At 42.7% G+C, this 144,179-nt stretch overlaps 3 long non-coding RNA genes across 4 annotated transcripts; 1 reads left to right on the top strand and 2 right to left on the bottom strand.

Annotated features, from left to right (window-relative positions):
- Positions 1-72,361: 72,361 nt before the first annotated feature.
- Positions 72,362-130,057, bottom strand: LOC113947913. 2 transcript variants are annotated; one of them, XR_003527919.1, is made up of 3 exons: positions 129,703-130,057; positions 126,203-126,321; positions 72,362-72,479 (listed from the first exon to the last, which is right to left on the bottom strand). It is a non-coding gene; the product is annotated as an uncharacterized LOC113947913 (long non-coding RNA). The 2 variants fall into 2 exon arrangements; XR_003527920.1 differs by lacking the exon at positions 72,362-72,479 and adding an exon at positions 126,055-126,089.
- Positions 108,838-111,449, bottom strand: LOC113947912. Its single transcript, XR_003527918.1, has 3 exons — positions 111,337-111,449; positions 110,312-110,417; positions 108,838-109,001 (listed from the first exon to the last, which is right to left on the bottom strand). It is a non-coding gene; the product is annotated as an uncharacterized LOC113947912 (long non-coding RNA).
- LOC113947914 lies at positions 115,379-135,925 on the top strand. The gene is made up of 3 exons (XR_003527921.1): positions 115,379-115,553; positions 124,521-124,580; positions 135,722-135,925. It is a non-coding gene; the product is annotated as an uncharacterized LOC113947914 (long non-coding RNA).
- Positions 135,926-144,179: the final 8,254 nt, after the last annotated feature.

The raw sequence follows: 144,179 nt of genomic DNA, 5'->3' as shown, positions 1-144,179 counted from the left end.
TTGTTCACAGTTAATCTACTCAAGTTTTCTTCCTAGGCAAGAAATTCTTCCAATAATCAAGAACCAGAAGTGCCCAAGAAACAATCTGACAGAAGCAGAGAGAAAAGCAGCTTCCCAGTAAGCTGGTTCTCAATAAGCAAAGACTGATTCACATCAGGTGCACTTTTAAGCCCCTGACTGCACTCCTAAAGTCCAGCAACACTCCCATTTGCCAGTGAGAATTTTGCCACAGCCAGAATATGCCTTTAAAACACCTTCAGCTTACAGTTACGTGTTACAAACATGTACTTACATCAACTTCAAAAAAGTCTACTTAGCTTAGTAAAATAGAAAGAAAATTCTTCTTCTGAAATATGCAAAGTCTAGTTCAATGACTTTCAACTTGAAGTCTATAGCCCACTAGAGATCTGTGGACTACTTTACTATAAAGAAAGATGAAAAAAAAGCATTCTTCTATACATTACACAATTACATTGCACCCACCCACCCCCCCCCCCCCCAGACTAAAAATTTATGCACTCCACTGGAAAATTTCTACAGTTTTACAAACAAAAAATAAATTGACAGTATATCTGACAGTTGCAAGCAGATTGCCTTCAACTCTACCCAAAACTTTGCATATCCACTTTACCTGTTCATTATTTTTGTTCATGTTTGCTAAAAAAAGAACGCTGTTAAATGAAATGCAATTTCCCTTTATCATCCTCTTCCCCAAGTTTTTCATTAAGCTGGAATTCCTCCTAGATCATGATGTGGACTGTACAGTAGTGCTCCATCTGCAAGTAGATGTTCGATCAATTGTTTATACAGTCCAGCAGCCAACAAGAGTTCTTTCCACCAGTTTTCAGATCCAGAAAGTAGGTATCAGTTTGGCAGAGAGGAATAAGATTGGTGTTTTTTTCCTCTTGATATAATGGTGATGCATAGATTTTTTTGTTTCCCTTATAGATTATCTATAAGCCTTTTTCTATGGCTCTATATATATTTAAAAATGGATGGATATATGCTAATTGGAGAGCAGGATTACATATACATAGAGATGATCCAAGTTGTTAACCCTGGGCACTGGGATTCCCTATTTCATTTCTGTGCAAATGAAAGGACAATATGGCTATGCTGATTACATGTTGGTACAGTAGCCAATTACAGAGATGTGCCTTTTCTGTCTCAAGGAAGCTTTGGCACTGAAGGCATCAGCAGAAAATTAACTTAAATGAGATGTGGGCTACAATGGCCTCTGAGAGGGAGAAATGCTATTGCCTCCATCTTCTCTATAGAAGTGCCACTGGATGCACAGCCCAGTTTGCGCTCTCACTCAACGAAGATGGTGAAAGGCCTTGAGGGGAAGCCGTGAGGAGTGGCTGAGGTCACTTAGTCTGTTCAGACTAGAGAAGAGGAGACTGAGGGGAGACCTCATTGCAGTTTGTGGTGGGTTGACCTTGGCTGGATGCCAGGTACCCACCCAGTCGCTCTATCACTCTGCTTCCTAGTGGGACAGGGGAGAGAGTAAGGTGGAAAAAACAACTTGTGTTGGGATAAGGCGGTTTATTTAAAGCAAAAAACAAAGCGAAGCTTGCGCGCGCAGAAGCGAAGCGAAAGATAGCAGGGTTTATTCTCTACTTCCCATTAGCAGTGATGGTCAGCCACTCCCGAGAAGCAGGGCTTCGATATGCGTGACGGTTTCTCAGCAGGCAGCCACCGGAGACAATGAATGTCCCCCTTCCTGCTCCTTGCCTTAGCTATTATGTCTGAGTTGGCGTGATATGGTATGGAATATCCCTTTGGTCGGTTTGGGTCAGCTGGGCTACTTGGGTCCCCTCCCAGAATCTTGCCCTCAACTAAGGAAGGAATGTTGCAGTTGTTGGTGCTGTGCTCAGCAGTAGCCAAAACACTGGTGTGTTATCAACACCTTTCTAGCTACCAATGCAAAACACAGCACTGTGAGGGCTACTATGAGAAATGAACTCCAGCTCAGCCAGATCCAATACACAGTCAGAGTTTCCTTATGAGGGGAAGAGGAGGGGCAGGCACTGATCTCTTCTCTGTGATGACCAGTGACAGGACCCAAGGGAATGGTCTGAAGTTGTGTCAGCGGAGGTTTAGGTGGGGTATTAGGAAAAGGTTCTTCACCCAGAGGGTGTTTGTGTGCTAGAACAGGCTCCCCAGGGAAGTGGTCACAGCACCAAGACTGACAGAGTTCAAGAAGCATTTGGATGATACTCTCAGGCACATGGTGTGACTCTTGTGAATGGTCCTGTGCAGGGCCAGGAGCTGGACTTGATGATGCTTGTGGGTCCCTTTCAACTCAGCATATTCAGTGATTCGTGAGAAGTGTGGAGCTTGGAGCACAGCTGGCATCTCAGTAGGCTGACACCCTTCACATAGCATCCTAATGAGGGTTGTTCTCTGCTTTTGCATTCCTCTCTTGCAGAGTCCTCCCTCCTGATAGGACTATTATTAGTAAATATGAACAAACCCTCTTCCAGCTCCAAAGTCTTCACAAAACACCAAACAACACAAAAGATGGGAGTGTAAAACACCCTTCAGTATTTCAGGGTAGTGGTTTAGTAAGAAAGACACACAGAAATGTCAGTCATTAAAAAATGGGATTTTCTTCACAGGAATTCCAATAATTTCTGATGAAGATAATTTTTCTTTTTCCATTACATTTTTTCTTGCTAGAAAAGACAAGGAGAAATTTTAGGTCTGAACAGCTCTGAAAACAAAAGAAGAGACAAATTTCTAAAGAGCACTCGCTTATGCAAAAAGATCATTATGCCTGTTCATCCAAAGGTCACTGAGGAGCACAGTGATCACAGCTAAAGGACATGTGAAAATTCTCCATGCATAGATTTAAAAATTACTCATACAAAGTTTTGACACATGGAAAATCCACACGAATTCCTGTGAGGTTTTACCTGACCTTTTGCAATATCTTTTCTCTACCTCCCTCCCACCTCCAGCACCTCAAAACCTGAAGCACAAAGTGTCACACTGTGTATTTTCAAGTGGTGATTTTGGGGGTGATTTTGCAGATTGTGTTGATGATGCTTGTGGGTCCCTTCCAACTCAGCATATTCAGTGATTCTGTGATTCTGTGAATCCATTCCTTTTAAGCTACTTAATAGACCTTAGGGGCTCGTGTTCCTCAGATTTCTGTATAGTCATAAATATTTTCTGAGTCAATAAGTCTCAGTCCTTGTAAGAACTTCTCAAGGGGTCTGTGGGGTCATTTCATCTGATCGCTTTTCACCAAGACTACCCAGTCACAGCTTAAACACAAGCAACTGAGTCGATGTATTGATGACTCAAAAACTCAAGTCAAAGGGACCATTTTCATGCTTAAACCTAAAAAAGATTATGTGCTTTGCTAATTCAGTTCTCAAGAAAGGAACCTGCCACTGTACAATGAGGCATATAGAGACTGAATAATGGGACAGGGGGAGGAGAAAGCTCTGGGTGGTTTGTGACTGCCAGATAGGTTAAGAACATGAATGAACAAATTTCACATTACTGTATAATGGCAGAAAGGACCTCCACAGAGATACAAGAAATCTTACTGAAGAGAGAGGAAATAAAGCAGGATTCCCAGGCCAGTTTTATTTAGGTAAACAATATATAGGGGAGAAACATTGGGAGGGGTATCTCAAAGGATTTATTTCTTTCTAGTCTACCATAATTTTGCATAAGACCTAAATCTACATTATTTCAGGAAAAAAATGAATTTTGATGAGCATGGTATTTTCATGCTTTCTCTGATTAGGAAAGATGGAGTTTCTGTGCAGCTGTTCTGGTTTGAGAAAATCAGCACACTGCTACCTTCCTCCTAAAGTCAGCAAAAATCCCATTAGCATATGAGCTGAGAAAGGTAGTACCGGAAAACTGTTCTACAATGTATTCTTTTTGATGTTAAACTTCGCTAAATCCATTGTGCATAAGCAAATTCCAGATGGTGACTAAGAGAAAAACTCAAAACGTTTGTTTTCCTGCTTCAGTATTGAAGTGGAAAGGAGGCAAGTGCAGAATCTGTGCTGCTGGTGCTATCAGAGGTAGTGAGATAAAAGAAAATCTGTTAACCAACCTTGGGGCAGTAAAACATAAGCAGGTAATAGAAACAACTCCTTATTTTAGCTTGAATTTTTACAAGGAATAAAGAAAATACTCGTTCCTACCACAAGGAACCTCTTCATTTCTATTCTGTCATTTTCTTTTATATGTCTCTTTTACTGGCCTGCATTTCATGACTGTCATTACCACATCACACAAGCTCCTGCCTATATACTCCCCGTGACATGCAGTCTCATGAAGATTGAGTACTACATAAAAAACACATGGTCATATCACTAGAAGACTGTCAGTGTCTCTATGAGCTTATTAGTTGTTGTGTAGACTGTGTATTCTACAGAGGCAACTATATTTCCACTTTCTTGAGTTTCACACTGGAAAGTAACTGAATGGGTACCTCTGCAAAATTCTGTAATAGCTGAACCATTGGGAAGAATGTGTTCTGTCTAGCCACATAAAAAAGAAAAGGAAAAAAAAAAGAAGGGGAGGAGTATTTTTTTAAATAGATCTGCAAAGACAAGTTGTATTGTATCAGAGACACTTATTCTACTCCAACAGCTTCCAATCTGTCACGACCTTTTGGTCCCTGGGAAAATTTCTCCCATCTCTTCACCTCCTACTTGAACAATTACGAAGGGCAACATGCTTGTGACTTGCTGATGTATATGCACTCATCAGGCACTATGCCCCATTTTTCTAAAATAGCAGTAAACATTACTCTCTAAAATTATTGTTTCCATCAAATAAGCAGGAAATTGAAGCCGCACAGTGGAGCAAAATCATACGAGTCCATGTGTTACCAAGTCACCAGTGAGAAATCAGGGCTTAATTGCATTATGACAGCAAAGGACATAATCTGTACAATTCATATGGAGAATGTGGTAAATACATGCAGTATCAAGTTCTTCTGCACAAAGTGTTGTTCAATTACTGACCTTGTTTGGAATTACATCTTCCAAACATATATCTATTTTAAGTATATCTTCGAGACATCTTCACCCAGGCAAGGCCCTCAGAAAATGGTATTTCCCCTATATGAGAAACTTTAATAATTATGTTATCAACTAAATGAAACATGTCTGTATAGATCATAAAGTTTATAATTCTTTAAACCACAGAATGGTACTTGGAAATTATCCTTTTTCTTAAAATTACTTAAAATCCACTTTTCTTGGTCTAATGCCTAGAATGAAGAACATAACAAATAACCAGTATTTTACAGGGATTTGAAATCAAGTGTACATCAGTACAGAAAGGACATATGAAATGTTACTGGATTGCTTAACAGGGTGATTGGAGGGTGGAATGCAATCACTTCATTATACCTCCATCACACCACACTAAGAAGGAATGTTTCCTTTAAATCAACTTATATGCTCTAGATTACTGTATCAGTGTTCCACTAACACCCACAGCTTACTGGCCCCCAGTATTCCTCCACAAGGACTGTACATTTTGTTTCAGTTCCATCCATTCACTAGTTAACAGAACTTCTGAAAGGCCAATCCCTTTCAAAGGAAAAAAATCTTTTGCTCTGCATTTCTTCCTACTCTGTTTTTGCTTTTTCTTTCTTTATCCTGAATGTTAATATGATGTACTTACCAAATACCAGGCAAAACAGATCTTCTCAGAGTGCCTGCTAAAGCTATCCTATGCTGGTATCTAAGATTTCAATACAACATCTACTTCTGTCAGATCCCCACCCTACAGGGACAGATTCTTAGAATCATCATGTGTCAGGAAAAGAACTGAAAATTAATTAAAAACTTTTCTTACAGAACAAAAAAATAAAAGAAACTAATATATGTTCTGCAAAACAGTTCATCGACTTTAAATATCAGAGCATTCAGGATCCTGGACTTTAAATGCTCAAATTATATGGCAGAGAGAATACTGTACAGACTGCCAACTCAGTCTGCCTCCAGTCTTATGACTGAGTGTCTTCAACTCCCACCAAGGTCAACAGAAACTGAACACACTAAAATCCTGAAGGCACTGAGACTGGGGAGCCTGAAGTTACCTAACAGTGACCAACAGTGAGTGAAATAGGAATACCAACAGCCTCCAAAATGAAGTCTCACAGAACAGAGAGGCTTGTGGTTAGTAGCATAAGTCTTCTCATGAGAAACAGGTGAAATCTGGTGTTGACCAGTAGCACTACACGGAGGGTCTTGCTGAAGACAAGAGGAGATAACCCATCACATATGTGTGAAGTTAAGGAGACTTCCTTAAAAACCTTGAAGGGAGCAAAACAATGTTCAGTGGCACTATCAAGGTTTCAGTGGGAATGTCTTCATTTTAACAATTACAAAAATATTCAAAACAAGTACTATAGTTGTTTTTGACAAACAGTATGTACACAGTTCATTGGAATGACATAGCTTGTGGGGGAGGTAGGAATAATATTCTTAGGCCCAGTAAACACTGAAGGTTTTGCCATTTTTCCAGAAGCATTTTGTTTACTAATAGACATGGAAAGAGGAGAGTTAAACCCCCTTTGCAGTGGAATAATAAATAGGAAATTTGTTTGCATATTGCATCTGTGATGCATCTGTCTTCCTTAAGTGTGTATTATATAAACCAATGAATTTCAGAATGTTTCAGAGATGCCATGTAGATCATGAAACAGAACTTCAAGTGACAGAGAGAGAGATCACCACTTACTGAAAATGACAAAAAATGAGGATCATTCTCTGTTTCAGAGAATGTCTCATGGATGCAGTGTATGAGGTGTAAATGGCAGTGAAGTGACATTTTTATTAAAGGCATTCTTCTTTCTTTAGTGCCATGTAGGTTTTTTAGCTAACAAAAAGGCAGCAAATCTATGAAAAACCAAAAGGCTAGTTTAATAAAATCTGGGTACTGGGCTAACTCTAGTCACATTCACCAGAAAAACAATCTCACCACGCCTTATGCATGGGAATACTAAAATTTGAAAAGTATATCATACTCAAAGTATCTATGAAAAAAACTCTTTTAATTGGATCTGCAAATTCTTTTGGTGCTCCTCTGTCTTCTCCTATTAGACCACTTTCTCTCTCATTCCTGTGTTTCCTTCCCGCTCCTCTTCTTAGTAGCTGTCAGTGCTGATGAAATTAATCTACTGAGATGCTCTAACAAATGAAGTCTTAGCTTCAACAAGTCACACAAGTTAACAGAAAACTAGCCACACTGCAGTAAAATAAATTACCTAAATGAAATTTACCCTAGAGAAATGTAAATTAATAGACTGCAGGAGGGGTGATGAAGAGGCATGACCCACAAAGAACTGAATATTTAGCAATACAAAAACAGCAGTTCTGAGAGAAATCTAGAGGTAAAGGGAGACAAAACAATTAGCTCACAAAGACACTAAGACAAAATTGAGGCAAGTATAATGAGACACTATTAACATATGGTTTAATTATGCTTTAATGTCTCTGTAAACCTGTATATGACTAGAGGAGCAATGAATCCGAGCCTCAGAACTATTGGGAAAAAATTAAGAAAATTGAGTCAGTTCAGACATCAAGAAATACAAAGGGCAAGATAAATTAATCTAGTGAATAAGAAAGACTACGAAGGAGACAAAGAGCTTACAACATTACTGGAAGAACCAAGAAGCTACCTTTCAGGCTTTCAACAGACAAACAGAATCACAGAATGATTTGAAGGGACCTTAAAGATCACCTAGTTCCGATGCCCCTGCCATAGGCAGGGACACTTTCCACTAGACCAGGTTGCTCAAAGCCCCATCCAACCTGGCCTTAAACACTTCCAGGAATGGGGCATCCACTTCTCTGGGCAACCTGTTCCAGTGCCTCACCACTCTCATAGTCAAGAATTACTTCCTAATAACTAATCTAAATCTGCCTTCTTTCAGTTTGAAACCATTCCCCCTAGTCTTATCACTATATGCTCTTGTAAAAAGTCCCTCTCCAGCTTTCTTGTAGGCCTCCTTTAGGGCCCCCTTTACTGGAAGGCTGCTATAGGGTTTCCCTGAAGCCTTCTCTTTTCCAGGCTGAACAACCACAACTCTCTCAGTCTGTCCTTCTTAGGAGAGGTGCTCCAGCCCTCTGATCATCTTCATGGCCCTCCTCTGCACTTGCCCCAGTAGGTCCACATCTGTCTTAGGCTGGTGTCCCAGAACTGGATGCAGTACTCTGAGTGGGGTCTCACAAGAGCAGAGTAAAGGAGCAGAATCACTTCCCTGGAGCTGCTCTTCACACTTCCTTTGATGCAGCCCAGGATGTGGTTGGCTGTCCGAGCTGCAAGTGCACATCACTGGCTCAGATTGAGCTTCTCATCCACTAACACCCCCAGGTCCCTCTCCTCAGGGCTGCTCTCGATATGTTCTCCACCCAGCCTGTATCACCCAGCCCAAATGCTTGGGATTGCCCCAGGTGCAGGACCTTGCAACTTGGCCTTGTTGAACTTCATGTTGTTTGCACAGACCCACTTCTCAGGCCTGTCCAGGGCCCTTTGGATGGCATCCCTTTCCTCCAGTGTGTTGACTGCACTTGGTGTCATCAGCAAACTTGCTGAGGGTGCACTCAATCCCACTGTCCACATTGCTGACAAAGATATTAAACAGCACGTGTCCCAACACCAACCCCTAACAAATGCTACTCATCACTGATGTCCACTTGGACATTGAGCTGTTGACTGCAACTCTTTGAGTGTGACCATCCAGTGAATTCCTTATCTACTGAGTGGTGTATCTATCAAATCCAATTTAGAGTCAAGGATGTCATGCTGGAGCAGGTCCAGAGGAGGGCAACTAGGCTGGTGAAGGGACTCAAGCACAAGTCCTATGAGGAGAGGCTGAGAGAGCTGGGTCTGTCCAGCCTGGAGAAGAGGAGGCTCAGGGGAGACCTCATCACTCTCTACAACTCCCTGAAAGGAGGTTGTAACCAGGTGGGGGTTGGTCTCTTTTCCCAGGCAACTATCAACAAGACAAGAGGGCATGGTCTCAAATTGTGCCAGGGGAGATTTAGGTTAGATATTAGAAAGAATTTCTTTACAGAGAGAATGATCAGACATTGGAATGGGCTGCCCAGGGAAGTAGTGGATTCTCCGTCCCTGGAGATTTTTAAAAAGAGACTGGATGTGGCATTTAGTGCCATGGTCTAGTAACTGTGGTGGTAGTGGATCAAGGGTTGGACTTGATGATCTCGGAGGTCCCTTCCAACTCAGCTGATTCTGTGATTCTATGTGGGACAGTATCACAAGTCCAAGTAGATGACATCAGTTGCTCTTTCCTTATCTACCACCATTATAACCCTGTCTTATAAGGCCACCAAATTTGTCAGGTGCACTTTGCCTTTAGTGAAGCCATGTTTGCTGTCACTAATCATCTCCTTATTTTCCACATGCCTTAGCATAGTTTCCACAAGGATCTGCTCCATGATCTCGCTGTGCACTGAAGTGAGACTAACTGGTCTGTAATTCCCTTGGTCTCCCTTTTCTTCTGTTTTTAAAAATGGGGGTTATGTTTCCCCTTTTCCAGATAGTGGGAACTTCGCTGGACTCATAACTTCTCAAATATGATAGACAATGGCTTAGCCTGTTCTTCTGCCCTCAGGACATGCAGATGCATCTCATCAGGTCCCATGGACTTGTGCACCTTCAGATGCCTTAGATGGTCTCAAACTTGATCTTCTCCTACGTTGTGGGGTTCTTCAGTCTCCCAGTCCCTACCTTGTCTTCTGTAATGTGTGGTGTGGCTGGAGATCTTGCTGGTGAAGACCAAGGCAAAAGAGCCTTCCCCATGTCCTGGGTAATCAGGCCTCCTGTTTCTTTCCAGAGAGGATCTCCATTTTTTCTAGTCTTCCTTTTATCACCAAAGTACCTATAAAAGCTTTTCTAGTTGTCCTTGATGTCTCTGGCCAGGTTTAATTCTATCAGGGTTTTAGTTTTCCTAACCTGATCCCTGGCTGCTCGGACAATTTCTCTGTATTCCTCCCAGGATACCTGTCCTGGCTTCTACCCTCTGTAGGCTTTCTGTTTTGTGTTTGAGTTTGTCCAGGAGATCCTTGTTCGTCCAAGCAGGCCTCCTGGCCTTTTTTGACTGACTTTCTCTTTGATGGGATGCCTCTCTCCTGAGCTTGGAGGAGGTGATGCTTGAAAATCAACCAACTTTCTTGGGCCTTTCTTCCCTTCAGGGCTTTATCCCATGGTACTCTATCAAGCAGATCCCTGAAGAGGCTAAGTCTGCTCTCTGAAAATCCAAAGTAAACATGCCATGCATTGAACAGCCCAGACTAGAACAAGGGCTACAAATGTGATCTGAAGTCCAGATATGGGATGATGCCTTTTTCTTTTTTTTTTTTTTTTGTTAGAGTTTCCCTTTTTAATTCTTCGGTGCGATTACATAATTTTAAGAATTAAAGTAGTTAAACATTTTTTATTGGGCCTGGCTAAGGTGGAATTTACTTTTCCCATAGCAGCTCTCATAGTGCTGTGGTTTGTATTTGTAGCTGGAATGGTGTTGATAACACACTGTTGTTTTGGCTACTGCTGAGCAGTGATCACACAGCATCAGGGCTGTCTCTTCACCACCCCCTCCCCACAAGCTTCACATAAAGACCAGTAAGCTGGGCGTGAGCAAGAGGCTAGAGGGGGACACAGCCAAGACAGCTCACTCAACCTGACAGAAGGGATATTCCATATACAATATGGCATCTTGCTAGCAATAAAACCTAAGAGAAAGCCTGTGAGGGGTGGGGGTGGTGTGGGGTGTGCATTTTCATGAATGTGTTCCTCTTCCAAGGTAACTGCTTACTGAGGCTGTTTCCTGGGAAGTGGTTGGACGTCACCTACTGATGGGAAGTAGAGAATAGTTCTCTTTCTTTGTTTGTTTCCTTTGCTTCTGTGCACAGCCTTTACTTTTATTTATTAAACTGCCTTTATCTCAACCCATAACTTTTTCTTCTTGTTTTCTTCCCCTTTGTCCTGCTAAGGAAGGGAGTGATAGAGCAGCTTGATGGCCACCTGACATCCAGCCCAGGTCAACCCACCACAACATTAACTCTGAGGGATCAAAGATGAAACTGAGAAAAAATTTAGGGAAACTCCCTGAAAACGCAGAACATTTGAGTCATGTGCAAGAGGGATGGGATATAAGGAGTAGATTCTTATTATCCAAAAGATGTGTGCATTAGAGCAAGTGAGGTTACTCAAAGTATGGGGATACATATTCCAGTAGTAGGTATAGGCATCAGTATATGGAACATATAAGCAACATAATTCATGAAATTATGAAGTGAAGAATGAGAAATATTAAAGTATGTACAAGTCAAATAAATCTCTCAAACCCATCATATCCTAAGATGTGAAATAGGATGGAATCAAGGAAGTTCTATCAATGGAAATATGAAAAAGTGACTGAAAAAAATAAAAAGGACATACTCTAGAAAACATCAGATGGATGGGGGAAAAACTTTCCTCCCTTTCTTTTTTCCATGGTCTTATGAGAAGTTGCATTTTTTCAGAAAAAAAATAATAGCATTTCTGATTCAAGACTGCTTCCTAAGAGATATAATTACCACCTCAAAGCAGTTTCTCTCATCATGCCAAATGCAGAAATATCATCTAAGGCTCATCTCATTTCTCCTCTCTCCCTTTCTACTGCAGAATGATACCTCTTCTCTCCATTACACAATTTATAAATCGTGTAAATGTGGAATACAGAACAGGCTATTGCAGGAAAGCAATTTTTTGGCAATATTGTATGTGGGAAGACATCTGTGAGAAGCATCAGAAGATCTTTCATCTTCTGAACATCTCACAGATGTTCACAAATAGCGAAAATTGTTACTTTGGGGAAGGCAGCTCATGCCAATAAATGTAGGGAACTTGTTTAAAATAGGAGCTTGCAGGCTGTGAAATTAATAAAACAACAGATCTGACCTAAACTCCTAATGACAATCAGCCTGATTGTTTTTGTTAATTATAGTTATTGGCAACTGAAATCAATGAGAGGTGAATGAGGGCAACCAAATTACTACTGCTAAATTGCTACAGTTAGCACTTTTTTTTCTTTTTTTCCAAAATCAAATGACAATATGTTTTATTCATCTGCTTTGTTACTTACCGCATGTAACTGTGCATTCTCCAAATGTTACTTCTGTGGACATAGTGGCATTCAAACCTGAACACAAAGTCTAAAGTTACGTCACCAATACAATGACAGGGGTTGAAATGCCCAATTAACAGTAAATTCACTCTTTGAAATCTTTACTACTTTTAGTTGAAATGTGAAATTTGCCGACATTTTTTTTCAATAACTAAACTAGAAAAACAGGACATTTGTAAAATTTATAGTGAAATCCAGTGTGAAGAGCACTCATGTTTAAACAAGCCTCAAGATGATTTTTTAAAAGAAAAAATGCATTTTTCTTATAAAGGAGTCTATGATGTTAAATTAGCCTACTGAATGCTTTGGGAGGTGCAATGTCTAGGTTCTGTGCAAATTATAGGCCTTCTGTGAAAAGAGTTAAGAAAAATTTTCGTTAAACAGTATTCAGTTAAGTAATTTCCTTGTTCTTTTGTGGATAACGTACGCCTTCCCACTTCATTTTTCCCCATCACACTTCAAGGTCATGTTTACACAGCCATCACAAAGATGAGTCAACCAGGTACAGTATTTTAATCAGGTGCTGCGGTTTTAATCAGTGTGATTGGGTTCCTTCCATATATTAATGGTACTTTGAGGTTTCAAAATGTACAAAACCAAAAGGTTCTCATCCCCATATGGGATTCAAATCTGGATAATGTATTTTATTCCTAATAGCATGCAATTTGAATGTTTGCTTATAAGGATACTGAGATACAGTAATTGTTACATAGAGAAACTGTTTTAGCAAAGTTCTTTGGAAATTATTAATTAAATAAGCAGTAGGTCTTTTCAATAGTTCCAAATGCAAAGAGAGTCACTAAGACTGTTTTTACAAGTCTACACTGCCAGTCTCATCTACTCAGATTATTTTTTCTGACAAAAAATAGTTACTACTGTAAAGTTTGCTTTCACCATCTCTCAGTTTTTTATATTCAAGATTTATGTTTACAAAACGTTATTTCTGTGCAGCCATGCAAGTTTATATATCACTTCTTGCTACTAAATCTCTGAGTAACATTTACATTTTTCACATGCTATCCAAAACTTTAAATTTCTCAGGTTGAAAGGAACGGATCCATTTTTCTTTCAGTCGGTGATATACGAATATAAAACCTTTATTTATTCTATCCGTTGTAAAGGATTTACACTACAGAAGCACAGTGCATTCTCCACAATGATACACTGATACTCTTTTTCTCAATGTTATAAATGAGCCATCAAATTCTTACTCTTCTGTTATCTCTGTCTCTATGATTTTGACATTTACTTCAGCATATAAGCTGTGCTCATCAGAACAGTCTTCTAGCGTAGATACAACAATCCTTAAACAATAACTATCCAGCTAAATGATAAAATATCCAACCTTAGTCAAAACATAAGGAAAAAATAGTAAGATTAAAATCCTATGAAAACAGAGACAACCTTTGAAACAGATAGTGTATCCTCAAACTCTAATGAAACTCAAAAAATAACAACTTCTTTAGAAAATGGTCCCCACCATGGGCATCCTATCACTTTTCCCTTAGCTTCTTTTAAATTGATGGGGCAGTCTCTCAACGTCTTGTCTAATGACAAGCACCGCAGCACAGCAGAGAGTTGGAGAAGAACTTAAGGATCCTGTCTACAGTCTACAGTCCTGTTTTCAAATATTTGTTTTGAACTTGGTACAATGGAGGTTGCTCTTATTTCATTGTGCAGAATAAACATAAACATGCAAAAATGAATGGGAACAAGGGCTAGGACAGCTTCAGGTGACATAAGTTCTCAATGGAATAGATTTCTGAGAATTCATATCAGCTTATGGTATGCCCAAACCTCTACCCTGGAAGTAGGCGTTATGATAATTTCGGTTTTGAGGTGACAAACTGAGTGTAGCCACAGTAGGGTGTCATCATACCTGAAAGGAAAAGATACCATTTCCCATTCAGACAAAAATTTTTAAAAAGAAAGGAAGAAGAAAGAAAGAAAGAAAGAAAGAAAAGAAAGAAAGAAAAGAAAGAAAGAAAGAAAGAGAGAGAGAAAGAAAGAAAGAAAGAAAGAAAAAGAAAGAAAGAGAAAGGAAGAAAGAAAGAGAAAGGAAGAAAGAAAGAAAGGAAGGAAGAAAGAAAGAAGAAAGAAAGGAAGGAAGGAAGAAAGAAAGAAAGAAAGAAAAAAGAGAGAAAGAAAGAAAATGGCTCTTTTGTCAGATATTCATTACGATGAACTGACTGTAGCTCTAAGTAAAAAAGATACTGTATTTTCTAAGTAGTGTTACTCCAAATAAACCTTTAAACACATCTGAACATTGAAAGCCATTTGATTCTAAATTAACAAGTTAATCAGGAATCCCCAATCTTGATTTCTGACGTAATGAAATTTATTTAAAAAGCCACTGAAAGAAACTTTGAGAGAAACAGGATCATTGAGGATAACAGTTTTTATAAGAATCTTATGAATCTTCAATGCCAATATCACAATACAAAATCTTGTATTGCTTTCTTTACTTGCATTTTTTCCATCCATTTTAATCGAAGAAAAATGTTAAAGCTTCTGATAAGAAACTACAGATCTTTCTACTTATATAAGATGTCTGGTTCCAGTTGCATCAGGTTCAGATAAAAATATAGTGTCAGCCCTATGCAAAAAGAATTATGCATATAAGCTTCCATTAGCATTAATAGGAGTTATATATGTAAATCCCACACATGCTGTGATAAGAATGTGCTAAGAAACTGCATTTACATTCCTGTCAGGGGGCCGCAATTAGTACCAGCACAGCAAAGGCAGCCTGTACTCCTCTCAACATTTGGAAGCCTTGTAAAACCTATGTAGAACAGAAATCTTTGCCATTATACTCCATTTTAATTACAAGCCACATCACAGCATATGTGTGAAATATTTTGATAAACACTTAAAAAGCCCACAGAAGTCCTACTAAAAATGACAACTGAGAGCACTCAAAGTCATGATTGTGAACCTGAGAGGAACTCGCTCGTGCCTGAGCTGGGCATCTCTTTTTTTGGCAAATACTGTGGCTTTAGGATTTATGGGGTCCTGAAGATCAAAGTGCAGAGGAGACTGGGAACAACATGGCTCCATCCCCAAGGTGGTAAGACGAGCAACAACAAAGGGGATGTGGGTTTGCCAGGACAGAAATCATTCCATGAGAAATTGGCTTTGCACTTGAGAACACATCATGTGCAAACCTGTGCTATTCGTCACTTGATGGCAGACAGAGGGTGTTTGCAGGGATCATCACTCTCAGTAGCCCACTCTTTTGGCTATGAGAGTGATGATCAGATCAGGAGCTTTTCCTATCTCCCCAGCCTCTCCCTTCAGGACTGCCCTGTGATGGCTTAATAATACACTCCAACACCTTCCCACTGCCTGCAGATGACACCAGGGAGAGATTGCTGCATCCTAGCAGTGATTCAGCCTGGCTCAGGAAGCACAACTCCAGTCAGCCCAAAAAACTGCTGCTTGACATGACATGACACTCACTTTCCCTGCAGCCTGGCCACACCCCCCCTGATTCCAGAGAGGGAAATTTCCCTTAGCAGGAGTGGCGATCACCAGATCTGCAGGAATATCCATGAGGGTAGATGTGCAGGCACATCCATGCCACTGCACCCACACAGGTTGACAGGTCAAGGGGTCCTTAGGTCAAAGGTTGATTCTGGCAACTGGAGTGAGACCTGTTTGCAGGCCCTTCATCTGCTGTCCCTCATGCCGGAGCACAAGCTCCATCAATAAAATGGGTGCCAAACTGTGTGACACCCAAAGAGATCTACAAAGGATCTAACTGCCTACTATAGATGGTCCAGGGTAATAATATTTTTGTTACAGGTGAGGAACATCTGTTCTTCTCCAAAGTCCAGAAAAGGCAGATTTAGATCCAAGTATTTGTGACTCCAGTTTCTTAAAATACTATCCTAGGATTTTAACAGTACCTTTCAATCCCCCAAATACGAGAGCCCTATGCAGACTGAAGAAGTGCACCTGCGCTCAGGAAATTGTCACTCACACTTAGGATGGGCATAGTGAACATCAGGTCTGATTGCCAATGCAACACTATGTGAGCAGGTAGACAATATAAGAGCCTGCTTGCAATAAACATCCCTGCTACCCAAAACAGTGTTTGTAAGTGATGCTCCCACTTTTTACACAGAATCCATGTTGATAGTCTCTGCTTTGGTGTTCAGAAAGCCTCTGTAGATGTCTCAGGCTATCTGGGCTTGAACTTCATCCTCAGTGAGCATGTCTTTCGTCAGCGATTGCATCTCCCCAGAGTACAGAAATGCAGCCAACACAGGATTTCTTGTGAGTGCAGAGATGGGCCTGGGCTCTGTGAAATTTTCTTTCATGGGAGTTGAAAACGAACAGAGCTTTCCTTGCCTTTGAATCTACTCATATATCTTATCTATTTGACCTAGACTTTCCTTAATAATTTCTTGCCAGGACACCTACTCTCACATGTGCAACAGAAAACCTAGAGGAAAATTCCTGGTCTGATCAAGCTACTTCCCTAAGAGTTAGAAGAGAGATTATTACCTTTATAAAATGTTTGGGAGGGTCTCTGATATTGGAGGCAGAGAAAGCTGGAGAAGTGGGAAAATACTATATGACGGGTAATGAGCCATTCAATAAAATTTGTTCATGAAGTTGTCAAAGTTGATGCTGTCAAAAAATTAATTATATCCCTAATAATAGCTTCTATTTCTGTATCTTCAGGACCCAAAATCACCTAGAACTAGGAAAAAAAGTTAATATTGAATAAAACCAACTGTGTCTAGAGAATGGAAAAAGATTGATCAATAGATTAAATCCAAGTGTGTGTTCTAGTTTTTCTTTCATTGAGACATTTTCAACATGTTTACATATCTATGTGTATGCTATGTGTTAACTATATGTACACACAGAAACACATATATTATGTGCCATTGTTGATGCTTGTGATGGGATGCAGGAGACAGTTACTGTGAAGGAAAGATCAATCATTTCCAGGAACAGCAGCGTTTAATACTTCTCTGGAAGAAATACATCTTTACAATTTCTACAGAACAGGTAGGAAACTCAGCTTTTGTGATGGGACCTAATAAACGGCTGGATGGCTTTTTGTGCATTTTTTTGTCAATAGTTAGCAGCAATGTCTTTTCCATTATTTTCTTATACTTCACATACTTGGTGTTAGTCTCTTTCTACAGTCTACAGAAGTTCTCTCTCATTTTTATGACTCTTCTTGCTTGTCTGGTTTTATAAATAAGGGGATAAAAATCCTAATGGCAATGGATAACATTCACTTGGCTGATGCTGTTAAGTGGCCCTGTGGAGGAGTGGTGAGCTCCCAAGCGGGAGAACTGTTCTACCTACTTGTGTTACTCTCACAGCTGGCTGTTCCACTTGCTGCCCAGAGAGAAGACTGGCAAACAAACAGCTTGGAAAGAGCTTGCAGCTGCTTTTTCTTCTCCTCAGCCTCAGGACAGCCATAAAGTGGGGTTTTTTTGCAGTGGGTGTGCATATTCGGAAGCTTTCTTCCAGGCTGCTCCTTTTCTCTCCTTGCTTGGCACCATCTCCCACACAACTGTTTTTCTCAGCCATTTACAGGAAGAACAGTCTGCCTGGACTTGTAGCCAGTATTATTCTGCTCCCCAGACTTAGGAATGGTGGGCAAAGTCCCAATACTCCTTAAAATTACTGATTTGTGAAGCCAGGGATGAGAGATGCAACTAGGAGTGGCAGAGTTTCTTCAGTGTTACAAATATCTGAAATATGATTAAGTCTCATGTCTACCTTCAGGCCATATGGAATGTGGACTTTCAATTTAGCTATATAATGCAAAATGGTTTCTTGCTGACTTTATTAGTCTAGATGCTAATTAATAGATGCAAATAACATCATTACTACAATGCCAACAGATTTGTACTTTATCCTGAACTCACTGTCAGTAAGAACATGAGCATATTAGATAGTCAACAGCTTTCTGAGTTAATAACTCTACTTGTGAAAGTCACCATCATCATCATGGCTAGGCTTCAGTAGTGTGCAGCCAAATGACATAGACAATACTTAGAGTGAACTAGAGCAGCCTTGTCTCTTTTATTCACAACAGTAACCCAGGTTGTAAAAGAGGTAAAAGAGGTGTTTGATACTCTTAGAAAACAGTAATTCCATGCAATGCTGTTTTCTGCAACAGGACTCTGTTGGTCAATAGAATTGCTTTATTCTCTGTGCATGGACCAATAAATAATTCTGTAAGTCATATCTCATTGAAAAATCGTGCAGCAGGAGCTCATGCCAGAAGGTCAACACATCTGTAGTGGTCAATGGGACATGAGCAATAGTTCTGAAAAATGTCTCCTCTTGTTTTGTCCCTAGGCACAGATAATGGCATGCTCCTTCCACTGGACAAGAATTGTTGCCATAGTAATGTTTCAAGCACTCCTTTGGATCAATAAGGGAACAGAGGGTTTTTCGGGTATTTCTGTTGCTTGTAAGCCTGCAGTCATACCTATCCCCTTCTATGAAACAAGTTTCTTCAGAGGTCTTTCAGCACTCTACAAGTAGGCAAAGAACGCAACATAAACACGGTATTCAAAGATCTTGGGTCAGAATCAGACCTCTGATGGGCAAGTGCAATTCTGTCAAGAGAGCAGGGTTGCATTTGCATAATCAATGTTCTGAATCTGGCCCTTGTAGCCCTATCAACACCTCACCAAATTCAGGAACAAACTGAAGCTACAGAATTCGTTGCATTTTTTGCTGAGGATCCAGGTGTAGTTCCATTCACAAATCAACAGTTGGTTGATTTAAAGTTCATTTGCTGGTTCATGGACACTGTAGGTACCTGACATATTGCCACAGTACAGGTTCAAGCTGATTAAATGCTATTACTTCTATGATGGAAGTGAAGTGTGAACTTAACATAAATTCTTAGGGGCTGAATCTACAAAAGCGTGGATTTAGTCACTGTATCGCCACTTTCAGCAATCACTTTTCAACATATACATATCAGAATCTGTCCATCTGCTCTACACATCAAAAGATTGTGTATGTGTTGAATAGAGACCCCCACACTCCCCCTCCCTACATAACCTAACAGTTAGGACACACCTCAGCATTTGCAATGAGGCAATTTAGATATTTACTGGAAACGGTCTTATTTGCAGTATACAATTTGCACCAGCCGTGCTGTATAGGAGTTTTAAGTCAATATGAGCCATTCATGCTGCTTACCTCAGTGTTGGAGAATGGCTGCAAGCACAGTTAATGTATGAAGACAGGCTTTGGTTGAAGATGAAGCACTGACACATGTAAGTGTTCTTGTGAATTTAATATGAAAAGCTAAGGACAAACTTTTCTGAGATAGAAAGTGTTCTGCTTGCCATATTGATTTACAAGCAATAAAGGAGTATGAGATTTGACAGCAGTGTATTTTGCATCCTTTTAGGAAAGATATCTCAAACTCAGATTTCTCCATGGGTTAGTCATTTTTTACTTCAGTATTTTACACCTAAACCTCACTATTCACAAGCATATTATGCATTTTTTATGCATAGATTCCTTTACAAAGAGCTGTATTTACCTTCAAATGCAGCACAAGGCTCCTTCAGGTATTACAGTTATCCACTTCAGTATTGGAACAGGAGCATACCATCTTCTGATATTATGTGGTACACTTTTTAAATAGCAGCTAATATTTCATCGCCTGCTGAAAACATCTCCAAATCATAAATACAAGAGACTTCTGTGGTAATCAGCACCATAGACACGACTCAGAGAGATTCATTAGTGTTCCCCTGCAATTCCTAGGCTGGTGTCTGCATGCATATATCACCCCTGAGTGGGAAAAAAATGGGCACTACTTCTTCTTTTCCTGTTATCTGACATTCCTCATTTCATATCTATTTATTCTCCCTGTTCCTTGCTTCCACGAAAACTGAAGAAGTTTTCCTTTATCTTCTACAACTCCTTCCTTGTCGACAGTGAGGATGCCTTTCCTACAGCTATGCATCTGGCCTTCCAGAAGACAAGGGGATAAAGGAGTAGGAAAGGAGGACAAGATACATGCCTGGGCTTTTATTGTGAGATGGAGTGAGGATGCATCTAGGCTGTTGGATACTGGGAAACACTCTCCTGTGGCTTGTAAGCAATTCTTTATCTTTGTGGCCTTGTGAAGAGAAAGACCAGAGAAATTCAACTGAGATTTCTGTCCATGGAAAACAGGATGTGATCATATGATTTTGCCCATGTTATTTAGGAGGTACATAACTTCCTGACAACCAACCTTTCCAACAAGAGTACTTGTTAAATATTTTATCACAGAAATATCAGGACTCTCTGATATAGTCCCATCCATTTTTTGTTACTCTGAACAGACTTTAGTGAGGAAGGTTAGAAGTACACTAACTCTGTGTGAGGAGAGAGGGGCTGAGAACTGCGAGAATCACTGCTGAAACAGTACAAACCAGAGGCCACAGTTTGCTCCCACTGGTACAGTCCTTTTTTGGTCAGAGTAGTTGCTTAGATGTTAACAGGGACTGAAGGACTGTAGAAGTTCTCTTAATAATATCATGGGACCAATACCCAAGCCCTGAGCATCAACAGTGATGAGAATGTGTGGTTTTATCTGTTTCTGGCTTGCACTCGGTACCAGCAAAACTAAAATCTGCACCATAAAAGTGATTTCAGTAAAGTAAATGGGTGAATTCATGGGCCAAAAATGTAGATGTAAAATACAGCAACTGCAGGCATGCACATCAGCCGGTCAACCAGGCCTTTCTGTTAAAAGTCTAGCTGATACCTTAGATCAGCTCAAGAAGCTAATTGCTGTAGTGAGGCCTTACTTTCTAGCTCAGTTGCTGGTTGTTCCCTAAGGGAGTGCCCCGAGGCTACCCCTGGCACTTCAGCCTTTCTGTTTACCCACTCTCTCATCCAGAATTCACCCGCCTCCACATGGTGTTCCTTGGCACCCTCGCTAGCACAGAGCTTGCAGTAACTCTAGCTTTGCTTGTCTCTGCACACAAGCGAGAAAAACGCCTGCATATAAGCCAACACACAAATGCCCTGCCACCTAGCCAGGGACAGGCTACAAGGCCCTGCTAAATAGATGCCAGAGCTTCCACACTGTCCTACTAACTTTCCTTATCAGGCAGCTCATCACATTCAGGAATCATGCTGGCTTCGTCTGCTGTCCCCTGCAGTTTAACAGAAGCACCCTCTAAAGGGACCTAGTAAGAGATAATGCCTATTAACTCCCCCTCAGATATCCAGGATCTGGAAGCACTGAGATGCCACAGTAATGAGCAGTAAGAGTGTCTAGACAGACAGACAGACAGTAGTCCCACAGCTATGGGAGAAATTTTACCAGCCGATATTTCATCAAATTAACTGTTATGTGTTTGGAATAAAGGAACATGGGAATATACAACTCATGTTTATGGTGAACCTAATGAATGCCTGCTATGACAGTTTTTATAAAATATCACAGAGCCTTTGGCAAATACACAATTAATAAAATAGCTAAAAAGTAAAATTAAATCTAACATTTGACAAGCCGTGTTATTAAAAGGGCTTCTTCAATAGTATAGGGTTTTCTGAGTAGTGGTGGGGAGCCAAACCAATATTCCAGATTACAGTTCTTAAAAGGATGGAATTAAATCACCTTAAAAGACTGTCTCTTACATAGCCTGCACTTAAAAGTCATCACAACCATTTCTGATAAGAATTTCAAAGTACAAGATCCCTTTTTGTTATAGATGTTGATCAGCTGTGCACCGTTACCTTATGTGCATTTGCCTTGATAAAAATAAATCTTGAATTGACTCAGGTGCAGAAATTAGGATTTGCCTTGAATATGTTTGTTTGTTCTCAAGAATAAATTATGTTTGAACAATAAGGGGATGGCTCTCCAAAGGGCTGAGCACCTGCAGCTCACATTCCACTCAGCTGGAGCTGTAAATGCCAAGCAGCTCTGAAAAGCCAAGGCTGTAACTGTTCCATTGGGTGAAATTTATCCAAACAGTATTGATTGACAACTAAATCTCAGTATAGGGCTGGCTTTCCCTTTCCAACTTAACATGTTTACTTAGAGGCCTAGATGCTGTATGACATTCAGAATAATTTAGTTTAATTAAGACGGCAGTGAAAGGAAAGAAAGGCAAAGATATGTCTTGTTCTGCAGTACAATAAAAAATACGTAAATACAATTCCAGTTAATTATCCATCACTCAATGCAGAGGCTTCTACTTAATCTAATCACTGGTTAATTAGATTGTCTGTTTTGTTTGATCAAATCTACTGTAACCAAATCATCAGTATTTACATTGTCCTTTATTTTGATGATCTTCTATTATTAAAAAGGTCACTGTCAGGTCAAGTCAGGCATGTATTTGTTGTTTAATGCAACAGAATTTCATGTTACATAAATATCTTTCTGCAGAATGCAATTTGAGGCCCAGACTTTTAGAAGTATGGAAGAATTGAAGGATCTAAAATCTAAGATTTTCCAATTAATTATATGACCCTCTGATCAAAAAGCAACAGTGCTGACAACCTGGGCTACATTCAATGAGGTATTTCCCAGAATCAACAAGGTATTTCAATAAGGAGTGGGGCACCTAAATTAAAAATATATGGAAGAATGGGTTTAGGTTCACTATGTCTAATTTACAATGAGTTCCACTTCCCCATGGTGATTCTAAGCCAGGGCAGGGTAGTGCAATGCAGCTGTGCCTGCAGTTGAGCTGCTCAGCTGATGGATGGTAATATGTCGAGCAGTGGTGATTTGGTTGCATGTCTGACTCTCTAGAGAGTAAGTCCTATTTTGGCTTTCAATGAGATTTAGAGCATTTTTAGAGAGGTTTTCCTTCCTGTAAGCTAACAGGTATGCTTACCTGATGTAGCTCTCTATCCTAGATGCCAAAAGTGAAGCAGCACACAGGTTAAAGCTTGCCTAAGAAGAAGGCTGTTCCTGGATGGTTTAGAATGTAAAATATTATGGGCTACCGTTGAGGGGATTATGATGCCTAGGTCCCATATTGACATTATCAGAGGACACCCTCAAGCTACTCAAGCTGGGATAACTGATAAACAACCAGACCAGAGCTGAGAGATTGAAGGGTTCAGAGGACCTGAAGACAAGAATAGCAACAACTTCCTAAATTTTCCCATGTAAATGTGAATATAATGGCATTCACCGCTTCTCTCTAAAGTCCTGTTCAAGACCATGGTAAGTACATGAGGGAAATTTCCTTATCTTGAATTCGTGAGAACTGGGGTTGATGATAAGAGCAGGGATAGTATAATAAAGTGTGCTAATCTCATCATAGCAATCCTGCTGTGTATATTGCTCACGGCCAGCTCTAGGTATAGGCAAAATAGGCAGTTGCCTATGGCAACAGACTGCTGGTGAAACCAGAGTGAGTTCAGGCTCCTGCAGTGCCTTTGTCACTTTGTCAGCATGAGTGCCCTGGAGAGCCAACCAGGCAGCTGTTGCTGGAGGAGTGAGGACATGTGGGGCCATGGCTTTTGATAGCAGTAGTGAGGACCTAAGGACTTCCCTGCAACTATTGTCATCCACCCTTTGCTCCCCTGATACTCCTGACACAGCAGAGTGGAAAGTGAAACTCTCCAGGACTCTTCCATGGCTCTGTTGATGCCCTTTTGCGGCAAAATTCAGCCTTGCCAGCACTTCTGAAATGACTGGAGCTGCTCTGGTTCTTTCTGGGAAAAAGTTAATTTTCTTCCTAGGAGCTGGTACATTGCTGTGTTTTGGATTTAGTAGGAGAATCATGTTGACAACACATTGATGTTTTTGCTCAATATTGTTTACCCTAAGTAGAAGTCTATTAATTTTCCCACTGTCTGGGAGGGAGGAGCAAAAGAAGCTGGAAGGGAGCATGGCCAGCACAGCCAACCCAAACTGACCAAAAGAATATTCCATATCATAGAGCACCATGTTCAATATAGAAACTGGGGGGAAGTTTACTGGGGTCTGCTAATTGCTGCTGAGGGATGTGCTGGGCATCGGTGAGCAGGTGGCTAGCAATTATATTGTGCACCACTTTGTTTTTGTGGAGTTTATTCCTCTATTTTTATTATTTTGTTATTATTATTATTATTATTATTATTGTTGTTGTTGTTGTTGTTGTCACAGTTATAATATTTCAATTATTAAACTGTTCTTGCCCCAACCCACAAGTTTTACCTTTTTTTCTCTGACTCTCCTCCCCATCCCATCAGAGGCGTGGGGAATGAGCGAGCAGCTGCATGGTACTTAGTTGTTGGCTGTGGTTAAACCACAACAGGAGCTGACTTGCATTATGGGAGTCCTGCAGTTTACAATTGCTCAGGACAGCTTGAGGTTACCCAGACTTATGTCTTTATTGGCTCCCCAGAGCAAAGGCAACAACAGCACTGACAGAAAGAAGTCAGGAAGGTATCATGCTGCAGTAGGAGAAACAAGCCAGACCCTGCAGAAATGTGCAGGCGAAGATCAAACAATTTTTCATGAAATCATGCCAGAGAAGTAGGGATATTTCTGTGCCAAAATAATGCAAACATGGTAAATGTTTGAGGAAGAATTGTTGCTGGGTCCTTCTGGGAGCTGGGTCAAAGCCAAAACCCACCTGTCTCGCATTTCTAGTCTTCCCTGTTGCATCTTTGACCTAAGCAGAGCCTGAACTTAATTTGTGCTGGAAAGTCATAACTATGACTTCTAGTGCTTTTGCATTATAAAGTAATTTCTCATTCCACCACTGGGAAGCATTTGAAGAAGTACTTTTTGAAGAATTTTTTTCCAAGGTTCATGTATTGGTCTACATATATTTGTGTTTACAGAGCACTGAACTGTATTTGCTTTGTTGCTGCATTACCAGAAATATTACCTTCTTGCAAAACAATACATGTTTGGGAAGGGATTTGGTGGGAGGGTGAGGTTGCTTAAAGATCATTTTTTGCTCTTTTTACCAATTACTGCTGATGCCTGCTGTTTAAGCAGGTAGGCTGATTGAAAAAGGCAGCTCCTTTTTTCCATGTCCATAAGTGATCAAATGTCTTTTGGCAGTGGACTGCAAAGAGACAGCAAGGGCATAAAGTTAACAGCCAGGCACATACTGACTCACACCTCTTCTCCAGAGGGAATCTCCTTCTGAGCTCAAACAAGGTGAGGTTCAGCTCTGACTCAAAAAATCTCTTGGTGGGTGTCTGGGGATATTGCATATTCCCTGCCTTGCTTAGTATGTTTTCCATAGCTGTGCAGTCTAGGATTCATAGTCCTTGTCTTGCCTGGACCATACCTGCAAAAACTGTCCTGACAGTATTTTTTTTCTTTTAGATGCAGATTATTTTAAGTTATAACATGAACCTAGAACCAGCAGAAATAAACAACTCCAATATTGGTGGGAATGTAAAGGAGGGTCAACAGCCAGTCAGCGAACGATTCAGAATTCATCCATGCTGTTCACTGTTCCTGGTTGTTCTCTCCTAAAAATTGTGCGCAGAGAATTTGATTCATTTATTTGTGTCACCACCTTGGAATCAGAAATAGAGTCGTCATACCTCAAGCTTAATTAAGGTGACATTATTCTAGAGACATCTTTTTCCACCACCCCAGGCAGATGTATTCTTCCCCTGAGATGGTGCCTGTTCATTGAAAGCAGAGTTGCTCCATGGCCTCAGTCCTGAAGAAGTCTTCCAGCAAAACTCTCAGAGCATTCCTAAAGCAGTGGCTGTGGAGACCTTCTCACAGAAGTGCTTTTTAATTGCTCATATCTATATTCATAGATTCAGGGATCAAAGGGTGGGAGGAGCCATTGGAACATCTCTTTTGACCTCCTTGAGCTCTTAAATGCCATCACTTACCCTTGCATTGAACTCGTGTTTGGCTGTAGCATGTGTTTCAGTGGGAAAGTGAAGTTACCAAGGGACAGATAATTCAGCATTTCTTCTGGTGGTTCCTCTCCTCTGCTGCTAGAAATATATGCTGCATTGTGGCAGTGCCCAAGGGGGCCATCTCAAGGCATGAGACCCCATTATGTTGGCCCCATTACACATAATTTCAAAAGACAGATGTTGCTCCAGAGAACTTGGAGACTGTAAAGTATACGTGAGGCTTAATGTCATATAGAATATTGTGCAGTTGGTTTCAGGATGCTTGGCCAAGTGAGGAAAAAATTAAATGATATGGTGGCCCAAAGTACTTTAGATTCGAGAGCTGAAACGCATCGGGCAGGCATGAGGTTTGCACAGAGAGGACAGTTGCACTTAACATGGTGGTATAAATCTAAATAAATAAATAGAGCATGAAGAGGAAATATAAAATAATAATAGACAGCAGAAAACTCAATCAAGTCCCTGAGAATTAAGGAGAAAAAGTAGCCTTGAGGAAAGCTGAACTCTCTGATCTTTTTCTGAGCTCCATGTGCTTGCATTGTCTTTGTAATGTGATAAATAATCAAAATAAACAACAGACTTCAGTATTTTCAAAATGCTGAATAAAATCAGCTCCAACATACACAAAATATTAGTATTTCCTAGTATATACATTTATTAATCTAAATAGAAAGAGTGGATTAAGCCAAATAACATAAATATGTCCTTGAATGCATACTTGAGGGTAATTTAAGGTTTTATTTCATTCGTTTGTCCTCTGGGATATCACCTCATTTTTCTGAGCAATACTTCTCCCTTTTGGAGGGCCTTCAATACTGGTTGGGATGTTTACATATTTTTCTCTTCTCTAGCATATCAATTGGATTTTCAAGGCAGTCTTTTTCCTTCAAACTCAGAGAAGAGTTAAATCGTTAAAATTGCATGGGTCTCATACTTCATTTGCATTACATTTTTACCTCTTAGGTGAAGGAAGTTTAGTGGACTACCTCCTGTATTATTCCAGCCTGAGAAGAATGAGGCCTCTTGTTTTCTGGACTAACTCACCCATATAGGCTGATAATCGCTGGCTCTTGGGAAGAGCCAAACGTTACTGCTTAGAGCGAAAAGCTTTCAGCCTCCTGTGTTTTCCCCATGAAGCAGCACATTTTGCTGAATTTTGAGTTGATGCTGGCCTAGCTAATCAAGGTGCTAGGGCTACTGCAGCCAGTTATAATACACTCAGATCTCCCCAGGGGCTGGGTTGATGTAATGTGGTAAAGACATTGGGTATCTACCTCCACCCACTTTCATCCTTTACCACTGTAAGTCACAACGCAAAGATCCAAACTGAATTAATGCTGAATTAGTTTCTGAAAAGCATCAGTAGAAAGCTAAATTTGGTGAAAGTAGCTGTAAATTAGTTCACATGGTGTTGACGTGGGCATATACAAAGGATTCCAGTTCTAGGGCTGTTTCTGCTTGGATTCAGCCTTCCAGACTGAGATGTGCATTTCTTGATCTATCGCTGCTTGCTCAGATTGCTTCCTCTAAGTTTCCAATAGTTTGACAAAGGGTCTACATGGCCTGGTAGCAACCTCAGTCAGGCAGACACATATTCCGTTTGAGGCAGGCAACAGCAGTACTATTGAAAAAGGATTATGCCATGAGACCAAGCAGATGCCAGGAAGTGGGGAATATCAATGCTAAGGGTAGTGTAGGCTGAGGCAGGAGCTTCAGCAGAAAATCTCTGGCCAGCTGCTATGCAGGAGGAGAAGCTCTTTGGTAATATTTCTTGATCAAATGTGATGGATGTTCAAATGCTTTTACATAGATCCACTTACCTTTGAAGTCAGAAACAATATTGAAGATAATCTGTAAACTGGCAGATACAAAAGGTTTGGGGAGTAACTGCCTTAAGGAAGCAACTGATAGACCTGCATTATCCAGCACAACACAGTTCAGGAGATTCATTAGTGTGGAGGGTGCACATGAATGGTGCCTCTGATTAAATGCCCCCAGCTTTCTGTTAACCTAAGATGAAGATTAGCAGGTTGGCAGAGACATGCCAGATAGGCCTGGAAGAAGTCCATCTGGGCCTGTGAGTCCAGGCTCAGCTCTGCCCGACATTATGCACTCTCCCCAACCATATGCACCCTACTCAGCCTTATGCACACTACTCAACCCTAAACATTCTTTCCAAGGCTGTCAGTGTGGCAGAGCACGATAGACTGGCTTTGTAGAAAAGCAGCTTGGCTCTCGAAGTAAACAGCTGTTTGCAGTGATCTCTTCATTTCTACATGCTTTTTCTCAGCATTTCTCAGGCTCATTGCCCTCTGCAGTGGATGGGTGGAAGGTCTACACTGAGACATCTCTTTTTGTATGTGGGGCAGAGGATCTGGAGCAAGGGGCTGAGGGACAAGAATGTGACCTCTGGAGGGATGTCCTGTCAGACGGCCTGTGTGTACATGGTGTACAAGTGACCAGAATAAGACATTCAGAGCCACCCCTTCTCCTTCCAGGTGTCTTTACCTCAGTGGAACTCTAAAGAATTTGGTGGAGCTACACCTTTAACAACAAGAAGAGGCAGTCTGGACCCCTTGAGCAACATAATGTAGGAGCATTAAAGAGGCAGAATTATTGGTGTCAGAGAGGAAGACAGGTCAGTGGTGGCCTCTCACAGTAATGAGAGAGTAAGAGGCTCTGATGAGAGTTCCTCTCAGCCCTTCCTCATCAGAATATACAGAGGAATTAGAGTGAAATTACAGGCTTTAGGCAGCCTGCCACATTTTAAGAGTAACTCTTGGGAAAAAAAATGTAGGGAAAAAATCCTTTTCCTTATAAGATTGAAATAAGTCTTCATATTTCCCTTCACTCTCAGAATTCAGCTTAATAGGCTCCAAACATAGACTGCTTTAACAGCCAGTATTCTGACATCTCTTGGTGTTATCTAGAAAATGTCAGCAGCTCAAATGCAGAATAGAAATGTGGCTTCAGTTTTCTTTCAAGCAATTTTTTTTGTCCTTTAACATCCAGTAGCTGCAGGGTTGATGCCTCATTTTGAGAAGTAGCTGCATTAAATGAAATGTGATAAAAGGAGATATCCAAATTCCTAACAGGTTTCAGAATAAGTTTTCGAATATGTAAATTTAGAAACATAAATTTAAATTCAAATTACAGGGCAAAAAAAGAAAGAAAGAAAGAAAGAAAATGAAAGAAAGAAAAAGAAGAAAGAAAGAAGAACATTTTGGCTGCTTAGAAAACTTAATACAAGATGTTTTCTCCTTTTTAAGGGGACACAGGTCTAAAGTTCCAGGCAAATGAAAACATTATGAATATTATATAGGCAAATCTTGGTCAAATTTAATTTAAAATAAAGTAAAACTTTTTGTATAGATGATGCAAGAACAAGCTTTGTGACTAGCTAGATGTAGACTAATACACCACCTTAGGATGTCACTACATTTTCTGCCCCTTCTGCTTTTCAAACTTCACTGCCATTTTATTCTTGAAACCCCCTTCACTTTGAGTTTTTTGTGACATAGTTTTTCAGCTTTACTTCACTATGGTGTGGTTCCCTTGTACTTCTGGTGGTTTACAAGAGTCCAACAAGTACCTAACCATCTGACCTATCTCCAGTCTTGCACTTCTTAAGCTACTTTGTACTGAGAAATTTCAGGAGTGCTTTCCAAATCCAGACCTCTGATGAAAACCACACCTTTCATTTTCTTTCTGACTTGTTTATTGCATAGCTCAGGATGATTAAACTGATGCTTTTTTTCCCTCTACATGAATGTCTGCCCTTCTTCCCGTATTTTTGCAGCATCACAAATCATAGCATCATAGAATCATTTAGGTTGGAAAACACCTTTAGGGATATCGAGTCCAACCATTAACCCAGCACTGCCATCTGCTTGACAACCCTTTCTGTGAAGAAATTTCCTAATATCCACTCTAAACCTCCCATGGGCAACTTGAGGCCATTTCTTCTTGTTCTGTTTGTTACCTTTGATTCAGTCCTCCCATATCACCCGTAGATTTTGGCCTTTCATCATTATAACACTTTTCCGGAAGCTTGATTTCTTTTGCCATCAAGACTTCCTTTCTTGTTGCCTTTCATTTCAGCAACTTTTCAGCAGTTCATTTCAGCACCCTGAACTTAATTTAAAAGATTATCTGTTCTGGTCATCTTTCAGATTTATCTCTGACCACAACCCACTGCTTTTCAAATGCATTTCATGATTTGGTCAAAATTTCTCGCTTCTGTATTTAGGCCTTTTATTTCTTAACTTCACCGTTTCTATTTAGATGAATAAATTATGACACTGATTATGCCATGTCTTGCAGAATGGTTCCAGCCTATTCTGACCATCAATCTACTATTCTATCTAAAAGATCCATCTTTTTCCCATTAATGCATTCTGGATTTTGGGAAAAGCTCCATGTTCACAAAAGTACTAGTATTCACCTCTGCATGATACCTTTAAAAAAACTAAAACAGTGCTGTTCCTTGTTGGCTCAGTGACAGTTTTTCTTTCCTATGCTTTCAATTCCAGCTTACTTTTTCATTCATGCCATTTCTCTTCATTAACTGTTTGCCACAAGCCATTAACAGTAAGATCAGTAACAAAACCTGCCACCAAATAAACCTCCAAATCCTGCACCCCATACAGCATAATCAAGAGTAGGTTATCCTCTAAATCCTATCACAGATGCTTCTGCATCTGTGTTTCTACCATACAGCCCCAAATCTGAAAGAAACTGCTATCACTGAGTTGTATCACCGGCTGCTACCATAATACAGATTCTTTGGTGACAAATATCAGCATTCTGCTTAAACCTGACTTTAAAGAAAGAAAGAACATGTTTGAATTTTTTATTTCACTTAGACTCATTAGAGAAAAAGAAAATCTACTTCTGCTTTTGTACATCCACAAAATCTGAGTGTTAGTCATAATGTTAAAAAGCCTCACTACCAAGAGATGTGCAAGACTTCCTTAAAAATCCTTCCAGTGAATGCTCAAGTCTGTTTTTCTTTTTTATTCTAACAAGGTTTAAGGTCATTCAGTTTCCTTCCCCCTGCTGAAATGCTGTGTGTATTACCAAAATGCTTAAATACCAAGCTGCTATTGTCTTGAGTCAAACAGATATGAAAAAGGGGCAGGAGAAATGTGTGATAAAGCCCATTCTGGAATGGAAACTAATGCTTTCTTTAGCACTAAGCTAATGCAGAGGGCATCTTGGATTCAAATTAAAGGACTGTTGGCAGCTGCTTATAAAATTAGGTACCAAAAGGATAGTGCAAATCTAAAACTTTAATTCCTGGCAAACAGCTGCAAGGAATCTCTTACAGCTCCAGTGCTGCATGGAAGTGGAAGATCATCTGATTTTTGCTCTGTAAATGTTTACTTTTTCTACCAGTTTTGTCAGTATATTGTATTTCAGACTGAAAGATTTTGATAGCAAAAAGTAACTGCTGAAGAATAATAACCTGGCATTCTTATATATCTATCAGAAGCATGGATTGGCTCAGTAGTATAGAAAATTGGCTGGAGGACAGACACTTAGCTACTAGCACCCTAATTGGAGAACTCCGGAATAGGTTTTATTATTTATGATTGTCTTTGTGCACGTGTGCATGCGTATAGGAGGCTTGGCAATGATATAATCTTGGAAGGCTTTTAATCAGCTCAAGGAACTTAACTTAATACCAGAAAATGTATCAAGGCAAATGTTAAAGAAGTTGGCTTGTCAGTCAGCAAGCAGCTGAAGATCTGAAGGACAACATGTGACACTCATTAGGCAGTGAATACCAGGACTAACAAATGCCAAGGTAAGGGCTGTAAAAAGCCCACAGGCCAATAACTTGCCAAAGGTAGCAAACAGCTGAGGATCTCTCTACACCATGTGTCCTGCCCACCACCGTTATTGTGCTCAGCGAGCGACTAAGTTAGTTCACAAGCCAGGATCCAATAACTAAGCTGCATTCACACATGACTAAACGGAACCTTAGTGGTAAGGATATGACATGTGTAGCTTAAATTTATGATGGTTCATCTGCTATGTGAGTGGTATCTTGAACAGAGTCCAACAGCTCTTCCATCAGCTGCATCCATATGCTATGCATGTGTTCCCTTCTAAGCACATCTTTTAAATTTAGTCTTTGTGGGTGCATGTTCTGCCCTTTCTCCATGTTTGTGGCTCTTCTGTGTGCATGCTTTAGAAAAATACTCCTGGTTCATTCAAAGGCTGTCTTAAGCTCTTCAGTTGCTCTATAGCTGCTCAGCTGTGACCTTGGTAAGATCCCACAGTGCCCTCCCTCCACATTCCATCCCAGCTGTGTGACAGCTCCATGGGCTGCACTGCAAGTTGTGAGCTTCTCGGGGAACCATAAGTGCTTCCCCACTCCTTTTTTTGGAAGTGGTGGACATCCTGCTGCTGCTTGCAATGATGTTTGCCTCCATTTAAAATTTGTAGATTCTTAGGCCAAATTATCTGAATATGGTGACAAGCATCTTTTCTGGTGGATTTTAAGCCTCATTTGTCAATTTCTTAGTCAGTGCTTAGCATTAACAAGAAATTCCTTGTCATATTTTTGCTATACAGTGTAAGGAGTGAGTGTTTTTCTCTCTGAAAGAAGTACTTGCCCTTCATGGTTCCCTCCCAAGTTTCCAAAGTGAACAACTTTTTCCAGATGAAACCGTGAGCCAAGCAGAAATAGGTATCAAGCTACTCAGTAGCACAATGGCCTCCACACAATAGATTATAAAAGTCTTTTCTCTGGCAGGCATTTATTCCCAAGTCTTCTTCTGGAACAGAACATGCTGCCCTATACATCAGCAAAGAATTGAAGACTCAAGAAAAATAAGAAAATTAGAAGGGAGAGAAAATATGAAATACTTCTCTCAGAACTAGCAAATGTGAAGGAGTGCTGCTCTAATATTAAAGACTAGTGCTGTTCTTCCAGCTTGAGAGTTCAGATTTATGAAAAAAATGCATAGCAGTTCCCAGAGGAGGGTAGGAAAGGCAAAACACTCAAAATGTAATGAATCTGGACACAAAATTATATGTTCACATAAAAATGTTATAAAGAAAAACACTGTTCTTGAACAGTGAAGTGCTAAAATGTATTCTCTGTACATTCAGGAATTAAATTGTAATCTAACATTTGAAAATTGAATAGTGATAAAGCTTAAAAAGCAGAGGGATTAAGGAATCTACTGCAGCTCACATGGTAATCTATGCCAAAAAAAAAGGACAGAATTTGGATGTCTTCTAGTTTTAATGACACACACTGCTTCCTCTTCCCACAGATAACCCTATTGATGTGGTCGTCTTGCAAGAAGAGGGTGAATTAAAAAATAGCATCTATTCAAATATTTAGCACTTGCCCACAGTAGAATTCATATTACCTAACTTCGGCAGACTGAAAGTTGGAAATGGGATTCATCTTCCCAAATTTAGATTCCTACAGTTCACACGTCAACAGCTGAGCTAGTCATACTGAGTCCTTTATAGGCAATGAAGAGAAACAGGCACTTCTGATGCGTAAGCACATCTTATCCTAAAAAATATGTCTAAAAGAGATCCAGCGAATCACAGGCAGAAGTGGCTTTTTCTCTGTCAACTATAAAGAGAATCCAGACTGTTATCATTATGATATAGGCTTTTAAAGGTCAGTGACATGAATCTCTCTTTTGGTGTCTAATCTAATCTGGTCACTCTTGTTCCCTTGTCATGTTGGCAGAGAAACAGTCATTTCCAGAGGTCTTGGTCATCTTGGCCATCTCCCTGAGCTACAAACGCCTAAAGGTAGCTGGTATGAACTGCCTTCCAGAGGTATTTGCTGCTGGAGGATGGAAGACTTTGGGATTGCTGAGGAGTGTGAGCTGAGAGGAATTGAAATTATTTCAGCTATTCCTCAACCTCATGTCTATTTTCGTGGGTTTAAAATTTTGTCTCTAGAAATATGGAAGGCTTATAACCACAGTAGCAGAGAGCAGGAAAGGTCTTTGAAGACAAGTAAAATCTGAATGCTCCATTTTTATTTATGTATCGTTTAAGCTGCTGCCTTCCCTGAAGTTTTCACCCTCCTCTGTCAGTAGCTACCACTGTTAGCATTGGCAAGGAAGGGCACTTTTTTCTTCAGAGATGCTGTGCTGAGCACACAAGGCTTGGAGACCTGTCCCAAAGCCAATTTGCTTTCCTCCCCAAAAATCAGGACATTTCTTGCCCACTTCCCCACTACACTGGTGAAAAAATGCAAAAAGAAAAAAAAAGGCCAGGAGGCATAGAATGGAACAGTGAGTGGGATATTAAGGATAATGAAACTGGAAATGGCTTCTCTTTTTTCCTCCATTTTGTCCTGTATAGTAAGAAGATGCTGTTCAGAGCATTCACAGTTATTTGATCCCTCTTGGAGTCATGCAGGGATCCCTGGAGTATGCAAATGGTGGGCGGCAGGTTTTTCTGGTCACTACACTGTCTTTTGCCGAGTGAGACATGAGGTCTCCTGCTGATCTCTGCTGTTGCTCTCTGATGTGGCTGCACAAACATATGTGAGCACATACACACACAGATCACCAAGGTGCAGTGGCATGGGTTGTGAAGGGGCTTATTTTTCGTTTTTCCAAGTACCGACAGAAACACTTGGCACAATATATACCTTGGCCTTTGTTTTGCACTGTCTCTCCAGAAAGCTGTGTTCAGAGGCTCACACCTCTTTTTCCTGTTCAAGTATCCTTTAATTACCTGCTACATGCAAAATGGATTCTCATTAGGTAGAATTTATCCTAAAACAGTCCTGATTAAGCAGTAGCAATTATTGCTCCTGCCATTAGGCTTAGTCAGTCACCAGGGAAGCTTCCTGAGGGCAGGAAGAAGATGGGAATCTCCGCTCTCTGATGCAGGGACTCTGGTTTGGCCCTGTGTGTGTACAGCCCCCAAATTGGGGACCAGCGAGCATTACCCTTTGAGATTACAGACGGAGTGGTTTTATTTTTGCTTTGCTCTGTGCTCCTACAGCAGCTCTTTGGGGTACCCCCTGACTCCAGCCTGGAGAAGCAGCAAGGCCAGGCTCCCTGCTGTCTGCACTGGCCAGGCAGTCAGCAGCACTTTCAGGACAGCAGGTGCGCTCATAAGCCAAAGGGCAGCCTCGCGCCTCTGATCATCAGTCCTGTTTTCACATGCAAACCATGGCAGCACTGCATGCTGGACCCCATGCATCTGGGCCATGCGAGTCCTCCTCAGAGCTCCCCTTCCTATCCCCAGTTCTTGCAGGCTTGCTGCCTGCTGCCTGGGCAGCAGCTGAGCAGCCAGCATGAGCTGTAAGGCTTGCTGGGGGAAGGAATCCTTCCTTTAATTTCCCCAGGTCCTTTTGGGCTATCCGTGTTGGCAAGACACCTGCTAGATTCCTCCCCTCCAAGGCCAAATTGTACTTTCAGATTAACCAGCAGCTTACTTGAGAGCTGTATTCTCTGCCAGTCAGCTCAGGATCTAGGGGATATCTAGGGAACACTCAGAACCAAACTTAAGTCCAAAGTCAGGACTAAACTTAGCATGGAGCTTGCTACTGCACAAGAGCAGAGGCACTAGGCAGAGGATGTATGGAACCTTCCCTTGGTCTGATTTTTCCCAGGCAACTTTGCTCACCGTAAATCGTCCTGCCAGAGGCTAATTTCTCAGCAGTGACACATGCAGGTTGAGGATGGACAGGCTGTGTGGGAGGATCTTGACTCTGGGTTAGGTCCAGCTCTGCCAGCCTCTGAACTGAGTGTAGGGCATCAGAGGAATCAGCTTCAAAGCACCACCAGAGCAGCAGCAGTCCCCAAAGGCCCAGCAGAATGGCTCGCTCTGCCTCACCATGCTCACCCATTCTCATGTTGACACATTTGGGATGAACACAAATACAAAACAGAGCACACACGCAGAGAACAAATCATCCACTTCCACAACATATTTTACCTGGATGATCATATATTAAATATGAAGGGCATTAAATATTGTTCAGTAAGTTAGCAACGCATGGAGTGAAAAACACACATGCACAGCGAGCATTAGATCACTGCCTTCTTGTTTCAGGGGAAACAGCAGCCCTGCGTTACAAGAAAAAGCAAAGAAATGCTCCCTGTTCACTGCTGCCCATGCTTCTTTTCTGAATTCCTAGGTGTGACTCTCTTCACAAGTATAACAGAGACAGTTCTGTGGCATCCCAAGGCATTTCTCTTTCTACAGAGCTGCTCTACAGATCCAGAAGTCAGACCACTTAAGCTGAAGCACAAACCTTGCTGTTACTCTGAGTCTCTGCCAACTTTATATGCACATCCTTGTCGGGGTAGCTTCTGTATTTGCAGAAAGAGCATCTTCTTTTCCCAGTCTCTCTCATTTCTGCCCTTCCTGACTTTTTAAATTCAGTATCCGTAGGTTACAAAACTGGCTGCTTGCTTGTTCTGCTCCTGTGCTCACAGGACACCTAATAATAGCACTTACCTGGAACATTTAGTTCTCCAGGAACGGCACAAACTCTGATCACCACAGTGGATTTGCAAAGGAGCTGAATAATATGATTTATCATAAGGACTGGGAAGGATGACAGCTCCCCCTTCTGCTCTGTCCCCCAGTTCCTGTCTTACATTCACACATGGGAGTTCTACGTGTTCACAGTTCCTTCACATCATGCTCTTGGGACTGTAGGTGTCAGGAGCAGGGACGTTTCTGCTGAAAATCTGATGCTGTGGCCCTGTGTCCTAACCCTAACTAGACCCATGGCACACCCTGGAGTTGTTTATGTCATTAGATTACAGCATATATTTCCAGTATCATCGACCTTAGCCCCACAGCACATGCTCAAAATGTTATTAAGAGTAGTTTTATGGAAAAGCAAAAGGAAAACTAGTGACTAGTAATTAGGTAATGGCCATGCAGAGACAGAAGCAGAGGTAAAGCTGTCCTCAGGACCATCGGGGGATTTCCAAATGATGCATATCCTGGGACATGATGCATATCCTTCTGAGACATGATGCATATATATCAAACGAAGCTAGTCCCACCTGGGTTGAGGACTCACACAGGACATCACAGTGAGGCATATTTTACACAGAATATCTGCACGAAGATTCCTCCCCCTTCACTCCCTAGATCATCCTGCCTCACATCTCAGACTTAGCAAGTGGGATTCATACAATTTGGAAACAGATTGAGTAGTGAAAAATAAATAAAACTGTACTGTGTGTCAGCAATGTTATTCCCTGAAGGTAGGTACGAAGTACTACATAATACTGCTGACATTAATAATTCCTGTATTCTCCTCTATTCCATCAGTGCCATGAATCTTGCAAAATCTAACAAGAAATGATCTGAAGGTGATGGACTGTGCTGAGTTTGCCCAGAATTCTCAATATTCATCTGAAAATAAACTACAGCCCTGATGCCAGATCTTCAGTGCTGATGACTTTACTTCTATCTCAAGCAGAAAAAAATACAGATTTTTCTTTTTCTGATGAAAGTTGGTCATATAGTCCTCTAACCAGTAGAGTGTTGGTCTATCATTTACAATTCAGAATAGATGTCAAGAGAGAAAATATAAAACCCGAACATTCATTGCTCATCCACTGTAATCACCATAAATATATCATTGTATCTGAGAGCAGAAGTGCCAGGTTAGTTTTATTTGCAGGTCTCTTCACACAATTTCTTTTAAACCTGGCTAATGTCTCCCAGCCATTTCATCTGCTACCAGACTGATAGGCTCTGGGTAGGTCTGACTCTTCCCTCCCCCATCACACATCCAGTACATTTATTTTTCTGCAATTGCTCACATTTTGAATCTTCCTGCCCAAAGTCTGTTGAGAAACCCCTCCAGCCACCTCTGATTTGAGAGTATCTCAGAGTAGCCATCCCAGGCTCCATATCATTGCTATTTTATATACTCCAGACTCTCTGCCATATGACCTGCTATCAAAAATTCTTCTGAACAAAATACATTTCTTAGACTGTCACCTGTCATCTTCTTTTATCCTCTGTTTAAAAATCTTACTGATATTGTCCAAGCATAAAATCTTTATAAACATAAAAGTAATCACATCCTTTTTCCCAACTTTTCTCCAATTCCTATAGATCAAAGTACCTCTTGCCTCTTTCATTTCTTTCCTTGTACCTCTCTTGGGACAGCATTGTGGTGCAAGGAAGGACTTACACACATTTCAACTGTCACCAATGAGATCTTCCCCCAAATTTCATCTCCTTCCTTTCTACTTGCCACAGATGAAAGGTGAATAAGTGAAAGAAATGGCAATGTAGAATGCTTCTCTGGGTCTCCCTGTTTGCTCTGTCTTTACCTCTTCCTAGAGTATCTAGAAAGGACCATGACTATTCTAGATCTTAGTCTGCATCCAGCATATTGGTTCATAGTAACAAAGAATGGGGAAGACCTTGAGTCAGAGCCACCAGGTGCTTTCGGATGGTTCTTGGGTCCGTGTCTGCAGAATATTCCATAAGTATCAGTCTTTGTCCTAATCTTGGAGGTGCAATCATGTCCTGCTGGTGCCAGAGAAATGGGGAAGCAGGGACAGGCAGAGTAACAGGGCAACCACACAGTAACTGATTGTTAGCACTAGGTCTGCTCCAGTGACCAAGTGTAACCGCACAGGACATACCCTCCAGACAGAGAGCCCCAAGGGACTCGGGCAGGAGAGGAAGTAGCAGTGCCAATCCTTCAGAAACCTACCCCCACTCTCCTTCTTCCCTCTGCCATTCCTTCCCTGCAAGGACTCCCTCTCCTCCATAGGACTCTAGCTCCACTTCCATTCACACCCCTCCTGATAATGTGAAACTATGATTTTGGCAGGCTCGGGGGTATTGCTGAGCATTCCTGCTAGTGCTGCCAGTGCATTAGCAAGGTCAGCAAATTTCATAGATCTCCAAGCCATTGTTCCAGGTTCCCAGGAGTGGCAGGAAGCCTGCACAGCATAAGTTATGCTCTGCTTATATTTGTGTGTTAATTTGTAATCAAAAAGGCTGTAAATTCTTTTTTATTTTTCATCTTTTCTTTTATTGGCAGTTCAGACTCTGCAGAAGCAGAGGATTTGCAAAGGAGAGAAAGGTATGCCATTCACTTACATCAGCCATGATGCCCAGTGCTGCTGAGGGCTTCACCTGAGTGAAGCCAAGACAATCTGTAGCCTTCGTGTCTGTTTACATCTCAAAACCAACAGAATGGGGAAGAAGAAAATTGTATCTTGCTCTGGTGACTTGTTGAAATTCTACAAGCTGTCTTGATAACCTCATCCACAGCTGATACATAGCAGGAAGACAACCTTTTTGCTTGATGAAGGTGAATTTATGAAGCAAATAAACCATCTTACAAAGTGAACCAACAGGGCAGGTGTTTGGTACCCCTGTCCTGGAGAGATGGAGATCATAGGGAACAAGCCTCCCTCGGCTTCATTTACTCAGGGGCCCTTTGTCTGTCCCAGCTCCTGGCACATTGGGCAGAGTTTCTCAGAAGCCCTACCCAGGGTCCTCCAGCAGAAACAGCTGCTGAGCTTCCTCTATTCCCACAGCCAACTCAGGAGTGGGAGCAGGAAAAAATGAGATATATCTGTCCCGTGCAGAAAAGTCTGTTCTCCACAGAGATAGAAGCAGGAGCAGGGATGAGTCAAGCCTATGGGAGTAGAACATGGATGAAGATTGGCTTTGGTTTAAGACACTAGGAGCAAAAGACAATGTCAGTTGGAGAACTGGATTCCCACCTCTGTGGGGCAGCCATGGCTCCTTCCAGGGTGGCTGAAGTGTTGCAGCATTACATTCACTGGCACTAGGCAGCAACAACTGAGACCAGCAAATGATATCCACTTCCATGTCAGAGATCCCAAATAGATTTAAAACAGGCTTTGCCTAAGGGTGAAGAAAGAAACAAGGTGACATTTTTAATCTGGAGATTAACTCATCCTTGCAAGACTAAATCTCAGGCAAACAGCTTCTGGAATGACCTAAGCAGGGATTGGGATGGAAAGTGTCTGGAGACATGGTATGGGCTGATTTCTGTCAAAGTGGGCTTAACAGTGATTGTAACCACCTAGTTCTGTAGCAAAAAACCAAAGTCAAAGCATTTCAGACACCAGATAATTTGCACAAGAGAAAGAGGAAGATCCATGCTGGTGTAGAAGGCACCAGGAAGACCTCAATCCGTCCATGCCAACCTGGTATCCCACATCCACAAAAGACAAAATCAACTGAAACAGATCCAGGAATGTGCTACAGGAAACAGACAGCCTCACTTAGAAGAAGGAGGAGGATCTTGCCTTGTTAAAGCTGGCAAAACAAAGGATCTGGTTGCTGCCTATAAATATATTGGGTGTAGACATCAGGGAAGGAAAACAGCTGTTATGTCGAAGGACAGCACTTGCACAAGAACAAAAGGGTATGAACAGGCCATGAATACATTTGTGAATATGATTATGGGACACGATACCTGCAATACTTAAGAATTTGCCTTGGTGGCCAGGACACACCATTGGTTTTAAGTTGTGCAGCAAATCCCCTGGCTGTTGGTCCTGATTAATTTTTCTGATATTAGCTTTATGCTTCTTGCCAGCTAGTCATTTTTAACTCCTCAGGGTGTAACATCCCGGTGTATTTGTTATAGGAAAGACATATTTGGAGCAAGAGTGCGTAACCCGCACTCCTGTTCACATTCCGAGTCATAAGGGAGATGACAAAAGCTGCTCCCGATGTTGGGGAGAGAAAGATAAGGAGAAAAAAATGAAGGGTCTAAATTACACCTCACAGTAAATGCTACATGAACATTAAAAACTGAGACAGTTGTTGAAACTCGCTTACCTTCAGGGGCAGATGTACAGATTAATATGATCCCTAAATATGAAACCCAGAATCTCCCAGGTGAGAACAAATGTGGAAAGTTTTTGCACTTGGTATAGCTGTGACCAGGGCTTCTTGGTTTTAATATTGTGCTAGGACAGCTGGGGACTGTTTCTGGCCCCACTGGGTTAGAAGGCACCTTCCTATTTGCTGCATCCTGGACACCAGGGCAGTGGAGGCAGAGAGGACTCCGTTGGCTGCTTCATTGGAGATGTGATTCCTCCCCTCACTGATTTGTATGCTCAGGTCTCTGGGGAGGCAATGTGCTGCTTACTGTGGTTTTGGACTCATTTTCTGGGCAGAGAATTCTCCACTGGTGACACATCATTTTTAGTTATTTTGAGAAGAAAAGAATGTGCCTTTTTATTTGGGTTTCTTTGGGCTCCAGAAACTATAAATGTCTTCATTTTTAAGTGTCAGCCTTGACATGCACAGCTGATTTAGACCTCAATGATAAATATATCTGCCCTGCTATGTATCATTTTTTGGTAGTTATAATTGAATTAAAATTGTATACTCCGTGGGCAGGCTGTGATAGGTAATTAAGTTTATTGATTATGCCACAGCTCATTTTGTCAGATGTACGGTGCACTCAGCACTATAATTGCTATTATATATACTGGACAGAGCTCATCTCAGATGGTACAAACTGGCGTAAGGCCATTCCTTCAGCAACAGTTTTCATTAGTTCAGGACTTTGTGTTACTGCTGAAGCTGTGTAAGGGGTTTGTAGGCAAAACAGACAAACCCCATCTTGCTTGAAAGTGCTGTAAAATTATACATTTTTCTAGCTCAGCAGCCCAGTGGATTGAATGGTCCATAAAGCTTCTCTCTAAACCTGGGATAATTTATAGGTTCACATGAAGGCTGTCCTGAATTTTCACTTTCCAGTCTGAAGCAGAAATTGCCTTTGACTGAGGACCACATTCAGCACTGAGCCCTAAACTCAGTGCAGAATTATCTGGGTTGAAAATAAGGAAGAACTAATTATTTTCAGAGTATTTCTTCTCAGGCAGTGCAAATAACTGATTTTATCTGAACCAGACACAACTCCTGACAGAGTAAGAAAAATGCAGTTTGATGCCAGTGCTAAAATGAAACAGGGAAGGCTGGGAATAGTGGGAAGGGGATTAGGAGACCTGGGAGCGAGTCAGTGGACTCTGAGTCATGATGCCTGGGGCAAAAGAAGGACAGAACGATTGTGGGAAAGGGTAAGGTGCATGTGTGCAAGGTGTTTCAGGGGGATCATTGTAGTGAAGAGGTGCTGAAAGAAATGTGAGGTGCTCAGGGAGCTGAGTATGCACATTCTGTCTCACACATCTTTGATGACATCAACACCTTATCCTCCTATGGACTAACAGGCCAGACCTCCTAGGAGAGGAAGGAGAGAGGGCCGGTCTGGGCCGGGGGCTGCAGGAAAATCAGTATGCAGGGCTCTCTGCTCATGCTTCAAGAGATATGGGCTGGCAATGGGTATTGCTGCATGGGCTGCTGCCTCCTCTACTTTACCTGCCCAGCTCTGCCTGTAGTAGCAGGAGAAGCCTGTGGGACAGGCAGCAACTCAGGCACTCAGCTCAGGGCAACCCCTTCACCTATTTGCAAGCAATACAGATTAGGTTGCTGTGATTTCCATGCTACCCTCTCCCCTTGGCACCAAGTCAGCTCTGGTCATAGCACTCATGGAACATGCAGCAAAGCCGCAGGGCATGACCACCCAGGTCTTGTACCCCAACAGCCCTAGACAAACTTTCCAAAATCCTGAGACCTCTTTCTTTTTCATAAGAACACTGCATTTTTAGAGCTAGGAGTTAATTCATTTTTGTGCATGAGCAGAACAACCCGCAGCTGGAAAAGTCAGATGAGTCTGGGTAGCCCCACTGACTTTGAAAACACTGTGTTCCTCCATAATAGATCTGGTCAGATACTTATTTGCCACATCTCTGCTTGAAAACAGTGCAATTCATATATTTCAGGACCATATAGTGGTATTGAAGTATGTAAGACAGTAAGCACACGAAGGCCTTAATCCCATAAATCCCAGAAATCACAGATTAATCTTGTGGAACTTTTGCTAAAGTCACTGTGATTACTCACATTTTTAAGCCATGCTTTGCTGGAGGAGATCTTTTGAGCTGTGCCTTTGAGAGACTGACAAGTTTAAGAAAATCAGATACTGGGCATCTGGATTTAGTTGGGAATACTGCATTAAACACACTTGAGGAACCAGAGAACAAGAAAAATTAACTTTTATCGCATGAGATATATATTGCCTCCAAGACTTTACCTTGAAGTTGAGTCCCAGCCTAGCAAGAAGACTGAAAAATGCCATGAGAAATAGGTCTGAAAATGCTGTTTCTGAAATGTGATAATCCAGTTTCAAGGAGAGGAATGCAGTAAACCTATTTCCAATTATACTAAAAGATTTTTTTTCCCCTTTTGATCCCTTACTTTCTATCCAAATCCTTGAGCCTGTTTATTGCTTTCTCCTTGTGGTTGAGGCTGCTCCTGCTGGTCTCTAACTACTGCTAAGCACTTCAGTTTTAAAATGTGAACAAAGAGAATATGCCATTAGGGAATGAGGTGCTGCTGAAAGAAAAGTCAAGGTTGAGGCTATCTCCTCTGAATATGTGACAAGATGCTAAAGATGTGTCTTTATTATGACATATAATAAAATGCTTTTAAACCTCTGCTAAACTGCAAAGCTGTTTTGATGGACAATGTTCAAAATACTTTGGAAAAATAAATGACAAGTCACAATTTTATGCTACCCCACATTTTCTGGATGGAGTTGTTAAGTATATCACTTTTTTAAAACAGAAACTTCATCCCTAACCTCTTGCCTCCTTCCATGCAACTGCTGCTACTATGCAATAAACTGAGTCAGTCAGTGTTTTACATGCTCCAAAGGCCTGAAGTGTCCCAAGCTGATCCATTGCACTTTCAGATTATCAGAGCTGACACGATATTTCCTGCCAGCTGTGTCCTTAATAGGACCTAAGTGATGCTCTTTGTAGTCCTCTATTCCTGAGCAGCTGAGACAAGAAGAGTGGGATATTTGATTGCACATTTTTGGCTGCTTTCCCCCTATAGCAAGCTCTTGATGATTTACAGATCTCAGAGGTAGGAATGACAAATCCTTCCCCAGTCTCTAGAGGAAAGTCCATTGGTAGTGACGGTGGAGGCAGCATCTTCTTGCCATGGTCCCACTGGGTTGCTTCTCCCATTCTTTTTCCTCCAGAGGTGGAACTTGCTTCTCACCTCCCACGTAGAGCAGCAATGACCGGCCATCTTGTCCCTGGTAGCAATTTTCACAAGCATGTCCAGGAGCCACAACCAGAAAGCTGAGGAGGGGCAAGTCTTCATGGAAGACCACTGCCAAGGGACAAAAATGGAATCCCTGGTGTCTTGCTTACCTCTAGGACCTCATCACTCTCTACAACTCCCTGAAAGGAGGTTGTAACCAGGTGGGGGTTGGTCTCTTTTCCCAGGCAACTATCAGCAAGACAAGAGGGCATGGTCTCAAGTTGTGCCAGAGGAGGTTTAGGTTAGATATTAGAAAGAATTTCTTTACAGAGAGGATGATCAGACATTGGAATGGGCTGCCCAGGGAAGTAGTGGATTCTCCGTCCCTGGAGATTTTTAAAAAGAGACTGGATGTGGCACTTAGTGCCATGGTCTAGTAATCGCGGTGGTAGTGGATCAAGGGTTGGACTTGGTGATCTCGGAGGTCCCTTCCAATCCAGCTGATTCTATGATTCTATGATTCTATGTTCTCTGCATATAGGGAGGGCAGTTGTTGTGGGCTAGTGGAGACTCCTCTGAGAGGCCTTGATGGGCTACCAGAGGATTCTCTCCCGTAACAAGCACCAGGAAATCTGCACTTTCTATTTCCTTGACAAGTGCTGATGTTAAGAAGGAACTGTGAAGCTGACACAGCTGAGCTTACTTTCTGGATCTGCCTGTAATGACAAAAGGATGGGAAAGCGATCTTAGGCAAGAAGGGCTGAATTTCTCATCAGTCTTGTGAAGCAGTGACAGAGAGGATATTTCTGGAGTGTACTCTGCTTCTGCTTAGGGTGATGAGACCTTTAAATTGAATAAACAGAGATGTGTCAGTCAGTGAGAGCTGAGGCCCAGATCAGAAACACTAGCAGGGAGCAGGATGATGGGATCTTTTCCCTTGTGGTGTATAGATGGGCTGTTAGATCTCTTGGGAACAGAGAGAACTGCTTCTCTATCTGCTTTTTCTTAACAACACAACTCTACTGCCTTTTTCCTTCCTGTCCAATTGGATGTCAGGTTATATTATTGTGGAAAGGAAAAAAAAATCAACTTATATCTGCATTCTTTTCACTCACTCTCCTATTATATGACCTGCAGACCATATCTTTCTTTTCTCTATTTCTTGTTGCACTAATTGGTCTTCAAGGTGCAGTCATATTTGAGATTCCTGGCAGCCATGGGATGGGAGAGAAAAGAGCTGACTGCACAAAGAGACACCTCTCTTCCAGGTTGCACGCAACATTGTGAAAACACATTTCAGGCATAAAAAAAAAAAAAGCAATCATTGCAGTTTGAGACCAGACAGGCATAGGAAAATTGGAACCTGATGAATATTCACCTGAGCAGAGGTGATATTTCAGTGAAGCCATCACAGGATGTATGTGTGCAGATGTCATTGAAAGATATATTAGTTGTTCAGTGAGAGAAGTTCTGCTATGGAAATGCAGTCTTCAACCTGCTGATAAAGCTATGGCTGAGTGCTTGGGGCAGTCATATTTTTCCCCTGCAATGCCAAAGATAGATTTAAAAATTCTTGAAAGTCATCTGACAGCAAATGGCCTCTGAGATCCAGGCAGGACTCTCTGCAGGTTGGGAAAATGACTTTGCTTTCAACTGTTCTTCAGTCTGTTGGGTACATCACCATCAAATAATTGTATTTTAAAATGGGCCTCTCAGAACAGAAACTGGAGTTTTCAATTATTTTATAATAGGCCATGTTTCCAGAACACATCTGCCAGAATATTTTTGTAAAAGAGGCATAGGCTCAGTTCCCCAATTCTTTCTGCAGGTTTCTATGCAACTTATTTAAATTAATTTCTTTGAGAAAAATAACATCTGCTACCATTTCGTGCAATTTCATTTACTACTTTCTCTCTTAAAGGGAGACTTTGTGCCCTTTGTATTTACAGATAACAGCGTTAATATGGAAATTAAATTAAGCATGCATATAAAGCATACATACATTTCAGAAAGATAAACAGGTCAGAAAATGTATTTTAAAGGTTCATTGAGTTGGTAATCCCATTCAGCACATTTACAATAAGGAGATCCAAGTTCTTTTATGCAACTTCCTATTTTTTAATAGGACTTTAATACAGGATTGAAAGAACAATACATAAACAGAGCACTGAGAGCTGATGGCTTTTTTTAAATTTTTCATAAAGTATAGTGAGCTTCATGCTGAACTATAGAAAATGTAAGCTTTAAACTAAAACAAACACCACAGCTTTTTAACATAACAAACATAACAGTTTTAATATCTTGTTATTGGACTGCCAAAGCAAGCTGGAGTCAAACCTCCAGGTATACTAGCTCCTGCAAATAAAACAAAAATATTCTTCCCACACATTGACTAGCTGGCTCTGCAGAAAATGCAAATAAAGGCATCCATCGGAGGTAAATAATAACTCCCAGGGCAAAGTGCTTTGCAACACAATGGAAACAGCCAGTGCCCATGTAGCCTTACTCCTGGCAAGGAGCAGTGATGCTCCTTTCCCTCAACCTGCCACTTGAAAGAGGGGGTATGCCCCCATTGTTGTGCCCCTGTGAGCCAGAAAGTGTGACACGGGGCCCCCATGCAGTCCCCAGGATCTGGCCATTACCCCCCATTAACAATTACCCCATACCCTCTCACTCTATTGACTGACCAGTCTTTTGATGCCGATGTTGTGGGCTACCCTTCAAAGCATCTTCATCACCTGTTGATTCTCCATCCCACTCTTCTAGTAAGCCATGGCTGGTCTCTCTCAGTGTACTGCCAGGGATGTTCTCCAGATCTGATGGTCTTCTCCTGAAAACTGATGAATTCCTGACTGCTGTAAAAACCCTTGCATCAACCTATACATGTCTCACTCCTAACTTCTGCAGGCAAGCCTGTACTAGGTTGCTTTTAAAGTATTTTCTACCCAGAGTCTCCTGAAAGATAAAAACAAACAAAAAAAAAATCATCGTTTGCATTTGCAAGCTACCATATTCCAGAAGTGAAAAGGCATACTTGGGGCATCTTCCTCCTTTCCCTCCTTTAGGCAGGAGGAAAACAAGGAGGAAACAAGTAATTGTGTATTCATGAGCCAGCATCAGTTTTCAAGGGAATGCAACGCTCTGAAGGAGAGTACACAAAGAATAGTGGTGATTAGGAAAATATTAGCTCCAATAATCCAGCTCCTAGAATGAACACTTGCATAGAAACTAAGTCTTCATTTTTACGATCTACTGGTGAATTACATCTCATTCTCTCACGAATTGTCTCTCATCACGCTTGTATCTGGCTTACAGAAAAATCCAATCAGCTAAAATATATCTTGAAAATAAGACCCTCCCAGCCTTCATTTACTGATGAAGGCATGTTTTCCTCATGCAGTAGTGACTCTGAGACCCTAAAACAGAGCAGGACTAAAAGTGCTCTCTGCAGTATGGCTGTTAAAGAGTTCCATGACTGAATCTAACTGTGGTGTCTCATTAAAATTGACACAGTTTTCCCTGACTACTCCAGGACTGCATTTGGCCCTCTGTTTGCAGGGCAGTCACAGCTCTGTGTTCTAAATGCTACAGCCGTGCTGCTTGCCCTCATAGGACAGAGGGTATGGAAAGTAATTGCGCTTTGCAGAAAAGGCTGTTGAACATCGGGGCAAGTTTGAGCTGCTATGAAGCAACGTACTGTGCACAGCGCCTGGGGAGGCAGCACTGCTGGAAGGCTTTGGGAAATGTAGGATTTTGATTTCACTTGAGCATCTGAGTTGCAGGTACACAGTCCTCCTGCTGCTGTTGTGTTGAATATATCATGGCATGCTTTGTGCAAACCTTGCATGCAGTGTTGCTGCTGCTGCTGTGGCTGCCCAGAGGGAGATGGAGCTGATCCTGCTTCCAGCCCCACTCTCTGCCCCACAGAATTCCCCCCATGCATACTGGAGCCACAAGCTTGCACCTATCTCAGAGGGATAAACGCAGGAGCTAGCAGGGCTTGTTGATAGAGCTTTAAACTAGCTTGGATGAGGGAAAGGGACAAAACTAGGCTTGCCAGTGATGTGCAATGAGATGGTGTGCCAAAACTTGAAGAAAGGAGTACTAATGGTTCCCTCAATCTGCTTCAAAAAGTGTTGGCTACAATATACCACATCTGAAATGTTTCTATACCGATGCACGCATGAGGAACAAATAACATGAGCTGGAAGCTTTGGCCCAGTCCAAGAGTTTTGACATCATTGACATAAGTGAAACCTGGTAGGATGAGTCCCGTGGCTGAAGTGCCCTGTTGGATGGTTACAGGCTCTTCAGAAGGGATAGGCAGATCAGAAGAGGTGGAGGAATGGCACTGTTTGTAATAGAGGGGTTAGAATGTATGGAGCTCACAGTTGGCAATGGCACAGTTGAGAGCCTCTGGGTAAGAATCAAGGGGCAAACAAGACAGGACAATGACACCCACAAATTATTCTTTGAGGAACTAAGGGGCACTTCCATGTCAACTGCCCCTGTCCTTATGGGGGACTTCAGCTTGCCAGAAATTGATAGAGAGTATCATACAGCTGGTATAACCTGGGCCAGAAGACTCCTAAAAATCCTAGATGACAATTTTATGCAACAGGTCCTAAAGGAGCTGACTCGGAAAGATGCCCTTCTTGTTTTGCTGCTTGTCAACAGAGCAGATCTCATGAAAGAGGTGGAGATTGGCGGCTCTCTTGGCCACAGTGACCATGAAGCAATCAAGTTTAAAATCTCTGCCGACAGGAGGAAAAGTGCCAGCAAAACCTCAACTTCAGACATAAGGAGAGCAGAATTCAGGCTGCTCAGGGAACCAGGGAGCAAAGTCCCCTGGGAAAATGTTTTTGCAGGTGCTGGAGTCCATCAGTGCTGGTCACATTTTAGACATCATCTCCTCAGGGCACAGGAGCAGGCAATTCCCAAATGTCGGAAATCAAGCAGGTGAGGCAGAAGGCCAGCTTGGCTGAACAGGGATCTTCCCTTGGAAATAAGGAAAAAAAGGAAAGTGGAAGCAAGGTCAGGTGACATGGGAAGAATACAGAGATTCTGCTTGCAACTTTAGGAAGAAAATTTTGTGGCCAAAGCTCAGTTGGAGTTGAAGCTGGCCAGAAGTGTGGGGGACCATAAGAAGAGTTTTTTCAAATATATTAATGGCAATAAGCAGTATAGAAACTTCACTGGCCCGTTACAGGGTGAGAGGATGGTCACCTCACAAACAGAGGCAAGGCAGAAGTGTTTGACACTTTCTTTGCCCCTGCCTTCAACATGGATGATGGACCAAGGGGGTCTCAGTGCCCTGACCTGGAGGACCATGACTGCGAGAGTGATCAAGTCTCAGCTGACCATGAACTTGTGCGGGATCTGCTGCTTCAGCTGGATCCCTCCAAATCTATGGGCCCTGATGGGATTCATCTCAGAATCCTCAAAGACCTAGCTGATGTCGTAACAAAGCCTCTCTCTATGACTTTTGATCAGTCTCGGGAATGCAGAGAGGTCCCAGTTGACTAGAAGCCAACTGGTCACTAATGGGGTTCCACAGGGCTCCATCCTCAGCCCAGTTCTCTTCAACATCTTCATTAACGACCCGGATGCAGGACTCGAAGGAATACTAAGTAAGTTTGCCAGTGACACTAAATTGGGAGGAGCTGTCGACTCCCTTGAGGGCAGAGACCTCAACAAATTAGAGGACTGGACAATCACCAACCATGTGAAGTTTAACAAGGGCAAATGTCGGATTCTGCACCTGGGATGGGACAACCCTGGATGTTTGTACAGGCTGGGGAATGAGATGCTGGAAAGCAGTGTCGCAGAAAGGGAGCTGGGGATCCTGGTGGATGGCAGGATTATGAGTTGATTATGAGTCAGCAGTGCCCTGGCAGCCAAGAGAGCCCACCGTGTCCTGGGGAGCATCAAGCAAAGCATCTCTAGCTGGTTGAGGGAGGTGATTGTCCCACTCTGCTCTGCACTGGGGTGGCCTCACCTTGAATATTGTGTGCAGTTTTGGGCACCACAATATGAAAAAGCCATTAAGCTCTTAGGGTAGGTCTAAAGAAGGGCCACAAGGGTGGTGAACAGTCTGGAGGGGAAGCCATATGAGGAGCAGCTGAGATCACTTGGTTTGTTTAACCTGGAGACTGAGGGGAGATGTCACTGCAGTCTACAACTTCCTCTTAAGGGAAGCAGAGGGGCAGATATGAATCTCTTCACCCTCTTGACCAGCAATAGGACTCAAGGCAATGGCATGAAGCTGAGTCAGGGGAGGTTTAGGTTAGATATTAGGAAAAGGTTTTTCACCCAGAAGGTAGTTGAGCACTGGAACAGGCTCCCCAGGGAAGTGGTCACAGCGCCAAGCCTGAGAGAGTTCATGAAGTATTTATACAACGTTCTCAGGCACATATGATTCTTGGGGTGCCCTGCACAGGGCCAGGAGTTGAACTCAATAATTCTGATTGGTCCCTTCCAACTCAGCATATTCTGTGATTCAATGATTCTATGATTCTGTGCTTGGAGGATTTTCTGCTCCTCTTATCTCTCCTGCAGTACTTTTGGAGCAGAAAACGTCAGAGCACCCCTTTCTCTGTTCACAGAGATTTCCTGTCTCTTTTGCCACACTGGAGGATAGGTAGCAGTTCTTCAAAGCATGGATGTAATCCTTAGTCATTACTTTGGTAATCTTTGCCCAGAACACATTTGTCTTGGGGCAGAAACGTGTGAGATGTTCTAGGCACCCTTCCCAGTTATACTTACTCCAGCAATATGCATAGATTTTAATGTGTTCCTGCCAGTTGACAATGCCTGCAAATGAACTATTTGTGGATGGTCTAAATCCTGCCTGTGCATTGCTGTTTATGTTTGTTTGTACATTAAGAACTTAAACTAATTTTATGGCATACATTAGGCCATGGGGATATTTTAAGAACCAGATAATAAAGGCTATGGCACAGGTAATAAAGTGGTTTATTTCTTTCTCATTCCATCTCCAGTCAGCATCAGCTCTGGTGTGTCCACCAAATGGAAGGGGGAGAGTGGCACTTGGAGACTGTGCTTTGCCATAGCACTGCTGGCAGCTGGCTTTTAGAAGGAACTGGAAGAGGCTGCAAAAGGCAGGAATTGTGCCTTCTGGCCCTCTTATTTATGTATCTTGAAGATCTAAAATCTTTGGTCTCTTTTATTAGTTACTGTTCATTTTTAATATAGAAATATCAGGAAATATCACTTTCTTTGTTGTGTTGGAGGCTTTTCTTCCACAGGGCAAGACTCATACCAGGGGCAAGAGCCTTTTTAACAGCAGAGGCTGCCTGTCAGCTGCATCTTCAGGCATTAATAAAACCACAAAGTACTCTTACACAAACACATGCTTCAACCCCAAAAATTTGGTCAAAATTACTTCCCACTGAATTTAGCACCTCCTGTTGTGGCATGTGTAATACCAGAAGCCTTGCAGGTCTTCACATGGCTGGGAATCAGGGGGCTGAAGGTAGTACCCTCAGGTATGGGGATGTTGCACCAATTTTTTTCTGGAGCGGCACTTCATATGTGTGGTCCTCATCTCACCTGATGGAAGTCCGAGCATGAGAAATCTGGTGCCCATGAAGATCAGTATCATGTAGCACAGGGTGCAGCTGGGCAGCAGTCCTCTTGATGATTCAGATTAGCACAAGTGGACCTTACACCTGCAGGGAAGACAACTCCCTCTGGGTTTGGACTCAGTCCCTCAGTAACACTGTGGAAAAATAAAGCATCCAAGGAACTTGCCAGATTTCATGTTCCCAGGGAAGCAGCACGTTGGCCTGTTGGTACTCTGACCCTTCACTGCACCAGTTTGGCTGGGCAAGTGGTGAAATGAGGGTGTTAAGAAGTAGCAAGGGCCAAAAAGAAAACTCTCTCTTTGCTAGCAACCATTATATGAAACTAGGAAGAAGTATTACTAAAATATGGTAATGTGTCCTTATGTCCCAGTCAATTTCTGATGAAAAATTTAAACTAGAAATTATGTCATAAGTTCTACTGCACTGCTACGCCTCCAGTTTGGTGGAGAACATTGGTGCTAGTAATCTGCTATGTTGTTTCCACCCATTTGGTTTTATGGGTCTCTGAAAAACACTGGCGGATCGGATCTACTGTTATACTCAGACACCAAAACAAACCCTTTCTTACCTCCTCATTTTAAATCCCACAGCAAGGATAACCTGCTTGGCAGCCTCTGACACAAAGTCAACACTTGCAAATGTAGCAGAACAGCTCTTTCAGAATAACAACAGCGTTATCAAACACTGTGTGGGCATTTTAATTCCAGAAGAAGAGCCGCTACCCCAAGACTTCTTCCAGAATAACTATTTTGGTAAATTTCCAACTGTAGGCAAGCCCTAAGCTTTTCAGTCACGACTGGAATGAATCACTCATTGCTTTAGGAGAATGCAACAGTCTTGCATATAAAGCATCTAAATCTTTTTGGCTCAAAAGATTTCAGAGTCCAGAGTTGAAATGCAACCAATTCCTGCAAATTATAGGCTAACTCTTCTTCACTTGATTAGTTCTCACTTCTGCAAATGTTTTCACTGATTTTAAGGCAACTACTCTAAGGCTTAAGTGCATCTGAAGCCTTTGAAATGGAGACTAGCAAATTAATTGCATCAGGGAGCGGAATATCTGTGATGGAGGAGGCAGGCAGGGAGGTGAGTTATCAAGAAAGAGGCAAAAAACAAAACTGCAGTTAGAAAACTGCATGGTGGCCGATCTCCTAAGAAGTGGGTGGCATAGATTTTGTCATCTGCCTTCCTCCCACAGCACCACCTTGCCCCAGTATGGTGCATACTTGTGTCTGGGACGACACCTGGCCTTTGCATGTGTGGGGCCTCTCTCTGGCCTCTATCTACAGACAGGAGCTGGGTTTCAGTATCTGACATCTCACTGTGTTTCTCTCCAGAGCACTCTGTGTAGTGATACAGCTCTATCAGCTTCAGCAGCACCAGTTGCAGGTGAGTGCCCAGGAGCGGTGCCCTCAGTGCCTGTGGATGCTGTGGCTTAGCACACACTGCATTGCCCAGAGAGTACAGTGCAGCACATGCTGGTTGGGTCACACTGTTGAGGTTTCAGGTGAATTGAGTAAGAATTTAACAAAATTTGCAGAGCTAGAACTCAAAATAGATAATCCTATCTCCTTTGCCAGAGTTTTTCTCACCATGACCACTACTTTGTATGCTTCAGTGCAAAGCTTCTGTGAAAAATTGTGGTGACTGGGAGACTAGGATTCCAGTGCAAAGCAGGATTCCCAGCTTGGGCACAACCAAAGAGACTCTGGGTCACACCTTAAAATGCAGTTTGTGGTCTACAAGCAATTCCTAGTAGGAACTAGCATTTGCCTCAGATATTACTGGAAATTTAGGAAAACAACCTCCTTCTCCTAAGCCCTGCGCTGACACTGAAGCATCCCCTTGCTCCATTTTTTTTTTTTATGGTGGAGTCCAGGATGTAAGCTTTCTCCCCTCCCCCTCCACCTCTCCCTCCACCTCTTCCTCCCCTCTCCCTCCCCCTCCCCCTCTCCCTTCCCCTCCCCTCCCCTCCACCTCTCCCTCCCCTCCCCCTTCCCTCCCCTCCCCTCCTCTTCTCTCCCCTCCCCCTCCCCTCCTCTTCCCTTCCTCTTCCTCTTCCTCTTCCTCTTCCTCTTCCTCTTCCTATCTATTCTGAAGTAAAAATGCTTTTGCTAATGTGGTCGCACCTCTTGAAATGTAATCTGAGAAAAAGAGGCACCCAAGAGGCACTCATTCAGGTTCTAAGAAGAAACAACCAGTGCTGGACCTCCAGCAAATACCAAAGAATTGTGTGTCTCCACCTTACTGCCTCCTGCAACCACTGATCTCAGGAGATCAGGGGCTGTGCCCCAAAACACCCCCACTGAAAAAGAACTCAGAGCACTCATAGTCTGGCTTTCCTTCAGGCTCCAACAGCTTTGCCATGCCTCCTCACTCAAAGTGTTTGTGACACAGTGTGCTTGTACCTCTAGGTTCAGACTGGCAGGGGGCTGAATTCTTGCAGACAAAGGCTGCCCTGGGCACAGGTTCTCCAGGAGAGGTCCAGTGCTGCACCCCAAATTGCAATAGGACGAATGCTGTGCCCTGGCCTGCAGTGATGCAGAATTGGGATGGTTGTTGTCACATAGGTGAGGTGGTAACTTAAAATCCCTGCACAAGCAACTTCCTTACTGAGATTAGCACATGGACCACATGGCTCTCAGCAAGTAAACTCTGGGATATCCACAAGGCAAATAGATTCTCAAGATGAGCTGTGTGATGGGCTAGGGGTGTTTGTCAACTTGGTTTTAACTTCTCCAAGTGCTTCCTCTTAGTGTATATAGTCTTGAGAACAAATAAGTAAGAGTTCTCCTATGTCTCTTCTCTCTTTTGTTGTCACCTTCACTCTGCAAACAGTGGTTTTAATGTTTTCAGTCTCTTTGGAAATCTGCCCCTTCCTTTCCTCCAGTGTTCTTGAACTCTCTTTTGTTTGCTATATTAATTGGAAAGACCACATATATGTGCAGCACCTAAGGCTCAGTCACATGATTTATTTACACCATTGTGTCAGCATTATCCAATAACACTTTCATCTACCGTTTAGCAACTCTCCAACTACTTTTTGGACCACCACTCACCAGCCACTTTCATTTCCCTTCCATTAATGATTCCGATATATTCTTTTGCCAGAGTGACTACAGTCAATTATTTCTTCCATTCTGCATTGCCTCCTGGAGCTTTTACACTCTATAATGTTTGCCATAATGTTGCCCGGTTATCTTGCTGTGTCAAGCCCCTTCTGATGTTCCTTGCAATTCTCTCTAGTTTTGACATGCTGTGGTAATTGTATTTTAAAATATGCCATTTTCCACTATTCTCTTACACTTCATCTACATGATATCAGAACATGATCAGGCCTGGAAGCAAGGAGGACCTAAAAAGAGGAAGAAACACCTGCCACACAGAACCATAAGCCCTTTTGATATGAGCTTCTGGGCTTTTTATTTTGGAAAAAAATATAAGAAATCATATTCCAAGTTCTGTGTGGTAGTGCCTCACATTATCAGTGCCGACTTCCTTTTTCCTCAGTGGGTGTCCTTTCACATCACTTCTGATCTAATCGTCAGGGGTTTTGTCTGAGAGCCATTTCTGCTTTTATCTTGTTGCTATAATTACATTGCTTATCTTTTACCAGGGCTGCTGGTTTAGAGCATCCTGTTTTAGGAAAAAAACATGTACTGCACTAAAGTATCCAAAACAGGAGCTTACTCAGAGTAGCTTGTGGGCTCCTTTTCATCTGTACAGCTTTGGTCTGTCCCAGTAATGCAGGGCAAACACAGAGGAAACTGTGAATAAGACTTATGCTATTCATTTTCACACTCCTCTCAGTCATCCTGCAGAAAGAAGCAGCCTGGCCTTGTAGAATGAAAAAAAAAAAAAAAGGAAAGGAATTTGGAGGAGAGACTGCGTAAAGGCAAAAGCAAAATTACAGGCATTACAGCAGAGAGGATAGGGAAATGGTATTCAGAAATAAATTGCTGAAAAACATTACAATCCTAACTTAATGTTATTAGAATGTGGGATATCTTTTGACACATCTTTCAGTGAAAACCATACACACAATTTTAGGTGTGTACCTAAGTAAATCAAATATTCCCTTTCTTCCTTAATCTCAGATTGTCTTATTAAGAAATCAGATTCACAGAAGATTCTTATTAAGAGCTCAGATTCTCTTAAACAAAGAAAATCCTATTAAGCTACATGTACACCCTAGCAGTAATGTTTGCTTTTAAAGATTTCTCTTTCTCCTATACAATCCCAAATCACTTAAGAGGCTTTTATTAAATTCCAGAGTTAGATAGCTTTCCTTCATAGACAGCCCAGGAGTAGGAAATGCTGTCTAGATAGAGCAAGGAAAGGCAGGCAGTATTGAATCAGGAAACAAAATGAAAAAAAAATACATAAAGAAAAAAAAAGTAGAGTTTTCCCTCCTGAACCAGCTGACAATGTGTTTTGAAAAGATACAAGGTCCCTGTTTCACATGACCTTGTTACAAGACAGCAGCACGTGAGAGAGCAGAAGACAACACCTCAAAGCCAAACAGCACTGTACAAAACGAGCAGGCTACAAGAGCATATGGCAACATATGGATTTCTCACAGGCAGGCAGTGAGGTTAAAGCAGCAGCCACCATGCTGCCCAAGCTGTGCTCCAGCCACACCTAGGGGCTTTGCATAGCATCCTCCTTTCCTTACTAATTCAGATGGAGTGGGGCTGGAAAACAAGTCCCAGAGGAACCTGCTTCAATGTATCTTGTGGCGTATGAGGCATTGCGGTGAGGCAGATGATGTAATATCGATTGTTTCTTAGTGAGAAAGGAGGGGAATGTCAGCCAAAGAAATTATGCCTGTGAATAGCAGATGAGGAGAAAATAATGAGAGAATTGGTGGAGTAAATGAAGACATAAAAGCATGTAGTACAAAGAAAGAAGCATTTGCTCTGACCCCTATGACCTGCTGTGGTATTAGTGTACAGTTTTAGTAGTGTAATGATCATTAAGGCTTTGATCCCCATTACTAGGAGTATGGAGATTTCTCTTCCCTGTACAAGACTGTGTGTTTCAGTCTGGTATTAATAAAAATTGGTTTCACATATCATTACACTTCCTCAGCTTAATCATCTTTGAGCGTATTGTGTGTTCAAATGTTGCCATTTCAGGCAGAGCAGTGAGCCAATCATCTTAACAGGTTGTTTTTTCCAGCATCTCAGTACAATCCCTTTCAGCATACAGAAGTGCCATCACCACAGCCCTTTTCAACAGATGAGGACTGAGGTTCAGGACTCCGACACAACAATGTGATGGTTTGCATTGATGGGGTTTATTTCCTCCCTGCAGATAAATAATACTATTTTTTTACAGTAGCAGCCATGGGTGCGACTGTGTAACATGTAACATGTCAAGAAAGGCTAGTGAGGAATTTTTCAGCAAAACAAACTTTTGCCTAAAAGCTGAGAGGGAGATAGATAAAACTGAAATTGGCCAGCAGAAGCAGGTTGGCTGCAGCAGGATTGGTTCTCCATCAGCTCAAGGTGATGCTGCTGTGAGGACAGTCTCCCTCAGCCCCAGCTGGCTGAGATCTGCCAAGGGAAGCACAAAGCCACAGGAGCTCTGGTACAGGCAGAAGCTCACTGGGATTTGAATCTACTCAGCTCATGGCTGGGGGGGATCCTCAGGAGACAGACAGTTGTTCCTCTGTTCTTCATTGAGGGAAAAATAAAAAGAATAGGAATGGTTTGATTTTTCCAAGCAATTTTTTTCCCTTTTCTTCCCTCCCCACAGATTTTCCTTTTCAGGGGGAAAATGACTCATTTTTTCTGTTTAACCAAACTTTTGCAAATGTCAGTATTTCTTGCGGAATAGAAGTCCTGCATTTCAACCAGCTCTCAGCAAAGACATTTCAAACCAAAGCATTTGCAGTGTGTTTAGTTTCCTTAGTTACATGCCACATGTATCCAGGTAGAAAGGACGAGGATCTGACATATCTAGTACAGCTCTTTAAAGTATCTAAGTACCTCTTTGGCTTTTAGAGATGTGAGGAGTGTATGTCTACAGGAAGACAGCAATAAGAGTACATCTGACCTTGCCTTTCCTCCACCCTCCTACTTATCATATCAGCATGTTTACAGTTTTTCCTTTCCATTGTTTGGAGGAAAACAGAGCTGCAAGGAAGGGAATGATTTAAAGAATACTTATTTCACTAATTCAGGCTGAGAGCACATATCCTTTTGCCCAAATATGAATAGGGGCTGGCTTACTTTGGTTTTCTCTCTCTGAGTAGTCAGTCTGACCTTCTGCTTAAGCTAGAAAGTCTTTACACCACCTTCCAGGTCAGCAAAGCCCTGGGAAATAGTCCAAACGGAATGAGGAGTCTCCTTCCTGGATATTGCCTTTTCTTGGGGTGGTTCTTCTCTGCCTTGCAACATTTGGGACTAGGTCACTGAAGACCGAGTTGTCTTCTCAGGACAGTGGCTCTCCATTCCCTTAAAAACTAGTGGTAGCAGTAATTTATAAACACATGGGACAAAAACACAACAGTTCTAGCTGGGCTTGGAGCAAGCCAGTGATGCTCAACATCTCCTTTGAAGATGGTACTTCGCTCCTAGAGGCTAATTTTCTACATGACTCCCATCTGTATGAGAGCACGTAAAGCTGTGAAGCATGGAGCAGATGACACAAGGATGCTTGCCTGGATCTGCAGAGTCTGAAGCTTTTCAGCAACCTCCTGTTTTTCTGTGGCACGTGGGCAAAATTTCAGTTTGGTGCTGTCAGCGGATTGACACTGTCTGCTGTGGGTGGGTATCTTTTGCAATGCATTTGTCTGCACTTGATTGTGCATATGTTATGCTCTTATACTGAAAGGGGCAGCTGGGTGGCAGAGCAGAAGGCTGCTCAGTTTGTTCTTCTGCTGATTGTAGTTGAAGAGAGAGGTGAGACTAGGCACATGGCAGAGAATTGGCCATAGGGGCTAGCAGTGACACTAGGGACTGAGTCCTGTGGAGGGTGCAGAGCATGGATGGGCCTCTAAGAAAGTGGAGGTAGACAGAAGCTTCACCTGTAGAGGAGAGACCCATGAGTCTCCTGAAAATTGCTGGCCTCACAGCAGGCATGAAGGGAAGAATTGATTGGCCAGGAAGGGTTGGGGCGGGGGGTGATTTCTACCACATTTGTTTTTATTTTGCCCTCCCCAGGACTATGGGCTTCCCTAGTTTGGGTATTGCCATATTCTCATTTGGATTACCACAAAACACCACTTTGGAAATCCAGCCTCCACTGATAGGGTGCTTGGTGATCCCTTCAGGGAAAAGGGAAGATGACCCCAAATCTCATGTCTGTCACCCTAGTGAGATTTCTCTCCCTGCTGCCAAGCAGGATGCCAGGTGTCAGTGGGAAGGATGAGGCTGGCTGCCCAGCATCATGTCACAGCTCAGACCAGCAAGCCATCCTTTCTCAAGACCTCAGGAAAAAGGTATCCTCTGTCTGAGGAGAAAGCAGCCCCTCTCCCTGAAGTGGAGATTTGTGCACAAACTCTTGGGATCCTGGCCCTTCCTTACCCACCCCAGTGTGGGGCCCCTCATCTGCCTCTCTCCTGCACAAACAAGGGAGGCAGAGGATCCACAGATCCCCCCTCTTGTATACCAAACCCTCAAAAGACATCCACTGATTTGTACTTTATTTAGGAAAGAGAAACAGCAACAGAAGTGCTGAAGCTGGGACATGGAGGGTATCTTTAAAGGACTAATCAGTTTTATTTATGTCTGCAAGTACAGACAATTCGTCACTGGAAAGAGGGAGACACTGGATGAAACAAATAGTGGAGAAAAACAAAGAGAAATAATTAGGTACACAGTATGCCTGTGGAGTGCATCTTAAAAAGAGTTATTTGGGACAAGCTGTACTGATGCTGGATTATAAAAAGGACTGGATAATTTTATAAGTAATATAATGCCTCTGTAGTGTGTGAATGTATCTCAGGCTTCAGGAAATAAGGTACTGGGCTTACAAAAATAAAATCTCCCACTTGTATCATATGATTATATAAGTTGCTGGATCAATTACTCCCTATTTTTTTTTAATTTTGCATTTCCTCAGGCCTTGGGTATCACCCAGCACTGGCAGTTGAACAAGCTATTAATGGAGCACTGGTGAGCATCCTAATGGAAAAGATCAAATTACCAAAAAAAACCACCACCCAACAGCATTGATTTGTTGTGTGTTCATTGATTTAGCCCCTTCCCTGACAGAAGAGAAGCATGCTGTGATCCCACTGCTTGTCCTTCACTTGTCCATCAGTCCTTCCCCCAGCCTCCTGGCTGCTGCACATACCTCAGACCACAGCAGCCATGAAAGCATCAAGAGTTGTTGCTGTCTGGGCTGAGGGGAAAGGCCATTAGCTGGCCACACCACCCTCTGCTTCTCTCCTGCTGTCAGCCAAGGGCCTCGGGTTTGATGGTGACATTTGGGGGGGCCACAAAGGAGTGAGGGGTCCTGTAGCAGAGACAAAGGAAAGACGGAGTATGTACTGCGATAGGTTTAGGAGACATGATCAGAAAGTGGCATGTGGTTGAGGGAAGCTTGGAGTAAGCTAAAATTGAGGTATAAAAGCACAAAGGATAAACTGTAAGAAAGAAAGGAAAGATGAACCTCTCAGGTATCCAATCTTCCAAAACCCAAATGTATTCTTACATGATTCTGCCTATTTTTGCTTGGCTGCAGTGATTTCTGAGGTGTCCAGACAACCACATCCCCTTTCTTCCCATAATCCTGTGGAAGAAACACATTGCTGCTGCCCTGCTGAGGTTGACAGCCCCTCTTTTAAGGGACAGAACTGCAACTTCCTTCATTTCAAACCCTAAAAAAGGGAAAGATGGGGGGAAATCCTTAGCAAGGAAGAGAAACTTGGGGAGGACACGACAAACAGCACATAGTGGGCATGACAGCTTCAAGCCCTCCACAAATGGGACTGTGTTGGTGGCATGGCCAAAGAGAAACAAATGGGGCCAAGGAGAAGTAAATGGGGCCAAAAACATTGCTCCTCCTGAGCACTGCTGCCCTCCCAGATCTCTCTCCAAATCCTTCGATTGTGTTGAGGAGCTGCAAAGACGCACAGTCTTCTTCATCTGCTCAGCCTAAGCCACAGTGGAGTGTCATGAGCATGCCCGCAGAGCGAAAGCTGTCTTCTGGGTCTTTGGGACTAGTCTGATGCTCATTTTGATGTTTCATGTGGAGCTGTTATTGACTGAAGCTGGCAGCACCTCTGGACCACTGGCAGCTGGGCACCATTGTTAGCAGTCACAGTCACTGCATGAGTGTTGTCGCTTGGGTGACTGCAAAGGGCTTTGGCATGAGCAGCACAGTTGGGGTATTTCTGCAAATAAAACAGAGAGGACACTTGCACAGTTCTTGGAGAGGAGTGGGAGGGTAATGGGCAGGAGGAAGAAATACAGGGTTTTTCATCTGTAAAGGGTGACTTGTCCGGTCTGCCTCCCTCACACACCTGAACTCACTTCTTGACTAGCTCTGACTGGACTTGTAAATACAGTTTTCCTCCGATGTATTAAATTCAGGGATATCTTACTGCAAAATCAAATAAGCAGTCTCCCATAACTGCTTATTTCTCAAGGTAGGTGGTATTGAGGGCTCCCCATAAATGGTGGTGCTCACAGCACAAACAGAAAAAGAAAAACTGTTGACACAAAAGGTTTTTAAACAAGGAAGGCAAAGACCATAGCATAGAAATGTATTCAGATTAAGGTCAGTCTTAAACACACATCAGGAATCTAGTCTGAAGCCCTGTGAAGTCAGAGATTTTCTGTCAAGTAACGTGAGTTTTTTGGATCAGGTTCTAAGTGCAATTTGTCTCCTTTTTTCCCTTGGTTGTTACTGTTGTGGGGGTTTTTTGTTGTTTCTTTTTCCTTTTTTTTTTTTTTTTTAAATAATGGGTAAAGCCACATCAGCTGTAATGGATTGCAACTCCTCTTTCTGCTTTCAGGAGCCAGGAAAGGAATCACTGAGCCATATTCTCTTGCTTCTCTGCAGAAAGCAAATGGCTATCCCTGGATATCAATCACTGGGGTAAAAGCTAAGAAATGTTACCAAGGAAACGTTGTCAGGCCCACTGGCAGTCTCCTTTGTTTAGGAAGTTTACCCATGAGCAGTATTTTATTGTTTTGAAATCAAGAAATGTTAAAATATAACAAATGCAACAATTTCAATGGACTGACATGTTATGTACCCTCCCTGGTGTAGCCAATGCCCAAAATATATTTCTCTACTTTGATCCATCAAATAGTTAATTCATTCATCATCTTGGATTAGTAATCTAAACTGGTCTTCTGAATAAATAAAAAGTAGATTTATCACTAGGTAAAATGTGTTATTTCTCCAAGCAGGTAAACATTAAAAATAGTTGTAATCCAAAAGAAGAAAAATGAAGGACTGCAATGTGTCACACGTTGATCCAGCTGTGAAGTGTGAATAATAGCAAAGTGGATACAAAAGCAACAGAGCTGACTTTGATTGGTGAGATGTTACTTTCACATTGTGTGGGTGCATTTAGTACTCACGAAAGCAGGGGACTAATAGCAACAATTTCAGCCAGACCTTGTGAAACAGGTGCTATTCCACACTTCCAGCATGCAGCACTTAAAACACCCTGCATGGACCAGCTCCGCCTCTGCTGCCCCAGCCTAATTTTCCAGTGCCATCCTACCCACTGCTCAGCACCTTCCAGGAGGTGGCGAGTGCCCTGAGCTGCGAGTCACTTCGGTGTGAGCTGAGGGCATCCCAAGTCTTGTGGGAGGCAATCGTGCTTTGGCAAAAGTTTGCTATTTAAATAGGAGACTGTGCTGCATGTTTCGTGAGACATGCAAATAGAAATTCTGCTATCACAGTCATCTCCTTTTACAGTCTTTAGAGCTGTAGATCTCAGACTTCAAAGGTGGAGGGCTAGTGCTATATGGCAGTGTAGAAATGCAGGTTAACCTGAATGCTGCCCAGCTCAGAGCCATTAAGGCTGCATGAGAAGCCCCTCAGATTTTCCACTAGTTCACCTAAAATGATGCCCATTCCTGGTCCCCAAGACCTTTGGACAGCATCTATTCCTGAGGCCATATTCAGCATGTTTGCATTCCCCCCAGAATGGAAGAGGCATTCAAATGCCCAATAAAAACAAGGCCATCTGCTCATGAAAGTTGCAAAGGAAGAGAGGATTCCCTTTTGTGTGAGCACCATAGCCAGGCCAGCCCTGCTCTCCCACAAACCCACCTGTGAGGTGCTGGGAGCCCAGGGCTGGCACTAGGTGGGAATGCATCCTCTGGGAGCACTGGGGCACTAAGCAATGTTGTGCCAAAGTGTAATCTAGAAAGACATCAATAAAACCCTTTTTTTTTTATCCGGGTGCTTCCAAGCATTATAAACTTACCCTCAGACAGAAAGGGCACAGTTGATGCCTTAATTATTGTGAAAAAAAAAGATTAAAATTGACTAATGTATTCAGGCACCAGCATCAAGTTACATATCTATCTACTTTTATCGGCACTTTCTTGGGCAGTGCAGAGGGAGACCAAGCAGGCAGTCCTGCTGATTAACTGTAATATTCTCTGACTTATATAATATTTCTGCTTATTTTTACATTTTGTCTTTAAGGACAGAGTGTCCTGGATTGCAGGATCTTGTATGAATAACAAAACTGGGGACGGAAGAACTCTGTTATCCTGGAAGGAAAAAAGAAAAAAATAAAAGGAAGAAGTAATGATCTTTTCTCTGGCTGGCTCAAGATCATACAGCATGATCAACCCTGCAACCACAGGCAGGCTGCAATCAGTTGGAGGGGATGTTTAGCTAAACAGTGACACCCCAAAGCCATAGAAAACCTCTGAAATCGTGCTGCTCTCTGCTAACCCAGGAGGAATCAGCAGCTCACAATCCTACTTGAGACTGGAGTGACTGTCACTTTTGGGATGCTGTGCCTGGGCTTTCATTAGACTTCACTCGTGTGCCTCCTGAAGTCTGCCAGAGCCAGCTGGCATTTTGGGTGCTGTTCAGAGGAAAGAGCTTACATCGATACTGAATACTGGGGAAAACTTCACAGATAAGGGTGTGTGTAAATGTCTCTCTGTTCAGAGGCTCAGGGGCTCAGAGGCTAGGATTTGCTTTCTCCTTTTCTATTTTGCTGCCATTTATTACTTGAAATCCATCATGAAGCTTCTTAACCTTGATCAGGAAGATAAAGTGACTTTCCCCAAAACCACAGGAGTCTTCGTGAGACCCTGCAGTGGAGATACTGAGGGCAATAACCTCAAATGAAGGCCCCAGTTACCTTTCCACCAAGGACTTCCTCTGTAATGGATGCAAATCAGTTAAGTTTTGTTCTCTGCCTCAGTTTCTCATCTGCAGAACAGGGAAGACAGCACCTTTGTGCCTCTGAAGGAAGGCAACAACATTGCAGATGCCCTCCTAGCCCTTTTCCTAGGGGTGAGAGATCTTCCCCTCACAGCACGAGCATTGTTCTTCCATTAGGGCTCACCCGTTAGGCCATTACTCTGGAAGGGCAGCTATATCCCAGTAACTTGGCCCCATCCCAGGAATCCCTTTGCAAAGCAGCCATGGCATCAACCTACTGCTCCATCAAGACTCACGAAAGTCACAGAGCACTGTCCCTTCACAGACCACAATCCGTCACAAGTCACAGGCAGTAAGGGGGGAATGCTCTCCCTCTCACAGAGGGACACTGAGTCATGGAAGTGGGACGTGAACCTCCCACAGCCAGGCAGGACACCCTAGCCATAGTTTGCTGGGATATGGACAAACTGCAGAGGACTGTTCACCTCTACTTCCCTTCTTTTCTCCAGGCTGGATGAAAACCAATTCCCTTAACTGATAGAGGAGAGCCAGTATGATTCCAGGATATCATCACTCTACTCTGCTTAACCACTCCTCTTTTCCCCTGCACACCAAAGTCCCCTTCTTGGCCCTGCAAACATCTACAGGCAGGGGACAGCCACTCTCTGCCAATGACTTGGTGGTGGCTGGCAGTGATGAACCACCAGCAGCTGAGAGCAAATATACCTTATGATCCCACATCACACAAAGGAGGGAAGGTGGGCAACTGAGCATGGCTAATACACAAGCAAACATAGCCCAGACCTGGCTGGTAACTCTGCTTTCCAGCCTTTTGCCACTTGCGTGATGCTTGTGCTGATGCCTGAACGGCATGAAAGCATGTTGGTGCCTCATGTTTATAATATGGGACTCTTAGAGATGCTGAAGACTGTTCGTAGTGATGCTGCTGAATTCAGAAAAAATGCTTGTCTGAATTAGTTGAAAATAGTATCATTTATCTTAGCACTGTTCCCCCCCCGCCCTTTCCTGTTCCAACCCCAGCATCATATGAAAGAAACATCCTCAAAGCGGGCTTCTTGTTCATTCCTAATGACAGTTGGTAAAAAGAGATAAAATGTGTCTCAAAACACTGATCACAGCTTGGAGTGTCTCCTATTCTCTATCGCTGTGTGGCCTTACCCTACTGGGAACAAGTAACCCCTCCGAGCATCACTCTGTTGCAATATTCACAGGTCCAGCTGCATGAGGCTGGGATAGCTTGCTTTCCTGGAAGGGGAATTAAAGGCAATGAGCAAAACTGGCATAGCAACATTATGAATATTTTCTTCAATCACATTAAACAATCAGAGGGAAAGGAGCCCATGAAACGTAGCAAGGGTTGTAGATCAGGCAGGGACAAACCAGATGGGGGAGGAAAATGTGAGGAGTCTGGAGGATGCTGAGTTGAAGTATTACTGTCTCCTGAGTCCTGCTGAAAACTCCTTCCTGGTTTTAGCTGTCTTGTGAAGCCAACTGTTGGTGAGCCAGCTGACATCAGCCCCTGTGAGCAAAGGCAATGTCCTGGGAGAGACTGTTCCTGTAAGAAAGGAAGGCACTGAACTGCAGAGCTGAGCAGGGTTGTGCCTGGGGACCCACAGTGCTCCTGCCATATCAGCACCCGGGAGGACTGCACAACTGAAATAATGTAGCCGCGGCGTGACCAGTGCCCAGATGAGTAAGACATAAACAAGAGAAACTCCTGACCAATGCCAGCAGGTATTTAAACACCAGGAATGACTTTGAGCAGCTGCGTTGCTGACAGGCTTTGCAGTTGGAGTTACCCATGTAGTCAGTCCCCCATTCCTACCCTGCCTGGCAAAAGCAAGGCTGCACTGTGATTTTTCATTAGCTGATTGCTTTTACAGCCTCTGAACTTTACTCCTTAATACTTGATCATCTGGACTTTTATTTGTTAAAGGAAGCATGACATATAACCACTTTCCTAATGTATGCGGGGTTGGTTTCACCTGCTCTCGCCTCAGTTCAGAGACCCCACATAATTAGCTATGTGTATTTCTGCCTTGTGCTTTTTCCACAGATCGTGCTCCTCTATGTATGCAAGCGTTCATACGCCACCCAGTGGCTCCCGAGACGTTGGGTGCCGATCTCACCAGTGATAGTCCCTCCAGGTGCCCAAAGCCCCTTTCCTGTGAAACATCATCCCAGAGCCAAGGGCACGGGCAGCACAGAGCAGTGCTCCCCAGGGGTCGAGGCAGCAACATCCTTTGAAGCTCTTTCCAGACCTTGATGCAGGTAACCACGTCACTTGCTCACTCAAGTCACCATGTTCTGTAGTCTCAGGGTGTGGCATTGTGCTGCCGAGTTTAGCACAAGGCAATGGGATCCTACATGTGCATCATTTCCAGTTGCTCCCATCCAACATGCACATGTGAATGCTTTCTGACAGGTCACCTGGGCACATATTTACATTCTTAGTTCTCAGCCAGCCTTTAGTCAAATTAAAATAAAGAAAGAAATCTCCTTGGGTGAATGTCTGGAACATTCTTTCCCAACCACATCTAATCATGAGTCCTTCAGTCAAGTATAAAAATAGTGTCTGCTAAGGCCCTGCCCCTTTCTGGGTCTCCTTGTCCATGTTGCCTGACGCTGCTGTTCCTGAGCTGAGCAGGCAGCTATGGGGAAAGCTGAAGGGAGAAAAAGAAATTACAATGTACTGCTCCAGCCAGCTCCATTCCCTCTCCCAGTCCTCATCGCCCTTCTTCTCCATTGGAAACCACCCTTTCCTTGTCTCCAGCCCTTGGAGCTGAGTCCTAGACCACAAAGAGACTTGGGTAGGACCTCAGTTTCACCTGAGCTACCATTTCTGCCTTTCTTTTCGTTTTTGTCCTTCATTATTTTCCCATAAAACAAAGTCTTACACTTTTTATCTACTTCTTCAAAAGATAACAGCAACCATAAAGAACTCTCCAGCAAGATTTGCATACTGTGCCATCCTGTGCAACAATAAATTTCCCTGATGACTCTCTACTTCTTGCATTCACCAGCCCTTGCCAACTTTGTGCTTTAAGAGTCTGCTCTTTGATGTGACATGTAGTTATTGGACATTAGGCATTCATCTCATTCATTTCACTGTTCCCTGAGGGCATGTTCTTCACCATTTGTTGCCATAATGCTTGAGGGCAAGAAGTAATTTTTCTTATTTAGCCTCTGCTCTATTATTTTGCCCTGCCACTTGCTGTCAGATGTCAAAGATGAGATGCCCCTTTGGGCAGAGCAGTCACACCCTACCATATTTGCAAATCAAATCACTTTGAGCAAGGCAGCAGCAGCAGTTGAACTGGGAGGGAAAACCTGACCCTTATGAAACGATGCCCTAATGACAGGCCAGGGACTGATCCTCACAAGCACAGATCCCCTTCTCTGGAGGTAAGGATCCTGCAGGTCTCAGAAAGCCCAAAATATGAAGTTTCAATGGTTGGTTAGACTGTGCCCCAGCTGCATCCCACTCTATATGCAGGGCCAGGCAAGAGACACCCTTATTTTCATAAGCACAGTGGGATTAGGGTCTTGTCCCAGGACAATTTTTTCTGTTTAGCACAGCCAAGCTGGGGTTCAAACGAGTATGGGGAGCAGGGCAACAGCTCCTCCCTCCAGCTGCCTGGGGTCCCTCAGCCCCCATGGGGTCCTTCATGGGAGAGAGGGAGATGGGGACTCCCTCCATAACAAGATGGAGAATAACTTTCTCTCCTCTGGAACAGAGCACGCGAGGGCAGGCAGCTCCCTTTATAGGATGCCCTTTGTCAGAGACTGGACTAGCCAAGCATACTGCTTCCCCTTTGTTACCCAAACGCTGCTGCTCCATAACACTTGACCAATTCTGACCCCAAGCAGATTAGACACAGAGGAGTGCCTTGTGCTCTGGCTGTGCTTGTGACGGCTGCAGCTGCTTGCATGCTTTTTGGGACCAGCCTTGTTGTGGGACCGAAATATCGCTTCTATATCAGATTTTGCAACCCTGTGCGCCACACCTGAAGTGCAAGGTGGGCAAAAGGACAGCTCCCATCTAGAGAGGAGCATGTGGCAGGGTTTCTTGTGAAATCCAAACCAAATTCAGCTAAAGTCTTTTGCATAGGTACCATGTTCCCTTCCCAAGCATTTCTGAATCACCACATCCATCTGCAAACACTAAATATAATAAAAGGCCATTGTAGGCTCCATCCAAGCCTGGCTATAATTAAATATATTGACTGATAAATTGAATATAGTTATACCTCTCCATCTGGTCTCAGCAGAGGACCACTGACATTTTGTTCATATACCCTGATTTTTTTGTCTCTTTCAGAGTTATATTTGCATCATATCTTTTTAATGAGCTAATAGTTAAAATAGCCCCCTATAATTATGCTAGAATAATCCAGCATTATTTCAGCTTAATTATAGGGGGATATCTTAACTATACATCATTTGCAGTTCCCAGTCACTCTAATGCACAGATGTCTGAAGAAATGACATAAAACACTAGCAAGTTATAAAATATCTAGAGTGGTGCTCATTGCTTCTGTGGAAAATGATCACATCTATTTTCCGTACCTCTGCTATGCAGTCTCCCTGCTCAAATTATTTCCTGCTAACCAAGAGATAATACTGAAAGCAATAGAAATAAAATACTTCACTATCTCATGTCATGCTCTGATATTGTTGACTCTTTCATTTTTATATCTCCTTGATCCTCCCATAAGTCTTCACATCAACATACTGTAGTTAATTTCTCCAAACCTTTAGCAGCTCTGGAAGCAAACTGATTCCTAAGCCTACTGCTTTCATAGCTGTGGCCAGGCTTTGGGCCACCTTTAAGTTTGCTGTGGGTTTGTTTATTTGCATTAAACAACTTAGAAAAATTGCCCTGGGAGCACATGGCATTTCTATTCATGGTTAATCTCCTCTTTCCCTCTTGGAGACTACCACATCCCACCAAAGCAGCATTGTTGGAAACATCAACTCACCATTCTGTATAGACATGTCTCTTCCTCACCATGGGGTACCACCCACTGTGGGATGTGGGATGCTTGTGGGAAGACAGGAGAGGACTTGCTGCAAAGTGGCTGTTGTCTGGGGAGGTGTGGATGTCATTTCTGTACCCTCACACTCAGCATCCCCACCCTGTATTGCTACTCCTTCCCTGTAGCAGGAAACAATGTGTGTCCCCAAGTATGTACTTTCATGTCCACAGACTTGCATACTCCAGAGAAAGAAAGATTCACAGGAATAATGCCCTGGGTCTAAGGACTTCCATAAAATGAAAAGGTCAGAGTTTTGTTCGGTTAACACTATCGTTCATGCTGCCCCATAGAGCAGAATTAGAGGGAAAATCTTTGTTCCTTGGAATAGGAGAAGCAAAAGGGATAATGGGAAAGCTGGTGGCAGAAGCCCATGAGGACAGTGACAGCTGCATGCACACACACATAAGCAAAGCTCAGCAGTGAAGAGATGATGGAGGGAGGGTTAGCAAGTATGGGCCGTGGTCTACTTATGTGTTTCTGGCAAGGCACGGAGAGGGCCATCAGAGGCAGGCTGAAACCACATGGGAACTTTGGCAAGGCTGCTCTGACTTTGGAGGATGTTACTGTGAAACGGGTCTCCATAATGTAGTAAGATGCAGCTTGTATCATTGAGTAGACTGGGGAGATGGGCAGCAATACTGCTTCCAGGGAAGTGCTGAGCACTACGGGAGGGCACTGCTAGCTCCAAGGGAAGCGTAGGCAGAGCTGCATTTCTGTGCAGCCTGTGAACCAAGTACTATTTTTAGATCCACTTCTTTCTTTTAGTACCTGTGGATCAGCCTAATGGACAGAGAGATAGCATATAATAAATGTCATAACCTCTTTGGAAAATACCTCATGGCTTTTAAACTAATCCCTTGATACTCTGAGACGACTGCTGCGTGACATCGATTAAACCTCAGGGGTTGGTCATGCTGAGGTAACACTTAGTGCTCGTTTGTGCTGTTCCCTTGCCAGGCTGGTCTTCAGCTCTGCTCCTTGATACAATACAGGGTCCAGAGTCCCTCAAGACTATGATCCTGATGTTGATCATCTGAGTTTGCATTAGAGATGTCCCTCCTCAGGGCACTAACTCATCTTCGGTGGTAATAGATGTTACAGTAGCCCTGTCCTTATCCCACTGGTCTTACAACCCAACCAGCATCCCTCTTCCCCTACAGAGGTCCCCAGTCTCTGAGGGGTGACATCTCTCCTTAAGTTGTTCTCCATGTTAATTTGCCCTTTCCCTTTGACTGAAGAGGAAGAAAGGATTACCCTTTGAGCATCTCATACTCACCCAAAGGGTTCCTGTTGGCCTTAGGGAGTTCCAAGCAGGACACTGATGGTGGAGGATACTGTAGCAGTTGATCTTTTCATGCCCCATTCCCACGGAAGCCCTTGACAGACAGCAGTCCATGAAGTAAACCATGCAGTGCACCTGGAAAGCGTTGGTGTCCCTCTCATCTGTCAGCCCTGCACCTTGGGCTAAGAAGAGGACTTTGCATGACTGTGTTTGCATTGTAAAAGTGGGGTTGGGCTAGCCTGAGCTGTCAGCAGGGATATCCCCCTTGCAGACAGTTTCCTTTAGCTCTACATACCAGAGAAGTACATACTCAGGAAACTTCTAGCTTTCTATGCTTCTCTATTGATACTTCACAGCTATAATGCTATATACCCCTACTTTCCTATACTGGGGAAAAGTAGTGGGAATTGGAGTGCTTGTTCATCATCATCTTGTAAAAACGACTGAGAGCAGTCACATTAAGGTCCTGAGTATTAGGAATCACTTCAGTATGCATTTTTTACGTATCCAGGGTTTTGGAAATATTGCCTTTAGGATGAAGACCTAAAGGAAATCACCTTTTATGACTTAAAAAAAACATTAGAATCAGTTATATTGAGTTATATCAAGCTGAAAGCTGACCCCTTCAGCAACTTTCTATGACCTACTTGTGAAAATGGAAAGGACAAAATTCTCAAGAGTTGCACAGACCTCTAGTACCCAGAGGTCTGTTCATTCTGCTCACTTATTTACATATGTATATCTTCCTTCTGCAGATCCTTGTCAACCTCCTTCATCTTGTATGTGAATTAAAGGTATCTTTCTCATCTCCCCTGCTGATGCTGAAAAGGCCTTCATGCAGGTGAACTGCAAATGTCTGTCTTACACTCAAAAAGCTCTCACACTCACAAAGCTCTCATCTCCTGGAAATGTCTGTAAAACCAGTTAATGCATCTTATCGGGGCAACTGATTCCTGTTCCCAGCACCTGCCACTCGCCCAGAGCTCAGTCTCTTCCAGACTCCTCCAAGAACTATTCTGCACAATGTCTATAAAGACTCCTACACCATCCATCCATAGTAGCCATCTTGGGCTATTTTCATCCTGGAAAATCCTGGACCAGGATTTTCATTCCTTCACCCTTCCTTTAAAGTGCACTTCAGAGAGCGACAATCCAGCTGATAATGCTTGTTTTGACCCAGAGTCTTCTCAGATAATTGCAGGTGCAGGACAGGGACTCCTGAGTGAGAAGACTGGTTACCAGGGTCCTCTCCAGCAACACAGGAGAGGAGAAAGGAGAGCATCTCTAGCAGTAGGGAAACCTAGATGTCTTCTCTGCATCAGGGGAGGTAGCCAGATCATGTTCCAGCAGAAGCTCTTCATCTGGCTCTCTTAAACTGCATGTGATGAGGTCTTAGATCAGTGTAACATTGGCAAAGTTCATCTGACTGTTAAATGGTGATAAAACAAATCATCAGCACCTCCCTAACTCCACATCTAATGATTGTGCTGGAAGGATTAATAAGTTGGAGAGCTGGATGAGCTCTGCCAAAACATTCCCAGATGCAGTCACTCACAGATTTTAATGAATTTGGCCAGCAACCTCTCTTGGTACTTGCTGTCTTGCATATTCATATGACAGGCTTTTATCAGCACTCAGCCTTGTAAAGGCAGTGTTTCAAGGCTGCACACATGAGCATTCCCAGGAAGAAGAGTTTGAAACTGGGCTGTGCTGGTGTTGGAGTTCAAAGTCCATAGTCATGTCACCATTCATATGGTAAGCACCCACGACCTGGTCCCCCCAGATGGGCAGTGATGCTGGAGTGAGAAGCAGCAAGTCCTCCTCCAGAGTCCTTTGAGAGGAAACCACTAGCTTGGAGAAAAAAAAAAAACAGAAGAGACCTGGAAATGGGCATGCTGAACCATTCGGGGTAGCTGGGAGCTGCTCCTGATAGCAGCAGCTTGAGATGAAGAAGTTTACTCTTATATCACTTACCCTATCTTAGTGTGTGAAGACAGTGTATCAGGATCATCTCTGGCACATAAGCTCATGATGGTGAGCACAAGGCTGTGAAAGTTTCAGTTATTTAATCCTTTAGGAATCTGTAAAGAAAGAGTTGAAGGCCAGGTGGTCTTACGTCACACTGAGCAAAGAGAGAGAGATTTTGATTGTCTAACGAAGGCTCCCTGATTGACTTTCACTGGATCTTGTGTTTGTTCATTAATGCCACTTTACTCCCCATTAACTGGTACAAATACTAACCTGACAAAGCAAATTGCCTCAACCCTGATACTTGTCTGGTAATGCATAACTGTACTGATTAAATCTTCGCTTAATTTAAATCCTTAACTAAATTCTTAATTTGAGGTGAGCCTTTAAAGGTCTGCTGAACAAATAAAAGTACCTTCTTCTATTGAAGAAGAGTCAGGCTTCCCATGTTCAATCAATTGACCTTAGAAGCTCATAATTTCAAAGGCCATGGGTGAGCTTCAGGGCTCCTGCAGGTTTTATGAAGCACCTAGCACTCTTCTGTGAAGCAAGGTGCTGGCTGGGTCCAACTGCCGCAACCTCCAGACCCAGGTAGGGCACACAGAAGAGGGTGTTCTAGGGAAGAAGGACCAGCCAGCCTTGCATGGGAGAAAAGGAAAGGTTATTGGATCTATTCATTTTCTCAGTACTGGCTGAGAAGTCAGATGTTGTTAAAATGTGTGTTTCGTTTAAAAAACCAGCAAGGCCAGATGTTTGCTAAGTGGATACACTTTGACAAGTGCCTGCACATTAAAATACAAACCATAAGTGAAAAAGTGAGTGCAACTGAAGCATTAAACAAACATTGACAGGACACACGTGAGCACACACAAATTGCCATGTTTGCAGTGCAGGACGCACAGAGCTCCCATTTGCATGCAGAGACGTCTAATTGTTCATATGCTGCAAACACATGCTCTCTTCTGCCTATAGAGCCACAGTCTGTGGCAAATGGCTACATAAATAGGAGCATATAGCTACACAAATGGCCAGTTCACCTGGCAGCACATGCCCACATCTGGGAGTGCGGGAGCTCCCGGTCTGCCACAGCCGCCAGACATCACCTCCTGGCAGCATCCGGCTGGTTTTTTGAGCCGTCTGTCCATGCCACACCCAGTTAGATGTCCCTAAGAGCTGCAACATCCCCTGACCACCGTCTGTGAAATGCCAGCACGGCTTTGATGCCTGTGGATGTATTTCTCTGGCTGACATTTCCTGTCCTCCTGAAAACAGGGAGGATAAACCACAAGCAGTTCTTTTAAACCAAATAATTCAGCATTTTCACTGCAGCTGTCAGATCACAAAACTCCAGCAGATGTTACAGCAGGGCTCCAACTCCACTGTTCCAACAAGTAGTGCAGCATTTGGTCAGCTCTCACTGTGAGCAGGCACAAAAGCAGGCACTAACATATACATCTCCTGCGAGCTTGTGAGGCAGAAACTCCATTGTGATTCTGAGCAAGTCAGCAAGATGGTCTGTGAGGTCCCATAATGGTTAATGCTTCCTTACCAGGGACATTTTTTCAATAGCCTCAGTCTGTACAATGTGTCATTACCCCCTCAGCTTTGATCATCAATCTGAGGAGCATATCTCCTTAGAGATTAACAAACAAATTCTGGATGTGAAGCTGTTGAAAAGGCCACTTTGGTTGATTTTTTTTCATATTGCTTTGTGTTCCTGCTTCACAGAACAGAAGGGCAATAAAAATTAATTTCATGATGTAATAAAATATTTGCCTTGAGGTTTCTGGAAGCTGAAGCACTGGTATTTTATTAGCATGCAAAAATTCATTATGAATATAAAATTGTGACGACACAGTGTGGTTGTTAAACCTTAGGATATCACAGGCTTAGAACAACATAATCAACCGAATGAAATAACCTTTTAAACCAAACAAGTTTACAAACATTTTCATTAAAAATAATAGTAAACAAATCAACTATTTCCAATAGTTTTAATCTTCATGGAACATGAGTAAAAAACCACCATCAGCTGGCCCCAAATGCCTCAGGATTTGGTTCCCACTTTGGAAGGTCTGCCAGATGTTCAGAAAGTTTTATGTCATTATAGACTGTCTTCGTTTTCCAAGGTCCTGTTTATTTTTCTCCCAAATTACTTAAGCTCAGTCAAACCCCACATCTTGTTCCGTCTCTTGCTGCCTGGCTTTGTAACAAGATGGAACAGAAGCTCCAGAACTAAGAAAAGGAGCATAGGCAGATGACCCTCCTCTGAGGTTCAGAGCACTTAGCTGGATGAGGTAAAGGTAAGACAGAGAGACTGATTACTTAGTGTTTTCTTTTTTTTTCTTCATTTGCCCAGACACTGTGTTCCTGTGTTTAGGTCAGGTTTGAGGTGTGCAGGACAAGGTCAGGACACAAGTCGCTTTGTCTTCTCAGTAAGTTAGAAAGACATTAACAAAGTGATTTTTTCTGAAAAGTGCTTTTTATTGGCAATGAGCATGTCAGAGTACAAAGCTCTGACATTAAATTGCTGGCTGACACTATGGAGTGTTTATTAAAGAAACTGCAGAAGCTAAACAACCCACTCAATCACTCTGAAGTGTGGGGACCCATCACTTTGTGGTCTGCCTTGAAGTTTCCCCAAATACACAAAACTAAGTTTTACCTTTGTCCTGGTTTTGACTGGGATAGAGTTAGTTTTCTTGCTAGTAGCTGGTTCAGTGCTGTGGTTTGGATTAGTAGGAGAATCATGTTGATAATACACTGATATTTTGGTTATGGCTAAGTGATGTTTACCAAAAGTCAAGGACTTTTTAGTGTCTCATGCACAAGAAACCAGGAGGGAGCAAGGCCAAGACAACTGACTCAAAATGGCCAAAGGGATATTTCATACCATAGAACATCATGCCCAGTATATAAACTGGGAGAAGTTGATTGGGAGGAGACAATCGCTGCTGCGGGATGGGCTGGGGTTCAGTCAGCGGGTGATGAGCAATTGTGCATCCTTTGGTTTTCCTGGGGTTTATTGCTCTCTCTCACTATTATTACTACTATTGCTACTACTACTACTACTACTACTACTACTACTACTACTACTACTACTACTACTACTACTACTACTACTACTACTACTGTTGTTATTGTTGTTGTTATTATTATATTTTACTTTATTTCCATTAGCAAACTGTTCTTATCTCAACTCACAAGTTTTACCTTTTTCCAACTCTCCACTCCACCCTACTGAGGGATGGGGAGTAATACTTAGCTGCTGGCTGGGGTCGAACCACAACAACTTTTCTTATCAGGAGGGCAGTACAAATGAACCGCAAAGCTATTGTTTTACCAGCAACTGGGTAAACTGGTGGATGCAAGAGTCACACTTTGTTAGGGTGTTTTGCAGAGGCTGAAATGTTCCTGCCTGAGCTGAAATAGCTTAAACTGTGGGAGTCACTTGAAACACCCAGCAAGGCAATACCAGGACCTGGTGGTGTGAGCAGAAGGGTCTCCATATGGCCAAATGCAAACACCCAGCCAGGGTCTTTGTCAGAGCCAAGCGGGAAGGTTCAAGAACCCATTCCTGCATTAAGGCAGGGGAAGTGGATAGAGGGAGCAGGAGAAAGCTGAGCAGATGCATAGTGTAATTTTCAACCTGGTCCATGAGCATCCTATGCAGGCAGAGGTGATGCTGTCCATCACCTCCAAGCAAATCTCATCCTATCAGCCCAGAAGAGGACAGAGATATATGAGAAGGGTAGGAAATGTCACTGAAGGAGTCAGAGAAAGCAAGGACCCACTAGAGAAAGGTTTACAGAGTCACCATGACCAAGAAGTTTTTGGGATGAGGAAGGAATAAAGACCTTTCAGCAAAGAAGTCCTCTTCTCACCTTCACCCATACCAGCAGCATTAAGAGCGACAGGGCTTTGTGCATGTGTTGGAAATAACCAGCCCAGGTCCAAAGCAGTGACAACATTTTGTGTTTGACCTTCTCACTAGCCAAGCTAAAAACTTTGGGGAGCTCTCAGACCAAAGCTGAAGTCTAACTTGACCTGTATTAAACTTGTTCCTGCAACCCAGACTCTTCTGCACAGGGAAGGCTCATTAAGTCTGAAACACATCCATATTTTGCAATAGACTTGCTTTTTATATCGCAGATAGTTAAGAGCATTTTTCAAGCATGATTGTAACCAGTGATTTCATAGCAATATCACTTATTTTCCCATTGCTATATCTCCTTATTTGCTGAAGACAGCAGCAAGGCCACAGCATGAGCACCAGAAAAGCCATTTGCAAGCAGCAGTGACCCTAAGGTTGTTGATACCGCAGGACCCTGTGTCCCAGAGGACCTCTAGGGAACCGTTGGCATCCTTGGGTGTTTTGGGAAGGATTAATCAAGTTACACTTCTTTCTTCCCTTTTTTAATGCCCTCTCAACTCCACAGTCCTGTTGGATGGACAGGTTGGAACAACCAGCAACCACTGATAACTGTGGTCTCTCCTGTTTAACCGTGAGCACTCTGTGCTGCTCTGTGTTTGGAGCATTCAGTCCATGAACACCCAGGAACTTTTAGACTCTGCTTTGGAGGGCAGAGTAGTTGTCCAGCACTGCTTTTGCCATAGTGTCTAGTTTTGCATTTTTTATAGCTAGGCCTCAGTCATACAACAGTCATTGGTCTTTGGGGTTAAAAATTCCCTTGCTAGGTAGCTGGAGGTTGTTTGGAAGACATATACGGAAAGGCACAAGTTCTGGAACCATTCACCACTTTACATTTATGTCTATAGCACAATTTCCTGAAACTGCTAAGGATTGTACTTAGTGACCCACACGGTCCTTTCCAATCCTTGTTCTTCACTAATCAAGAGGAACAGTCAGAGGCAGGATGCAATTACATAGTGAGGTTCAGCTATGCATAATAAAAACATCCCACCAGAAGGAGTCTGTGAAGTGGCAGCAATACCAAGAGAAAACCGGTGACAATGTTCAGGGCATATTAACCTACAATGAATTTTAGAGACAAAGTGGCCTTCTTCAGTAGGGACATCATGTTGTAAGACAGTATATTTTCTCTCTTTCACAGTAATAGACCCACTTTCTCTCATGTGCCCTCTCTCTTTCACAGTAATAGCCCCACTTTCTCTCATTTGCCCTCTCCATACAGAAAATTACCACGCGTAATTGCGCAGGCAGAGTGATGCTCTTAATGCAACTGATCTTTTCAGAGATTTTTTTCAGAGAATAAGTTAAGATCACTTATTCTCTGAAAAAAATAGCTTTTGGTAAGTAGTTGGAGGAGTTCAAAGAAGATCTATGAAACCAGTGAGAAATCCAGTAAAACCAGGCCAATTTTGTTACTTCCCAATCCTACATATAGTGATGATAGCCTATTCTTAGCACATACTGACGCCTGTGGGAAGGTTAGTGAAGTTAAATAGGTAGTTTTTAAATGACAAAAACTAAAGCGGAATAAAGTATGCAATGGACATTACCTAGAAAGGAAACATAATAACTGTCAACTACTCTGTGCAGGGAAAGAGCAGTCCACCACAGCCTATGGATTTTCACCCCAGAGGAATATGTTAGAAAGATCACCATGAATAATTATAGAATTGACCCTGGAGATAATAATAATAAACAGATAGTCCTATAGCAGCAGAAAGATGAACAAAATTATGTAAAAAGTTCTTTCTGTTTTTATAAACCTCAGAAGCAGGAGTGATGCTATGTAATTTTGCTTTCATTTGAAAGGCTTACCTAAGTAAGATTTTTCAAAGTAATTTCTCCTGACAGCATGCTGAAAATGAAGACTTTTCTTTGATAAAAACAAAGTCCATAAATCTTTCACTGCAGAGAGAAAAAAAAAAACAGTTGGGGGGGACAAAGACACTAAGCAAATGTCAATGGGAAGAGGCATTTCAGAGAGCTAGTAAACAGGCTTCCATCCTTGGTACATGCCAGTTTGTAGAATAGGACCTCAGAACCTGACTTTCAAGTGAGGATTGATCAAGTCTCCATTTCTGCAAGTGCTGATGAGAAACTGTGTCTGCATTATTGCACCACAAATAAGTTTTGAGTGGAAATGTCAGCAGCAAGATACCTGAAATTCCAGTCCGTGGAGAGAATTGGAAAGATGATTAAGTAAAGGTACAAAATGATCATTGAGTAGCTAGAGACTTTCTCTTCTAATTAAACTGGTTCTGGATTCTGGAACAGATGGCAAAGAAATGTGTCTGATTTCAGAGTGGAGTCGGACATCACTTAAGGGATATATTTGCTTATGATTGCAAATGATTGGATTGTATTGTCTATGAACTCACTTTCTTTCTTGTGATTTCATGTCCCTAATTCTACTCCCTCTGGAGACAGTTATAAATGGTTTGTTCACTTCTGCAAGGGCATGATAGCATTAACAACGCAAAGTCTCCAGCAAAGATACAACACCTGCCTCCGTGGTCTGTACCTCTGAGGGCACAATGGTAGCACTTGGGAAGCACTAGTATTGACAAAATGGGTAAAATTGAGTGTGCCCACCAATAACCAGCAGTGAAAGCTGGGTGTGTGATGGTCACTCAAGCTCAGTGCAGCTATGCCAGCACTACTCGCTGAAGCACCACTCTGCCTTTCCCTGGAGGGACTGCAGCAAGACGCTTCCCATTGCACTGCTGGGAGATACACGAAGTATCAAGTCCCTCAGCGAGAATCCTATTTCCTGGGTTCAGCAAGGTACTCCAGCAAAGTTTTGTCTGGGCTCTTTTCAAGATGTGCAGATGTTTCAGGGATGCAGATGAAGAAAGATCTCAAAGGCATGCAAAAGATAAATGACTAGCCTAAACTCCACAGATGGGAGATACCAGTCATGTCTACACTTGGGCTTGAAAACACTTTGATGTTTCATTATTGCATTCAAGCTTGTGCCCATTGCTGTCTGGTCCCACTCGTGTTCTGACCATGATCTAATTCTAACTTGGTTGCCATCCCTAAACTGGACAAACCCTAAGTGTGCACTATAGTTGGAAGTGAAGGCCTGGCCCCCCATCATTTTACACTCCCCGTAGCACCCTGCTGCTGCATAAAATGACTTCAAGATGCTGACAGTTATGGATGGCAGGGTGTCAGCTATAAATGGTTCTGTACAACCAGTGAATAAAGGAATTATGCCTTTCAGGCATGGCTGCAACAACCTCTAAGCATTTCAAGTTCAACCCAACCACTCCACCCCAGCTCTGGTGCACTCCCACATTTCTTCTGGAGTGGTTATTTGCAAGCCTAAATAGAAGGAGAATAGTCTTCTTCTCTTTTCATTTGACTTTTTTTAGCCTGATCCACCTTTGTGCCTGTTCTACACACGGTCCTACAGGAAGACGAATCAGCAGACCTCAGGAAGCCATGAGCTCTCATGAACCCCTGGATAGCAGTAAAGTAGGTAGTTGCTGCTAACACCAGTCCAGCCATAGGAGAACATACATCAGTTTGTGGCTGACCCATTTCCCATTACATTCATGCCAAAAGGCATTTCCTTTATCTTTTGAACTTTCAGAGAGGGGAAGAGGAGCTAAACTCACAGCAATTTCATGGGCTGGTTTTGGAGGCAGTGAATGAATATGATTCATTATCACTCACTTTTTTACTCCATCAGATTAATAAAGGACATGCCTGGCATGCTGCAGTCTCCCTGCTCAGCCCTCTATATACACAGCATGAGTGGTGTGATTCAGTCTCACACGCCACCTTCTGAAGGGAAGAAACAGAGCCATGAGTCAGCGGGGCATGGCTCCAAGCGCCCTTCATGCAGTAGTGTCAGCCTTATCCAGCAGCACTGAAAGTTGTGTTTTATTAAACACAAACTCAGAAGTGATTGTGCCTTCCTAATTTGACAATGCTATCTGGAGTCAGAAGGCACAGCACAGATCAGCTTAATAAAAATGTTTCATTTCAGAAGCTAATGATCCTCACCTGGCTACCAGGAACTTGATGAAGGAAACGGAAAAAAATTAACTAGGGCATTACAATGAACTCTGGGACAGAATAATAAGTGTGAATTTCCTTTTGTGATGCCCATTTCCCCTTTCTGTAGCTACCTGTCAGGAACCACATATCAGATAAAACAGATGATAACTATGCCAAGGAAACCTGGGACCCTTAGCTGGGCTAATGGCCCAGCTAGCGTTAAAGCCCCCTTAGTAATGACAATGGAAATGAATGACTGTAATAAATAATGAACATTGGCCTTTAGATAAGATGTATTTTATTTCCCAGTAGTTAAGAGTATTTATAAGCTACAGTCACAAATGACTGGCTTGTGCTAAATGTAGCTTGGAGTAGGCAGACAAAATTTTCTTGGAAGTCTCTGGGCAAATTCAGTAGTGACGACAGCAATACTTTCAGCAGTACCACTTGTCCCCCATCTGCAGGAGCAATATGCAATTTAGTGCTTAGAGTATTTTGAAGGAAATGGCTACAAGGGTAATCAATAAAGTTTGGATTAGTGTCCCTGCTCTTTGAGCACCAGGGTACAGTGTAGGAAACCAGGAGAGGAACCACAAAAAGGCCTGGGGAGGAAGCCTTTCCCAAAATTGAAGGGCCACAGATTCCTTGCATGGGGATGGGTCAGACACCTGGGTAATCAGAAGGCTGATGCTCTTTTCCCTTGGACAGTCTAAACGGAAAAGTGCCTTCCATCTGCATGCAGCGGTTCCCCTCCCTGCCCTCCTCAGGGAATGTGCTACCTCCACAGGCATGTGGGAGAAGCTACCTTACTGAGGACTGCTGTGGGCAGTGTTGGGCAGGAGTCACTGGTGTTTACTCCTTCAGGTGCTCAAGGGTTTTAACAGACCAGTTCTGGAGACACACTGAAATTGCTGGTCATTCAGTGGCATTTAAGAACTTGTAAACTCAAAATAAAACTGAGCAAGTGGTTCCTTAAACCTTCCAGTCAGTGACATCCCATCCTGGCAAAGGGGGCAGCTGGGCAGCACTGCCAGCCCTTGGAAAGTACCTAGCTTGTTTCTTTCCACTTGACAGAGTCCAAAATGACTTGGTGGATTTCATTTTCCCTGTTCCCAGGATTTACTTTTCACCCATGCACAAAGGACGAAATATGTTACTAATACACCAGAATTCTGGAAACATTAAAAAAAAAAGGGGGGAGGGTGGAGGAGGGGAGGGTAGTGGTGGGAAGGGGAAGATGGGGACCTCTTCCAACTAGTTGTTCCAGTGATTTTCAATCTGTGAATTTTATTTGCCACAGATCCCTACATGATTTCCAGGAAGGTGCAGAAGCCCAGAAGATAGGTGTAAGTCAACTGCAAATGACAGTTCTCTTGTTTGGCTTTAACATACCCCTTGAAGTACACCACAACCCCCATAGGGGTCTCTGACCATGGGCTAAAAATTACTGTTCTTTCACTGTAGCTATAAGAAGGGAGACAGTGTCAACTTGAGAGGCCACTTTCACAGCTGCTGAAGCCATGGAGAGCTGTTTCAGGGGCTCAGGGCAGTGCAGCAGTGATCTGTTTTCCACTGCTTAGAGTAGTGAGGCTGTCTGGTACCGTTGTGGTATGCTGCTGGCGAGAGAGATGCTCGGCTAGTACAAATCAGTACATATTGTCAAAACAGTTTGGACTTTACAGTCCATTTATTTAGCTGTTAAAGGCACTACAGATGTTTTTGGTAAGCAGAAAGTTTTCATGCAAAATTGGAGACTTTCAGCAGACAGCACTGCAGCTCCTGTGAGGACAATGCCTATGAAAAAACCATCTTTGGTAAACAGGAAAAAGGAGATGATCCGTTTTGATCAGTGAATGCAACAATATAATTTCTAGAAAAGATTAGAAGAGAGGCTACTCAGATAACATCTGTTCTATTGGCACAACCTGTTGTAAACCTGGAACACTGAAAAAAATGAGAACAGAGACCTATTAAAATATCAAGCTGCAAAACCCACAAGCAATGGAGAAGAAGTGCAAGGCTTTCTTGAAAGTCAATTTCTTTTCTTTGAACGCCTGTTCTCCTTACAGTTTTGTGTTCTCTCTACCAAAAAATACATGGCCATTACATTTAGCAGGGGAGACAGAGAATTGGATGAGTTATTAGCAAAGCTGACCAAAACATGGAGATATTTAAAACCTACCTGGATGCAATCCTGTGCAACCCCCTTTAGGTGAATCTGTTTTTAGCAGGGTGGTTGGACTACATTATTCACAGAGGTCCCTTCCAAGCCCAACCATTCTGTAATTCAGTGATAAACAGAAGCAAGAACTTCTTAAAGTTCAATATATATTTTTTAAATGCCAACAAAGAATGTGAAGAAAAGCAAGCATATTTCTTACGGGCTACTGTTACAGGGAGATGAAGTAGCTGAGATGGGATATGAAAGAGTCTGAAGATGACAGCGCCTAAAGGAAATAGTGCCATGATATTTCTTCAGGATACCAAAGTCATTCAAAATGTTAGATTGAATTTCTTTCATCAGACATTATACTAAGTGGAATCTCTACCAGTAAAATCACATTGCTGTATGAATGACCTTTCTTCTGATAAGGATTTAAAATATGTATTTTTAATCAGTCAGAAAAATCAGCTTTTGAGACAAATTATTTACATGAGCAGTATGGTTTATGGCAGTCCAGAGTCACCAGAAACTGTGCTTTTCGTTAGTTGAATGTGGCAAAATACCCAAACCCAGCTTTTCTTTTCCAGAAAAATTCTGTTTTCTAAAGCAAAATAAAGGTAATTAAAATATAATTAAAATATAATCCAACTACTATTGTTTTATCATTAATATCTTTGGTTCTTTCCCTAATAAAAGAAGATGTACATCAATGATCTAATTCTTCAAAAGAACTAATTTTCTAAGATAGAAGAGTTGTGAGTGTATAAAAGCATTCCCCAAGAAATGCAAACCTGTCAAACCCTGGTTTATGTTGTATTTCTCTAAGTCAAAAATGTCTGCAGTGAATATTATCAAATTTAGTGTCTATGAGAGATCCTCTGAGACAGGTTTCAGCTCAGAAAAAATTGTTTTTCCTGTGAGGAGGGTGAGGAAATCAGTGAAACCAAAGCATGATAATGACCCGGTCTCCTAAAGTTTAGGTATAATATTTCCAGTAGCCACCACCGTAATGTACTTTATTGAAGGATTCAGTGGACACCTTGGTAACCATGAGAAAAAAGCTCAGGGGTTTTGTGCGGATACTTGAGGTGTAGCAACCCTAACATGAAATACACATTAGCCATGAAATCAGGTCAGCATACAGCATATCTCTGAAGGCTTTTTGTGAAAATTCACGGCTCTTTCAGAGCAAGTCTGGATTTTTGGAGGGCAGAGCTGCCCTGCATGGGCAATCTTAGCTGAAAATTCAGTGCCAGAGGGCAGAGCACTGGGAGCCACATTTCCTCTCAGACTGGCCTGGCCTCAGGGAGGTTGGGGGTGGACAGTGGTCCTTCCCACTGGGACTGTCAGTGTTGAGGAGAAGTCCTGGGCAGGTGGGAATTGCTTCTCCAGCCTCCAGCCACTGCTCGCCTGCCCCCGTCCTGTTGGGCCATGGGATGGGCGTTGGATGGGAGATGACAGCAGAGAAATGTTGCTGCAATGAACCTGATCACAAGGGGCAGCCTTGGGGCTGACTGGATCCTCTGGAATGCCAAAAACTATTTTATAATTGTATGAGATGAACCTTTGAAAATTAAACTGCAGTAGAGGCCACATACCCTTTTGTTCTCCATTACTCGACTGCAGGATTTCTCTGCATACTAATTTTGCTCAAAGTAAAGTAAAGCACAGGTGAGATGCAGTTTCAAGTGAGCAGGTGGTTTTTTCTGTGAGTGCTCTGTACAAATTACTCTGTCAAGAAAACGTTCCAATTCGAGATTGAAATTCTTCATATCTAGTAATGCCAAAATTGTGGTTAATGCATTAACCCATTGAAGATGATGCAACTTTTAAGGGGGTGAGGAAAGCTAAGTTATTTCTGATGATAGTGTGTTTGCATTTCTCAGGCCCCTTCCATCTGTCTACTAAAATGCATCCTTCTCCAGGGTAATACAGTCAGCCTTGAATTCTAAGTGAATGAGGGGCCACTGTGAGAATAAAGTACAGGCTCAAAATTCAGACCAGTTTCGGAATGATTTATCTCATTTGACATCATCCATCCATATGTCAGTCTCTCCCTACTGGCAATGAAGAGAGGCACTTCCAACTAACCCCTCCTAAACAGATGAGTGAACCAGATCTCCGAGAGGTGCCCCTCTCTGGTTGGAGAGGAGGCTTAGTCATTTACCTTGGATGAAGTACCCCACGCTTCCGTAGCTACGCTTACATGAGAGGAAACCAGGAGATGGTGGCCTTGGAAAGTCGTCAACGCTGTGATTTTTACATGTCTCCTCCAAAACACTCCAGTGAAGAGTATGGGGCATAGACATCTTGGAGAAAATAAGCACTCTCATCTGGCCTCAGCCCTGTGTCACAAAGTAGCCAGAGTGGCCAAAAGCTGGAAAGATGTTGTGCAAGAAGCCTCCTCCCTCCAAAAACACAATGCTAAATGAGAGACCAGAGAGATGCATGCAGCCAGCAAGTATTCTCTCTGCCTCATTTAATCAAGACAGTAAGATTAGTTCTGGGATGAAATGAAATCAATTTTCTGATGAAAAACCGCTGGAATTAAATTTTTATTAAACATTTTACCACTGTCTAATTTCCACAGAGATTTTAATTTAGTGTTGCAAAAACTTATGAGCAAGTACACTATTCTTTTAGATGACAATTAAGGTATTTTGATTCGGAAATTATGTTTAAGTGTTGTACACAGACCAGTTCTCTCATGTTCCTGTGCTTTGTGTAAATGAAGCCACCAGTCAGAAAACCTCTTTTGATAGGTGCCACATGACACCCCCACGGAGACATGATGGTCCATCTCAGAAGACATGATCACCCCACAGAGCCAAAGTGGGAGTGCAACACATCAAAACTACTTTGTTCACTAACCATTACCTCAGATCAGAAGTATTTCAAATTTTTTTCTCAAAAACATAAGCATTTTATACTGAACAGTTTTGCCCACCTCCCCTTCACTTTCTTTGAAAAATGTCATAGGAAAACACTCTTTTGCTATCAAGGTCTAGTTTGTACCCAGGGCAAGTCTCAGTTTCATGACAAATGTTCCGATGGGAACCTGGTCCAGACTTTTACTGGGCCCAATCTTCAGAGCACTGTGTGCCCCCAGTTTCAATTAACATCAGGATGAACCGGAAATGTGTGGCACCAACAGGACTCAGGTCCCTCTAGGTAAACAAAGATCTAGTTGATTGCACTTAGTTAACTAAGGACGGAGTACTAAGGGAGATGAGGAGAGCTGCAAGTTCCATCACACTGGTGGCACTCTAGGAAAGCTACATTACAGGCAAATTCACCCACAACCACCTTAAAGCAGAGCTCCATGCTGGACATTTGCAGGTCTATCTGTTTCATCCTTGCTTTGCTATAGCTAAGATGCAGTTTCTATTATGCAGCTGCTACAGGATTATGGGGACTTCATAGGACTAGGTTTTAGGAAGGGTTCTAAAAATACCATCCCGCAACCTCTCCATAGCAGTTTTAACACTGGGGCTTGCAAAAATCTGTAAATAAATTCCTGTGAGGAGCTAACATAGAAATTTTCCTTCTGACCACAGCTGGAAGAGCAAACTTCTCATTCATTTTATGTCCATTTTAATTTTCTTTCTTACAAGAATTTAAAGGTTTTTTCCTAGATAGTGAGAGCTGTTCAGCATCAAAACCAGAAATAATTTTTGAAGAAAAACAGTTTCTTTAAAAAAACCCCTGGACTAAAGGTACTGTTGAGGTTTAAAAACAATTTGAAGACAGAGGTAAAACCGCCTCAAAAAAAACTTGTGTTCTCTAAAAAGCATCAGTTCCTGGGTCTGAAGTGTCATTATCACTTAAAAGTTGGACTCAATGACCCTTGTGGGTCCTTTCCAACCCAAAATATTCTGTAACTCCTGTCTGTAACTCCTGTAATTATAGAATCACAGAACATCAGGTTGGAAGGGATCTCAAGGATTGTCTCATCCAACCTTTCTTGGCAAAGGCATGATCTAGACAAGATGGTGCAGCATCCTGTCCTGCTGAATCTTGAAGTGTCCACTGTTGGGGAATCCACCACTTCACTTGGGATATTATGCATTATTCACCTGCAAGCCAAATAAAAGTGGGCATGAAATTTTGAAAAGTGAAAGGAAGAAAAAAACCCAAAAAGTATTTATATAGTATGAATATTACCTGCTGTCTGAAGCTAAAGCTTTGAAAAATCCCCATGTCTCCTTTTTAAGATCTTTGACAAGAGCAGTCATTTTACAGCCTGCATGCACATGCACCATTTTTTTTGGCAGGATGACAAGCTCTGAGAAGAATATGGGGTAGGTCAGGGTAGATGGGATGGACCTTTTCTGGTCAATGGGCAGCCTTGCAGGTCATACTGTTCTCCAGTACTGCAGGTTTTCTGTACCTGGGAATTTCATCAAAAACAATGAAAAAAACAATCCAATTCATGAAGCCTTCCAACAGCTACAACTCACATAGTTTTTTGGATCCCAAACACTTCCCAAAGCCAAAACAGAGACTGATACTTTGGAACACATCAAGATACCTATCTCAAGGAGCCGATGATTTTCAAAGGCTCATGGTTGTTAACTGCTACTGACAATAAAATGGATTTAAGATCATAGCTGCCATTTGCAAGGAGTTGCCCAACATATGAAAACTTCAGCCCCAATCTTCCTCAGCAGTGGATGTAGCTAACTGTACATCCATCCCATATTCAAAGAGTGCACAAGGAGGCTGAAGAGCCATTACCTCCAGGGGAAGGCACAGATAAAATCTTCAATGACGGGGCAACCAAACCATACCATGCTTGCCAGCTCTCAGAGCTGTCTCTGGATGCTGTGGATCTGAGGGTTGCTCAGGGTTGTGTCTGGACACAGGAGAAGCTTGATCCAGACAGCAGCAGGAACTGAAACAGCATGAGGAGTGGTACAAGCCCTGAGATGTGCAGGGAGGCAAGTGAGGCATATCACGTTGAGACCATGGCCAAGGAAGTAGGAGCATTGTGTCGAGGACCAGGAGTTGTAATGGGAACGATTCCGGAAATGGAAAAATGTGTACAGCGATTGAATGGACTTCACACATTGTGTGTTTCCCCCGAATTTGTATCTTCCGGGCATGTCCCGGCCTGCTCACCTCCCTGCACCTCTGTCTTCTCTGCCGACTGGCTGGAGAAGCTGCGGCAGGAGACAGCCTCCATTCGCCCTTTCCTCCCCTGGTCCCTCCTGTGCTCCCCCCCCCCCTTTTTTGCCCACAGCTCAGTCCTGGTTTGTCCCCCCGTCTGTCTGTCTCCTGATCCACCCTATGTTCTGGCCCTTTCCCTCCGGATAAAAACCCCGTGTGCACGCTGGATTAAAGATTCTACCTGCACCCCACCTTTGTGTCTGGGATCCGTGCCGTGTCGCGGCCCCATTCCCCTCCCCCGCTCGGACCGCAGCAGCAGTGGGCTTGGAGGGAAGCCACAGAGATCCAGAGAGGTGGTAGACGGTATGTGGGCTCTTCTTTGGGAATTTATTGTATCTACATGGAGAACAGAGAGATTGAGGTGAAAAGATGAGCTTTGTCAGGACTTCTGTAGTGGAAGTACAGTGGCGAACCCTGTCAGGGCTGTGAGGAGAGGCTGGTTAGGATCAAGATGCTTGACCATGCATAGCAGGATTGCAAACAGCAGGATGAGTGCATGCATGAGTCTGCATGTATGTCCCACGTGCACAGACATAGTGCTGTTGTCACTCAACCCACGGCATGACTAGCAGAGCCTTTAAAAAGAAACCACACACGCACAAATATTTTATGTGCATGCCTTATGTATAAGGCATGGGCCAAACGACTTGCCCACACAGTTCTGAAATGTACCCTTTTACTCCTTGTGGTGCCAAGGAAATGTTTTTAACTACAAATGGTGACAGGGATGATTGCACAATCCAGTCCATACGTATGAAAACCAGCAGGCTGAGCATAAATGTCTATTTGAAGGAATACAGATGAATCAGTAATGATATTAGAGTGATTAGCCAACTGCTTTAATTGATATGTACAAAACCATATGTGCTTATAAGCTTACAAATGCTAACTCACACTTATCACCATCTGCACAGAAAAGTCACAGTAAATTTCCTTCTCCTAAATGCAAGTTTGTCATTTTAAAAGAGATAGGCTAGGGAGGGTACTGAAAGGCTGTGCCATGAAAGGCCCTTTAATACTGACATGGGCGTCTCTCAGACCAGATTTTTTTAGTGACCATAACAGAGCTCAGTTGTTGACCAGGTCAGTACAAAGACATGAGAGAAATTTAATAACCAGCTTTTCAAGAGGAAAAATAAAAGCAAGTTCTTATGAGAAATTATGAGGAAGGCTAGTTGTAAGTTGGTTCCCCTTCCTCTCCAGTTTTCTCCTGGCTCTGTCCTAGGGCTGTATATGAACCCACAGCAAAAGGCTAAAGAAGAGCAATCCAGAAGTAACTAAACAACGTAAGAGCAGGTCACTGGTCACCGAAACTTCTGCTGGAAAAGCAATGATGGCAGGAAATAGTCAAGTGTGTTTTTTGCAAAGTTACTGTGAGAGTCTCTGGCTGTAGATACAAGTCCTTACCACCTCAGCCAGGCAGAATGTGGGGTCCAGCTCCAGCTGTATTGCTGCAGAACAGTTCATGACCATGGTCTCTTATTCAACTCCAAGCAAAATCAGCTGATTCTCTTTAAAATCAGGTATGATGGTAGCTAAGTGAATAGCAAGAAGTATCACAGAATGGCAATCCCATCACCAGAGCAATTATTTGGCTTGACAGGAGTGCTCTGCAGGCTCTAAAGTGGGACCATCATGCCAGAAGAAGAGCAGCAAACAAGTTCATCAATCATTGGCAGGGTTTACTACGTGAGTCCAGGGCTAAGGAGAAGCAAATGTGCACCTCCCCTAATTTCAATAACAGCAGTGTAGGTGTAACCATGTGATTTTCGTTCCTTCCTAGTTGCTGGAGAGCAAGGCTCTTCTGAACTCTAAATCCTGTGCTCTGTTTTATTTGTTACTTTGGGCTGAGGTGAGTCACAGTGGAGGCTCCATCACTTACGTTAATCAAATCTCATCTAACTACAAAGGGACCCCAAAGGGACTGGCTTCAGTGCATTCATTGTGTCCCACATGTGATGCTTTCACTACTAGGAATTAATATGCTCTCTGAAGCAGTTTAAGGAACACTATCAAAATAAAATCTTTTTACTGGCTAATCTTCACTGGCCATAGGAGAAACTTGCACATGTGTTTGCAACTGTACAGGGTTTTATGCATTAGCAAAGTCTATGTCCTATTTCAAAAGAGGCGGGAGCTTAAAGTTGAGGTGCTATATTCATTCATTCTAAATGCATATGTTTTCCCATCCCTTCAGAGTACAAATATTGTCCAGATCACCCACTATCAGTCATATTTCTGCTACTGTAGCCAGAGCACAAAACTGCAGTGTTGATGCCAGCTCCATGACTGACCCTACGGAGAAAACTGGCATCCAAGCTGGCATAAAGCTCCCAATATAATTTGGTCCCTCTGATGCAGAAGAGTGAATTTTGCATTATATATTGGTTTTGTTAAGTATCAGATGCCCTGTAAGCTTATGGAACAAATCTGTGATGATACTTGGGAGTTTAAATTCTGCTTAAAATCAGAAGATAAAGGAAAAAAGTGTTTATACATCCCCATGGCCTGAAGGCTAAGTCGCTTGCTTAAGCAACACAGTCAAAAGTTTTATCCTGGCTGTCTCCACAGAAAGATCCATCAGAATTGCCTGTGCTACAGCCTGCCATTTTTGACTTGGGCTTCATGGCAGAAGACTATTAAGAGAGAAAAACTGATAAGAATTCTCTTGACACTTCTGAAACATGGAGGATACGCATGTGTGACAGGGACAGGTGAGTTACTCTCATTTGAAAAATCTTGACAGCACTGTGCACTAACAGTGTCATAAATATTGTATCTGTGTTGCAAAGGAAGCAAAGAAGTTGTTATAATTCAGTTGTTACCATTGTGTGGGCACTGTGTTCTGTCTGGGCGACCTACAGGCTCAGAATAATAACGATGGAGATTCATCAGACCTCACTAGCGACAAAGTGGAGAGGGAGTATGTGATGAGTAAAGGCTTTGATCACATTAGACAACAGCAGCTGAAGGAAGGGTTGGATGAGAAGGTGCATATGAAAAGTATGATTTTTAGACAGGTCCCAGTAGTTCTGGAGTGACAGGGAATCCCTGGGTGCCTGCAATAAGTGTCAGTCACTGCCAATTTAACAGATGCCTGAAACAACTCACTCCTGAAGAGCTGGCAAACACACCAGGGAAGCAAATAAGTAAGAAAATGATACAGAGGCCCCCAAAATGCCCCCATCCCATCTTATGCTTCATGCCACTGCACTTCAGGAGCAACAATGACTGGTAAAGCATAGCTAGTATGGAGGCAAACTCTAGGCCATGGTCCAGCTTGGATGTGTGCAAATTATATTGTAGGAACAGAGATACCAGCTCATGTTTGGTGAACATTGGCACCTTGTGCATGTGGCCAAAGCAATATAGGTTCAGTACTTCCCAAGACAGGTATTACAGATCAAATTAGTCCCTTGGGAAGCAGCTGCTCTAGAAAGCCCAAGAAACTACCTCAAATGTGAGAGTCTTGGGGTGTTTTCTTCAGCTGGGGTATCCCACTTTCCCCATCTTCCTGTGCCAGCTGCCTCCAGTTATGGAAAACTCTACTCAGGATTTCAAAAGTCCCAGAATAATGTAGCAGGAGCAAGTCATATGCAATTGCTACTTTGAGAAAGCACACTCAAAGGTGTAAAAGAGAAGTGAACTTGGCCTCTGTCCCATGAAATCCACATATCAGGTAGTTTGCCCTGCAAATATACAAAATTAAGTCCATTTAAAAAAAAAAAAAAGACCTAATACAAAGTGGTTCAGAAAGTACTGATTTTATTCAAGGTGTTTAGACATACAGGCATACATCAACATACATTAATACCTTGCTCAGCAGAAGCTTAGGGTCAATGATAGAGCATAAGAAAAATGTAGTGTATATCTCTAAAGTGCACTGGTAATCCCCCAAAACAGTGACCTCAAAACCAAAGGAACTTACTGTATTTTTATCCAGCCATGACATTCAGTGTAGAGTCAACACAAGTACAAGTCAAAGTAGCACACATTAGATGTACTGATGGATTTGAAAATCAGTAGTAAATAAAGAGCCACAATCCAATGACAATTTCTAAAGGCATTTGTGATTTCAAAACTCAGTTTTACGGCAAAATAGATCGACAATAGAACTGTATGTTAATAGTTGTGCTCTTGCAGAAGAGGACAAGAAGGAACTTGAGAGGCTAACCAAATCACCCTCATCCCAAGGAAGAGTCAATGATACATTTACCAGCTCCACAAGGGGTTGATTAGGGTATATTTAAAAAAAAACCCAGTAGCTGCAATGTAAGCTGTGCACTTCTTGTCCTGCAGACATGGCAAGGAAGTTGCTCTCTTTCTCTTTAGAGACACTTTTAACAAATCTGAAGGCTCAGTCCTTCATTCTGTACACTTTGCTGACCCAGTTAGTTTAGGCCTCCTGTGGAACCCATGTGTTTGAGATGTGTCAGCAGTGGTGTTCTCCTCCGGATTCCCTCCAGCCAATTCCATTTGCTTTGAAGTGCAGCATCTGAAATTGATCTTAAAGCTGCAGCAGAGGCCCTTTCAGTGCTGACCAGAGCAGGAGGAATATTTAATTTGTGTTGCAGGCTAAACAGCTGTCTATATTCCCCACTGTAACACTTTTTTCTTTTTTCACCATATAGAGAGAGTTAACTCCTGTTGAACCTGCAATTCATTGAAAACTACAGTCTTTTCTGCTGTAAACCAAGTATTTGCCATTAGAGATTCCTGTATAGGGGTATTTCTACCTAAGTGTGCCACCTTGAATTTTTCCTTCTTGAAACTGACCCTCTTTATTTTCAGGCTGTGCCTCCCATTGGGGAAGACTGTTATGAATTTCTATTCCTTTCCTTCAGCAAGTTAGCAGTCCCTCACAGGTTCATATACATCAACCAAACCATCAGTGGGAACACAGATCAGAGATATGGTATCATCATACCATCTCTTTACAGAATAGTTGTTAGTATCTTAATCTATAAGAAAATCTAAAGCCATGACCAGTAACATTTACAGGTGGTACAAAGAGTGACATGCTGTCACGGTCCAAAAGGAGTGACAACCTACTCAGGTTCACGAAGGAAGTAGGTCTGTTCATTCAAAATGGCTCCCCCTATAGGGGGAGAGAGGAACTTTCTAGAAATGGGGGTGTGAACAATACATGTAAAGAAGGGAAAGGAGGGAACTCAATAGGAAAAGCATAGGAGGGATTACATCTATATAAGGAAAATGGGGAAGGATATAACCTTATTAGGGAGGTCTGCATTGCGGTATAAATTAACCAATAGGAAAAGGGGAATATAACATGAGGGGAAGACAGCTATAAGATTTTATAAAAATGTAGAGGTACAGTACATTTAAGCATGTATTAATAAAACTGGAACTCTCTTAGAAAACTGTTTCAGTCCATTGAATCTTCCCAAAATTTGGTCACAGAATGTTCTCCTCATCGAGGTTTTCGGCTAGAGTCTCCTGAAATATCTTTTTCCATTGCTGAAACTTCTCTTCTTCGTCCGAGCCACCTCCAACAATATACTAAATAATGACACATCAGTGACATAAAGAGATCTGGATAACTTTGTAAACCAAATTCATCTGAGAAGTATGTCAAAATGTAAATCACAAGCATATTTGGCAATGAAGAATGCCGGTCACACCTGTGGGATGAGGGAGTGTGTTTTTGAAACCGGGACTCTCAAAATTAACCCCCTGAAAAGGGATCTTGAAAAAAAAATACCAGCAGGGCATAACAACAACCCTCGCATAAGTAAGCAGTGAATCATGACACAGAAAAAACATCCAAGGATGGGATCTTTTAAAAATGTCTCCTATATAAATATTTCCCAAGTTAAAATTAAATTGACAATTCATTTTTCTCAGAAGCCAGCAATGCACTTCTTTCAGATACCTTCTGACCTGCAAGGTGTCATATGACACCATATGCATAACAGTGCCTAAGATCTGCAGTGTCAGCGTGATTGCTTACTCAATGAAAGGAGTGGTGACATTTCTACTACTGTCAAATGTTCTACTTTCACGAGGGCAGAATTCAGGTTTGTGCATTCGAGGCACCAGACAAATATGTTGGACAAGGAACCAAATGCTGCTGTCCCCAGAGGAGTCTGCAATAACGCATTTCAAACTTTTAAAGTCTTAGCCTGTAGCACAAAAGCTGCACAAAACAGTGGTTTCTGAAAGTTTTAAGCAAGGAATTCTTCTGATGTAGTCCATCTTGCCAGCATGTCTGATCACAAATAATGCTTATGAATTAAGGACCAGTATGACTCTACAGTTGAAGAGCCAAGCTGAGAGCTCTGTTCTGAAATCATTAATGCTGCACAGTTGAGTAGAGACTACTGAGGTGGAGTTGCTTGCCCAGAGTCAGTTAAAAACTAGAGAATTTAATAAAGTTCTTCAGTGCCTGGACCACTAACAGAACATAACTTCTAAGTGTTCATCAAAGAGCAGAGCTTTTTTTTAATTCCTTGCTAACAACTTCCCACAAACAGGAATAAGGTTTGCAAAGAAGAAGTGCAATGTCAGACCCTCTATGTCAGCATTCTTGACAAAAAACTGGAAGTGCAGCAGGAGTCTAGTTTCTACCATAGCCTCACAGAGAGTGGATCCTCAGATCTGGAAGTTCAAAACAGTCCTCTCAAACTGGATATGAAGTGCCACACATATCATCCAGTCCATTGGCTCTAAGGATAGAGCTCCTTCCTACACCAATGGCCATAATTATGCAGGGATATGCAAAGCTGTACTTGAAGAAACTCTGCCAATTTTGATGATGGCATCACAGAAAAGGTCATCTGTCTAAAGCCCACAAGCAGTTTCATCCAAGCAGACTTTAGAATCCAGTGCCCTAGAGCTCCTTGAAGAATTTCAAAAAGCTGGGAGAAGATTTCTTTTTGCTCCTCTAGGATACTGAGAAAGAACTATTGAACCAGTTCTCCCTAGGTGAGCTGCAGCTCTGAAATCTCCTTTATTTTCCCTGTTTTTAATGTCTAACTGCCTGAACTGGTCCTATACAGTATAGTACAGATCTAACTACTTTCTAATGTATTTAAATGTATGTAATAAAAGTGTGGCTACAGTGCAATTAAAGTGCCATTTCTGTTCATTCTAAATGTCAGTGTAATTAAAGTTCACAGATAATAATATTCACAAATCTGTAGATTTTTCCAGGCTCCTCGTTTAGTATTTCTGGAGATTTACATATGTGAAAACTTCATCTTCCATTATCACTAGTGCTTGGTTAGCTGTGGTGCTGCTCTACTCACTGTCTCTGACCTAAGGCTTGCCTATGCTGAATATCTGTTGCAGGCTGATATGTGGTCTATCATGTTAGACTTGCACTTGTTTATCACTTTTATCAAGAATCACCTTCCATTTTACAGTTCTTTAATCTGCAAACAACTTAGATAGGCAGATAGTGCATCCTCACGCACACTAGAAAAGGATGAATATCCTTGAGAAACAGCCTCTGCACCCCCAGTGGTCTCCTGCTTTCACACAGGGCTATGCCAGTGGCTGGCATCATACAGCCTGATCATTAGTGTGCTGTGTTGTTCTGTTTTTTGTGCTTTTTGGCTGTCTTTTACACTCCCTGTGCCACAAGTAGAGCAGAGCCAGACCTTAGCCATGGCTCCTGTCTGAAAAGCCATGGGAATTCTTCTCTTGTTGCTTGCTTCCCTGATGAAAACCAAGAGACTCTTCCTTTCTGGAGACAACAAAATTTTTCACATGTAGAAATTTTAAGAATTCCCCTGAATACTAGCCAGGGTACAAGTGAGCTTCTTGGAAAGGGAAAACCGAAGTTCACATTTTCAGAGCGAAGCCACTGAAGTATTAAAATGTTCTGGTTGGGTTGTAAGAAGATTAGCACAGCTTTTTCATGACCAGCCTACAACCTACAAGTGAACCTCCCTGCCTCTGTTACTGATGTAGCTTTGGACATATTCTTCATGAAGAAAATAAAAAGCAAATGTTCTTATAGACTGTGCATACTACTGCACAGTAATTTCTCCCTCCCTCCCTCTCTCCCAAAAAAAGAGGAAACCACATTAACTCAGTCACCAGCATACCTTGGGCAAATGTAGAGCCACTCCCTTCCCTAGCATTGAGAAAGTCTTGAAGATAATCACAGCAGGCTTTCTGTGGAAACACACACTTCCCTACACACCTTAAATTACTTTTTGTAGCTTTGCCCAGCTCTGGGTTTGTCCAACATTTTTACATCTCACATGTTTAAACTTTACGTATTTAGTTCTACATACCAGGAGCTAAATGACATTGTCCTCATAGTTCTGCTTATCCAACAATTAAGGATGATTAATTATCTTCCACAAAGTATGAAGCAAGCTTCATGCTATTGCAGTTATACCCTAGTTTATGGGAAGTTACGATGACTCACGTTTAACATAAAACCAGCTCAGCACCTTGCTGAAATGTGGCTTCTGACTAGGACCACTGTGCTTTTAGACCAGGAACTATATCCTAGATACATTTTTTTCTCCATATGCCTTCTCCATCCTTTGGCAAAGGACCCTCACTCCTTGCTTTTAGATAGCAAAACGTGCAGGAAGCTGCTGCGTTAGGCTGACAACCCTCATCAGCCTCCATACACCTTTCTTTCTTCTGGTCATTCAGCTGCTCAGGGTATGGTGAAAGAAACCCATATTGCCTCTCAATTTAATTCTCTGGAAGAGTAAATGGGCTCCTCAAAATGAACAGAGCAATGGAAAAGCACTGAAGTCCATGAATACAAAAGTTGCATTGCCCATTTCAGAAAGTAGCTGATACCCTACTGCCAGTGGTTTTTCACTGCCAGTGATTTTTCACCACCAGTAATATTCACATTAGTTAATTCACCCCAACAATCCCCTTTCAGCACCACTGTGAAACACTTCTTTTGAGAAAGTCCAAATCCTTCCAGGGTACAAAAAGAAGGGGCACACAAGTAAGAGAGCACAACTCAACTGCACAAAACAAAGCTTTTCGCAACAGTGCCTTCACATTTTTTTTAGCTTGTCCTGGTTCCCAAGATAGGTCCCTAGATGGGCTGCTGCAGAAACAACTCTTGCAGAAGTGTCTGCTTCCTCCTCAGGAATGTGGCGGTGGCTCTGAAGTCACTGCATGAATATCAATGTATTTGCAGCAGGCTGATGAGGTTCAGCATCAGTTACTTCCTTATTGAAAGCATTTGGGAAATGGTTGTCACTGACTTGCAACAAAAACTCAGAGGGAAATGGAATAAAACAAAGAGAATTATGCAGATTATTTAACTGGGCCACAAACCCTCTAATCCTGTTGCTTCCTAGCATATAAAGTCCCAGAAATCTGAAGGTTTTATTCCAAAATAGCAGCATGGTTGACATTAAAGCAGTTTCATCACCATGTCAGAATTAATTTCTTCTAAGTCTGTCTGTCTAAAATTGGGGTGCCTCACTGTCACTGGCCCCTCTGCGAACAGTAGAGAGCTAGGTACTCCAATACAGTTGTGACACAGGTGAGGGGCTTGAGCCTAGTGTGTTGGACCCTCCTCTGTAGGTTACCTGCCTCCCTCCAGTGACAACAGGATAGCCCATTTTTAGGTGGCAAAAGTGAGTTCTGTCAGGTAAATCCCAGCTTGACTACACTGCCACTGGTTCTCCATGTTGCCCTGGCATCAATTCTCAGGTAGGAACATGACAGAGCCAAAAATCTTTGAGTGGGTCCTTCTCTTGTCCATGTGTTGACACTCCCACCACACCACTTGTGGCTTATTGCCATGTGAGGGTTATGCCAGGTAGGCAGGTAGCTCCTCTGCCCGCTCTGGGACAATGCCCTGCTCCATTATCTGCTATCCCCCTGGAACTCCACTACCTGCTGCAGACTGATCATGTTGCAATAGCATCTCTCTGAGCCACAGTGTCTGTAAAACACAGCAGAGAACAGAAAATAAATTTAGGAAGCTGGGTCAACACCACAGCAAAGGAAATGCTAGGCTCTATGGACTAAAGAGAAATACTTTAGGGAGACAGCCCTCTGCATCATAATGAATATGTGTCCTGCTACCAAAACAGATACCTACGTAATAGCTTACACAGCCTTAGAAAACAAAATATTTTTGTTAGTCTGCTTTGCCTTATAGTAATGCCAAAAGGAAAGAGAACTTGTAGACAGACAAAATTTTAATTTTCCATTTTCCATTTTCACTGGAGACTGCTGGATCCTGGGAGAGATTTTGTTTCTAATTTATAAAGTCTGAATTCATAAACAGCTCCGTGCACTAGAATTTGTACTTTCTTGAACTTATATCCAGTCTTTCTACCTGCGTCTATAATCTTGGCTTAGGGTGATGGTTGATTCAAATCTGTCCAAAAAGAGATAATTCCATAATTGGTAATGCAAAGAAAACCTTATCTGTTTCAAGCATAAAGTCTGATGGAAGAGAAAATTCTCAGTTTTAGAGGGCAAAATCTATTTTGTCCTCATTTGGGCTGGTTTAAGCTTTGGGGAGTAAAACAGAGGGGGGCTGTTTGTTTGTATATTTGTTTGTTTTGCTCTGGGAATGCAGCTCCTAAAACAATTAGTCATCTCAGAGAAATTAAACAGAAGCAGCAAATATAACTGTGAAAAAGGTATTATTCATGCCCACATTAACCAAAACACACTTTTTCTTCTCAAAAAAAAACGACAAAAAGGAGATGTTATTGGGGCTATGAAATGTATGAAATGCAAACAATTCAGATATTTTCAATGCTCATGTGCCCTTCATGAGAATGGAAGGACAATACACATTCCCAGTCAGAAAATGCTTCACGTTCCGTGTAGAAGTAGTACAGCCAGAAAATGAAATATTTCTAGTAGAAAATGGCTCTGCCATGGCACTGAAATGGTGCTGTTCTTCAGTGTATTCATCATGAATTACAAGCAGCACACTTGCAAAGCTGACAATAATAATATTCTGACCTTAACACATTAATATTCTAGAGCAACTCAGCCAAAATGAGCTTATAGCTTAGGTTAACCTCCCCCATCAGGCTCCCAGCCCTCTTACAACACAAAAATCAGAAGGTTGCCAGCACAGACCAAGGCAGGGATCCCCCAGCAATAATCAGGCAGAGTGGATGAAGGAAAGCACATCTCTTGCTTTCTTTGGGATGGGGCCACAGAGTCACAGCCTGGCTCTGCAGCAGCACCAGGAGAAGCATGAGCATGCAACATATGCAACACGGAAAGGTTTGCTGGCTCAGAGCTCCAAGTGTATCCTGAAATGCATCTGTGCCTCGCACACGGTGTTTGGTGTGGATTAGTACCAGCTTGGGCTACCAGGGTCACTGAGGTTGCAAAATCTATCTCTGACATCAGATTCATCCAAGCACGAGGCTGGGGTCACTTTCCTGTACACTTTGCAAGTCTATTTCTTGGATGTTGAAGTAGAAAAACACATCTGGAGAGAGAGGGAGATGCCTTTGTTCTTTTCAGCATGTCATGGGCACGAAGAAAGAATGAGAGCCAGAGGTGACCCAGCGCCCTCTCCCCTCTCTGTGTACATACAAGGTTAGTGAAAGCTAGGGCCTGGTGGAGTCTTCTGGGGAGGACATATCCTTCTGAGGTCCCCCCAGTCCCTGTGGAAATGAGAGACTTTGGGGCTAACTGAATAGCCTCCCTTTGCCTCTTGTGAAGCCAGCGGGAGAATATCCATCAAACTCCACCAACTGAGGATGCTAGGCACTGCTGAAAGTCTCCATGCACAGGTGGAAATCACTAGAAATGTCACTTTTTTATTAGACATTTCCATTTTCTGTGGTTATTTTTTATTGAAAAAAATACCAGCCATGAACAAGAAAAAGTGTGACAAGGAGGAACAAGATCCCATTGTGTTAGGGACTGCACAAATCCAAAGAAGACACAGCCACTATGCTAAAAGCAGGGATTATAAAATATTAATGGAAACTTTGGATTCTTTGTCAGTGATCTTTTCACCCATGGTGGCCTCTGAATCCTCACTAAATACTCTTTGTGTCATGTAGATCTCATACTGAAAACTATGCTACTAATCCATACACAGATACAAGCCACTGCTGCAGAAAACAGCAGTTGTTTCCTTTCCACATCATCTGATGCTGCAGGCATGCTTGGAGAAGTCCTGGACTCCCTTTTTTAAGTTTGAAATTATCCTTTTATAAGTTCAATATTACATAACTTTTCCTTGAAAATAAATGTCCAGCTATTTTTTAACTTCAGCGATTCAGCTCTGTGTTTTTCTCAAATTCAAGTTAAAACCTTTGCAGTTCTTACTTTGGATGGCAAGTAGAAAATGTCTGTCTTTGAGAAAGACAACAAGTTCAAACTTTTCCTGCTGCATTTGAAACTTCTGGGTGAAGAAAGAAAAACTCGTAACAAAAGATTCCTCAGGATATGGCAACTTGCCTCATCTGATCCTGGCAATCCTTTGACAATACTGGTTATGTCTGAGATGTAACAGTAGAGAAATATTGAGCATCCTCAGCTGGGGGCAGACAATGCAATGCAACTCTTTTTTATAACTGCCTTTTTCCTGTCCCTGATAATGAATGGAAATAAATGTTGTGAGGTGTGATTCAGAGAGCTTAACTGGTCCTGTGCCTTCAGAAAAGGGGTGCTGGGGTCAAAAGAGTTACAAATTTATATGCTGTATGGGATTGGGTACAGATGGACACCAGAGTCAAGCAAAGGTTGGGTCAGTGTCCGGAGATCCGAGGGAACATCAGTGGCAGGCAACAGAGCAAGAAGATGGTGGGGCTATCGATGTAAAATAGTTAATTTCTCCAGAAACTAAATATATGGCATGTCCTGTACTACCTGCTGCTGTTAACAGTCAAATGTCAAGTTGAAAAGAAGAATAAGAGCCCAGGAACCGTGAGGTGGGTCTGGGATGCTGCCGACTGTCAGGGCCTAGGGGGGAAGCCTAGCCCAGGGACAAGCTTGGCAGCTCTGTCCTGAAAAAGAAACAAACCCACTTGAAAGTCTGCTGCATGCAAAGAACAATCTAACAGCTCCCATACATCATGTCTGTCCCTGCTAGCAGCCCATGTTTTGCATACAAACATAACTGTGGCAAGTCCTTGAGGAAAGAAGTTCTCTTGTCCCCCCGTGGTGATGATTTTATAAGCAAAATCCAAAGATTTTAATTCCTTACTTCAGCAAATGAGACCAGAACTATGTGATGGCCAACTACATCAGTCCCTTTTGCAGTCCAGTCTGATTTGGTGTCATTTCAGTGATTTCATGTCAATCTGTGCCTCTGCTGCCTTGAGGAGAGCTGATGTTTGCATTAGCGAGATCTTAGAGTCAGGTCTATGGTAGCCACTAGCAAATGTCAGGACTGGAGGGACAATTCTCATTGTTAATCAAGGCTAAATAATAGCAGGGAAGTGGTTATGAAACAGTCTCATCTGGGGTCAAAAGGTACTTGAATTGCAAATGGTGTCTGTTCTGGCCCTTCTGTGCACGAGCACATTGGCACCTGGGAGCAGAAAAAGGAAATCCATGCTTTATCAAAGATAAGTGAATTCAGTACTCATTTTAAAACATTAAAACTTCAGATGGCTTCCCGGGGGTGGTCTTTATGTGACGCTATTACACTGTTACTGAATCTTCCTTTTTTCATTCTTGCATGACTTTCACTGGGGAAAATCACACTGAAAGCAACAGTTGTTTTATGAATATTATAGTCCTGACTCAAACTGTTTGCCAAGATTTTCCATTAAGTGCAGGGTATGTTGAGTAAAAACACCGTGTCAAGGCCAATATACAGCAGGTAGATTTTCATTTAACATCTTGGCTTTTATTGCCCTGTTTGCCCAAAACCAAATAACATTACCACTTTTTATCAGAAGATTTAACTTGCATGCAAGCAGGCTTTGATTTTTATTGTTGGTCCTTTTAGGAATCTCAGTAAATTTTCAAGCTATTTGTAGGCATAAACACCAGCAGCAGGACTAGCAAGGTGTGCAGGCTGCTCGCATGCTGCCAGCCTGATGGAAGGAGAAAGACAAAGCAGCTCAGATGTGACTGAACCCAGGACATTCACATGCACGGATGGAAAGGTATTAAGACTTTGGGACAGTTACAGTGGTCTTTTTTTTCTTTTGGGGTTGTTTGTGTGTGTGTGTGTGTGATCTTTCCTCCTAGTTTTTTCTTTCTTTTTTTTTTTTAAGTCTAGCCCTTGTTTTTGGTGAAATCCTTCAATGATGATCCCCTCACCTTGTGCACATCATGTCCTACAACAACAGAAGCACCTCCACTATATGTCTTATTTTTAATGTATTAGGTCATTTCAGGTCAGACTGCAAGGAAAAGTGTCTTGCCAGTGCTACCAGGACAATTTTCATAGTCATATTTAGATATAAGAAACCTGGAGAACTCTAACAAGCCATTTTTCCCATTTTCATGTGGCTGAAAAATAGCCACAAGGCAAGTGTGACCATGAGGGAGGAGAAGGGAAGGAAGGCTTGGCCCAAGACATCCTTGGGCCTGGTCTTCTGCTATCACAGCAATGGCACCCCTAAATCCCTTTCAGAAATGTCACGATTTCCTGACTGGTGCTCCACCTTACCTTATGTAGCAGTTCCTAGGGAACCAATACTGTGTTTTTAAGTTATAGGAAAGTTATGTCAACTTGAATGGGCAGGTACCACTTCTGCAAATGCGAGACAGTGACAGTTGTAGCCTTTATCGAGCTGCAGTGTTGTAGCCTCTTTTGGGCAGCCACAAGAGGGCAATAGGACTAAACTTAACTTCTCCTGGATGAGATGTCCCTTTCAGCAGAAAGGAGGTACGTGCAAAGCTCATCTCTGCAAGATGCTGGGTGCTCAGTGAAGGATACCTGTGTAGGCAGAACTGCCTGGTGTCAGGGAGATGCCTGGGCTAGGAGCACCAATTTGGTCCTGCAGCCGCCAGCCAAGTCAGGAGCCAGGAGCAGGTCACAAGCAGAGACACCATGCTGATCTGCTCCCATGATCCTGTATGGGGCCCAGCAAGGAGGGGACACCACCAGTTCTGGTGCAGGAAGCTTGGTGGGAACTGTTCACCCACTTTGTTCTGTGGGAAGCAATCAGAGTTTCACCGCTGCTTTCAGGAGACATCATCTTACAGCTCTGCAACCTACAGCCAGAAGGCATGTGTAATGATAAATGATGTCAACATATTAAAATAATCGTGTCCTTTGCCCATATTAAAAGCTGAAGTGGTGTATTCTCACCATAACAAATCCCAGTGGGAACAGGATAAATGTTCCCGTTGTGAAAGTACACATTGTAGCCGGGGTTCAGCAATTAGCTGCATCAGAATAAAGAAGAAACCTGCTATTTGCATAGAACATCACTGCATTTTACTTCTGTGCTTTCCATTTAACAACCTTCAAACAACCTTTAAAGAGACAAGTAGAGGCAAGGACAAGAGGGAAAGCTGTATGTTTACTTGCTAAACACAATGTGCCTTCAAAATAACAAAAAAGTCATATGACTGTTGAATCCAGGTCAGCTCTGTGTCAACAGTCCTGTTAATAGGCCTCATTATGAAAGCAAAAATTAGTTCTTGCTGTTGGAGTTGTTATAAATGAGGACTGTTAAAAGCTGAGTTTATTACTGTGAAGTTGGGCTGTATTTAAAAATATTATTGAAGATTCTACAGTCCTAATAATTTTAATAGGAACCACTTAAAAGATCAGCTGAAAATGTGGTAATTTCTGCATAATAGAAGCAACACTTATTCTTTGGCATGAAAGACTTATTCTTCAGCATGAAAAGTTACTGTGGTTTTATATTCAAAGTTTATGTAAAGAAGGCTAGAGATTCTGGTGACCTCCACGTGAGAACTGACTTACTATCAGAACTCAGCATCACCAATGCATCAAGTTTTGAAAAGTACTGCCCCCAAAAAGCCTGTATGTTGAAAATTAGCATCCAGCAGGTTAGAGAGGATTACCAGACACTGGGGAATAACAATTCAGGTCCAGCAACTGGCTCAAATTCAAACCTAGTCACCAGTAAATAAAAGCAGTTAGCTCCTTTCTACTAGGGTGTGATGGTTTGGGTTTTTCACAGACACAAGCCCTCACCATTAGTTTCAGGAGAAGCTGGAGGCTAAGTGTGTACCTCATCTGACTTGGATTGAGCTCACTGTGGAGCAGACACTCCTAATGGTCCCAGATGTTCCACTGACAGAGGAGAGCATCCAGCTTCCCAGCTCAGAAGTTGGTGCCTAAAGGGCACATTTAATTCAGGTTTTAAAATCAAATCACAGGGTAAAAGGCATATCATTCCTACAAGATTAACTGGGCTTGTCTCAACTCAAAGACACACCTCCTTGCAAAACCCTTTCTTCTGAGGTTGTCTGTGAAGAAGCACAGACCGGAGCTCGCACTAGCACAGTATTTTGACTGCAGTGACCTGGGTGAGGGAGTGGAGATGATTAACACGTCATTGCTGCTCATTTCTCCAGAAAGCCCCTTCAGAGCCAGGAGAGATATAGCACAGTTTCCCCGCTTTTTATGATGCAGGCACTCAGAACAACCTTCTTCTTGTAAAAATTGAGAGCCACAGAACATGCCTCTCACCATCAAAAGCCACATTGGCACGGGCATGGGCACCAGGGTCCCTGAACAGCATGGACACTGGTCCCGCAGTCACCAGTTCAGCAGCTGGGGAGACATTCAGCAGCAGCGGCTCGGGTAACTCTGCAGCAGTGAGGTACCCTGCTGTAAGGGATATGGCAGGGACAGCTGAGGAGGATTTTGTTCCTTCAGCTGGATGAAGGGAGGTCAAGATAGGCCATAAAGCTCATCAGCTGATCTTATGGGGGAGAGCCCCCGCAGCGCAGCCCAGCAGACACTGAACTCCCCCTTCCATCTGCCTCCACAATTTCCCAGAGCCCAGAGTTATGCAAAAGGTTTTGCTCCATTTACCTCCATGGCTATCATGTCAGCTTGTGGGTAAATTGCCGTGACAATTAGGGAGAATAACAGGAAGACGTAACATATGTTTCTTTTACTTCAGCACTGTCTGCTGAAAACTAGAACTAAAAAGTACAAGGCAGCTCCTTCTCTGTCTCTGGAATTTCATAGAGAGTGACTCCAAAGCATTTAACAGGCAGAAATAATTCCACTTGCACAGACTAAATTAAAAACAATGAAAGAAAGTGCATGATTTTCTTTGTAGCAAGCTTTGCTTGCAGCAGTTCTGTATGTTTCAGATAAATAGAGTAGATGCTGCAAAACCTTTTGGAGGCTAATCAAAAGCTCTAACACAACAATAAAATCTTCTCACAGCTGGAGTCAGGGTGCAGCGTTAATATTTACTAGTCAATGAGTATATTTACGTGAAAGAGAGGATTCTAAGAGTATCTTCAATACACAGTTAAGACATACACATGGGCTGGCAGGAAAATAAAACAAAACTTTTCATTATGTCTGTGCTAACATCTCTGGTAATGGGCTAATAATTACATAAGTATATGCAAGGTTCTTGCAGTAGGGTAGGTTTTACTGCAAACTTTATTCTCATTTAAGCACATCTTGAATTCAATTGTGGCCTCTAAATTGTAGGACACAAAGGAACAAACCTCAAAGGTTTAATTTGGGATCAACTACTTCACCACATAGCCTGTCAACTAAGATTTAGTGTGAGAACTACAGATATATTTCACAAACGTCCCTGGAACAATAGAACTCAGCTGGAGTTCAAGCCTAGAGAAAAATGGTTTGGAAAGCAAAATACATCCCTTTTAACTAGATAATATGAGATTATATTCCTCTAGGTTCACCCTTGCTTCTGGTGTCAGAGTCCAGGTTGGGATCTGCAATGATGACGGCCAAGAGCTCTGAGTGTGTACAGCCCATAAGAAAAACAGGACATGTGAGATCCACCTGGGTTTGCAACACCTGCACCGTGGTAAGGGTTTTCCCAAGGAATGCTAGATATCAACACCATCACCTTAGGGAGTCAGGTACATTTGTATCGCAATTTTATTATCTGGTCTAACATAAGTTAATTGGCTTGTTTGTACTCCCAGACCTGACTGATTTACCTGAAGGTCCAGGGTTGCAGCAAACTAGGGATATCTTGCACAAGGAAAATTCTCCATAAATATGAAAACCTAGCTTATTGATCTTGTCATTCAACCAATGACAGATCAATCTTTAAATATGTTTCCATAACAAAGTGGTTTAATAATAACAGCACAGTAGTGCATGTGGCTTAAGCGCAGCATTTTACAGTCAAATGCTCTGGGCATTCATTCCTATTTGTTCCTAGAAGCATTTAACTGTAGTGCTGCTGAGAGCTGAGTAAGGCTTTGCTTCGATAGAACCTCAGTTTAATCATGTCATTCTGTTATATTTCATTATTATGTATTTGCTATTCATTTGAATTTCTGCTAGAGGAATATCAATAGAATATGCTGCATAACCCAGACCAAAACAGCTGAGAGATGGGAAAAGGAAATATTGTCAGTGTTCAAAGGATGAATGATTGTCTGCATCATCTTGTCTTGAAATATTTGAACTACAAAAAAAATGAGCATCAATCTTAACAAAAATTATTGGTTTGGGTCTATCAGTCATTAGTGGTTCCTTCTGCATCTTTCAAGGCTGCATTATCACAATGCTATCAAAAAGATATTGCTAGTGAAGGTCTTGGGCTTTATCCCTTGTAAAGAGATTATTAAAAGGGAAAGCAAATTTGAACATTCAATTTATTTACCTTTTTGACTGTTTCTCTCAGCTTGGCTAATGGAAAGTCACCAGCATCAGTCTCATTTCATGTTACCGGAATGAATTTCACTATCAGGTTGTCAGAACTGCCATATTACAGCTGCCAATGCTGCAGGAGGATATTTATTGCTTGAAAAACAACGGTTCCCACTGGATTTAGAAAACAATATAATTGCAGTATTTTATAGGGCATAAGTTTCATAATGCCAGAGGTGATTGGCCTCGCTCCCTCACCCTCAGCACCCCACGTTTCCTTCTTCCTTCTCCCCCCTCTGCTCCCCCCAGGCTAGGTCTGGGACCACTCCAAGACAGCAGTGTTCTCTGCATGACAATCACGCTGACGCATTGAAAGAAGAACAGCATTAATTGCCAGTTTAAGCCCAAAACCACACAAGGGAATTGCTAAGCAAGGCTCGAGGTCACGTACAAGCAGCCTTACCCCTCTGAAGCAGCAAAGGACACCAAATGTCATTAGACTATCCACATGCAGAGCACCCTGCTGCAGACCCCAGACTGACCTGAGCACATCAGATGGCAGTGGCATGTTGCTTTTAATCTCCTCAAACCAGAGATTCTAATTCTAATGTGGAGGCAAGAAATAAATATAAGGCCTTGGAAGAGATTCACAAGGACAAATAACTGAGCATTTCTGGAATGTGAAGAGTAAAGAAAGTAAGACAGAGTCCAGTTTTTATTTTGTCCTATCTTCCTTTCCACCATTAGTAAAACATTCATTGCAAGCCATGTTTTCTAGAAAGAAAGCACAGAGACAAACAAAAAAAAAGAAAAAATGGAAAAGAATAGCACTATAGAGGTGATTAGAGATAAGGAAAGCAGTCATCTAATTTTAGGCAGAGAGACAGAGAGAAAAGTTAAGAAAATTGATACACTTCTTGCATGAAAAGAGAAGAGGTATAAAGAAGGAAGGCAAAAAGAGTTCCTTGGAGTAAAAAGAAACCAAGAATGAAATTCTGGTCAGTGGGCACAACACAGTACTTGGCAAAATATTTTTCCATAGGATTCAGAAAGAAATTTCCTTAATTTTTCCATACAAAATTTCCCCATACAAAGAATTTCCAAACCAAAAAAGAGAAGATAAATACATACAAGTGTTTTAGCTCAGGGCCCAGAGTAGGGAAGCCATAGTTTAAGGTCACCCAGAGTTCACAGGAAGATGCACTGCCAACCACAGTTTACCAGCATGGTTCTTCCCCCATGGCGCCAGACAAGCATTTCCTTCCCAACCCTGGTTCTGACTCATTGGAGGTACAAAATGCAGGTGCCAGGGTGGTCCAACACCAACACATGCTGCAGATGGAGATCTCAGCAACTGCAGCATGGTAATAGCAAGGCAGCCTGTCCAAAGAGGATACAGAAAATACAAGCAGATACTCAAAAGTAGGGAGTATTTTTGAAAACAATCACTTATGAGGGGCATTAAGGAAAGTTGTTGCGAGAAAGTGTGCAAGCCGTCCCATTCAGAGTTCATGGGATCTAATTGCAGACACATGAACATTTACAGAAGATGGGTTTTCAGACACAAAAATCATCATGGCTTTATTTTTTTAAAAAGACATGGACATCCTTGGCCCTATATGGAAGCTGTACCGAGCGCTCCACTGAAGCTACTGATGTACCTATTAATGAAGTAGCTGCTGATTGCCTAAACAGTTCCTATCCAGAAGTCTCTTCTAGAGAAAGTTCAAGGTGATGGCTTTGCTCCTGCTTGTGGCCAGTGTTTACAGCCAAAGAGGAGAAACAGCACTGCTTAAGCTGATAATCAGCTTTTGTGTCTGACACAGTTTTAAAACCTAGCTGGGCAGGTAAGAGTGTATAACGGGTTGAACGTGCCCAGGGCTGAATTCATACTGACACTACACTGTGGGGTCAAACACAGAGCAAAGATATGAGCTGTGCAGCTGCCGCCAGTGATTCCTGGGAGCTGTTTACTTTGTCCAGTGGCTGTTTTTAATCTGAGTATGCACCAGCTAGGAGCTTCTCTGGTGAATTGAGCTTGCCCAAAGCTACACTTCACACAGTGTAAATAACTAATAAATTAGTTATTTACAGAGGAGACAAAAGCAGGTATTAGTAGAGGGTCAGAGGAGATGGCACACCTGCTCTGACCACTGTTCAGCCAGGTCAATACTCAACCCTTTGTGGTGGTTTGGATGTCTGGTTACGCAGGACACTCCCATCCTGCTTATACCCTCACTTCTCAGAGTTTGTACTTCTGTGATCTCTGTGACCTTACAGTGAAGTCGTTCATATCCAAGCACTTGAAGGCACAGAGGATGGAGGTACACCATTCTCTAAACTGACACATTAACTCCTTAACACCTCAATGTTTCCAAGACAGAAGTGAAAGGATTTTATTACCTGCTGCCTGCTTTTGTACAGCGCTTGCCCAAGATGCATTTGGTCTCAAGACCAGTGGCTTCACAGCAATATATAAAAACTTACATTGCAACAGATTGACTTGGTGAGATTTTCCAACTGTGACTCTTGTAGCTGCTCTGACTGAGTCCAAAATCATAAGATCCCTCTTTGCTGGCAAAACATCTGGCTTGTAGAGTCTTTCACGGCATGCTGCAGGGCTACAGCTAATTCATTTCACAGCCACTTCATCATGCCTAATGCAGCACAAAGATAATAAAGCATTTTCACTCTAAAACACTAGCTCCCAGGTTGGTACAATGGACTAAATCGATTAAATCTGGGCCACATCACCCCAAGGGGCAATTCATAATGTCAATAGGACATGAAATAGTAGGACTTGTCTTCTTAGTAGTCAAATCACATACCACCCACAGTCCATTGGAAGGCCCTTTTGTAAAGGTCCGCGTCAGTTCATGGGCCCTAATATCATTCCTGTGACTCAGCATAAGGGCCCACCTCACTGAACATTAGGCAACACACATGTATCTACGGCTGGTCAGCTCAAAAAGAACAGCAGGGAGACAACCCACTATGTACACACTGATGGCAACACTAAGTATTTCACAAAATCCCCTTTCCTTTTCCTGGGAAGAGCTGCTTTTGATCAGGTGCTGATGGGGTTGCCAGATCTTGTCTTAACCAGAATTTGCTTCACTTGTGCTCTGGGCCATTTGGAGGTGGTTTCCAGGAAGGTCAGTTGCTGCGGTCCAAAAAGGGGGGGGGACCCTGGCACAGCACGAGTCCAGGACACGAGGGTGGGAGGCAGGTAGAATGCTTTATTCACGCGTGCACCCAGTCTTTTATCAGCTCGGGAGGGGAAAGTGCCAGAACACAGGGCGGAGCATGAGACAGACAAGCGGGGGGACAAACCAGGATAGGGACACGGGCAAAAGAGGGAGAAATGTGGGAGGAACCATGGAGAGAAGGGGTGAATGGAGGCTGTCCCCTCTCTGCAGCTTCTCCAGCCAATCCGCAGGAAAGCATGGGGGGGCGGACAAGCCTGAACATACCCGGGAAATACAAATTCTAGGGAAGCATACAATGTGTATATACATAACAACTGTAAAGTCTGTATCATAAAGTCCCCTCAACCACTGTACATCTTTTTCCACTTCTGAGATTTTTCCCATTCTGATTCCTGGTCCTTCACAGTCAGTTCCCTGCTGTTGCTGCTACCTGCACTGGCAAGCCCGGGACATGAAGCACAGTCCCAGTCCACACCTGGGACTTTTCTCCTGAGAACCACTTATCTCCATACCTGTCCCAACATCAGAGCAGGGTGCATCTGAGCTGTGAAAGACCAAGGGGCAAATCAAAGCCTATGGCTCAAGACTTCACTCTGAAAAGATTTGACTTCTTGAACCTATTTCCATTAAAATCTCAAGGGCACTTAAACCACATGGTTTTGGGAGTCCAGCTGCTCAGCACTACTGCAGAAAGAGGCAGCCTCCAGTATTAATAGGTATAATCATGGTACTTGGCAGATCTCCCCTCTAACTCTTACACAATTGTATGCTCTGCAGGTTCCTGTAGTGCCTATTGCTGTCCCAAGGCCTCCTTTTGAGATGCTCCTCCCAGAGCTTGTCAAATGTCAGCCTGAACAATTACCTCTGGTGATTGACATGAAGGAAGAGAGCTTCAGCAATCATTAACAGAGGCCTTCACTACAACAAAACACACTCCCTTCCCAAAACACAGCTTATGAAGAGAGAGAGAGAGAAAGAGAGGGGGAGAGAGAGAAAGACAGACAAAAAAAGCAAGCAAGCAAGCTTCTTTTCCCTTCTGTAAACTTAGCTGCTTTCAATTTTTATGTTTTTTTAGCCTGAAGAACTGTACAATTCTTTCTTAAAGGAATATATAAACTTCCATTTTATAAAAAGAAGAAGTTTGCTCTCTAGTGGCTGAATCCAAATTGCTCAAAAAAACCCCACAGACTGCTGAAGGGAGAGTTTCATGCAAAATGTGCTCAGTTCCTGATCTTCGTGCCACTGAATATTTGATCTTTGCCAGTATTCACTGTTGAACAACAAACTATTACTGATGCGATTGTACTAAGGAAAACCAAAGTGCAGGATACTAAAATCTAATCCCGTGGAGTTTCTAGTTGGAAAAGGAAAAGGGTCTTTTTCTACATGCTTCCTGATGTGGGGAGGGACTAGAATGGGGTCTGAAGGGTCAATCTACATGGGAGAACATGTTACACAACCCATATATCACTGGCCATAGAAAGCTTATGATAAGACCACTTACAGCAGTGTGTGATTCTTGCTGGTGGCAGGTGGCCTTTGACCATATAAGGCCAACACTGCGCTATGACTTCCATTCATCATGGTATTTTTGAGCTGCAATTTTTGTCACCAGCCAGGATGTCATGGGATGGCAAAATGCAGGACTGGATGCAGCCGAGGTCAAGAAAGGGCAGGGGCTTTCCCCCTCCCCAGGAGGAGGACCACAGAGAGTGCCCAAGTTCCTGCACCCATCTCTGACCCCAGGGTGCCTTGTAAAGCTGCACAGTCCATATCAGGATACAGAAGAGACTTCCACGTTTCTTCACATCTGCATTTCTGTCCCTGCTCTTTAGCCTCAGGGCTTTCAGAGCAAGAAGACTCACTCTGCTCCCCTCACTCAGCCCTGCCCTCTGGTTTCCCACTGTAGAGACCCGTACTGTGACGCCTCAGACCACATGTAGATCCCAGTATCTGGAATGAGGACTGTGCTTCTAAAAAGTGTTCTCCCCAGGGTAGTCTCACTGCCTTTAGGAGACGCAGGTCAGTGGCAGGTTGTCTGTGTGCCACCGCTATCTATTTTCTCTGCTTACAGCACATCTGGAAGGAAGAGCCAGGTGCCACAGTGTGATTGGGTTAGCCTGGGAACTGTAATGACATTTCCTACTCACAGCTAAGAGGGAAAGGGAAAAAACCCAAAGCTACAGCCTCAACGAAGGCCAGCCCAATCCACTTCTTAATTTTTTTAGTGCTCTTACGTTATGGAAAAGCCTACGAGACCTCATACTTCAGCAGCCAGATGGAGAAGGGGACAAGGCTGATGAAAGTGACAGACAGGTCTCAAAAGCCCACCACATCTCGAAGGCCCATTCCCAGGCAGAGTAATTGTCAATCAGAAGCAAACTACTTTATAATTAAAACATTGCATGAGCATGGAGATGTCTGGGGCTTTTGCTTAATTGATGGATGTGACAGAGAAGCACAGACGCGTGGAGAGAGGGGCTCAGGCAACAATTGCTGAAATCAGTGAGGGTTTTGCCACGGAGCTAATCCTGCGCAGGAGCAGAGCTAGGGCAGGTGTGGAAACACTACCAATCCACCAGCCAAACCCTGCTGTATTTTAGCCAGGAGAGCATATACACCTCCTCCTTCCACACACCCAGGGCAGGTAGGGGCACAGCCAGGCCCTTAGGAATCTCATTCCCAAAACAAGAGCTCCACACGTTTTGTCACCATGGATCATGCAAGTTTGGGGCATGCTTCATGGCTTCTGCTGCTCTGGCTCCTGGCCCACCGCCCTGGTTTGCACACTGCATTGGGAAGCCTTTTGCAGGGCATGGGCCCTGTCAAGTTCCCCACTGAGGAGTCCTTCTCTTTTCTTCCTGTTGTTCCTTCTCAGAAGATGGGTCTTGGGATTTTGCCACAGTGCTGGACTACCTCTCTCAGCTGTCCTGTCCCTTGTGCTCAGGAAATCCTCTTCTGTAGCTTAAAACCAGAAAGAGAGTGCTGTGGTTACCCAGTCTGGTCACCATAACCTCGTTCACCGGGCCACCCAGCACTGAGCCCTTCTTGAACAAAAGTATATCTTTGAGAAATATCTTGTCTAAGAAGTGCAGTGTGAAAAAGGAAGTCCATCCCTCATACCCAGTACTTTACATGGGACAATCTCACCCCACAGAGCAGAAATGCAACATACAATTGTTGAATTTTGATCTTGAAACAAATAAATAACGCATACTCATTTACAGAACAAAACCACCCACATCTCAGTAATATTTCATCATTGTGGCATTGCAACATTTTGGAATATTTTTTTTTACATTCAAAATTAGTAATACTCTAGATGGAAATGCAGAAGTAGCTTTAGAAATAATTTCTGAGTTTAATCAGACCCTTGGAGATGAGGAAGTGACATGATTTTCTAGGGCTGTCTTTGGCTACAACATCATTTCCTATTATGAGCTAATCCAGAGCGGTACAAGATCAGTGGGAACAAGAGGCAGGTTTTTGGGGCTCTTTGCAAATCTCTAACCTCCCCAATAAACATCTGTTACAACTCTTCCTGAAGGTGAGGGTAACTGAGGTTAATAGATCCCTTGGGAGCAGATTGAACACACTGAATGACCGGTGTTTATATGTATTTATATATATGGTGAGTTTAGTTTAAAACAATTTGGTTTCAATGGAAAGAAGGTATGTAGCCGTGTTGGTTATTATCTATAGATATAAAAGTGTTAAGATATCACTTAAGAAAATATATAAGGAAAAGAAAGAAAAAGAAAGGATTAGATAATGTATAGGAAAAAATATCACCTCCTGTGGATCCAGTGATGAGACTTGATTGTTGCAATTTAGTGTGTGATGGTCACAGTCTTGATCCATCAGAGGTGGAGGAAGCACATGAAACACACAGTTAATATACTTTCAGTTTCAGGTGGGAATGTCCAGGTACCTCTCCTGAGGCAGGGGGAGTTTTACACTGTCTGTTGGAATACTGTGGATCCTGTGCAGTCCTCTGGTGGAAGGCCCTAAAAATGAGTCTGGGGGTGCTTCAGAAGTCTTTGATGGTTTATGACCAGTTTTAAGACATAACTACTGTTTGTCATGCCAGACCAGTGTAGCTGAGCCACTGATGCCTTATCAGACAAGAGGAATACTTCAGGCCTACCTGTGAATGTGAATGTCAGGATACCTCTCCCAGAGGGGAGATTTACACCTGACTTAGTTGTGTAAGGGAGGACATTGACATGATAAAAAGCCTTATCCTGCCTCACAGGATCTGCTTCTTATCTGTCAAAGGATCCTTTGTCTTGGTCATCCTCCCTGGTGGTTGCACATCCCCTCTGCACCTGGGCTGTTCTTATGCAGATCAGGGGTTTCACAACCATACACCCAAAAACCCTCCTCCCCTTCGGTTTGGGGGTGCAAACCTGGCCTCAGCAAAGGACCATGCTGCTTATGCAAATGGCCTATTGTTTGAATCATTAATCCTTAATATTTCAGTCTCTCACACAACCATCCTCTTTAAAGTTCCTCCAGCAACATCAGTCATGGTATGCTGTCTGCTCACCATCAGCTGGACCACATAGAGCTACTTCAGAGAAAGATACCATTATTCTGTCCTAGAAGAAACCATCAGCCCCTTCCTCTAATGCAGGGCAACAATAATATTACTGATCATGGAATGAGTTGATGACAAGACCAAATAAACTGGGACCGGTAAAATAACACATACTCCCTCTTGGGAGTCTTCAGTTCCAACAGGCCTGGGGAAAGGAAGATGTGTATCAGCAATCTCCTGCAACTATTAGAGCCCATAAAAGATGTAGAAGCACCATATATTCCCCTTTCTTCCCATCAGTCCATCCAAGAGCTGAGCTTAGTAGCTGGGCCATGATATTGGACTACCTTCTCCAGCTGCTCTGCTCCTCATGCGATAGGTTCTAACACTAGAAAGGTACCACTATAACTATTTTTTCTGATTTCCTACATAACCTTCTGCACCAGGGATGGGACAACCCCGGATGTTCATACAGACTGGGGAATGAGATGCTGGAAAGCAGTGCCGCAGAAAGGGAGCTGGGGATCCTGGTGGATGGCAAGTTGAATATGAGTCAGCAGTGCCCTGGCAGCTGGGACGACCAACCGTGTCCGAGGGGGCATCAGGCAAATCATCTCTGGCTGGTTGAGGGAGGGGATTGTCCCACTCCGTTCTGCACTGGGGTGGCCTCACCTTGAATATTGTGTGAAGTTTTGGGCACCATAATATAAGAAAGTTATTAAGCTCTTAGAGAGAGCATCCAAAGGAGGGCAAGGAATATGGTGAAGGGCCTTGAGGGGAAGCTGTATGAGAAGCGGCTGAGGGCACTTGGTCTGTTCAGCCTGGAGAAGAGGAGATTAAGGGGAGACCTCATTGCAGTCTACAGCTTCCTTGTGAGGGGAAGAGGAGGAGCGGGCACTGATCTCTTCTCTGAGGTGACCAGTGACAGGACCTGAGGGAATGGCCTGAAGTTGTGTCAGAGGAGGTTTAGGTTAGTTATTACAAAAAGGTTCTTCACCCAGAGGGTGGTTGGGTACTGGAACAGGTTCCCCAGGGAAGTGGTCACAGCACCAAGCCTGAGAGAGTTCAAGAAGCATTTGGACAATACTCGCAGGCACATGGTGTGACACTTGGGGATGGTCCTGTGCAGGGCCAGGAGCTGGACTTGATGATGCTTTTGAGTCCCTTCCAACTTGGCATATTTTGTGATTCTGTGAACCTGGCTCTGTGGACCTCCAGGAAGTGATCAAAGATCTACCTTTAAGAAAAACACCATAAATATTAAGTTGCTTATGAGGGAGAAAGCACTTTAACCTTGGTTGAAGTCATTGAAGTCCAATGACTGTTACACTCATAATAAAAAAATGCATCTTATTTTTGTCTGAATTTGCTTACTTTCAGCTTCCTCTCATTGCTTTTCTATTCAACTGCTAGAATGAAAAGCATTCTGCCATCAAGTATCTGTCGTCATGCAGGCAAAGGTAAGCAGTGACCAGCCATCCTCTCAGCCAGAGGCCTTGGAGACCTTCTCATTGGTCTGCCACTTCTGTTTGTAGGATCTGTGACTTCAAATTAGACATATGTTGAAGCACATGTTGTTAGTGTGCACCCAGCTAAACCACTGATCCTCCTATGACCTGATATCAAACATTCTCTGTTATTATCTGCAGATGTCATCAGCAATGAGTGCTCTTTCCGTAGCATCAATAACATGTTCAGTAGAAATACAGCTTGTTATCTGTGCTTGTGGATTAATTCCCAGCACTTACTGAAGACAAATCTAATGCTGTTTAGGCAGATCAGAACCAAGAAAATGGACCTTACATACAGTACAGAGGATTTTGTCTGGGAAGCAGTGAACCCAGAAAGGACATGAGACCAGGAAGCTAGTTGAACACCAGGTCCTTGGGGTGCCATGACCTTTGCTGAGCCAACTGATCTCTCTTTAATGAGGAGAAAGGGGAGATCTTGCCCATCCTGGAAGTAGAAATCTGTCAGGTCTAAGCCTGAAACCCTGCTTTCTGAACAGCTTTTCTGCAGGAACAACTCCTCCACGCACAGATCATAGACCAGCCTGGGGAAAAGGATGTGCCCAGTGAGGTCTCCCCTGGCTTCTGAGGCTGGACACTCCATTCCAGATGGGAAGTAGAGTCATCCAAGTTGCTGAAATGTCTCTCCTGCACCTTGCAGCATGCGAGGAGGCTGGCAGGAATGGCAAGCAGATCAAGAGGGAGGGGGGGATGTGTCAGTGCAGCGTGACAGGAGTAGAAATTACATCGCATCACACTTTGATGCCTCCACTAATAACCTCTCAGAAATAGTTTCACAGATTTCCTTTCCAGCACTCACACAACTAGATTAGATTTTGCTTACAATCTGACCCAGGCTTCACCAAAACCTAAGACTCTGAGCAGGATACACTGGAAGTTTGTTAGTGTGAGTTCCACTTCAGCAAAGCTGAATGTTGCATAAAGCGGCTTTTTTTTGACCAGCATTGAATCTGAATGAACTCCTCTTTTGACTCAGCTTTCATTCCCTGGAAACTAAGACCTTACATCCCTGTTTTTTAAAGGGACTTAGTTCCCATCTCACTGAAAGTAAAATCAGAGCTGATTAATTCTGCTGACTTGGGTGCTGTGCTGTGAACAGGAGATGTCTTTTAATGTAGTTCAAACTTCTTTTAAAAGTGTATCTAAGGAATAAAAGTAAATGATGAAGTTGTTCTTATGCATTCTTAGTGTTGCCAGGGAAACCATTTCCTGTCTGTATTTATCCCAATTCATCTCTGTTTTTTCAGGGAGGGGAGGTAAACCTTCTAAAATAAACAGACAATACTCTGAAATGAAGGTACTTACTAATGAGACAGGGTATCCCCAAGATACACTACATGGGATCTGGTACTTTTCCAGTCAAGATCACTAGTTGAAATACATCCAAAATTAAGAACTTCTGAAAAAAAAATTGATATAATGAAGGGACAGTCTGTATTGCTCATGGTCTGTGTCTAGTCCATCTTAGACAGGTCTGCATTGGGGGGAAAAAAAGCATTAATAAGTATATCTGTGTGCAGCTGGCCCTTGAAGTCTATTCCCACCTAAAGCTGACTTCTCCAGACCAGACTTGACACACAGCTGGAAAGCATTGCAGAGACTTCGCAACCCTGTGAGTAAGGACAGGTATTCATAGTGGGCCCTCAGAAGCACTTGTTCTCATGGAGCACATTGTAGAGGATCTGAACCTCATACAGGACCCACAATACAACTGCCTGCTATGAACTGACATAATGTGGCCAGGATCCTTGTTCCTCAGGAGTGAACTGAATATACCCTTAGGAAAACAACAGAGATGGAAAGAAGTGTGTGCAGCTGCCATTCACAGAATCACAGAATCAAAGAATCAAAGAATCACTGAATCACTGAATCACTGAATCACAGAATAGGTAAGGATGGAAGTGACCACAGTGGGTAATCTGGGCCCACCTCCCTGTTCAAGCAGGGTCAGCCTAGAGCACATTGCATAGAATTGCATCCAGATGGTTCTTGAGTACCTCCAGTGAGGGAGACTCCACAACTTCTATGAGCAACCTGTTCCAGTGCACAGTCAGTTCCAGTAAAGAAGTTCTGCATACTCAGGCAGAACTTCCTGTGCATCAGTTGCTCTTTCTCATCTACCACTGAGAAGAGCCTGAGTCGATCCTCTTGGCACCCTCCCTTCAGATACTTATAGGCATTGATAAGGTCATAATCTCTTCTTAAAGGCGCCCAGTTCCCTCAGCCTTTCCTCATAAAAGAGATGCTCCAGTCCCTTAATCATCTTTGTTGCCCTCTGCTGGACCCACTCCAGGATCTCCATGTCTCTCTTGTACTGAGGAGCCCAGAGCTGAACTTCAGACAGTTCTCAATCCACCTCACTGTCCACTCATCCAGTCTGCACCTCCTGGGTTCACCTATGAGGATATCATGTCATCAGCTTGGTGGGATTGACTGCACTAGAGAAAGGATGTCCATCTCCTTCCCTCTTACCAAGAAGGAGTCCAATACTGAAGGGGGATTGTTAGACCCATGTTTATGCCATTAACCTAGAGCTCAGTTTCTCACTTTTCATGTCCTTTATGACCTCACCCCATGAGCAGTTGGTAGTAGCACTTATCTGTCTCACAGAGGATTAAAAACATAAAAGACTAAGACGAGGAAATACCATCTTCTTGAGGACTGAAAAGCACTTCCAGTGGCATATTGCCCCATGCTATCAAAAATGACAGCACTGTAATTACCCTCCCAACAGACAACACGTCTCCCCAAGAAACAATATATCACTCCACTTGCACTTCACAAATCCCTGGCAGCAAGAAACACTCTTGAATGGAATCCCCCTTTGTGGTGACATGGAGATCCACCTTGCTCTGAATACCCCTGGGGCACTCACTTGGTGATTTGAACACAAGCTCCATGCAGACTTGGTGAGTTGGTGTCTGACATGTAGTACATCACCAGTACAACAAGAAAGCACAAGCATGAGGATCAGGATGCTGCTGCACACTTGTCACATGTGTGACAAGTCCTCCCTTTAGGACCACCATGGGGCAATGCTGGAAGCCAAAACCCATGGTGATGGGGCCAGCAGGAGGAAAAGCAGGGTGGAGAAAAAGGTAATCACACTTGCCCTCTTTGTTTCCATTCAGGCATTCATATCTCTCTGCTGTGTTTTCCATTTTGCTGGCTTAAACATTCCTCATCATGTTAGAACAAGAGTTTAGTGGGAAAATGCTCATTGAGAAGATTACATGCAAATCCATTAAAATTGGAGCATATTGGTAGAGACCAATGTTGTGGATCCTTGTGGATGTTTTTTGCCTGTAGCTTTTCAAACAGAGTGACGGTTAGGCTGAAGCCCTAGCCCTGTGAAAGCCAGAGACTTCTGCTCTTCTAGTGACTCCAGTGGGTTGGGGATGCAGCTTCTCAAGTTTGGTGCCTGAGGGTTTCTGCTGACGTGTGAAGGATATGACTGGTGTGGCAGGCACTGTGCCTGGCAGCTGAGTTTTGCAGGACTCCAGGACAGGAAATGACAAGGGGAGCGTGTGTGATGATGGTCTGGGGAGGAACTGGGCCCTCACATGAGCACCCAGAACATCCTGCCATTTCTTCTTCTTTCATAAAAGCGTGACCCAGTATGCAACCAGATCCCTTCTGGGAAGACAACTGAAGCAGTGTTCTGAAAGACTGGCTCTCAAGCTTCACAGAATTCTGCAGGAGCCTTTTCTGTTTCTGAGAGGGTTTACTTCCTTTGTCTCAATTGTCAGCAAATTTAAGACTACATCTCATTAAGTTTAAAGAAGAGTGGCGATAAGGAATTTAAATGATCAGGTATTAAACCAACCTAAATGAAGGAGATAAAAGAGCCTTATGGAGACAGGTTATCCACCTGTGGATGTCACAGGCTGGGTTAAATTAGGCAGCCTCACCACACCCCTGAATTTGAGATAGCTCGGAGAGATAGCTAAGCACATATTTAAACCCAAAACAGAAGCAAACATATGAAGCTGCTCTAAATGCTGGGCAGAGAAGATAGGCCAAGGGTGGAGTTACCTACAAATTTTCTTGGAGGGTGAAAGAGTCCACTCCCATGCCCTTGGCTGGTGATGATTGTCCCTGGGGCATCAGCCTCAAACTTGGCACGGGAAATGAGCTGCCAGCGGCAGGGGTGGCAGGGGACTCTCTGGTACTGGCTTCCTGTGAAAGGGAACATGTAGGGCGTTGAATCCTGCACATCACCTTGAGCATGGGCTTGCATAAGGGGAAGGAGCAGGAGGACAAGACATGGAAGCAGACCTGTTGGATTCAGCTCAGAAAATGCAACAGCTTGTATAGCTGTGCTGGCTCAGAGTGACAAAAAAAATCATGCTTCCCAGCCCATGGAGCCACTTGGCTCAAAACAGGATAAGAACTCAGCAAGTCCATCAACAGAGATCCTTTTTATCTTACATTGAAGGAGATCAACCTTCAAAACCAGTGACCACTACACAGCTTTTGGAGCCCTGAGCTACACTGCCACCATACCACCTTTGCCTAACGCCCATTACTTAAGGGCAGACCAGGAATATGCATCTCCTGAAATGTGGGTTACATCTCTATCTTATGTCCTGAGATGTAAGCAGGGAGTGAGGCACAGAGGTGTGCCAGCCTAGGCTGCTTCAGCACCTTGCTGGAGACCAGGGAATTGCCTCCACGGATGCCCAAGGGCTCAAGGCCAGACTGGGATCCTGGACCCGATCCAGCATCAAGTCAACACAGGTAGAGAGTAGCAGGGCTCCTGGGGTTGAGTGAAAGGCAGTAAAAATGAGGCAGGAGGAGGGCTGGGGACTGGGCAAGGAGCTGCACCCAGGCATGTTCCAAACATTGCCAGACAGAAAAAAAGCTGAGAATCATTATGTGGGCAATCCCTGGAGAGGAAGCCTGACACATCCTGAACCCTCAATGTTGTCTTAGGCAAAGACAAGCATCTTCTCATAAGTAAACACAATTGACCTAACTTTATCATACTTTACAGGTCCTACCTACAACCACCTGCACAATGCTCAAGGCTTGTAGCTATTTAGATAGCTGTTTGTAAAGCTACATATGATCCAGTTATAGAATTATTTTGGTACCAAGCACTTATACTAAGGAACTCATTACAGCAGAAGCATTTGAGTATATAATATTGAACTATTAAAAGGGCTTTTGTTTTGTGGTATTTAAAGTGGTTCTTAAATCAAGACCTAGTCTATCTCTTGACAGTATTAGCACTGCTACTTTCTGCTGTTCGGTCAAGGGAAGGATGAAGTATCATTACGGCTTCTTGCCAACATGCAGTATGATGCAGTTAATTAAAGAAACATAAAGTTCACATGCGATGCTAAAGATCACCTCTGTGCCTCTGAATGCACACTGGCATTAAATCAGTTGGATAATTATGGGACAATTTTGTTCGCCTTTTTAAGCTGAGGTTTATACAGTCCGTTATAGGACGGAAATGTCATTTTACAATTTAGCTGAAAGTGATGTCAGACTGTATGGTCTATAATTTAGGCCAGATATTCAATAATATTTTCATTTGATGACTCTGAAATATGAACTTGAATGGTAAGCCTTCTGAGCCCTCTTAAGCATAGGTTGCTTAAATAGCCAGAGATGCCAGAAGAGAGGCTCACAGTCTTGCTGCCCCTTAGCTGCCCCTTCGCTGCCCTGTGAACCTCCTCTAGCTGGCAAAACATCTCTCTGTGGGGACATTTGCTGTGTTTCACAGGTCCTCATGACAACCTCAACCAGGCAAGACAGGAAGCCTGAGAATTGGTGTGTCTCCTGCTCACATCCGTGTTGCAGAGGAAAAACCATTCAGGAAAACTGTGGCATTTAGAGCAAAGGCACTATATTAGTTAGCCCTGGTAAACATGCATCTGCAAAGAGACAAGCAACTATATCCAGAGCATCAGTGTTTCATTACAAAATATTGCAAGAAGCAAAAGAAAATATTTATGTTGCTTCAGTACTGCAACTGAATAATAAAGACAACAAAACTCTTTAGATTTTATATTTACCAAGTTGTGCTTAATATCAGCGCAAAAGAGAGGAAGTAATTATTCTTTAAAGAATAAAGATACATAAACTATGTGCCAGTTAAAAAATTTCAGGAGACTGTATACCACTCACCCTCAAACTCCATAGCCTCTGCTTACCAGCATCCAGAACAGAACTGGCCCATCCTCCGAGGCAGGAAGAGCATTTCTAGGCCCATGCTCCAGCCTCAATGCTGTCATTGGGTCTTTGCCAGGTTGAGAGCCCAGATCCCAGCAGGGTTAACCATTTCAGTCTTCGGTGCCCATTTCCCTGCCCTGCCAGCTTTGTACATCCCAACTCTCCAGTCTCTCAGACTGTAAATCCCAGAAAGTGAGCAAAACTCTGCAGTGATGAGATACTTGCAGAGGGTCAGGGCAACAAGAAAAACCAAAACCTGAGCAAGCCAGGCCATGACTGGCTGTCGGATGCTGTGTCAGAGCAGGAATGACTGAAAATGGGAGTGTTTCCAAAAAGGGCATGGGCCACATCATTCATCCCTGGCAGAGTTATGCAGCTGTTACTTAAGCCAGTCCTTGTCATGCCATAGTTCCCTCATAGTATCAGGAACTACACGGACATTTGTCAAACAGGATGACATCTAAAGATAGCATTGAACCTAAGGGAAAGGAATTTAAAAGAAAACAAATCACCATGGTTCCAAAGTAGGGTGAGAAAAGTTTTCACTGTGTGTGAAAACATGACTTGGGTGACCTTTGCTGAGATGGACTCCTGAGATGGCAGTAAACTGTGCAGAGCCAGTGAAAGGAAAACAAGGGAGTTCGAGAAACGAGTCAAGATACTTTAATGTTCAAGGCGGTACAGTACAGCTGCTGCAAGTCTGCTCCCTCTGAGGAGCCCAAGGGCTTGGCCTGGGGGTTCAGTGATTTGTAGCCACAGCAGCTGGAGCCTATATGCTGCTGCAGCACTGCCAGCAAAGGTGAACAAGCCAAAACCTCCCCAGCACAGCCAAGTACCTCTACCAACTCATCCAAACACCATGGCAAAGCCACAGACCAGAGCTGTGATCCAGCAACATGTTGAAGCCAGCATTAGGGTGCCTAGTGCCAAGCCAAATGCCACATGTTGCAAAGCTTTGATAAATCAGCTTTTGCTACTCATGCTTGTTTAAAACCATTGGTGGGTTAGCCTTGTACAAGAGTGCTGGGTGCTTGATGAGGCGCTGATTGCTCTTGCTGATCTGCCCTCTCTGCTGCATCACATCCTCCCAAGAGCGGTGTAAAGGTAGCACAAAGTCAGTGGCTAATCTGATAGCGGTCACCTGCCTGCTCTTGCCCAGCGCCCCTGGAATTGCAGCGTGGGTTTATAAAAGCCCTTAGGGCTTCCTGTGTCTTGGTCTGAGAAGCTGGCAAAGGACACAACCTGCTTACCTGTGCACCTGGCCAGTGATGAGGGAACACTTGAGTAAATTGCCACCCCTCCACGCCCCTTGAAACAGCAGCTGAGGTACCACCTCAACTCTTGTCAAATCCCATGCATGGGCCAGTCTCTACAGAATAGTGCTGAGCCCTTTGCTACAGCTCCACAGCAGCTTCTCACTCAACCTCTGGCTGGCAAAACACATAACGACAGGAGCAGATCATGCCTTTCAGCTGCTCTGTTTCTTCCTGCTGCCTCTCATGCCACAGAGCTGTTCTGGTTTGTGCCTTCTTTGGCCTTTTGGTGATGCCAGGTCTGACCTGGAGGAGAGTTCCCGCTGTACAGCTCAGCCTGAGAAGAGTTGTAAATTTCGCTACAACCCACTGAGCATCACAGCTACCACTAGGCAAACAGTGAACACATAAAGACTTCTGATGCAAGCTGGCTGTGCTATCAGAGTAGTAAAAGCATAAAACATCCATTTGTCTACCCAGGCAATCCAAAGGAAGTTCTTGGTCTTCTCTTTCCTGTCTCTTGCATCTATTTCAAACCTCACAAACGCTCAGGTACCTAGGTATCCACCTTTCTCCACCATGTGAAATGCTGAGACCCAAACTAGGATATTGATGTGGAAACTACTGGTACTATATGTTCCTGAAACTCTTCTCAGAAATGTGTCCAAGAAAGTCCTGCTTTGGTGACTTCAAAGAGAAAGTCTGTACAAATTATCTAACTCCAAATTTTTTTATTTGATATTTTTGGGAGGTGTGGCTTTCTCTGCCCAGGCAAGCTATGGCAGGATGGAGTTTCTGACAGTGTTTGCAATACTCTGAAAGGCACAAATTTACATGAAAGCATCACTTACATTCTGAGTTTGGAGTTGTGTCACATAACCAAACCACGATGAACTGATGAAAGTTTATTCTGATGATGTAATCCCAACTGTGCTAGGTAACACTGAAGGCTGGCAATGCCATGAACACACAGATTTTGCAATCCTCTTTTTTCTAGCTTACTCATGCACTTTAAGTCAAATGCAGCTGAAATGGCCCTTTTATTTTGAGTCCATCTTTGTGTTTCTGACTGGTCTCTATCCTCTTACTACTAAGCAATAGTATGTTCTGAAAGTTTTGGTTTTACTATACTCAGGTAACAGATACAAGAACAGGATCAACACACAGCAGTGTGATAAAATTACTATATGGCATAACAAACTTTACAACTGTCCCTTGCACTCCAGCCAGCGGTGGTGAAAGAAGATAGTAAAGGTGCTTTAGCCCTGTGAAAAGTACCTCTGTTAACACCAATCAGTGCTGTGGCTTCTCCAGTGTCCCACATCCTTTTTCCCAAATGAAAATCAGCATTTCAGCTATGTAGTCATTAACTCTTTTTTTTTTTTTAAATCAACAGTTCAAAGTATCCAATTAAAATTCCTTTCAGCTTTCACTTCCCACTCTTCTGACATCATCTTTTCAGTATCTCTCCAGCTATCACAGAGTCCAGCCAGATAGGAAGACTGAACAAATGCAGAAGTAGGTAATGAACTTTCCCTGAATTTCTTCATCTGTTCCAATAAGTTAGCCAGTAAAATGCAATGGGAACAGACATCGCTATGTTTTATTTGCTACAGGTCTTCAAGACATGAGTTAAAACTGCAAATGGTTATACTGTATAGCAGAACTAAATGCATGACCGAGGTTACAGATTTTATAATTTACATCGGCCACTGTGTAACCTAAAAAACCTGACCATTTGTTTTCCTGAACCAGTTACATCAGTACATCATAGGGACAGGGTATTTTGCAGTTGGTTTTCTTTCCTTTTTTTTTTAAGCACTATGTCGCAATACAGTTTTTAACATGGAGATTTATCAGAAGTATTTACAGTTGGTTGTGAGTTCAAAGGGGCAAGATAGGAATTCAGATTAACTGGAAATCTAAACAAATGTAAAGAAAAATGAGATCAGATTCCAAAAACCTTCTAGTCTATATTGCAAGCCTAACAAATGATCTTGATTTGCGTTGGTTGTTAAAGAAGTGTAAATTTCATGATAAATTGATGTAACTCTTGGGATGAATAAAATCAATAATGTAATAACATTGAGTTAATATCAAGCTGACATTGATTGAGAATCAGTACATAGAATTCAAGGTCTCTTCCCATGCACAAGGAGATATTAATAAACCAGAGCCAGATTGCCAATTAAACCTTGCTATTTTACAGTAGATGAATAAAATAATGTGTGATGAAGAGAGCAGGCTGAGAGTAAAGCTATTCTGTTGGAAACCAAGTGTTCAGGAAGTCTATGATTCCTAAATGGGAGCATGTGAAGAAAGGCCCTCAAAAGACTTGCAGAAACTGGTGGTTTGTGATGCTTTTCCCCATAGTTATTTCTACACAGGCAAAGGCAGTGGAGGCAGAAGACATTTACTCCAAGAAATGGGGCCTAGTTCACAAATAAGTTTTTTGCAATTTGTCTCCAATTTAGACGTATATTATTGCATTCCCTTAACATATGGTGAAACTGGTTGATGAACGGACCTGCTTCACCTCCTAGCAGACTTGTTCTCTTGGCATGTTCAGTGTCCCTGCTACTTAAATTCTACCTCTGCCATGGGTGGAGAGTCAATACCAGGTGAGCATTAGGCCTTTCCAGATACACTGCTGAGAGCAACTGTGGGCTAATGGGATGAATTTTTCATTGCTAATATGCTAATTTACACTTCAAATCCCAAGTAAGGTTTAGAGAATGATGAGTCATGAGAAAACAAAAACCCCAAATGAGTGTGTACAACAGAATGAGTAAATGAAGACTTGTTTCTTATGTCTTTCTCTTTGTCCCTCTTTCCCTTTCCCCTCTGATATCTGGTAAGACTTCTCTCTCAGTAGAAGCGAATTTGAAGTATTTGCTCTCCCAATTTTATGGAAATTTAGTGTAACTTTGACAACACTGAGGCCTCTACACTTGCCTGGAGTTAGGTATCAGGGTAGAAGTCATTGGGAGGGATGAAGAGAGATGCACATACTTAGGGCATAAACTGTAGTCTAGGTTTAAAAAAATATTCCATTTATTATCATAAATGAAGTGGATTTGGTTTGAAGCTGGGAAGGAGGAATGACTGTAGAAGCTCAAGGTGCTACTGTGTCTTAGCAATTACCTCTTGGACTAGATGTGGGGAGACTTCTGGAGCAACATGACAGTGGGAGTGACTTGCCCACAGGTATGCAGAAGGCCATCACAGAGCCAGACTTCAGGTTTTTCATTTCCACCCTCCACCTTGAAAAAATGCAAACAAAAGTCACTTCTCCTACAGTTTTGAGACTTATACATCAGTGGTATAACTCCTCTGATAAAATATTTAGACATCCGTTCAGACAGATCACATCCTCGCCTTCTAAAGAAAATCTCTTCTGGGTAGAGACCACACCACTGCTGCAATGTGCAAATCCTTTGTGCCTGGGTTTGCAGCACCTTTGGACTCTCCAAAATGGCTATGCAAAGACCCGTGCTGCACACACCACTGGTCATGAATAATTTTTGACTGGTTATCAGATTCTTCTGACTGATGCCTTTGTACGTACACCCTCCTCAGATTTATTGGAACAGAAGATTTCACAGGATGACTATCTGAGCTTGCTTCCACTTGCTCCCCTGCAAGTTAGGTCACCAGCTTCAGCAGAAAGTTGAGATGAATCCTACCTGGTCTCCGGAGTTTCCTGTCCAATACTCATGTCTTCTAATTGCCTGTATATAACTGTAGAGACTGATAAGTAATGAGGGAGGGAAGATCTCCAACAGGAATGCCCTTGAAATAAACTATTCTAACAATATCATGTAGGGATTAAGATAAGCACCTTGTCCTTAACTTTGTGTGAATGAACTGGGGCTATTTATCAGCCCTATAACTCATTCAGCTATTTTCCTCTGAGTAAAACATCAAACTCATTCATTATAGTTGGCTTCGGGGCTCTTGGGAACTATCCTCAAAGCCCTTCATCTTCAGCATGGACAGCTAATCTGGACAAATAATTTCAAACAGTTTAAGAAACAGTTTGACCCCCAAGCTAATAAACCCAAAGGTTAAAGGGAAAGCATGGTGTGTATCTTTAGAGAATACAAATTGAGCTGTTTATTCCTTCCCTCTGGAGCCTGTGCAAGGTTCAAATTCAGTTTATAAGCTTATCACCAAAATTCATTTTATAGAGTACCTTAAACTCCCACTCAGTCCGATCAAAGCTTTTCCAACATAAAGCAGCTGAGCCACAATTGGTTCCCTTGTTCAGTCAGCCAAGTCAATGTTCTTAATCAGTACAAAAACATTAGAAGTCAAATGGTGGTTTTTATTAAAAGTGTTTGATCAGCTTCCAAGGAGGGGGCAGAGGTCTATGGAAAGAAACATTCCTGCCTGCTCCTACAAAATGCATGTGAGTCCTGTAAAGTGCTGGGCTCTGAGAGGACCCTGTGGCTTGCTCACGACTGACCTCATTATCCTGGGAGCAGGGTGCACCCTCTCACCCTTCACTCTAATCCTCCTCCAGCCTGAACTCTTTTGGGTTCCCTACTTCTGAAAACTCATTTATATCAGCTCCTTTCACTGGATAATAATCAAGCCACTGGGGTTTGCCAGGGATCAAAGAATGATTGCTCCAGTTGTCTCAAAATCTATTGCTTCTTTAGATGCTGTTGCTGCTCATTCAGACAAAGCAACAGTTATGCTGAAAGGAAAGTCCACAGAAGCTGTGGGATTTCAGACAGGGCAATGTCTGGGAAGTGATGTACGCAGCACAACTCTCAGGGCTCACTCAGTTGCTTAAGAGAGAGTGGACATACACCCAAGAGCACTGCACAGACATGGCTGGCCCCAAGAGCTGCTTGTTGGTAGCACTCCTACAACTCTTTTCCAGACACAGGCCCATAGGTGACATCCTCTTCTTGGTGGTCATGCCTCATACACCCAGACATGCCCCACAGATCAGCACATCTGGCTGGAAGCCAAGGTCCTCTTTTGAACTTAGTCGATTTTTCCAGCAGTAGGGAAGGAGCTCCCTGAAGCCCAAATCCCTACAAAGTACAGACAGGGGAAAAAAGCTACATTTAGGGTCAGAAAATTAATGTGAACTGATCTATGCAATTAAGTTACAGCAACAAGACAGCGGGACCGTTTTAGATCCATGTGATGGGAAAAAGAAAAAGACCTAATAAATGAAGACATACTTCACATTCATGACATCTTCTCCTTCCTCCAAAAGGCTGTCAACAGAAGCTGGCAATAAGACAAATGTAACCAAGGTGTTTGAGAAGATAGCTCACCAACAAGACCTATTCACACACACAAGTCATCAACAAACGTTTCAGCTGTGAAAACTAACCAAATTTGGCAGGAGGAGCCTTTTTTGCCATTGGGACTATGCTTGAAACTAATCATCAATTGTAGTCATAACCTTTGGTGGACACATCACATTAAATCCCAAGGAGTTTAATCAGTGAAACCATAATCTCTCTTTAGGATAATTTGAGCAGATTATTCTCTCCCAATGAGGCACTCAGAGATAGGAGGGATGTGACCACGAACTGATTGGTGCAGGGATCTGACTGATAGGAAAGAACCTCAAATCAGGAGGTTGGAGTGGCGAGAGAGGAGGCATTTAACAGAAAATTTTCATTCCCATTTAATTGTATTTTGATGGCTTATCCATTTGCAGAGATTTGATCATTTAAAATAACTTCAAATAAAAGACAGAGAAAGTAGTTGACTCATCCTACTAGTCTCTTATGCATATTCTTCCCTCTGGTAACCAGTGACATGACCCAAAGGAATGGCATGAAGCTGTGTCAGGAGAGTTTTAGGTTATTTATTAGGAAAAAGTCCTTCAGCAGAGTGATCAGGCACTGGAACAGGCTCCCCTGGGAAGTATCACAGCACCAAGCCTGACAGAATTCAGGAAGCATTTTGACAATACTCTCAGGCACACAATGTGATTTTTGGGGCTGTCCTCTGCAGGGCCAGGAGCTGGACTTCAATGATCCTCATGGGCTGCTCCCAAATCAGGATATTTTATTCTATGATGCTTGTGGGTCCGTTTCTCACTTATGATATTCTATAATTCTATGATTACCAATTCAGGCAAGTAGAAACATTTCCACAAAGCCAGAACAACATAGCTCTATTCCATTCACAAAATAAAAGCAGGAAAAAGAAAGCAGCTGAAGTTGTGAGTCAGTCCACACTTTTGAAAGTACAAGTGGTTCCATGGGTTCCTAAAGACAGACTTGTGATAAAAGTTTTACACTTGTTTGTTAGAATTTTTATTGATGCCCTAGACATATCCTGTAAGTAATCCCCAACTTCAGGAATTACACAGATCAAGTATTTTTGTCCTGATGTCACTATCTCTTTCATAAATTGAGCACAGTCAAGCTTTTTTTCCAAAGCCCCAGCAAATCAGGTTGGAGTTGAGGAGATGCATACGGAAGCACACAGAGCTGAAGAAACTCTCTTTTTGCCCTGTTAAGTGCCCATCAAGCTTATCATCCTCCTTGTGTATCCTCCTTTCTTATCTCCACACAGTGTCAGACAATTCAGATTTTCCCTCTGCAAGCCTGACAACCTTGCCTGAATCACCAGTCTCACAGCCCTGATCAGGTGTGACCACCCACCTTGGCACTCACAGAGTCCAACACCATCCTGGTGCTGCTGCCCAGCTTCCTCCTGTTTGCTAACAGAGGTATGTTTTTGATCAATTATAACTGCCATGATACTGAATCACTGCCAGGTACAGGATAAGAGTTGAGTCAGGAGACTTCCAGGAAAAGTACATCTTTCTTGTGCTGCTGAACCATCTCTCTCTCTGAAATGCTTGTGGATTAGGGATTTGAAGAATCCATTTGTCATTGTATTCACCAAGCCAGACACATTCTGATCCTGGGTAATGAGATCTCCTCATTCAAATTCCTAGAAGTGAAAAATAAATGTCTTGTTCTTGCAGTTCTTTGTAATATAATCAGTTACATATCTGTGAGTGTAAAATATTGTTCACCTGCATTTTTCACCTGTAGTATACAGTGACAAAAAATGATTATTCAGGGTAGTTGCTGCATTGTCATTGAAGAAGGCAGCTGACAACCTGGTTGAGTTCACACAAAGCATCCCAACAGGACTTACAGATGATCATTGTTGACACACTGTTAACTCTTAGTCACAATATTTACTGCACACTGTGTGAGATAATGACAGGATTGAACCTGCACCTTTGATAACAATAGGGTTTGTCATATATTTCTGAAGGAACAGGATGAGAAGGGTATCATTCTTTGCTCACAAATGTTTCAGCTAAGTGAGAGGAATCATGTAGGACATGGACTGGAATAGTTCAGTGTAAAGCCTTCATCCTTCCCAGCTTGTGCTGGTCACTAGTTGTTGACATGACTAACTAGTGACCTAGATATCAGTAGGATATGAGAAATGTACATGCCGAGTGGAAAAATCTTTGTTTTACTACAGCATTTCTTGTATCTCTTCTAGCAGCCAGTGTTCACTGATTGAAGCAGGGTACCAGACTTAATCAGTTTGGCCTAACACGGCAACCTCCATCTTACTATAAACATAGAAGCTGCATTTCAGCTTCTGCCTACCAGACTGGGTGCAGTGTCCGTGAAAATACCAAACTGTTCCCTACTTACAGCCTCCACAAAACTAAGTCCACGCTTCCCATACTTGCAGCACAGTGCTACAGACTGTCTCCTGCTCTGTGACCCCAGACTTCCAGCGGAGCTGACCAGGCAGTTCTCAACTGGTAAAGTGAGTGGCCTCTGGAAAGGCAGAGTGGTGGAAAGGCAAAAAGACGTTAAGGAGGTGTAGGGGTTGTCTTATGCACCACAGACACAGCTGAAGGATTGCTGCTTATCCATGCTCTGTCATCCGTGAGGCTCAATGTGGTGCCCCTCCCATTCCACATGAAGAATGAGTTCTCTAATGCATGGCAGCCAAAGAAACTTTGGGTGCCTGTATTTAACATGAACAAAGAGTGACAGTGTCACTTTTGATTGCAGGAAGAAACAGCAGCTTTCATGCAAGTCCAAATAATTATGCAAGGAGCGACAGTCATAAGAGCTCTGGTGAAAAAAGGAAAAGGAGGCATAGTCTGAGAATATAAGGCTCAGATCCTAAGAACAGGATCGGGTAGTGTTTATGCAGCTAGGTAGGTAGTTTGAAATGTGATTCAGATGTTTTTATGAGGCAGATTCATATTCACAAACTGAATAAAGATGCCAGATTTCTGTATGGTTCCGTTGTGCTTCAGGGAATTGTCACACCCCTGATGATGTACTAGGAAGTAAGAAGGTGACTTCCCCTGTAGGGGAAGTTCAGCTTGTCATGCAACAGGACCCATATTTTCCCAACCAAAGGCCACACCAGCCACTTTGCCAGGAATGGGAGAGCCACACCCCATCTGCAGAAAATAAAGGGGATTGCAACAAACATCCCTTAAAAAATGTGCAGCTCATAATGGCTGTGGGCTGCAGCAGGCCATTTTCTATCCTTCAATTAGTGATCTTCCAAATGACTCATCAGTGAGCATTGCATCAAAGGACCTGCAATCTGGAAGGGCCATATCTAAGTATTCATTGACAGGACTGGTAGCACCACTTTTTTGAAGATTGCCCAACTTCTCTTTATAAGGTCTCATTTTCTGTTTCCTTACATCTCTGCCAATCCTTATCAGTTCCAGCTCACATGTTCCAAGCTTGGTGCCTGCCAACAGTTCATTACCTGTTTGTTGAGTTTAGGGGGTTGATTTGGTTTGGTTGAGTTTGGGGCAGACATCTTAACTTTCTGTTTAACCAGTTAAGCTGTTTCCTGGAGAGATGTGTCAAAATAAACAAACAAACAAACCCAAGAGAAAAAATGTTGTGTATTTCTTCCTATAAGTGCTCCTTGTGGCAAAGAATTGAAATTTATTAGGCTGATGGTCCTCAGGTCATGAATCTGCCATGAAGTGCCATGCCAAATGGACTCCTGGAGCTAATCAGATTTCAATCAAGAACTCAATGTGTCTCAGCCCACACAGTAGGTGAAGCTTAGTTCTTCCTTACATCAGTTACTCCCAGCTGCACAAATAGCACAAAAGCACTGTCATCTGCCTACAACTCAGAAAGTCCAGTAACGAGGCTGGCCAAAAAGGGCCAAATGAGAGAAAACTGAGGGATTTGAGCAAGCGCTGGAGCAGATGAGAAGGGCTTGGTCACTTCGGGTTTCATGCAGAGAAAAAGCAGGCTGGGGACCAACAGGGACTGGTCAGCCTCAGCCTCTCTAAATTGATCTCTGTATACCACACTGACTATTTGTGCAGCACTAAGACAACATCATCATGAACAGCATTGGACCATCTTAGGAAGAGAGCACTAAACTGAACAGGACACAAGCATCAGCTTGCAGGCAAGAATCTACCACCAGTGTGCAGTTTGTGTCACCAAGTGACCACTCAGTGGTTCACTCATTCCCTGTGATGGTAGAAACTACTTGGACCAAAACCAAGAGTACAACCTGTGAGCCTGTTGTTGCTATCTGCCTCTGTTGTCAGTTTTCTTTTTGTCCAGTGAAATGAGCCCTGCCAATTCATACAAAAAAATTTAGAAGAGGCTCCAACTAATTTCTAGAGGTTAATATGCACCAGTTAAACGTGTGGGAATGATAGCCATGTGGCTGCTTCTTGGACTTGGGATATTGCTAAACCAGAGAGCCATCATCTGTCAATCAATTAGCATTGATAAATTAGAGGGGAGAGGAATGACAGTAAAGGTACTGTAGTCCTGTTTTCTGAACAATAGATCTGAGCATGTGTAAGCACCAAACATTACTGAGCCATGGGCACTGCAACGTAAGGTGCAGGAACAGAGACTCTGAGTGGTGGTAATAGCTCCCAAGAGGAAGAAGAGCTGTACCTCGAAGAAGGAAGAAAGAGCAGTGAGACCAGGCAATTACGTGAAGGTAACAGTAATAAAAGAGTATGGATGACAGAAGTTAGAGGTTAAAGCTAGAGAAAGGGGCAAAGTAAAGCAAGGGAGATATACTTTGAAGGGGGATCGGTGAGAGCCTGTCCACTTCGCACTCTCCTCCTTCAAAGACTGAAACAGGACCAGAGAAGTTAGGACTAGCTCTTCCGACCTCCCAGGCCTGTCCCACTTGCTCCAAGGCATACTAGAGTGTCCTTTCCACTGCCAGGCTGTAATGGAGAAAAAGCAGATATCAGTTCATGAGTCCTATTGGGGTATAGGCTGGTTCCCTCAACTGCATAAGGGTATAATGGGATGTAGCCCAGACAGGTATTTGCAGCACCAGAGGGCACCAGACAGCAAGGAGCAGGTGTTATTTTGGTCCTTGGGGCTACAGAGCTAAGGGGGTAGGACCAGGGGGCTGAGCTGGAAAAGTAGACAGGAAGGACTGTACATCATGAGGGTCAGAGTAGCCATGTCAAGAAGCATACCTATTTTTTTCATGTGTTCTTTGTAACTGACTTGGAGTAGATCTCAAGATAGGTGACTTCTGGGATTTCTCTCTTTGCTCTGTCAAATCAAGAACTATCAAGGCTACAATATAAATTTAACCTGTCCCCTCTATTACCTCTACCTCCACCAAACTGGACATGTCCATACCATTCACACTCCAAACATAGCTTTGCAAAACACTTTGAAGAAGAGGGAACCTCCAGAGCTTTTTCACTTTGTAAGTGTGGTGAAACCTGTGCTGTTGAGTCTGTATGGTCAGCACGCATTTACAGCCCTAGACCCAACACAACACAGGGCAAACCTTTCAGCCATTGTACTGTCTATTGCAGTCCCCTCGGCCTAGTGCTAAAGATAACATCTGTATTCCTCTGCTGTCTGTCACTGAAGCCACTGGTCTCAGTTGTTTTTCTGCCCTCTATTAGCAACCCCAGTGGCAAGAAGGCCCAGAGGCACTCTCTGTGACACAAATCTCTGCACTGATACAATCATTTGAACACTGGAAAAATCAGGCTTCCTTTTTCCTCTGTGTCCTTGTGCTCTGAAATTAGATTTCCTTAGATGTAGGGTAATTAATATGGGTCCTCTCCTCAAAAAAGGCACATCACAGAATCACAGAAAGTCAGGCTACAGACCTAACTCTTCGGCTACGTAACAGAGTATTACCTCCTTCCTACACAGCCTGCTCAGAACCCAGTCTTGGGTCTCCAATGGACTGTTGAAGAGAAGCAGCTGTGGCCAGAGCAGACTCCCATCCTGGGAAATTCTTGAAAGAAAATACCCTACCTGGCATGATGATTTATGGATTTGTTCAGAGCAGGACTTTCAACTGTTGCCCAGCTACACAGACATCTTCCTCTTTCTACCCTACAAATTAGATCCTTTAAATCCCATCCCCTATTTTGCTTCTTTCTCACTAAACTTTTTAGTCAGGTTGCCAAGTTTTCAGCCTTGGGTTTTGTCACGGTAACTGCTCAAAACAATAGAGGCCACCTTTGCAAAGTACATTGCAGGACCTTTCAGCTCAATTAGTTGCCTTAGCTCTGACTGCCCCTCATGTAAACTCACTTTCCTACTGCTCATCTTAAGTTTCACAGCAAGCTGGGCTACCAAGGGTAAAAGGATGTGGTCTACCAATCACACCGGAGATTAGAAACATCTTGTCTGGAATGAAAACAAACACAAATATGAGAATGTGTCTGAATATAAAAAAGTTTTCAGAAAACCTTCATGTGTCATCTTAATCATCTTCCTATTCATGAATGCACTTGAAACCTCTTACAAGGTTATGATAAGGAGTCGCTCATCAGTGCTACAAGAAGACAAAGCATTCCATTTCTTTCTGAGCAGCAAGTTACAACATGAGAGCAAACGCCTTGTGCAGAACACTTTTCACCTCCACATTCCCATCCAGAACTGTATTTACCCTTGATAAATGATGAACCACGTCCTACAGCTGTGCTACATATTTCAGACTAACAAGGGCAGAAGTAAGGTCATAGTGATTCTAGAGCACTGCCTATTGAGACAGAGGGACTCAGGCTTGTGTCATGTGCTCTGTATTTCATGTGGCCCAGCTTTAGACTATTTCCAAAATCCCTTGTTTTCCTGAGGACATGGCAACAGTTTATGTACACTGAAGTTAGAGACATGGCCAGCTTATGCTTTTTTCCCTTCCTCTACCAAAAGTTATCTTCTTCCTTTAAACCCAGTTTAACCATACTTTGGTTCCTGTTTCTCTGCAGGGCCCATACACCAACAAGAGAAGTGAAAGCAGCTATTTCTCTTTCTTTCCACTGCTCTGAGCAGTGCCTGACTGCTTGAAAATGAATAAGAACCATAGACATGTCCAAGAGGCTGAGTGAATCTCTATTTCCAGTTCAAAACAAAAGGGATCTTTGAACTAAACTACTGGTACAAAATTTCTACTCCTCATGTAATAACAGGAGTTTGTTCTGCTACCAGCAATGCGTGGTCAGACTGTGCAGGAGCTGAACAGTAAGGTTGGGATTCATCTCACAGAACATCTGCTGCCTAAAAAACTCAGATGGTCGTCTAGGCCTTCTCAGCACATAACGCAGAAAGACAGACAAAGAAAGTTCATTACACCTCTTTAACATCTATCTTGGAGTGGTACAAATTGTTCCTGAAAGGTGCCTCTTTGTCTCCATAGGATGTGAAGACCGGTGTGAGCTACATGCTGAGCTATCAGGTGTCTGGACTTAGGTGAGAGGCATTCAAATCATCTTAACAGCTATGTTTATCTGGGTCTTTTGCCCATCTGTGCATTTGTATCTAGGATCTCAGGATGCTGTCAAATCCAAGGCTGATAGTGGTGTCTCTAGTGATCGCATGTCTCTATTGCTTTCTGGCTGGTTTTGGTCTCAGACGGTTACTTTCCTTCAACCAGGAATATGCTTTTAGTATTCCAAAGATGGTGGAGGAAAAAAGGTGAGGTTATCTCTCCCCTGCTCTTAATGGTGTCTGAAAAATGCTCAAAAGCTGCCCTTAAATAGTAGCTCTCTGAGCAATGTAACTGGTGACTCCTGATTTCCTATGGATTTCTGTTTACAGTTAAATTCTCTGGTGCTTAATAATACATAAATGCCAGTTATAGCTTCTCTGGCACTTGAAGAAGCCATAATGATTCACTCCCACATAGAGTGTCTGGTGTCAGCCATGAGTTCTGCCTGGGAATTTCCTTCAGTGAAGGCATAAGTAAGTCTCTTCTAGAAAAGCCAGCTACTTTCCTGATTGGAATTGAATTCAAAAACCTGTGTGGAATGGCAGAAACACAAAGTTAGTCTTCTAGCAAGCAGCAAGCTTCTCAAAAACTCAAAACCAATCGATTTGTACTGTAAACAAGTAAACGAAGAATGGAAATACTTTTTAATCTGCATTTCAATGAAAGGTTTACTTCACCTCTGCCCCTTTTTCCTGTTACATCACATCTTTGAAGGGACAAGCCTGGCAGATCGTAAGAAGAGAGTAGTTGGTTTTGTTATTATTTAGATATAGAGCACCTTAAGGTATGCTAGTAACTGCTGAGTCAGGTGGAGATGCTTCCTGATGGAAAACTGTGCCTCACTTAAAAAAAAAAAAAAAAAAAGAAAAAAGAGGAGGTATTTGGAAAGATAAAGGGCAATTCAGTCCTTTGAATGCTCATATCATAAAACTGAATACGAAATAATTACCATAAATGAGGCAACAAGTTCCTACACCCTCTGCAACCTTGATGACATCCTTCTGTGTCATCAAAATAAAAGTTACTTGCAGAAAACACAACACTTACTACCTTATCTCAGTCACCTGAGCTCACATATACAAAAGGAGAAGACCAAAGTCTTCTAAATCAGCTCTCTCTGCAAAGAAATTAACTGCAAAGATTTTAACTCTACTTCTTTCTCCAAAACTACTGGCACTAGGACAGGCATGTGATTTTATCCCTAAACAGGGTGTTCCTTAGGCTCTTTGCCAATTTAATTGGCTTATTCATATCCTTCCCTTCCAGATTACCTCAGGGTGATTTACATGTTGGAGGCCTATAAACACTGATGAATCAGTATATAAAACCCAAAAACATTGTTCAGTGTCTGACAGGGTCCTCACTGGCTTTTGCCCCCACATTAATTGTTCTTACTGGAACAACCTAACATACAATCAGCCTCTGACATCATCCTAATGATACATAGAAAAAAAGAGCTCTAAAACACAATGGGACTAATGTAATTTGTTTTTTACCAGTGTTTCCAGGTACTCTGTAATAGCAAGCAACAGGCAAAGTTTTCAAATGGGAAGATATATATGCTCTCAGCCTAGCTTCTTCAGTTTACTGGCCATTTTGAAGATTGTCTCCTGATTTTCCACCAATAAACGACTCAGACTGAGCTCTAAAGAAATGCAAATACAAAGACATTTTAATTTCCTCTGTCTGAGAAACATAACTTTTCTTATAGCAGTTCAACAGCTACTCTAATATGGTTTTACTTAGAAAGAGCTGGTGGACTTCCAGTGAATTCAAAACAATTTCCTTCACATGCTGAACCTGAACTATCCCTCTAGGAAATTCTTTGCAAGCCAATTAAGGTCAACTTTGCCTCCACCAAATACAGAAACAAGCAAAGATTTGTATTCATGAAAAAAGAAAGTGCTGAAAGAGGTTCATTTTACCTTTTTTGTTGACTAAAGCCTTGGACTTGTATGTACCTCTTTCTTTCTGTGACATGAACAATTTTCATAGAATCATAGAATGGTTTGAGTTGGAAGGCACCTTAAAGATCATCTAGTTACAACTTCACTAGATCCCATTCAACCTTGCCTTGATAAAATTGTTTTGATAAAATGCACCAGAAAACTTTACAGAACTCACTCATCTACATTTTTGGTAACAAATCAGTATGTTTTGTCTCAGTATTCTCACAAAAAGCAGTCACTCCATCTCCCTCCAGGGGAAGTATATTCAGACATACTCCGTTTTCTCCTTACATTATATGCCACTGCAGTGCCTTTCCTAAGCAAGTTCCCTGCTTTGAGACCACAGCTGTACTGGCTACACAGCCACACATGGAAATCCAGCACCCTTCCAATAAGTTCCCATTTTTCTTTCCAAATGAATTCTCCATGCTTAATGCCAATCTCCCTAAGACCATTAACCAGCACTTTTTAATCCATTTCATGGTAAGATTTCCGTAATATCTTAAAAAGCCACAGGTTGCTTCATAAGGCAGTCCTCACCGTTCTGGTACTTGTTTTCACAAGGAGTGTGGCATATCAGCTGCTAATAAAGGCTGTATTCTTTAATAACAGGGTCTTAAATACCTTCCAGAGGACCAAAACATCTCCACCATTACAGCTGAAATATTTCAGAGTCCAGCAGTTTTAAATCAGAGCAAACGCCTTAAAATTAGCTTCCCTGTTTGCACTGACAGTTGTGGTTACAGGTGTTATGCACTTATAAGTTCTGCTTAGATATTAAAACTTGCACACAAATTCAATCATATTTGCATTCACTGACTGTGTTTATCTGCAAAAAAATCTGCAATCTGTCATGCCCACACTGACTCTATATAACATGTTCATACAGAAGTTCCAAGCAACATCACAGAATTATTACAGTCCACATATGTAAATGCAAGTGAGCCACAGCATGAAGTTTTTAATATATAATACAGGAAAGCAAACATGTAATGAAATGGTGGGAAGAATGAGGTGTGAACTCCCTAGAATTAAAGCATGTATGTACATAATTTTTATAAACACCAAGAATGCTTCACTCCTACTAAATACATTAAAAACACAAACCAGCAAACAGGATTCAGATCTCACAAGAAGTCCATTAAAGGACCTGATCATTTAGAGTAATAAAGAAGTATTGCCTAACTGAGGGAAATAAACCCAGCCTGCACTCCAGACTCACTGCAGGAAAAGTGGAGAGCTGGCAGCCCAGTGAATTCCTCCTCTTTGATCCACAATGAAAAAGGATAATAAGGGTGTATGTACTCGCCCTTGTCTAGTTTTCACTTTCTTCAAGAAAAAGAGTTATGCTGATTCAGGGCTCCAGCCGTGGCCCAGGAGAATTTTGTCCTTATACTCCCCACACATCAAATCTCCACTTTTTAGAAAGTTCTCAAGATTTTCTCTCCCTTTCCTTTATTCAATTAATTCTAGTAACAGGCACTTCTTTGTTGCTTGTCACCAAAATATTTTAAGCACTTTGAATCCTGTCTCATTTTAGACTTGTTTCTAAAGGAGTCAGTCCTGGCCTTCAGCTCTTTGTTTTTCTTTCAAAACCTTATTGAACTAGTTGTGCTCCTCTGTGTTCACTTCAAGGACACCACCGTTTTCTTTTGTCCTGATAACTCTCACACTGGAATGTCTCAAACTTACAAATGCAAAAATAAAACTATCTTTCCCATTTGTTCTTCTTAATAGCACCCTGATGGCTGCACATTTCAGATAACTGCTCAGAAGGACATGCTGGGGGTGCCAATGCAGAAAATGAGGCTGAACCCTTGCAAATTGTAGCTCAGGCAAGAAAAGCTGCACATTTTATCCAGGAACAATCAGGTTATGACTCTATATTTACAGTTTATGTTGCAACAGGGGTTAAGAGCTTCAGTAGAGTCTGGCCCGCTCATCGGCACTGGGCCCACATTAGTAGTGCCTTTCCTATAACATTAAAGATAAACGTGTGTTGTGTGAGCATGGGTATTGTATAGAAAACCTACTCCTGCTTCCACCCAAGTCAACAGGAAAACAAAACAGTCTAGAAGTCAGAGCTTTCCTTTCTTTACTCTTATTTAAATGTCAACCAGTGTTTTATGTACTTGTTTATTAAATAATAATAATACAATAATGCCCAGAGGCTCCAATTAGGACTGGGAAGTCACTGCAGTGGGATTGTGCAAAGGCGGAGGAAGGGATGGTGGGCTGGGAATTGGACGGCTCCCCAGCGGTGAGGAGCAGGGGCTGGAAGCTGGCTCCTCTCAGCAGGCGGGAAGAGCTGCTCCCAGTGCTCCCCGCCACCGGCAGCAGCAAAGCCTTTTGTTTGTGTGGGAGTTTGATGCTACTTTGGTTTTCTGGTTTTATTCGTTTGGGGTTTTTTAATGTCAAGACATAGCATAACCAGGAAGACATACAAAGAGGTTTTCTTCAAAGTAGTTGAGCCCACAAAGAGGAAAAAAAAGAGTGTATGTAGATGTATATGCTAATTCTTATTAATTAAAACTGGAGTGCTGTGCTGAAGTTGTGCACAGGCTTTATTAGCTAATATTAAACAAAGGGCTGATCGCCTTCCACAGAAATTTCACCTTGGCAAAACTCTGATGCAGCAGAGTTACTCCTCACTTCACACCAATGTGAGCACAGGATCAGGCCAGGAGCGCTCAGGAAGGACTTGAAAGCTGATAACAAAACAAAAGGACAAACAGGAGGCACATGGGGAGGACAATCCTAAGAAGCGGGATAAGAACAAGCATGTTGCTCTTGGCAGAAAGCAACCGGCAAAAATTAATTGCGTAGTCAGTCTCTAGCTCAGTTCTTTTTGTTTTGTTATGAAACAGGATTTGTTTTTATTATAGAGGAATGGGATATATTTCAGCAGAGGAATCTGAGCTGGATAGGCATTATGCCAGAAGTATATTTTATGGGGAGATTCGAATGAAGACAGCATGGATTTGGTTCACAAGATGGGTGCAGTTGTTTCAGGCTTAAACAAAAAGGGCAGCATGAGTCAAAATCCTCTTAGGAAAGCAGGAGGAGGGAAGGAAGGAGGGAAGGAAGCAATTAGAGGAAAGCTGGGCTGAACCAGACTGTGTGGGTTTGACACAAATCCCAAATCAATTCATCAGCAGGAGAATGCCAGGCCCCAACAATGAGGCCTGAAACCAAAGGGATGAACAACCCAAGAATGCCCAAGAAGGAGAACAAGGGTGATGAGGTGCTGCTGGTTAGTGAGGAAAAAGAGTGAGGAGGACAGTGAAAACTTCATCTGAAATGGTGATTAGAGAGACCCTGAACTGTGGGTAGAAAGGAGAAACTAAAGATTCCATGGGAGAAAGTTCTAGAAAGCTGGTAATTTATGAGCATCTTCAGGCTGGAGGTGACCTAAGTCTGGGGAAGAATTTCAGAAACAATGTCTGAAGTGGGGAAACAGGTCATTGGAAATACTTAACAGAAGAACAAGCATGACCTGAAACTGGCTTTCATATGGGAGAGAAAACGGAGCAAATGAGCTTGGAGGATGACAGAATTACCAGTGGTGGTGAAGAAAGGACAAGAAAGGGATTTGCCAGGAGAAGATGGGTGTTGTCCTTTGTTTTATGAATGGAAAAGGTATGCTAAGTGAGATGCACTGCACAGCATGGGCAGAGGTGGGCAAGCACAGGGATGTTCAATCAGAGGTGGAGAAGCAGGTTAGGAAGTAGGTATGTATAAAAGGTATAATAGACATACATACCACCCGCCTGGGAACCAGGGAGCATCCCAAAGGCCAGCTGCAGAGGTACAGAGGAGGTTTTTGAGAATTAAACATAGCCAGGTGCTATCTGAATAAAACAAAAGGATGGGTACAACAGGTAAGACAGTGACACAGGAGTTGAACCTTAGTAAATTATCTGGAAAAATAAGAGCTTTAATTTAAGTCCCCAGTTCTTCACTGTTCGATGTAGAAAACTAGAATACTGAGCTTAATAAAAGTGAAATTTTCAGCTGGTTTCCACTGAGCTTCCATGCAAAATTTCCCGAGAGGCAACAGATCTGCAATGGAAAGTGCACACCCATTTCTTATGTGCTGCAAGTGAACAGAATGGATAGCGTCTCAAACCTTCTCCCAGACCTGAGGAAATCAGTAGGAAATAGCTGATACATCTCAGTTGTCTCTCTGTCCTATGCTGGTTTGTTCTTTTACACACTGGCACAGAAGAAAAGCCTTACCTGCACTACATCTCAGCCCAAGGAAGCTGTGTAAGCTCACCGGAGGATCCAGGCTCTAGTCCACCATGACAGCGGAGGAACTTTTACAACTCAGCATATTTTACTCCAATGGCTCTTAATTCACATATTCAGTATTACTCACATGATTAATATTTGGCCTGTAATTTTTTTCAACATTCCAGTTCAATGGATTTTTAGTTGATTTGATTCTACTCTCCAGTTAATATGCAATACCATGCTGCTCCTTTACCCTTAGAATCAATTATTAAAAATTCTTTCACAAAGATGTAAGATAACACTTTGGAAAAAAAAATCTTTGCATAAGAAGTATAGTTTTCCTTTCTGCTAAAGCACTGTGGCAGGTTTTTTTAAGATCAAGAGCAATCCAGAGTTTAGCTTGGTGCAGCGTTTCTTCAACATCCAGGCAGAGAAAATCATAAGTGAAGTTTAAAAATGTGAATTCTTTACAATAGTAAAAGGGAGGAAGATGACCAATAGCCACATGTAAATGTTTGCGTATTAAAATGTTTGACATCAGAGGGTAGGGGCGTGCAAGATGTAAGGCAATCTTTCTTTAGGTTGCAGTAGCATTTTCAATACCTCATGACACTGCCCTCCCTACACCCCATTACTTTTTTTTTGGTGATCCTACACAAGGTTGCGACTGACAACAGACAGAAAAGTGCACGGTCCATGCTTTACTACTTGATGCTTTCCTAAAATTGTTGAGGTAATTGCAGTAGTCAGAGCTGTAAAATTTTACTCACTGCTTCCTAATTATTGTATATCCAGGTCTGTTAGCACAATTCATGCATATATACACCAGTGAGTTTAGTAATTTTCTTTTTATAGCCTTTATATATTATTCTGAATACACGTGAACTGACTCAAATGGGTTATTCCTGCTTCACCTCCTTGCAAGTTGTCATGGTTTAACTCCAGCTGGGAACTAAGCACCACACAGCCAATCACTCATCCTCCCCTGGTGGGATGGGAGAGAGAATTGGAAAGGTAAAAGTGAGAAAACTCATGGGTTGAGATGAAGACAGTTTAACAGGGAAAGCAAAAGCTGCACACACAAACAATGCAAAACAAGTTCTTTCACCACTTCTCACAGGCAGGTAGGTGTTCAGCCATCTCCAGGAAAGCAGGGCTCCATCCCATGTAACAGTGACTTGGGAAGGCAAATGCTGTCGCTACGAACTTCCCCCCCCCCTTCCTCTTTCCTCAGTTTTATATGCTGAGCATGATGCCATATGATATGGAATGTCCCTTTGGTCTGTTGGGGTCAGCTGTCTGGGCTGTGTCCCCTTCCAATTCACTGTGCACCCTCAGCATCCTTGTTGGTGGAGTGAGAAACAAAAAAGGCCTTGACACTGTATGAGCTCTAGTCAGCAATAATGAAAACATCCCTGTATTATCAACTGTTGTGGTCACAAACCCAAAAACCTATCCCACACTAGCTACTGTGAAGAAAATCAACTCCATCCAGTAAAAAGTTTAGTTTCGCTGTGACTTCATTGTTGTCCCTTTATATTACAGAAATTCCTGGGTCATTCTCAATAGTCTCATGTCACTGAAAGCAACTGTATCATACAACCCCTTTCTAAAAAAATAATAAACCTTACCTAAAGCCCATCTAACCCTAGTCTAAAGATTTGATGTTGATTTCGTTTATTTTCACCCATACTACTCCTACCGGAAGAGTGCTCTGGAAACTGATTCCTCTGGCACTTATAAATATTTCCCTTATTTAGAGTTCGGGTGAGGTAACTGACAGTCTTCATCACAAAAATAGATCTCCTGAACTTATTTCTTCCTTGTGTTTTAGAGAAAAATCATACACTTCAACAATTATTTGGTTAGGGTAAAAATCCTTAAATAACAACACTTTAATTTCCTGCTCTATTTTTTCCATTTCTATTATCCTAATCAGCTCAGTCATCTTTACCTGTACAGATTCTGGTTTTAATTAATCTTTCCTGAGTATGTGGAAGTATATATAGAATTTTAGGGAAAATAGGTGTTTTGAATGTCTCTCATATTGTGAAATATACTTCTGCACTTCTGCTGGAAATACCTTAGTATCTCAGGCCTAAGAAATAGATTTGTCCTACTGAAAATCAGTGCATGTTGCAGGTTCAGATCACAATTTTTCATACAGTTTACCAGCATCTAAATAAGCAGAGCTACCCTTC

The sequence above is a fragment of the Corapipo altera genome, unplaced genomic scaffold (genome assembly GCF_003945725.1).
Source record: "Corapipo altera isolate COAL_440 unplaced genomic scaffold, ASM394572v1 2, whole genome shotgun sequence".
NCBI lineage: Eukaryota > Metazoa > Chordata > Aves > Passeriformes > Pipridae > Corapipo > Corapipo altera.
The sequence above is the reverse complement of the archived record's forward strand: the minus strand, read 5'-3'. Positions and strand labels throughout refer to the sequence as shown.